The sequence below is a fragment of the Miniopterus schreibersii genome, assembly GCF_964146895.1.
Source record: "Miniopterus schreibersii genome assembly, chromosome: 19".
Taxonomy (NCBI): Eukaryota; Metazoa; Chordata; class Mammalia; order Chiroptera; family Miniopteridae; genus Miniopterus; species Miniopterus schreibersii.
Window position 1 is genome coordinate 17,482,296 of NC_138119.1, and position 144,179 is coordinate 17,626,474.

The 144,179-nt window shown below is 47.7% G+C and overlaps 1 protein-coding gene across 2 annotated transcripts; it reads right to left on the reverse strand.

The window, feature by feature from the left end:
- Nucleotides 1-4,936: 4,936 nt before the first annotated feature.
- Nucleotides 4,937-60,906, reverse strand: TNR (tenascin R; the record flags this gene model as incomplete). 2 transcript variants are annotated; one of them, XM_081122289.1, is made up of 21 exons in its annotated part: nucleotides 4,937-5,056; nucleotides 5,734-5,897; nucleotides 7,293-7,454; nucleotides 10,422-10,518; nucleotides 11,757-11,908; nucleotides 20,907-21,039; nucleotides 21,887-22,017; nucleotides 22,712-22,855; nucleotides 23,750-23,869; nucleotides 25,660-25,806; nucleotides 26,654-26,773; nucleotides 27,901-28,170; nucleotides 28,777-29,040; nucleotides 30,057-30,146; nucleotides 35,822-36,007; nucleotides 41,255-41,524; nucleotides 45,934-46,084; nucleotides 48,275-48,390; nucleotides 51,581-51,844; nucleotides 57,668-58,144; nucleotides 60,408-60,906. In XM_081122289.1, 21 exons carry the CDS (start codon nucleotides 60,904-60,906, stop codon nucleotides 4,937-4,939), a joined length of 4,077 nt encoding a protein of 1,358 aa, XP_080978415.1. The 2 variants fall into 2 exon arrangements, with proteins under 2 accessions (XP_080978415.1, XP_080978416.1); XM_081122290.1 differs by lacking the exon at nucleotides 60,408-60,906 and having other exon boundaries at nucleotides 51,581-51,740; nucleotides 57,668-57,748.
- Between the last annotated feature and the right edge of the window lie 83,273 nt (nucleotides 60,907-144,179).

Consider the following 144,179-nt stretch of genomic DNA (forward strand, 5'->3'; position numbering starts at 1 on the left):
AAGTCATGCTTCAGGCAAAGGGTGACCTCGAAAAAGTAATCAGAAATGCTGGAGGTGACAAATCGAGCTTGTGACTGCTTGAGAAGAAAAAGCGAGGTCTAGGCAGGACAGGTTGAGCAAGCCTGGTTCTGTGCAGTGACAGGCCCCTGGGGCCTCCCCATCCTCTCAAGCAAAGTGGGGTAACTGGCAGGGTGTTGGTGTGAGGTTGGGGGCCAGGGAGCAAGGGACTAATGCTGACCTCTCAACCAGGGCCCCTCACACCATTCTCTGCATTTTTACTATAGGATCTCCTGGACAGGGCTTGCTTTTGGTCTCTAATGATCCATCAGCTTGTTTTTTAATATTATTTGGTATTTTATATTTCATTTTACTCCTTCCTAGCTGTTTCTCAAGCTTGAAGAACACAGAAGGGACTTAAGCAAATCCAGTGTGGAAACAGGATGAACAGGGCCATTTTCCCAAATTGGACCAGAAGCTACACCAACAATTCCTCTTCAAGTACCCTTGAACGTTTCCCTACTTGCTCTTAGAGGTTTTTGTTGTCTTTGAGCTCTCATTTGGCCTGGTGGTGCCCAATTTGTTGAGGAAAAACCTTAGCACACCTGTGTGGGGTTGGGTTTCAGAAGAAACAAAGGTTTGAGGAAGCAATTAGTCCAAGATCTTCGGGAACATGGCCAAAAAGGACCCTGAGGGACAGTCAGGGAGAGGCTACAGGCAGGATCCAGAAGCCAGCTCTGAGACTCACCTTTCCTTAGAGCAGAGAACCTCTCTGTCACTGTCACCTGGAGGAAACTGACCACCCAGGAAGGCCAGGCAGAGCCCAGCCAGCTGCTCCTGGAATCTGGAGCTGTGGGCAAGAGGCAGACTCCTAACTTCACAGATCACCCCAGCCTCTGAGGTCCAAGGCACCTCTCGAAGCTTTGGAAAGTTTGAGGCAAGTGGAAACAAATTGTCCCAGCTTCCATGGGATTAGGAAAATGTAACTCAAGTTGGAATATTCCAGAGGTTCCTTTAAGAGTTTTAAGAGCAGACAGTGAGATCCAAGACGAGTGTGCCCTTTGGTGGGAAAGAAATGGGGGTAAGGAATTAGATTGAATGGGAGTCTGCTGATAAGAGCCATAGAAAAGCACATATCCTGAGTCAGTGGCTCCACCTTTCCTGAAATTCTGGGTGGAAGTTAAAAAAAATAATAGAAAAATATTTTCAAGCCTCAGGAGTATTTGCAAATCCGGGCCACCAGCTAGTTGGTTTCAACGCCCTCAGCTTGGTGCATCCACTGTTCTCACAGCTTCTATTTTTTCTTCCAGAGGAGAGGAGAAGAGGAACTCATAAACCCTTTTTCAACTGGTGCTTTTACAAGAGCTCTTTGAAAAGGTTCCACAATGACCTTTTGTCCCTTAATCTAAAGCTCTGTTCTGGGACTGGATTTGTAAAGTCTAAATGTGGTTGGGATTGTTTGGTTTGGCATTGAGCTTATTGGCAACCTTGGTTCTCCAGGTCTGTCTTTGAAAGACCAGTTTTCAGTGTGTAGGGAGCTGGGGGATCCCCAGGCGGAGGGGAGCAGGTGTGAGGTCTCGTACGTCTTTATGAGGAGTGGGTCTGTGAAGGGTCAGGTAGATTGAACTGCTTGTGGAAATTTGCTCTGCATTTCTTTGCTGCCATTTTTGTTGTTGTTTTTACAAATCTCCTGTGCAAATCCATTGCCCAGTTTTCCTGTGTACTGGTTTGGTTTGGGTTCTCCTGGTAACCTGGAGGCACTGGCTGTCCTCGCCCCCAGGGTGATTCACACCAAGTTACAGAAGGGGGTTGGGGTTTGTGATTGCCACCTGGTGGTGACACTCAGCAAGCCTCTCTCTTCCAGTTAAATCTGATCTAAAGACCAGCAGGAGTTTTCCACAGATTTGTCTTCCCCCTCCCACCTCTCCCTTTAGATCCATCTCCTTCACCTTCCAGAAATAACCCTGGAGAATGTGAGTTTACAGAGCTGGAGATTATCTTTCTCTGATGGGGAAATGCAAAAAGGAGAAACTGTCTGGATCTTGGGTCTAGGCAGTGAGTGTGTTGCAGTCATTGGTGGGTTGTTTGTGTGTTTTTAAAAGTAGCATCCTGATGTGTCTCTAGTTAAATTGCCCCTGGGTGGGGTGCATATCTATTCCTTCTGTGTCCCTTGAGGGAAACGTTGGTGCTTAGGGTGAATGCTCTGTGGGTGCTGCTCACTGCATCCACTCTCCGGAAGAGCACCCGCGCTGGGAGGCGCAGGATTAGCAGAAATCAGCGAGGGAAAGGTAGAAGCTTTGAGTCAAACTGACCACGGGCCTTCGGGAGAGAATGGGCACAGTGTTCCCTTAAAAATAGTACAAATGCGTGAGAAAATGACTCTACTTAATAAAAGGAATCTGTAAATCCTTTGATAGAAGGTTGGGTGAACTAATCTTTGAAGTCCTTTTCTTGCTTTAAAATTCTTTAAAATGGATCTGGGCAATGCTGCCGAGACTATTTATAGAAGTGTTCCACAGGGTACAATGCTTCCAATAAAAGGCAGATTTGGGTTTCCAAGGATGTTTCTTGGCTTTCGCCTGAATGGCAACATGAGGATTCAGAATCTTTCTGTTTCAGTCCCCTTGATGAGGTGGGCTGTGTTGATGCCACCCAGGTCCCTCGCCTCTGCTTTTGTGGACAAAATGAGTGCAGGCTCCTATTTGGCATAATCCGTTCTGCAATGTGTATGTGTGTGTTTCACTTATGACTTCTGAATCAATCTTCCTTCCTCCCTCCCTCCCTCCCTCTCTGCCTTCCTTCCTAAATAAAGCAGGGCTCCTGGTGAGTTTTCAGTACCTGACTGTGCTCCCTCACCAATGCCAATTTCTACTCAGATTTTCAGATTGGTGACTGGCATCACTGACTGTCAAAGCTGAAAGGAAAGTTAGAAGCCACTGTGGTCTAATCTTTCACGAGGCAGGTGAGGAAACTGAGGCCCAGAGGAGTGAAGCAACCTCCCCAATGTCACAGAGCCAGCAAAATGGCCTATTGCTGAGCTCCCAGGGTCCTCATTCGGCAAGCTTCCCGCTGCTCACTGGTGGCCCACTGTAGCTAAGTCTTATTTAACTTGCAGGTTTCTAGAAAGGAGTGTTTGTTTTTTCCAAGCTTCTCCTAGTTTTCTTGAAGCCCATAGTGGACTGAGAAATGAAACTGCCACCTCTGTTTTTCAGCACTAGGGATGTCAGTTGCATCTGCACCACAGCTATGACAAGGTCTCGGTGGCCTGCTAAAGGGACAGTGCCTACAGCAAGTGGTGGCTGAATTCATCTCATGACATCACAGATGTGATCATCAGCCTGAGGGATGGTCCTTTCTGGTTATCAGAGCTCGGTTAGATTGCAGATGGGGCCATTAGAAAACCGCCTACTCTCAGGCTCTTCAGTAGCTGGCTGGGAAAGGCACCAGGATGTCCCAGTTGGACTAAATGTGACAGTTCAGAAAGTGGACTGGGGCCTTGAGGGAAAGGAGAGGAAGGGGAGAGGGCAGCTGGGGAAACATGGATTCGGCCAGCACTATAGGGACGGTTGCAGCTGATGTTTGATTTGGAGAAGTTGAAGGGTCCTGGCTTCTAGAGCCTCCAGCTCTCTTGGGCTTAAAAATCAAATCATGCCAGTGAAGAGAGCACATCTTGTCAAATGGGAGGTGGGCCCACAGCCCTCCCCTGTTTACCTTTGAATTTCTAGATGTGATTTCCTCTGGTGCTTTTCATTTCTCCACTCAAAGGCAGAAAAAAGAAGAGGGAGAAAGCCTTCTCATGAGCTCACCTCATTAAGGAGGCCATTCTTGTTTCCCACAGGGCCAAAAAAGGGGAAAAACTCAAGAACAAAACCCCCAAATCCCACCTCTTCCCAGGGATTATGAGTCAGGAGAATGGCTGGCTGGTCCTATAACTTCTTTGTCTGACTCTTATTAAGCCTCCCACATGAAGGAGAGCCTGGCTAAAGATAGAAATCAGTCTGTAACTCAGAAAAATCTATTCTTGACACTTAGGACCAGAAATAAAGAAAAGGGAGCTAGGTAAGACCTGTGTTCCTCATGGGACCTCGAATCTCAGTGACAGGTGCCCTGAATTCTCCTCCTTCTGTCCTTTCCTCCAGGCTGGACCCCAAAGTGCTAAAACCCACAACCACCTCCCCCTCCCACTCCCACAGAGGGTGGGGGACTTATGACCCACAGGGACATAGCCCTGTGCAGCTCTGGGCTGGGCACCAAACGTCTTGGGAACTATAATCCAAGCAGTGGCTGGGCTCATAGGGCCGTGGGGGTCCCTGCTCATGGAGGCAGGCACAGGATTGATTGGAGCTGGAAGGGAGACCACTGCTCTAGAGAGGTAACAGGATCCTCAGCTGGAAGGGTCAATAGATGGGAATCTTTGGCCCATGAAAGAGGACTGGGTTGGCGGGATGGGGCCAAGTCAATCTGTTCCCTCTTACGGGGAGTTGTTCCAAAGTTCTCTTGCGAAGGCTGCTTCCATGGGCTGGTGTGAGAACCTGGTTGTCAGAGGCAGTGACCAGAGACACACACCTGGAAGTGAAGCGTGTCTCAGAGGGAGGGCGAGGAGAGAAGGCACGTGCCTGTCACCGTAACAACCTGACTCCATGACTTGCCTTTGATTTGGTCTTTTAAGAAAACATCTCCCTTTTCCTGCTGGGTGGGCGGGAGAAGAGGGACTGGTTAAGGGTGGCTGGGTAGGAGGCAGAATGGACTGAGGGTCAGGCCCGAGGGCAGCAGGAACCATGAGCAGCTAATTCTCGACTGATTCCCACTACACCCTGCTTCCTTCAAATACTCATAATATGTTGCAAAGCACAGTACTATGACCCCCCACCCCTTGTTTCGTATTATAAAATACAAACAAATGACAGAAAAGGTCAGTTGGCTGGCGCCCGCCGACACCTCAGAAGTGCAAGGACCTCCGTTTCCTCCCCGCCACGGGCCGGTGGTTGTAGGGGCGCGTCTTCATTTCCACGAAGGGGATGGAGAACTCGTGGCCCTTCCAATGGTACCAGTTGATGCCCTGGGAAGGAGAAAGATGAGCATGTCAGATGACCCAAGATGTGGCCTAGTTCCCAGTAAGGTCAAAGCACAGCCTTTTTCCAGCTTTTTCCTTTTAAATGTGCCCGTGGCCTGGGCCTCTACTGGGATATATCGCAGGTCACTCCCTACTGCCGGCTCTCTGTGTTTGGCCTTCAGGGTTCTACTGCACCAGTCACTAGAGCTGAATTTCAAAATCCCAGCAGCACAGAAGCATTTGGGAGAGAGTAACTGTGTGACTGCTCACCCCTGGGGGAAGGCCCAGGTGGTTTGCCCAGGACCAGGGCGTTTCCCTGGTGGCTGGCCTTCAGTGCTAACACTGGGCAAGTCCCAGCGGGTCCAGGGGGTCACCCCATCACCCAGCCCAACCTATGGACAGGTGGTCTCTAATGGGGACAGACAGTCCGGTTTGCATGGGTATCTCTCATCTCTCCCTTCCTGGGACACTTCTCAGGGCTGCTTCTTCTACCTTCTCCCCTGTGCTGCTCTCACCCCAGTGCCTGCATTCCTTTCCTCTTCGTGGTACTCCTTTCTTGAGACTCTGAGTATTTCACTTTAAAAGGGGATGTGAGACCCGTCTGTGTGATTAAAACATAAAGCTAAGGGACCGTGGCTCCCACGGCTCTGGGTCCTGCCCGACGGCAGGGGGGCTTCACCCACCTGGCTGTGCCTGGACTCCCCGTACTTCCCGTTGAGGTTGGTTCGGTGGCAGTTCTTGTACCACCATGCCCCCTTGTACGACAGGGCACAGTTGGTGACTGCAATGTCATTGTCTCTGTCCTGGGTGGAGAAAGGACGTCCTTGATGGTAGCTGAGGGAGTCCCCTGGAGAAAAGGAACATTCGTGAGGCCATTCAACATGTCCCTCTTTCGTCAGGATTTTCTGGATGTTTGACCCACTCCCAACCAACCTGGCCTCCACTGACGGGACTTTCCACTCAGCCGTCCCTTTGCCACCTGTTGGTCACCATGGCTGGACTGAATGTCCCCCCCCCCCGCCCCCCTTGGGGGTCAGCTGCTTCCCTGCTGCTCTCTCCAACGCATCTCCTTATTCCCCAACCTTGTTCCTACTCAGAACTCTGTCCACTGGGCTCCCCCTCATTTCTGTCTGTTTCCTCCAGCCAGCTCGGGACATGGACATTCACGACTCCTTCTGTCTCCAGAGGGGATAGTGATGAGCCACGGTAACACGGGACACTGTGAGTCACTGCCCTGCAGCCTAGTCATCTTTGAAATGATTTAGTCTGATACTTTGTTCAACAGAGTCCATTTCAATGGCCTTTTTATGCCCAAAATGGGGTAAATTGGATCTTCTGTCAGGCACTTCAGGCAGGGCTCATGGCCCTGGGGAATGGTCTGAAATATGAACAACAAAGGAAAGAGCGTCTTCTCTTTGGAGTTACGCACCTGGCTGAAAAGAAATAACTGGACAGAAACGGAAATGGGAAGGGCAACACCTTGATGGTCCTCTCAGTGCCAAGAGGCATAAAAACGTTGCTAGAATTGCACACTAGCATTTAGCCTAAAATGAGTTAATGAAAGGACCAGTAACTCCATGTACCCAGGAAACAGATTTTCTGAGCCCGAGGAGCTGGCTCAGTGTTATGTTCTGATAAAACTATTAATGCAACAGAGCTTCCGGAGATGGATGTTCTGCTGCGTAGAAATGTCATAAAAGTCTATACAGAAAGCATGGCAATGAGTGTGGTTCTTTTGGAAGAATGAATGGAAATGTGGGGAACAGTTAGTGCTGTGGTTTGCTCTCCGATGGGGTGTGATGAGGGGGGCATCTTAGAATATTTGGGGATCTGGTTTATTTTCATCAGTTCCAAGGTGGTTTTCCTAGTTGTCACTGCAGGGGAGATTTCTACCCAGACAGCATTCTGCTCTCTCTGGATAAGAGCCCATATTGATTAATCGAGACAAGAAAAATAATCCTTGGCCCTCCATTGAACTTTGTTTTCTAAACCTTAAAAGCACTTTCGCTGCTTAATTGCTTTTTTTCTGACTACTCTGTGAAATGAGACAGGGATCATTATTACAATTTTCCAGACTAGGAAACTGAAGTCCTGGGAAATTGATTTCAGGTCACCTGAGTGGTTAGGGACAGCCGGTGCCCTGCTGGCAGGGAATTCCCAGGACAGCTCTGGCCTGGACCATGGGGGCCCTGGTCCTGCTGCACGTCCGTGGCCCTGGGGGTCTGCTCCGGGGCCAAGGTACCTGCGGTGCCATTGTAGCCTCCTATGCGGAGTTTGTACAGGCTTCTGCTGTCCTCCACAGAGAACTTGTCATAGTAGGCGAAGGCGGCCTCCTGGCCATCCCTCATGTCCACACGCAGCTCGTAGCGGCCCTGGGACGTGATCTTGTGTATGTTGTCCAGCCCTGCGGAGATAAACAGAGAATGTAGGAGCCTGGCCCTGGCGGCTTTGGAAATGGGAGGAAAAATGGGACTGTGGCCTCAAAACAAATGTTCCAGGAACAGGAGAGGTAGTGGAGAGCTCTGACCCTCAGCACTTTCCAGGCTGTTGTCAGACAGACCCTCCCAGACTCTGATTTCCTCCTGCGCAGGGCCAGCCCAGGTGTGTGGATGAGTTCCAGGCACAGACCAGCTCAGGGCCTGACATCTGGTCTCCACCCAGTGATGGAGGAGCCCTGAGCCTCAGCATTCCCAGCCCCGCCCTGCCACCCCTCATCCAAACATCGTGTTGGTGACAGTGACAGGAAGCATCACATGGGTGTGAATCCTTTGGCGTGAGTGATAGGAAGCAAGCGGTAGAAGCAGTGGTCAGAGGAGGTCAGGGTGGACCCTGGGCCCAGGATATCCACCTCCTAGTAGCCTGTGAAGAGGTCTGTCTACTGTTTACCCCCCTCCTGTTTCAGCCTCCACATAACTCATAGCTGCCTCCTCCTTGGATAATTGCCCTTGACCAAACGGAGTCACTTCACCCCAGAAGCTACACTCTCTGTCGCCCACACCACGGGGAAGACCTCCATCGGTGCCCGATGTGGGCGGTACAAACGCCCGCCCTCTCATCCCAACTCTGAGGAGCAGTTTATGCTCACAGCTTCCCTGAGGGTCAGACTGAAGCTAGTCCCCAACCAAGACCACACTTTTACCCCACTACTCCCCTTCTCCTGAGAGCACCCCCAGATATATCCCTCGAATAAGAATCCCTGTCTCAGGCTCTGCTACTAGGGAACCCGACTTAGGACATAAGCCAGGGGTCACAGTGTTACTCCAACCTGAGTACTGCTGCCGAATGACACATCACTCGGCCATGCCTCTGTTCAGGAGCCCTCACTGGCTCCCTATTACCCACAGCATTAAGGCCAGACTTCTCTTCCCGACTTTAGATACTACACGTGCCTTCATTCAATCCACCCAACCTCCTTTTCTTCTTTCCCTGATTGCGCCTTCCCTCTGCTTGGCTGATTTCTTCCCTGTCCCATTGGCCCACATCAGAAGCATCCCATCTTCTCTCTTTCCTGGTTCCCTTCCCTCCTGCATTCTATGCATCCCTCAATGCCTCCCCATGAAGCTGAACTCGCCCATCTCTGAATATCTGTGGACTCCTCATCAGTAGCCTATAGGTTAGTTTGATGTTTCCCAGTGTGGGATGACATCTCTGATGATATGACAAATATTTGGGGACTAAGACTAAATAACCTTGAACATATAAGGAGAGGGGTATTTCTGAATTCTACCTTTTTCTTAATAGATTAGGGAGAAACCTTAATCCTGATTCTAACCTTAACTCTCAGTCTCATTTTGGTTCTAGTACTTTTGTGGTTTAGCACCCAACACTTCCTAATCTCCATTGTCACCACAACCACCACCACCATCAGCAACAACAACAGGCTGGGAGCTCCCATATTTAACTGTCATTTAATAATACCAATATTGTTTTCATTGCATTTATTTTTGAGGCTTCCTTTTAGTATTGCACATAACCAGCTTTTCATTTTGGGCAATGCGTTGAAGTTTCTTGCCCAAAACAATAGATTTAATGAACTAAAACAGTGATATATAGAAAATGTAAATACATGATAGCTCAGATATTTCACAGATGTGATAAGAGTTGTGAGGGTGGTGCACAGGTTTGGGGCACATGAGCCCTGTCTGCAGTGGGTACAGTGATCCTTGAGCTCTGCTTGTCTCCCAAGCTGTTTGTAAACTCTTAGAGGGCAAGGGTCTCTTCCTATTCATTGACTTCTCTCTCAGTATTTTAATATGATTTTTACCTTAGGTTTTTATTACCTACATCAGCAAACACAGATCTGGGTACCTAATAGATACTCCATAAATTCTTATCATTGATTGATTGATTGATAGTTAAGCTTTAGGTGGTTAAGAAATGAATATGCTGTGGTCCCAGCCCTACAGGAAGTTTAGCATAGTCAAGGAGACAGGGAAATGGTCACTGATTTGAGACACAGGAAACTGGCCAAATATAAGGGGGTGGCCAATTCTCCCATAGGCAAAGGGTGAGACAAATGGGTTGGATGGGTCCTCTGGGGTTTTGAATATACATAGATGGACACCAAGGTGTGTAGGGGAGGGGGACAGGTGGCTGAGCGAGTGTTCCTTGCAGAAGAGACATTAGTGATTCTGAATATTTGGAGTTTGGTGTTGGGTGTGGGGAGAAAGCTGGTGAGGCCCGGATGGGATAGTGACAGGGAGGTGGAGAGGAGGCTTCAGATTCGGAACACACTTATTTTCCTTCCCCCAGCTCCCTGTACAAATCACTGAAAATCTAACCAAGAGGAAAAGGCAGGCCATAAAAAATGTACTGCCGTCTGCCCGGGTCAGGAGTGTGCTTACCTTCTCACACCTGCTCAGTTCTCAATCTACACCTCCTGCTCGTGTCAGACCTCTAGGAAATTGATAGTCACCTCTAATGCCATCCTCAGTCTCCTCCTTTGCTGGCCAAGTCAGGTAATAACATTCCCCCAAAGAACTGGAGCATGGCGACTGCCTCTCTCTCCTGCCCCACAGCCTGGCTGGCTGGTGCCTGCTTGTGAGAGACAGCCAGCCACCCTGGTGCTCCTGATGCCCCCTCGCCCACCAGGCCCATCCGTGCCTTTGTAGTTGCCTCATGTCAAGACCCATCAGCATAAGAGACTATTAATGAGGATGGGAAGAGACAGAGCAAAGAGGAAAACACCACAATAAGATAAAAAACCGATCAATAGTGCAGCCAAACAGAGCTAGAGGTACCGAAAGCAATTCACGAGCTGTCAACTTCTCAACAGACACGAGGGTGCTGATAATCCCAGATGGACACAGAGAGGGGAGAGCTGGACCAAGAGCCAGAGCAGTGCTCCAAGGGAAAGCAAAACAGGCGTTACCCAGCCAAAACTCATCCTCCAGGTTCCCGAAGCCAGCGCGGTACTCAGCCCATTTCCGGAAAAAGTCAGTCTGGCCATTCTGCCGCCTCTGGAACACCTGTGAAGAGAGGGGGACTTGGGATGCCGAGGGAAGGAACTCCCAGGAGCAGAGTTGCTGCAATGACAAGATGCAGTGTAGGGCAGGGCTCAGTATCTGCACGGCCGTGTTCGTAGGAAACACTCAGAGCCCTTCTCCTGTGATGTTGATGCTAATTTGCACCCATGCAACATAGAAAGACTTCAGGGACACATGGAGCCCCCAAGCAGTCAGGGGGAATTGGCTTGGCTCTCAGATTTGTTCTTTTGCACCAGGGAGAGCAGCCGAAAGCATTTCCCACCAAAAGAACAGGCCCAGCTTCAAATCAGCTGGAACTGTCATCCCATCGCGGGCAAAGCAATTGCATATCATTCACTTTCCAAGCTGTTTAAGTGCTCATTTCATCTAACCTCCAATACATCAGCCTCGGCTTCAATTTCCAATTATGCTCTACGAAGGAGGCACAAATATGTCAGAAACAAAAAAGGAAATGTCTCCCAAGAGTAGCTATTATGAGCACAGTCCCCATTTCACTCCATTTAAATACTCATTTCCATCCACACCCACCCAGCTAACTCCAGCTGCTTTAGGGCTGGGCTGTGGGAACCCTCCTGTCCCCGACGGGGGCTATGCTGATGGGTGCAGACATTTGTGAGGCCGCCTGTCCCTTCTCTCTGTCCTGAACTATCCACAGGGGGGAGGGTAGTCACAGGAGATGGTGTATCTCTTTTCCTAATCATTGGTGTTCCCTGAAGGCTGTGACAGCTCTGGGGACAAACCAGGGAGGCTAAGGAAAGATGGGGACATGGGTGACCTTTGTAACTAGAGGTGACTCTCCATGCTCTGTCCCTCTGCTGCTCCTTCAGATGCAGTTGTCTGATAGAAAGATCCTAATGGGCTCCCCATAGAGGCTCACTCCTCTTTTCCTTTATTACAGCTGTAGTCTCCAGCAGGCAAGACCCTGGGCCTGTCTGAGCCACTGTCCTGGCACCCCCTGCATGCACTGTCATTGCAGAAGCAACCTCTTCCTTGGGCCAGGCCACTGTAGCCTGGATATGCCATTCCTCTCTCTAACCCACCGAACCTATGACGGGGCTGCTGAGAAAGGGCCCTGAGGACAATGAAGAGCCCCCAAAAGGGACATGAGAGGGTAGATGAAGGGATGGGCAGAGGATGTGAATTTGAGTCCACAGGCACTGTGCCAGGTGGACTAGAAAACCAGGCTGTTTGCACGCACCGAGAACAGCGTGCGTACTTACAATCCAACCGCCCCCGTCCGTGGTCATGTCGCAGTACACCTGGAGCTTCTGGCCGAGCTCTCCGTGGAGGAAGATGGTGTAGACCCCACTCAGAGTGTCACCATTCATCAGATGCTGGGCACAGTCTTGAGGGTGGGGGAACACCCGGCCCCCTGCACAGGAAAAGAGGTGGTTTCCAGAAAGCATCCTTTCTCCCACCAGGTGCGAGCTCCTTGAGTCAGAGAAGGGTTTAGAGGGTCCGTGGTACTTCAAGAGCTGTGAGACATCCACTCTGGATCTCACCTAGTATGTGGGAACCCTGCCTCATCCTGCATTCCCCCCTGTCCAATTGATGTTGGAGTAATCAGACAATAGACAGTCTTATGGGATCTGAGGACCAAAGAGCTGGGTTCACGGTCTGGCTCCTCCACTTACGTATTGTTTAGCTTAAGCAAATGGCCTGAGTTCCTTGGGCATCAGTTTTCTCATCAGTGAAATGGGGATAATAAAGCTACCCTTCCCACCAAAGGTGAAGATGTGACTGGCTACTCAGGGGACCGTTACAGGTACACGGGCCACCATGTATCACTGGAGGCCCACCTGTCTCTAGGATGAGAGGCATCTAAGCAAAGCCTTCGCCATCTTCACAGCGGCCACTAAGGAATGCCCAAACAAGCTCAGCATTAGCAGAAGAGAGGTATCTATTTCTCTGCAGCACAGTCTCCCAATTGGACTTGACAATCCAGGGGCCGTGCTTTGCAGTTCAGCCTAAATTTAAGGAGAGGGCAGGGGGAACACACTGCTGCTCATTGTTCAGAGAGAAGAGCCCAATTTGTATAACAATATCTAATTAGCTGAAAGAAGAAGCTTAAATCACAGGTCTTGAAGAGCTGAGCTTCAGGGCACCTTTTAGTGCTTAGCAGGCAAGCTGAGGAGCAGAGATCTCAGCGGAGGGGCTCCCTGGGCTGCAGGAGCTGAGAGATCAAGTGAAAGGCCCAGCTAGCGAGTGAGGAACAGTGATGTGGGGGCCCGGAAAATATAAGGGTGCGGTTGATGTGGTTCTGCTGCTGAGTCATGAAGGGGCTGGGTGTCGACCTCACTGGCTAGTCACTACAGTACCCCCTAGTGGCAGTACCTGTGCACTGCAGGGTGTGACAGCCGGCCACTAGGAAAGCCTGCGGGTGGGTCAGAGCAAGTGACAAGGAAGGAGGCATAACAGCCTCGTTGAAGGCCCAGGTCATCTAAGACACCAATCACCAGGGAAGCATCCTGCGTTGGGAAGATGTTGGGTTCCATAGACTTTACATGAGGCCCCTCTGGAGATCGGCTAACTCCCCAGCACAGGACTGTCCTTTGGCTCTGCCATACCCTGGGCAAGGGTGGCTCCCATTGAAGGCAGTTTGAAACAAGGCATGGCTTATATTTCAGGCATGGTCACACCAGGGAATAACAGTGCATTTCTACAGAATTGGTGCTTTACCAAGTGTGTTTTTAATTCTTGCAAGAAGCCTGAGAGGAAGGCAGATTCTTGTGAATCAAAAACTCATTTCACAGAGGAGACTGCACTCAGAGACCGCATGACTCCCTCCAGTCCCTCGAGCTCAAGTTTCCGACCTCAGCCAGGTGCTCTGTGCTAACACGGAATGGAACACGACACATTTTACTGGACCTGCTTCCACCCATGAGGCACAGGGTGAGCGAGCGTCTACCTCTATCTTGTAAGCACACAAAGCCCCAAAGGCTAAAGTGACCTAAAAATAGTCCTATGTTTAAATGAAATATCTTTATCCCCCAGCCTGAAACCCGATTTCCTGAATAGCTGTAGGAATGCTCTTAGCTTTCCTTGTCAGCACGTCCTAGAGCTCATTAGCGCTCGCCACCCCACCTGTGCCTGGAAGTCACAGTTCTATTTCGGGGACAGCTACCAGGGAGTGCTGTTCCCCTCTCCCTGTTGCTTTGGGAACACTGCGATTGTTTCCCCGCTCCCAGGCCCTTCTCCACCTGGTCTCTGGAGCAACCAGCCTCCTCTCGCCCGAATTCCTCATTTTAAAAGATCAGCACAGAATGTTCTTGGTCTTCAGCTTACTCCTACCTTGTGCACTAACAGCCCCTTCTCTTGAATCAACTCAGCTTCTTAAAGGAGCCAGAACCCCAGTTTCTTCCCAATACCCAACGTGTGTCCCCCCAGTCATCTCCCAAACCTTAAAATAACAACCTCATACAGTACACATATAAAATGAAACCAGACTTCAGAATAAGTAAATAAATGATTGTATATAGGCTACTTTACATTGATTGTACAGACTATTTAATAGTTATGTTATAGATACTTTAAAAAGGCTCAAATATTTTAGTTGCTTTAAAGGTTGACCTACCAAAAACAAATATAATAAACTGAGATGACTTGCCCTGGAGAAGAGAAGTTTTTAAATATTGGAAGGACTGTCATATCAAAGAATTCATTTTTTTAAGCGAGGAAATGGAGATACAATCAACTTAGGAGTGAAGAATGCTCAAACGTTTGGGTGGGGTGAGGGTCCCAGACTGCACCACGTGAGGGCAAGGGCCCCACGTTGGGCTGGTTGGCGGAGGCACCCACCAAATGTGTGGAGGGGCTGAGGCACAGTTGCTGGGTGCACTTGCCTCACCTGTGACAGGTTGCAAGGCTACCCGGTTGCTTATAGATGCGATTTACTGTAACTGAATCAGTGGCCCGGATGGGAAGCCCATCAGCAAGCATGTTGTTTGTGTAGAATATCAGGAGCAGCAGCCAGAGATTTTCACATCCTGGGGGCCTTCATTAAAGTTCAGATTCCTAGGTCCTGTGGCAGATCTACTGAATTAGAATGTCAGGGGTGGGTCCCAGTGAATCAGTGTTTTACAAAGGCTCCTCAAATTAGTCTGAAGACCAGTTGGATTTCAACTCTACTCTTTCTCTGGTACATTTCCCTCTTCTCAGGCTGAGAAGTGGAATTGATAAGCTGGACTGTGTCCCCAAGGGGCCCAGCAGTTGGCTTTCTCTGCCTAGATACATATGGCTAGGTGGGTAGACTGAGTCAGTCGCTCTCTTCATTTCCTTCCCTCTCTTTCTCTCTTTTTCCCATAGGTATGTCTCAAGTGGGTAGGTCCCAAGGTTTAGATGAGGGGGAAATGGGAAAGAGGAAATAAGAGGCTCTATTTATCCTTGAGTTTAAGCCTGGGTTCCAGTTTTTACCATCAAGTGCTATGTTGGGGGTTACTGGACTTTGGCTCAGCTAATGATGAAGACCACACAGATTTTATTCCGCTGTGTTCATTGTGCATGTACTGTGGATTCAGACATTTTTTAGGGAATTGTCAGGGCAGATTTCCAGGATCTCTGGCTCTCTGGATCTCATACCATCTACTATCATCAGAAACGCACATTCAACCCTAACACAGATCATTGCAGTAATTTTTCTCAAGGCAGAAATTCTAGGACCAGAGCAACACTGGGAGGCTTTCTTCTCTTTGGTGCAGTAGCTGGGGCCAGGCCTGACAAAGAGGCTTTGTTTTTTTTAAAGCATAGGCTGTGTTGATCACCAAGTTAAGAAGAAAGCAATGCCAAGTGATCGGGACACTGAAATGTCTCATGGTTAAGTGTTTCTAGATGTAATTGTGAGATCAATAGGACCGGGGCACTTACCGGAAGAATTGCTCTGAAATTGGTTTGTGTTGGGCATCCGAAGGCTGACTGCTGAGTGGAGTGAGGTGAGCTACGTGAGGCACAGAGCAATCAGGCAGCTCCCGGTGGCTGGGAGTAAAGAAAGAGACCTTTTCTGTCCCTGCTCGGTCCCTTCCTTGTGTGGGGTTCTTGGATACAGTCTCTAAAATGGTCTGAGTTAGTGGCTTTGGACAGTGTCTGTCCATTGCCCGCCCTCACAGCCTTAGCATAAGGACTAAAGACGAGATGTTGGCGTTTCCCTCCTAGAACAGACCCAGCAGAGCAAGGTGTGTGGCACCACAGAGCACAGGGGACCACTTCTGGCCACCAGAACTTAGGTTTGTTTCCCCAGAAGTGGGTTTGTGGTTGGCAGGTATGTGGGGAGGGCAAAGTTACCTATTCAGCCCATACGGGCTGTCAAAGCTACTACCTTAGCCACCTTGTGAGCATGTTCTAATCCATTTACCTGTTTTTTCTTTTATGTATTCATTCAACAAACATATAGGAAGTGTCTGTTGGGTTCTAAATACTGGGTTAAGAAAGAGATGGAAATATAAAAGAGAAAAAAATATAGTCTTATCTTTCAGGTTGCTCACACTCTGGTGGGAGAAATAGACAAGTATAATCCCAAATTCTGTGTGCTCTGGAAAAGAGATAAACACAGGGAGCCCTCAAACATGGAAGTGAGCGTGCCATGAATCCTGGGGCTGGTGAGAGTAGGGTGAACGGCGGGGCCTGGGACAGGGTAGGGATTGGCAGGTGCTACTCAGAAAGGGCTGCTTACTTTAGGAATGGATATAGAAGGACCCACAGATTGGCGGGGAAGCATGTTTTAGGCCAATGAAAAAGCACAGCCTATTTTTGGAAACTACAAGGTCAGCCAGGAGACAGCAAGAGCAGAATTGGATGGATGAAGGAGAGCCTGGGGGAGGTAGGCGGGGAGTGGGTCATGCTACTTAAAGAGTTGAACCTTCTCCTGAAGGCAGTAGCTGAAGAGCCCATGATGGACTGCAAACTCAAGTTTTAGTAGGCTTGTTCTCATTGTGGTGTGGAGACTGAATCAAATGGGGGTGAGACTGGAGGTAAGACTCGTTTAGGAGGTAGTAGTAGCGGGAATCCAAGAGGAGGGGTGGCAACAGACTTTGAGAAGGTGATAGGAATGGAGAATCGACTGAGTCATAGACAGCTTGATGTGTTCGTTGTAAGCAGCATTGCTGAGGAAGGTCCTCAAGCTTTGCAGACCACCTGCCTTCCACCTATCGGGCTTCCAAGTCTTCCCTTTGAGGATCAGCTAAAGGCACCCTCACAGTAGAGACACGTTCTGACATGATTTGCCCCACTGTTCCTTAGATTCTCTTATATCAGGAGACCCAATTCCACAGTGTATTTGTTGATCACAGACTGGCAGCTGCCAGCCTGGCCTTTCTCTGTGTCTTTTGCTTCCATATGGCAAGGAGAGGGTTGAGTCATGGTAATGCCACCTACCTGGTCTCTTCCTGCCATTCTGGCCCTACTTGCATCCATTCTCCATATTTTAACCAGAGTGGTCTTTCTATAATGTAAGTGTGATCTCTGTCTCTCACTTGCCATGATGCTCCAATGGCTTCTCCAATCGAAATGGCTTCTTGCAATTAGAATAAAACCCAAATCCTTACCATGACCTACAAGGCCCTGCATGCTCTGGCTCTGCTTGGCACCCCTTTCCCTTTCCCTTTCCCTCTTTCCCTTTCCCTTTCCCTTTCCCTTTCCCTTTCCCACTGGCTTTCTTTTAGTTTTCTGGACATGCCAACTCATTCCTCTCTCTCCGTATAGTCATTACTCATCCCTAGGCCTGAATGCTCTTCTTTGTCTGATTCACGCTCATCTTCCATGTCCTGGCTCAAATGTCTCAGGTCAGGGAGATCTTTCCCGACCACCCTAGTTGAGGCCAGGATCTGGGGTTTGGGGAAGGAAGCGGTAAGTGACAATCAGAAAGCCTTTCTATTATAGGTGCCGTTCTAGACGTTAGCTCTTCACATCTGTCCCTAGTCCATTACTCTATTTTTTACAGTCTCACCACTACTTGAAATTACCCCATTTCCTCATGTCCTTGAATTAGGACAGTGTTTAACCCACTGTAAAGGTTCAATCAATATTTGTTAAATGTCTGATACCATGTGGACAGTATTTTCCTGCCTATGATTATGAAAAGGGAAATGAAAATTAGCTTTCCTGAAAACATTTGGGACAACATGACTAAAAATGGACCAGGTCAAATTCTGCATATAGTGACATACAAGGTCCTATGGCAGGTGGCATTGCTGTTTGACAAAATTCACTGCTCTCTCTATAGAGGGACCATACCTCCCTGTCCAATTGAATAGTATGGACAGCTCTATCTAAATAAATTCAGTGAAATGGACCAATTCCTTGAAAGTCATCACCTACCGCGAGTCACCCAAGATGAAACGGATAACCTGAGTGGTCCCATGACTATTAACTGATAACTACATGTGGATTTGCATGGTCCACCATCTACTGTCCCAGAACCCAGGGTTGGCCAATCTGCATTAATTTTCACAATCTCTCAGAATGAAACTTGTGTTAGAGTAGATTGGGGGAGTTTCCCTAAAAAGCTCCAGAGAGTAGGTCGGCCTGGATGTGGAATCCCAGGGACTGGAGCAAAGGCAGTAAAAAAACCCCTTCTCATTACCCATCTCTGGGAACCTCTGCAAATGACTGTCTTCACTTAACCTCAAGGTCAAGACAGCCTGTTTTATAGTGTTCACTGTCTCTGAGGACAAGCTTCAGCAGGCGCCTTGTTTGCTTCTTATAGGATTAAAAGAGACAATGAAATCTTCCTCTCAGAAGATCGTGTCACCAAGTCTGTGTTGCTCTGAGGGGAGTATTTGTTTTCTCATTTATATTCATGTCTCCAAAAGACAAGTAGACCTTGGATGAAATTTCAGGCGACAGTAAATTATAAATAATGTATCCATATTTTTTCTCTTCCATACAACTTCTATTAAATTCTCCTTGGAGTCTTGTGCAAACACCAGGGACAAGAGGACAGGAAGCTATTAAAGTGATTGTTAGAATGAAATGGGCTTATGGTTATAGGCAGGAGTGTAGCCAGGGAAGACATCTTGATCAAAGGAGGTTTTGTGGAAGCCAATCTTTTCTCTCTCTCTTATTTTTATCTTATTTTATATTTTTAACACCTAAACTCTGTTCTAGCCCATTAACTAGGAATCGGCTTAAAATGAAACAAGTCTCTCTTCTTGGCTCACCCAGGACCAGGTGTGGGTTTGTCAATAGATGGAGGCCACTTAGGGACCCAGGTTTAAGCTCTTTTGTTCCATAAGACAAGGCATAAAAAGTGCTTAGATTGATCAGCGGAGACCAGCCGTCCTAGGAACAGAATGATGCTAAGTGGAAGGCTCAGGCACTGTCAGTGAAGTTGGAATGAATGCTGGCTGCTAGACTGAAATTAGCCTCTAAATCCATCAGCCCTGCTTTGCCATCACATGGATGCTCCGGTGCTCCTCAGCAGGAGTAATTTGTGGGGTTCAGACTGGAGCATTCAGACTGGAGTGCTCCGATCTTTCCAGTAATCAAAGGCGCTCTGGTTTTTGTTTTTCCCCCTCCTCCGCCTCCTCCCTTCTTATAAACAGGAGCCGGCAGGTGGAGCCCACGGGGTGCACTCTGTGGTCTTCAGTGTGTGGGGGAGCAAGTGAGAGTCCTGATGGGGGCGTGGAAAGGCGGCAAGGACTCACGAAGTTCAAATGACTGTGCGGGCTTCATGGGACTTACTCAGGGAACTCTGCCTTTGGGGGCTCTGTTTGTGTTTCTATCATCTGTGTCTTTTACGGGAAAGAAATTCTTAATTCAGTGAGAAGTTCCAATCCGTGGGGTCTTTGGGTGGTAGCCTGGAAAAGAGGAGCTTGGAGGACCCTTTGCCTCGCCTGTCAGTGAGCAGGGAAGGGCTTGAACCCCGGTGCTGAGACAGGGCCTGAGGGTGAGCACAGTGGACTCTAGCCCCGTGGAAGAGGTGAGGTGTCCTCCGGTTTCTACTTGGTGAGAACACGTCTTGGATTCATGTCTTGATTGTGAAACCAAGGCTTATTTTTGTTTTTTAATCAAAAGTTTTTCTGATTCATGTGCTCATGGTAACACAGATTTAATAGTCAAGGTTCACAACCGCTTCCTTTACGTCGTGAGATTGAAAAGGGTAAAAAAGAGGGAAACGAAGGACTCAGTCACAATCTCACGATCCTACAGAGCCACTGGTGACAACTGGTGTATTTGATCGAGTGTCCTGCTTTGTCATCTAGAACAAGTCCAGCGGGGGAGGCACCTGGGTAGGGATGGAGGACTTTCCATTACCTTTGTCTGGGGGTAGGGGGAGGGCTCTGGGACCTGGGCAAGAATCCGTCGCCCTAGTGCTCTGAGATGGCAGGCCGACATGGGTCGAGGGCTAAGGGGCAGGCTCGCACTTGCCCCACACAGGTGCACAGCCACACCCCAGAGCGTGGGGCAGGGAGAGAATTCAATGTCTGGACTGGGCAGTCCCATTTATGGACAGTAGAGAGAGGCACCGTGGGAAGTGGCAGAAAGGATTGGTAACAGCACAGACCCCAGAGCCGGAACTGGGGAGGAATCCCAGCTCTATGTCAGAGCTGTGGGCTCCTGGGGGAGTCACCTCACCTCTCTGTGGCCCAACTCCCTCACCCGTCGATAAGGATAATAGGGCACACCTCATAGGCTGTCATGAGGGTTACGGTAGATTGCACACGTGATGCAGGTAGAAGGGGGCCTGCCACATAGCCCTTACAGGTTAGGTATTAGTGCATTTCCTCTTATACACATTAGGACACTCCTATCCTTTAAGGGCATTTTCAAGTACCGTCCGCCGATGCTTGAATGAGGAAGGCAAGAGGACAGGCTGGATTTAGAAGGAGAAGTCCTTGGTTCAAGTTCAGACCCAGCTACTTACTAACCATGGAAGTCATGTGATTTCCATGCACACGTTTCATCACTGGCCCTCGCCCCCAGTTGTTGTAAGGACTGCATTGCGACCATAAGAATGCAAAAGTGCTCTGTGTATGGAGAAGAACACAGATTTAATAGTCGAGGTTCACGACCGCTTCCTTTACTAGGCGGATCTCTGATTTTAGGCAGCAGAGGGAAGCGGGGGGAAGACGAACTCTGCTAGACAAACACCTGCTGGGAACCTGAAGGGGAGCCTGTTGTCTGTACTTGGTGTATTTAGGTGAGCCAGGGAATTGCACTGCGGGTCCCTCTGATTGTGTTGGTAGTAAGAGGTTTCCTGGCAGGAATCGGGATGGGGAAAGGTAGGAGTGGAAGAAATAATTACTTTCCTTTGCAGGAAGAGGCAGTTGAGTTTCTTTGATGGCCTCCTCCCCAGCCAAGTCTCAGCAGAGACTGCTGAGGAAGGAGCCTAACGTCACACAGGGGAGAAGGCATGAAAGTGGTGGCCAGTCTCTCACCTGTGGTGAAGGTGGTGGAGGTGAGGCTGCTCCTCTCTGTGTCCTGGGCCGCCTGCAGGAGCACTGTGTAGTCTGTGCTCTCAGATAGGCCCTCCAACCGGATCCACGTGTCCTCTGCTTCCACCATCAGCTCCTGTGGAGTGAGCCAGGGGAAGGGAGATGGGAGGGAGGGACTGGCTCACAATGAGTAGCATGGGGAAGGGAAGTCTGGATCCCATGGTCAGCTAGGTCAGTATTGCAGTGGCCACAGTCATCCTCTCCATCCCACAATAAGGAGAAAACTGAGCCAATAAGCAGACTGGACAGCTCCTGTCTCCCAGGGGCACACTGGGATAAACATAGGCACCTGGATGGTCGAATCTGGTGCTTTTCAGATTGCATTGGGCCTCCTCGAGAACTGAGAGAACCCTAGGACTCCCTGCTCCACGTGCAACAGAGGGGCTCTGCTTCAATCTGTTCTGCATATTCAGCTTCCCAGTATGATTTTACTTTAAAAAAGCATTCCACTGCTAGCCAAAGTTGGACAACCCGGTTAGACCCACTGTTTCAACTGATGACAAAAAACAGAGATTTGTCATCTCTTTGCAGTAAGCTATGTGCATGTGGCCTTTCTAATACTTATCAGGAGGCACAAAACGCTGTTGAATTTGGCATCCAGCTCATGTTTGCTTGGTCCTGCTGGTGAAAAGTCCTTCCAGTGCCTTCTACCTATAGAGGCTTAGAAGGTTCCATTAGGCTTTGCACCCACAACTGAGTGAATTGCAGGGGTGGGTACCCCCATTGTCTAGAAAGAAGTGAAGCCTCAGAAAAGTTTACTGTTTTGCCTTTGTACAGAGACAGGACTAGCACCCAGATCTCTGACTTGCAGACTGGGGCTCTGTCCTCAACAGCACGCTGTGTGTCCGTCATGGGAAACCTAGTTTGCTCCCTGTGGATTGCTTGATAGAAATGGTCCTTCCCCCTTTATAGACAGCTCTCACCTTGCGGCTTCCTTCGGTGGATTTGTAGGTCAAGACGTAGTTCTCAATCTCGGCTCGGGGAGGCTGCCAGGAGATCAGGGCACTTTGTCTGGTGACCTCGCTGGCTGTCAGGTTTGCAGGAGGGTCCAGGACTGCAAAGAGGAGAAAATGCCAGGAGCACCTGCTCCTTCAGTGCCTCCCTGTTTGATTCCAGGTATGGGTATCTGTTTGCCCACCTATGTGCTCTCTGGGCTGCTCACATGCTGACCCCAGTTCTAGCTTGGACAGGAGCAGAAAGGGTGCTCTTAGTCAGAAGATAATCCTTTAGGGTAATAAGCATTCTGACAGCTATTCCCCAACCCCTCACCTGGGCCCCTGGGCCCAGGGGTGACATATTCCAACCTGAGCCTCTGTCTGAATTCATGACCTTGCTACACTTGCATGTCTGTGAGTTCACTCTTGAACTTATTCTCACACCTATAGCTTTGTTTACTGTTCCCCTGGCCATGGCCATATCCAGCAACTCTCTCCTCAACGTCAAGCCCTTTAATGTCCAGCAGCCTCTCTGGGCCAGATGTGTTTCCAGGACGGGCCCCTCTTGGCCTGGTCCTACTACTGTCACCAGACCCAGGTTGGGAGCAGAAAACAGACGTGTGTCTGCTGGCTGAGAGCTGCAGCTGACTTTCACTGGCATTTGGCCACAGTCCAAACTAAAATAAGAACAGCTCATAGCTGCACTGTCCAAACCTGTGGACTATAATCTAGTCCACTACACAGACACTGAGCATCTTCAACATCCACAGAAGCCTCTGGGGATACTGGCCATGTAGCTGACCCTCTACTTACGCGTAGAGAAGTTGGTGCTGATGGTGCCGCTGGTGAGAGGCCCGCTGGTGGCGTACATGCTAACGGTGTAGTGGGTGCGAGGGAGCAGGTCAGTGAGCTGGAATTCTTCGCTGTCTCCATCAACCAGGATGGTCTCTCCAGCAACTGAAATCAGATGGACATGAACAAGGAATGAATAAAGACAGACTTCCCCAAAAGGCATTTCACAAGAATTCCATATTGGAGAATTTGGGGGGGGGGGGGGAGATTATTTAGAGATTATTTAGTTTGGCATTTTATTCCATATGGAGATCCCCCCTTCTGTATTGTTTTGCATCTTGAGAAAAATGTTCCTGGTTTGGAAGCTGAATTATCTTTTTTTGTAACTTCTACTTGGGCCTCAAATGCACATCTCTGTAATACATCATCTGTATATTGCATCGTGCATTTACCACCCAAAGTACAGTTGTCTTCTCTCACCATTTATCTCCCCTTTACCCTCTTCTACCTCCCCCCACACCGCTATCTAGCAATCATCATGCTGTTGTGTGTGTCTGATTTTTTTTTTTTGGCTTTCTCTCAATTTTGAAAATTAAGACAGCTACGTGCCTTCTGTCTTCTGATGTCTTCGTTCTCTGGATTCCTGAAGATAACCCACAACAATCCTGCGATCACATACATAACTTAGGCAGGGAAATACTTTTTGTAGGCCTAGAGCAGGGGGTGGGGAACTTTTTTTTTTTTTTTTTAACTCTGTAAATATCTAGTAGTCATAGCATTTGGGGGCAAGTCTTAGCTCAGTCCTGCTTTTGTTTTCCTAGTGTGATTTCTCCAATTTTGTATTTGTCCTTGGTCATGTGACCTTCTTGCACTTTTCAGATCCAACTTTCTCAACTCCCATAGTTGACAGAGTTTGGGGACATCTTGAGGGCAGGAAAATCTCCACTTTGTCCCTCAGGTTCACAAAATATTTTTGTTTTGTTTTTTTCCTTTCGTACTATATTCTACCCCAGTCCCCACCATGCCAACCTGTCGAGGCACAGGCCTGTGGACACCCACCTGCGAAGCGTGTGAGGACAATGACATAGCTCTCCACTTCGCCTACTGGTGCCTTCCACTGCAGCAGGGCCTCTGTCGGAGTGATGTTGGTAGTAGTCAGGTCCACAGGGTTGTCCATGGCTGAAACAGAATAGCAGGGAAAGGTAGGAGCAACTGCAGGCTGAAAGTACAGCGAACAGTCTCCTATAGTTCTACCCACGGTGTCTGCCATAGTGTCACCCACAACACACATTTGCTGCTGTGCCGTACAAAACGGAGACCACTTTCCTTTCTTTCCTCCTGGTTCCACCAGCCTCTTCCTCTTCTCCCAAGTACCCAGTTCTCCCCAGATCTTCCTTTGAATTAATTCATTAACTTCTCATGTGCAGAGCACTGTCAGGTGATGTGGGGGATTCCAAGGTATGGCCATGTGTCTTAGCCATTTCAAGCTAGACTTCTTTAAGTGGAACTTTATGAGAATAAAAGAAAAGTCTTATGATACTGATTGGCTTGATCTCTCTGAGCTTAAGCCCGAGACCCTGAAGGAGTACTTATTTCCAAACATGGTAAAATCTTAGACCTCGCGTTTAAACAACAACAACAAATGGCAACAAAATAAGACATTTCTGTAAGCAATCTGGTTATTGGGAGTTTGCCAAAATAGCACTGCCTGAACTTGAAGGAGGGTGGTTTGGGTTGGTGCAGTGTTGAGAGAGACTGTTTTTGATCAAGATCCCAAGGAATGAGTTTTTTCACCCAGGTTTCTGGGGGTAGGAGACCCTTGAAATCAATTTAATTGCCTTCAGTGAGTAAAAACCTACTTTCTTTATCATGAATTTCTAAGACTTTCAGGAAGGTGTGAAGGGGGCTTCTGTTGACTCATTGGGCATCACTTCAGGTCAATATTTCTTCATAATTTACTGGTCACAGATAATTTAAGGGTGAGACTGAACCCAAAATATGACTGGGTTTTCTGCAGTCACAGGCCTGAAAGGAAACCAGAGGAGATTAGAATATCCTGTGGTGTCTTTAGAAGAATGATTTTGAGTTTCGGAAGGAATGTTTCTTTGGCCATGACCTTAAAGATGCTGTTTCTGTACTTGTCCGAGTCTCTGTAAGAGCAGTGAGGAACTCCAAGATACATTCCCTCATTCAGGAACTACCATTCTCTGAGGGAAGTGAGTGACCTCAGGAAATCCAGGTGTTCCGCTGAGAAGGCAAGCTGGATGCTTTCCCACGGGCCGGGGGAACGAAAGCTTAACTGGAAGGTCAGGCTATCGGGGCTTAGGAACAGAAAGCTTTGGCTGTCCCCTCTGGTGACTTCTATAGCAAGTATTCCTCGTTCTGCATGGTAGGCTGGCTGAGGGGCCCAAGAAGGAGGGGCAGTGGAGCCCCATCCTCAGGCCCAGCTAACGAGCTCATTTTCCAGAGGAGGCAGCCGCCACCTTCTTCCAACCCTGGAGCCGAAAGCAAGAGCCAATGCAGCTCCTCAGTGGTTGTGCCATATTTGATGAGTGATTTCCTGACCCCACGGGCTATTACTGGAATAACAACCTCTTCCTTCTCTGAGCAGTTTAAAAAATTAAATGGGATGATTCAGAGGTCTGTTCTGAAATTCACTGTCATCATGGGTCTTTGAAAGGTGACATTTCAGATCAGAAGTTCCATGAAAACCCCTGTCCTAGACCAGCACGACCCCTAAGGGTGAAGAGGAGGGGGGACTACCACGGGAGAGAGAAGGTACAAGTTGCTTTGCGTGATGCAGTGAGTCAGAGGGCGCCCGGGAATGGAGCCTCCGGGCCCACACCAGTGCCTTCTGGATCAGCCAGAACCCCTTCACTCTTTGCCTCTTCTCTTTGTGGCAGGTCCTCAGCCAGGGTTCTGACTTGGCCCACACCCGCCTGTGTGCACGAGAGTGCAGACACACCTACCTGTGTGCACGAGAGTGCAGACACGCTCACTCTCCTCTCTGCCCCGCACGCTGTTAAGGCTGATTTCATATTCGGTAGCTGGGTTCAGCTTGGAGATGGTGAATTCTGTCACAGTGTTGGGCACCACTGAGCTGTCCAGCCGCCCCACTAAGGAAGAGCAGAAGCCACTGTTAAGGTTTGGTGGAATCACAGCTCATGGTACAGACTACATAGGAGCACTTGGTCAGGAGGTGCGGATGGGTGCAAGGCTCAGCATTCAGTGGGGAGGGAAGAGAGGGTTCATGGACTGGGAGTGTTGGAACTTGGAGACCTTGCATGCTGGCTCCACCCCCTCATTTTATAGGCTCCTCGGAGTACAGGAAAAAGAAGTATTTATCAGGTGGTTTTCTAGCATGCTGGTCTTTTTAAAGGTAGTATAGAGGGTCTGGCTGCAAAGAGTAGTTCACACAGACCAGAGACACAGTAGCCTGAAAAACTACCCCAACCCCTCACAGGAAGTGACTGTATCTGCCACCAGTGCCACATGCACCAATAAGAACTGGCAGGATGCAGGCGAGGTCTGGGCCAACTTCCTCTGACTTATAACTTGGCTGGAGTGGCAGAAATAGGGACACTGTCACCGCGGTTCCCTCCAAGCCTCCGTCTGGTTCTGCTGTGTCTTCAGGCATCCCCCAGGGCTCTAGTCTCAGACGTCACTCTCTCAGGAACGTGCATGTGACCAGGGTCTTTGTGCCTCACCACACTGCTTAGGTAACTGACCAGTTACCTCTGCTGGTGAGGGGCCTGCTTTCTAGGGGAATGCAATCAAGCCTTTTATGAGAGGAGTTCTGAGTGCAGGATTCCTCGGCTGCTCCTTACCCATCCACTCCCATTCTGATGCAACATGCCACAGAGAGGAGGGGTGATAGCCTCTGGGATATTCTCCTTCTCCCATAACAACCTTCACCCAGCTCCAAACCCCATTCATCTCTGAGAAATCGAATAACTTGATTACCTTGTGTTGGCCGATACGATACTCGGTAGTAATCAAAAGACGCGACAGGAGGGCTCCAGGAGACCACAACTGAGTCCTTGGTCACATTGCTAATTGTGATGTCTTTCGGGGGGTCAATGCCTATAAGGAAGCCAGTGGTTGTGGGAAAAGACAGAAAGCACAGTGTGAAAAAGTAATTCCTATCCCTGGTTTTATGTGGACCAAGAGCTAAAGGTGTCCCAGAGCTTCCTATGTGCTACGGCACCCTTAACACCATGGTCAGGCTGAAGTGTCACTGTAGCCTCATAGGTATGGCCCAAGCCACATTCGTGGAGGGTATCTTAATAACAGAGTCAAGATGGCAAGGTCTGTGCCTGTGCAGCAACTGTTACCTACCTGCAAGCCAACCGGGAAGTTTCCTGTAAGTTTGTATGTTTTGTTTTGAACTAGGAGTAACATGGCCATTTTCTCTTGGGCAAACCCAGCTCTGTCCATCTCTAGCCTTTATTTTTAGCAGCTACTTTCAGTTCGATATGGAAAAACTGCCTCTTGACTGGAGAGGGATTTCAGAGCACAAGTCCAGAACAAATCCACTTTCCTAAACTATATTTCATTTTTACTGGCATTTTATTATTATTTGACTGCTGGATATCACAGGATTGAAAACAGGTGTGTTGAATCCACTTGTCCAGTTGTGAGTTCTTGTCAGCATGTAGCAGACTACCCAGCATACATGTCCTTGCCCATGGGCACACTCGTATTTGGGAATGATGAGATGAGAATGAACCAATCCATCTCAAAGTGCTTGTGTTTTCCAAACAACAGGCAAATCGACCCCATTCTCTGAGTATCAAGGCCCTACATGGTTGAATGCTAGTCCCATCTGATTTGTATCAGTGAGCAGTCAAGAGATGGCTCTTCAGGATAGAAACAGGTATCTCCTTACTGTAGAAGGGTTTTCTCTTGGAGACTAGCTCTCTCCAGGATTTCTCCTAGGCTGCTACTGGGAGGACCTCTGGACCAACCATTTCAGCCTTGGCCTCTTCAAGACATTGGGCCCATCCTACCTTCTAAATGGGAGTTTTCCATCGTATGCATTTTATGCAACTGTAGAGTAAGTGGCTTTTCTACAACAGCCTACAGACTCACTTTAGCCAAATGAAGCAGTCTCCTACTCCTTGGGTGTCTCACTTTGTAAATTTCATTGACTTGTCAAAGGCTATTGTGGGAACACCTTCACCACCTTCTGTCAAGTCCTCCAGCCTCACCTGTGGTGATGGAGCCCACGATGGGCTCTGAGGTCACAGTGCCGTGGACTGCCACCAGGTTCACGATGTACTCGGTGGCCGGCTGCAGGCCCATCAGGACAGCATGCCTCTTGGTGGCATCCAGGGAGACCTCCATCATCTCTTCCTCTTCATCCCGGGGGCTGTAGTTCAGGATGAGTCTGTCTGCCGGAGGGGATGGGTCACTCCAGGTGATGTTCACGCTGGAGGAGGTCACGTGAGAAAAGTGCAAATGCGAGATGGGGCGGAAGCCTGCAAAGCAGAGAGATGGACGGTTCTGAACCACACGTGAGGTGGGGGTCAACCTGGCTAAAGGAGCCATCTGACCAAAGGGATCTGCTTTCCCTGTTAATAAGGACCACATCTTCCCCAGCCGAGCAAGAGGTTCCACCTCCGCATACTCCGATCCTGTCCACTTTCCTTTCTCCAAGCCATATACTGAAAAATGAACACCCTCAGGAGGGTAGACCAGCATTACCTATGTGAGTTATTCATAATAAGATCCAGGATTTAAAACCTGTATCCTGGAAGGAATTTCACATGATATCATGGGTCTTCTGAATGCCCACTGACTTAGTGCAGGTGGGGAAAGAGGGACAGAATCAGCTGCTCTGTCTGGGCTATGAAATCAGGCACAAATTTGCAGGCATGTAGGTGGCTTTGTTCCTCTCTCCCCTTTACTTCCAACCACTCTCTCTTGATGATTTATTAGTTTCCCCTCTATCTGTTCTTTCTCTGCCTACATTCCTCCTTCTTCTAAATGAAATGGGGCACTAGAAGAGTGGGTTGCCTGGGTGACCTGCTCACACTAAAACCCGTGGATGCCTGAATGCAGCTGGGTTGCTGCCACCCTGGTACCTGTGAAGGCATCCACAGTGGACTCCAAGCTTTGCTGCCGACCCCTCTCAGCGGTGATTGAAATGATGTACTCTGCCCCAGGCTCTAGATTGGTCAGTGTGTACGAGCTCCTGTCCTTGGGCACAGTGACTTCCGAGGCGATCCCAGAGGATGGGGTAAAGGTAATTCGGTAGTGGTCAATGGGGCCGCTGGCCTTGGTCCAGATGAGGGAGATGGAAGTCTCCGAGGAGGCTGTCACCATGAGGTCTCGAGGATTGTCAAGTTCTGAGGATAAACATAAGGAGCCTATGTTACAGGTTCCACAGGAGGGCCAGTATTTATTGGAATCATCCCCCATCCCGCTGTGGAATTCTAAACAATCAGCAGACTGCTGACCATGAGGACCAGCTTGTCATTGCTGACACTTAGCTCACATTTCGTTAAGCACCTTTCCTTTGAAAGGTGGCTGGGGGCTTGGCAAACAGATGGGCACTCTACAGAAAGGTGTTATTAGCTGATTGCTAATTTCAAGCTCTTCAAATTCATCGTCTCCCAGCCTTTCTCAGTAAGTCAATCAGGGCAAAACAGGAACTACAGATAGGGCTGTGCCACTCCTGGAAACAGTAGCCACCTCTGTTCCTGAGGCCATTTTGGCTGAGGTGGCCATGGGTGTGCAGGCAACTAGATCTGAGGCCTCCTGGGGACCCATGTCCACATGGTTCTCTAGAGAGGTTGTCGATGCTCAACCCAGAGCTTATATCTAAGGTACTAGAGTGACTTTGAAATTTACCAGGGACTTGGAAATAAAACTACTGGATCCAGAGTAGTAAGGGTCTCAAGTGGACTTTTCCATTACCCTTAGATTTCATGGGTTGTTTCCAAATCTAGACATTCACCCCTCTTGCTTTTCTGAGGACTTCTGTGGTACATTAAGGGACACCACATTCTACCTGCTGTGGGATGGTGGTCCAGAAGAAATATGACCTGCTGTGGTGCCAACTTATTTAGGATTTTCCACCTCTGCCCTGAAAAGCTCTGGACAGCCCTTAAGACCATGCAGGACCATACACAGATCTATGGGGAAGAGGGCAGGACTCCATCCTGGATGTCAGATGACAGGGGTTAGACACAGGGAATCAAAGAACTGCAGGAGGATGTTGTTCCCAGGCTGAAAGCTGTTGCCCAGGGACCTGCTAACCGGAAGCATCTCTTTTTGACCAGTCCTTGCTAGGACAAGCCTCTGTGGCTCCCTGGGATTACAGGGTATCCTGGTCTTATTATGCACCAACTCCCCTACTCACCGGTCCTGGCATTCATGGTGGCTGGTATGCTTTGCTGTGAGCTCATGACAGCAGATATTCCAACTCCATACTCAGTGCCCGGTACCAGATCTATCAGTAGATGCAGAAACAAACATTATTCTGTGTGTATGTCAAGGGTGGGAAGGAAGGCTGAAAAAGAAGGAAGCATATGATCTTAGATTCCTGTTCAGAGCTTGTGTTTAGTCTTGTCTAAGTCTCTCCCTAGTTTTACCTATTAGGAAATCCCAATTTCACCACTGAAGAAATCCATACCAAGTCAATAGGATGAGCTAAGTGGTCAATGCAGAGCTTCCTTCTTGCTGTTGGTCTCCTTGGGAAGGCAGGCAGGCAGGCTCCCCTTGTCAGTGACCTTCAGAAGTGTGTTCTCCTGTGGAAGGTCTCTCCATGGTACTTACAGTCTCAGGTTGACTATACTGGTGGGTGGATTTCTTGCTTAAATTGTGGATTGGGGGAGTATGTACTCTAGAGGGACTGTGTGGACATAGGCCTTTACAGTATTTCTTGGATGTTGTACATGAGGACCAAGCTGCACTTTTTGTAGATAGTGACTGAGGCCATGTGGGGATTCCTGGGTCTCTTTTAGAGAGTGACAGTGGGTGGTCTTTCTGTCTGAGCATGGGGCTGTCTGTCAGGCCTTTAATGTGAGGTCACACAGGGGCCCTGCTGCTGTGGATTCCCTACCAAGGTTGATAACATAGGCCCCAGCATAAGGATCCAATTTTAAGATGATCTCTGGGGGACTCTGGGAAAATGCAGAAAAATGCAAAAACTGTACAACTACAGGGTGTAAACTTCTCTGATGGTTCAATATGAAGGATCACTGGGGAGCCTCCCAGGACATCTGGAATCATCTGGGGTGTCTGTTCTCTCCCACATTGATTTTCAGCCTAACTGGTTTGACTGGTATATTAATTTCCCATTGCTCTTCTAACAAATTGCCACAACCAAGTGGCTCAGAACAATACAAGTCTACTGTTTTACAGTTCATGAGGTCTGAAGTCTAAAATGCTTCAGTAGGCCTTCGTTCCTTGTGGTGGCTCTAGGGGAGAATCCATTTCTTTGCCTTTTTCGTCTTCTAGAGGCTGCCTGCATCCCTTGGCTGTGCCCACCCCTCCAGCAGCAGAGCATCTTCTGATCTATTTCTCTCTCTGACCTCTTCTTCCATGGTCACATCATCTACTCTGACTCTGATCACCCCTACCCCTCTTATGAGGACCCTTGTGATGACACCGGACCCATCTGCATGGTACAAGATACGCTCCTCATCCAAAGAGCCTTAACTTAATCACATCCTAAATTGGATACAGGGCTTACCTTAATCCATCATGACCTCATCTTAACTTGATTTCATCTGTAAAGACCCTATTTTCAAATAAGGTCACATTTATAGGTTCCAATGGGACATGCATTTTTGTTGGGACACTATTCAAACCATCTTTTTATATAAAAAAAACTATTACTCTTTGCCAGTCTGTGGCCAGCTGGAGAAGACCTCAGGCTTCTGGTCTCGGGGTTCAGGCTTTTAGGGGGACTGAAATGTCCCACCCCTTCCCAGAGCAGCTGTGACCCCGTCAGGATCCCTGACGTATCAGGAATGATTCTGAGAGGAAAGGCATGGGGCAATGTTTCTTTAATAAATGGCCTGGTTTAGTGAAGGGGAGTGCTGCAGGGTAGTCAGAGGGTCTGCACCCTCCACCCCAGTGTGGCTTTAGTGCAGGCTAAACAATAAGTCCCTCATGCCTGAGTGGAGCAGAATCTACCAGGCCTTGCCTAGCAGCTTGCCTGCAGGAATACATTGGCATCAACCGTTTCCTTTTCTCAAACCAGCCCCTCATTTCCTAACCCTTAGTTCTTTCTTGGAAGTGTCAACACTAGTGAAGGTGAACGTTGAGGTTGGACAGAGTTTGAGGTCTGCCAAACTTCCACTAATATTCAGGCTTTGCAATCTTCTACCTGGGTTACTTTGATTCCTTGACGTCTTTGAGCGCCAGTTTCTGTAGAAGGGGATGAACAGCAGTATCTATCTCAGAGGCTCACCGCGAAGATGACATGGACCAAGCACAGTGCCTGGCTCGTCGCCACAGTGGCCAATATTCTTACTACCTTGCTCAGAGAACTATCCCTGGATTCTGAGTCCTTTCTGTATGTTCCCCAGGCAGGTACAGGTTGGTCCTCTGCACACCTGTTGTTGGCTTGCTGAGGCTTAGCCTGATGGTGCTGATGAAACCAGTGATTTGGGGAGTCCGGGTGTCAGTGAGGCACTGGCCCCTGGCAGTGCTGAACACCTGTCGCTATATTGATGGGGTGATTGCGATGCCCCAGATCTGTCCAAAGTATACATTTATCTCCATCACGAGTTCCAGGTACATCCTTGGTTGGAGAAATTAGATTACCTTTGGGACATAAACTACTTTTCCCAGGCAACTGATTGAGACCTTCAATTGCCTATAATGAAGTAGAAATTCTCCTGCGTAGATGAAGGGTGACAGATCGAGGGAGTAAGACAGAAATTACATGTTGCCAAGCGGATCTAACATGCAATGTTTTCATCCAAGTTTCTTATTTATGAAGCTTAAATGAAATGTTCAATAATTTACAACAGAATCATCTTCTTCCAGAAAACCGTGGAGCAGAATTTCAAGTGCTCCCTTCCCAGGCCTTTTGTCTGGGGAGCAGGGAAGAGGGGCTCGCTTTATACCTTCCTGCCTGCTGCTTTCCTTTCATGTTTGGCAGCTTTCTTCCTGGGCTACAAGTGATCCTTGCTCTTTGCCAGCAGGTAAAATGCAGTTCTGCCTGAGAAGAAAATGCGTATCTGAAGCGTATCCAGTACATTTATACGTCCGCACTCGGAGGGCTCCGAGGGGCTTCTCAAATTATTGAGATCTCATGGCTCTCTCTGTCAGTGCTCCCTTTATCTCCCTATCCAGCTCCTGGAAGTGGGAGCCTAGAAATGACTCCGTTCCCTTTCTTAACAATAGCGCAGAAAATTCGCCTGGTGGGAAGCTGACGGGCTCCATCTCTCATAGAACCTCCTTTGTTCAGCTTGGAGGGTGATGCTGTTCTCAGCTCCCTCCCTGCATACCTATCCTTCTCTGAACTCCTAGGACACATGGAGCACTCACTTGCCAGACATTATTCAGAGGCTCCTGTGTGTCAGGCACAAGGCTGTGAGCTGGGAATACCAGGGTGAGCTGAATGGACATCATCCTTGCCCTTAATGAGATTTTTAAAATCTACTGAAGAAGGAAACCAATTCCTTCTTGAGCACCTATACTATGCCAAGCACTGAGCTGCATGCAATAGGCCATCTAGAAAAATAATGAAGAAAGGGAGGGAAGGAAGGAGGGGTAAAAATCGAAGGGGAACTTTTGAGTGTCTAATGGTCAAGGATACTATTATGAACTACAATTTCTTAGAGAGGCATACAGAAGCCGGCGAGGGAGAACCAACATTCCTGGTAATTTGCATCTCAGCAAGTACAGACATACTCAATTTCCTTATGTGCCTATAAACTCTTCGTAAGTCACATAGACCCATTTGCCTTTATAAATCTCCCCAGCAGTGAACTCCCTGGGATAATTATGAGTAATATATATTTGTAGGTTAATTTCATCAGCCCAACACTAATAAAAAAATGGACCTCTCCAAGCCCGCTCCACGATAATAATTTTTCCTTCCCTTACAAGTCTGCAGCATTGACATGCTGACTGTCCCTTCTATTCTACTTCTTCAGCAGGAGTAGCATGGAAAGGAGGCCTCTGACTAGGACACAGAGCTGCCTTTGAGTCACAGCCATCCCCCTTGCTAGCTTTGTGAACTTGGGCATGTTTCCAAATGCCCTGAGCCTCAGTTTCCACATCCATAAAATGGGGATGCTAACATTCCTCATGAGGTGTTCTGAAGATGAAATGAGCTGTAACTACATGAAAGTGTCTGGAATAACATAGATGATCAATGAAGGTAGAATCCCCCCCCTACCCGGTAGAGAGAAATAATGACTACGACTTGACTGGGCTCTTCTCTGTCTCTCTCATGATTTTATGGTGTATCTGCCATCCAAACAACTAGCCATCATCCTTGGAAACTGCTAATTGCCAAATCAGCCCGAGGCGCTAGGCAGGGATGGGCTGTGCTTAGAATCAGTCCCCTCCTGCATCATTTCAGCTTTTCGGCTTAGCTTAATTTTTGTGAATGTCTCCAGCTCTCCGTAAAGGCCCTTCCGCCAGCTGGTCTGTTCCTGCTGCATCTAATTCACTCCCATTAACCTGCTTGGTCAGCATATCCTTCCATCTCCTGGCTGTGTTTTCAGGAGTGCGTCTGCCTGGAAAGAGCATTTATTATATTTACTTTAACTGGCCTCACTTGGCAAGGCGGTCTGGGATTTGTTTAGGAGGAAAATGGCTTTGATTACATTGCCCTTGTTTACTGTACGCACTTTGCTACGTCTCCCTTGTCTTCTAAGATGGCAAATGCTTCTGTAGGAAGCCAAGACACAGCTAAACAGAATCTCTGTGCAAGCGTGTTGGCAGCCCTGGTCCATGGCTGCTCTGCACAGTCTCCATATAAAATGTGCCCCGCATTCCTGTCTTCTCGTCACCTACTTTTCAGTGAAGCCCATCAGGCTTATCTTCTTGGATGGGTGTGTTTGAAGCCCTAGGAGGAGCTCTGGCTGGGCCCTTATCCCCATGGGGACAGGGAATGCTCCCCAGCCAGGTGTCAAGCTGACCTTGGGCATCGTCTTGGTCCACACCACCGTCATCTCTCCCTTTGACTCCAGCACAGCCTTGTGACCAATCTCTGCCTCTGGCCTTGCCCCCCTCATCTTTTCTCCACGTTGCAGCTGCACAAATCTAGGCCTCACATCACCTAATTCAAATCCCTCAGTGACTCCCACTCACTCTGTGTAGGGTGTATACAGCCTGACTAGGCTCTCACCTTATCACTGGCCTCATGTGGTCTATGTCCCAGTCACAGTGAACATTTACAGTTTCATTCATTCACTCACTCATCCCTCCATCTATCGCTTATCTAGAACCTAATAAGTGCTAGACGCTATGCTGGACATTGGGAGCCAATGAGGAGCAGAAACAAGCATGGTCTACCTTCCACAAAGCTTTCATTGAGGGTGGACACTGACAACTGAAACATCACACCACAAGTGTGCGAAGACAAACTGAGGGGTGCTGGGAGGTGAGTGGTAACCAGGGAGATGAGGCTGCAGGACAGAGGACCTGACCTCACCTGGGAACCAGGCAGGATCCCCAAGAAGTGACAAGTGAACTGAGAGCTGAGTGGGAAGCAGACGTAACTCAGTGAAGAGGGTGGTGGGCAGCAGGAACAGCAGGTAAGCTGTGCGGCAGGAGGGAAAGGTGTTTGAGGAATGGAAAGAAGCATACCTGCGGAGCTGGATCCCAGGGAGCACCAGGGGATGTGGGAGGGAGGGAAGACTGGAGAAGATGGCCGGAAAAACAGTCAGGGCCATGTGGGCTCTGCTAAGGTTTGGGGTTTATCCTGAGAGCAATGGGAGTCCCTGAAATGTATGCACATGGGATGGCATAATCAGAAATGCAAGCTAGGATGTGGCAGGAGGTTAGGCCAGGCGATGCCATGCAGTGGACAGCAGGAGACATACACGATGTGATAGGTACTGAAGAGACTAAATCAATGGCATCTGGCTGAGGCTTGGATGTGGGGTAGGTGGCTGGGGAGAGAGCTGTGAGGGTGCAGACTTGGGGCTCACTCACCGGTGAGGGTGGCTCTGCTGGTTGGACCAATGCTCTTGGGGACCAGCAGCTCATGGTACTGCTCACCCGCCAGGGTGCTGTACACAACCTTGTACTCCCGAACTTCGGCCTCACTGTTGTCCCACTCGAGGTCCAGGCTGGTCGCTGTGCGGGAGCCAACCCGCAGGTTCTTGGGGGCATCAATCTCTAAAAAGTCAGACATCACCCAGGTCACAGGGGATAAGGTGCATTTGCCATGCATCTTGAACATGAACGAGCGTTGTGGTGACAGCCCACACCTCCTGATGATCTGCCTCACGTGAGTGACCCCAGGCTGCCCCTTGGCCCCGTTGGCCAGGACAGATTTGCAGGGAGTGTGGAGAGCTTTACTTAGGAGTGAGAGATCAGCACACTTGACTCTTCCCCCTTTTACATTTGGCATTTCCAGCAGTGTTCTAGAAATCTACACTGAACCAGTTTGTATCATAAGCTTGAAACTAAGCAAGGATAACCCTGGTAGGAGAACGTCAGAGACACCTGGAACGAGGTGGCAGGAAAAACTGGGTCCAAGTGACTGAGATGGACTAGAGTAATATCAAATCTGACCACTGTGCTGTCTTCCCTGGTTTACCTGCCCAGGCACTGCAAAAAGTTTGCAGGTTAGAAAATTCTCTATACAGGGGTGGGCAAAAGTAGGTTGATAGTTGTTCGTATGGAAAAATATGAAGAATTACTAATAATACAAAAAAACCCTCTGTTTCACATGATATGGTAGAAAGGATGTGGGCTTTGGACTCAGGCCTCTGTTTGAGCCCCAGCTCTGCCTCTTACAGTAATGGGACCATGCGCAAGTCCTGTCACCGTCCTGGGCCTTGAAGCCATGTCTGTAAAATAGGCTAATAATACCCACCTATTAGGTTGTTGTACAGGTTAGACAATGCAAATGATGTGCGTGGCATGGTGCCTGGTAGAAAAACAGGTGCCCAAGCCCGGGGTGGACTTCCCATTGCCTCCGAAGCTCTTCCTGAGTGCCCCCAATGCTTGCTCTCTGGGGTCCAATAATTCCAATGCCACGAAGAGAATACCGCCATTGGGGTCTCTCCCACAATCCTGGGGGCTGATCCTCTCTCCCAGGACTGGTCATCTCAGGTTCATTTTGGCAGGAAGAACACAGACACCTTGTAGCATAACAAGGTAACAGGCGCTGGCAGGAAAAACTGCCACCTAAAAAGTTCTAAAGAGGTCCTGTCATTGAGACTGAGATTGAACTTTGGAGTGGACCAGCTGTTTGTTCTGAGGAAACCTGGTGTAGACTGCTTTCATTTGCAAATGCCAGGCAAGGGTCCCCTAGCTGTTCCTGGGGAAGACAGGTGTGTGACTCCATCTGCGAGCAGCTGGTTCAGGGCGATGAGTGTTCCATTTAGTGATGTGAACTGGGTGAGTCTTTGGGCAGATTTATGTCTCTGAAGCTTCATTTTCTGAGAAATGTTTTCTTGCTCGGTGTGCCTTTAGCATCCGGAGACTGTGCCTGCTCGACGTGCTATGTGTTACTTCTCCAGCGTTTGGGTAGAGAGAGGAGCTTGGACTGAGGGGCATGTGGGAGGACAACCCTGCACTGCATGACACTCAGTCTCACACCTTGGAGAGGGTAGGGTGAGAGACTGGCCTGGGCTTGGGGACTACAGTGAAAAATAGGCTTAGGGTTCAGGCTGAGTCCTGTACTTACTCTTCAAAAATCCCAGACCTTGGAAACTATGGTTTTTGTTTTCTGATTGTGTGTGTGTGTGTGTTTGTTTTGCCTTAAGGCCCGTGCCCTGTGAATAGGGGGCAGTGTTTTCTCTGAGGGGACCAGACATTTCCAACATCCATGATTCCAGAAGAGGTCAAACTATTGCCACATCAGGGCCTTTGCACTGGCTGCGACTTTTGCCTGGAATGCTCCTCCTGGATACTCACTTGGCTTGAGTCCCATAGGTCTTGATTGAAACCTTGCCTCCTGGGAGAGATGTTTCTGAGCTGCTCTCTGTCATCCGTTCACTCCTCAGCATTACACGCAAGACTGAAACAGCCCCGTGTGTTTCTTTTCTTCCTTGTGCAGCTTCCCCACCGGAATGCAACTCATGACAACTGGGATCGTGTCTATATTGCTTATTCTGTAGCCTTGGTGCGTAGGACAGTGCCTGGCACCTAGCAGGTGTTCAGTGAGTGCATGTGAAGTGACTGAATGAGTGTCAGCAGTTCTGTCTTGTCTGTTCCCTTAAAGCCATTGGAAAAGTCTTGTTAAATATTTCAGCTGTGGGGCTCTGAAGGATGCTTGGGATGCGGTGGTTCAGGGAAATGAACAGCTTCGCCTGAAGGCAGCTGGTCCCGGCTGGGTGGCAGGTGCCACCCAGATTGAATCTGTAAGAGAATCCCAGCCTGCAGTCACTGTGGAACAGGTCGTGGCTCTGACTGTTGTGACCTGAGCCTTTGTGTTAGTTGCCTAGGGCTGAAACAACGGAAATGCATTGTTCCAGGGACTAGAAGTCTGAGAGAGGTGTTGGCAGGGTGGCTTCCTTCTGAGGACTGTGGGGAGAATCTGTTCCATGCTTCTCTGCTGGTCAGCTGGCAGCCTTTGGCATCCCTTGGCTGGTAGAGAATCACCCCAGTCCCCGCCTTCCTCTTCATGTGGCATTCTCTTTCTCCCTGTGTGCGTGTCCATGTCCAAATTCCCCCTTTTCAGAAGGACAAAGTCATTTTGGAATAATGCCCATCCTAATGACCTTGTCTTATTTGATCATCCAAATAAGGTCACATACACAGGGACTGAGGGTCAGGACGTCCACGTCTCTGTAGGGGACGCAATTCAACTCATAACAGCGTCCAAGAGGGGTCTGGACATTCAGGTTAAAGCAGTAGCCTCTGGTTGGCCAAATGCCATGGTGGCTGCATTCAGTACCTTGAGGGATGTGTTCAGAGAGAAGGGTCCCAGGGCAGAAAGGGTCCCAGGAATTCCCTGAAACTAGAGCCAGAGCTATGGTGGGGCAGGGAGGGTCCAGAGACGGGCCCCTGGGCTTCCTCGTGCTGGCTGTCTCTCACCACTGGCCTCGGTGAGTGTCCATCAGAACTCTTTGCTTTTTCTGAGCAGCTCTAAGACCCAGGCAAATATCCATCCCACTCACCACACAGGAAGCAAATCTCCGTTTTAATTGTCTGTGCAATTAGTGCACGCCTGGAGTTGAAGCCATCACCTGGAAAAGCACTTTGGCTAATTTGAATTTAAGCGGAGTTCTGAAATGACTGAGGGCCCTACCGCGAGGGTCCAGGCACTCTCATCATTCAACCTGCACCTGCCAACCCCCGGCCTGGAGGGCTTGTCTGCAGAGCTGCTCACATCTCCCAAACCCCTGCACCCCCTGGGGCAGAGAGGGGCAGGCTGGAGGTGCAGGCTGAGGCCGCATTGTGAAGGCAGCCGCCTAACAGCTGCCAATCCGCCAGGCAACCCGAAACAGAAAATCACGCAGCAATGAACCGAAACTCAGGGGGAGCTTCCGGGAGGCAGCATGTAATTGTCTTGATTGGAATTTTTCTGGGCCACCAGCCAATCCTGCCTCCATCTTGTCAACCTAAACATCAAGCACTGGCTTTTCATCTGCTGCTCAAGGGCTCTCATCCCCTTTATGCCTTCTCAAACTCCTTATCCGAGCAAAGCACAAAGAAACCGCTTTTCAAACAAAAACTATTTAAAATTTTAAAAAGGCAGGACTGTGGCCCACAGGAGACCCCACAACCTAAGCAGGTGGTGGTGTGGGAGTGTGGGATGGGGGGCAGGAAAGGCTGACCTTGAATTCACCACGAAGGGCCACTGTGTGAGGCTGTCCCTCACGTGCGGCTTAGCAGTTCGGGGCTGCCTCCGTGTGCTCAGTAGCAAATCTGACCGGCATCCCCGGGTGGGGTGGAATCCAGGCCGGGGGCTGGAGGGGAAACCCCAGAGGGTCTCCTTCAGAAGCAGACCCTGCCTTCGCATGTCAGCAATGTCCACACCTGCTCCTTTTCATCAGGGGAGCCCAGTGATAAGACCCCGGCCTCGGTCTTTCTTGCTGGAGAGGACAGACTTAGCTCGCTGGTGAGTTTTGCTGCAGGACCTGGGAGCGGCCCTTCTGGTCCTCTCTCTTGTGGGAGCCGCTATTCCTGGGGAGTCAGGCCTCTGCTTGTTCCTCTGTGCTGTATGTCCAAACTTGAGTAGCACCCCAACTTCTGTCCCAAGGGGAACTTGCCCTAGTCCTCAGGGGCGTCAGTTTGCAAGCCCGGCTGACTCTAACACTAAGCTCCAACCCAGGGGATATTTCAGCCTCCATCTGCCTTACTCTTTGCCTTGTTGAACATAGGTGGAGGGTAGGGGTGCTATTTATGGAACGTCCATGGAGCCCCTCAACTGGCTTACGGTACCCAGGTATATAGTTGGCTCTTAGCCACAGGCCCAGGCAGGTGCCTGAGTGAGCGATGCTCCCTGTGGTTGACCTGTCAGAGGTGCTGGTTCTGCGATCTCACAGATGTGAGCCGTTTCCCTCGATCCCTGGGACAGCGTAGAGTTGGCAGAGACCTTCCTTGATGTGTGACCTCCCCAGGGCAGAGAGACAGAGACTGGGAATCTAAGTTAGACAGAGACGCACTATGTAATCACAGGTCCCTGCAGGCCCAGCCAGAGTGCCGGGAAGCCTGTCTTTGAATGGGGCCTGTCCTGTTTGCCCGCGAGCTGGCCGGCCCTGGGCTCCGAGAGTCAGGGAGCAGGTCTCCCTGAGCTCTGGCCTTTCTCGACTGTTGGTGAAGCTCTTTAAGAGCCCCGACAGCCTTGGGAAGTGGGGGCTGGGCATCATAACAAGACCAGTGACACTGCAGGGCTTTATTCAGCCTGCTGTCTGTGGGAGCCATGAGTCCCCTTAGTCTTTGAGATCATGCCTACGAATGGCAGTGAGTCTCGGGGTTCTCAGGCGGCCTCCAGTGGGACAGGTGGGGCTTTGCACAAATCCAGGGGGTGCCACCATGGTACTACAGTCAGGATGGACTTACAGAATTATTATGATTTCTGCAAACAGCCATAGAGGGGTCCCTTTCCTGAACCCTCTCCAAACTGCCATTTGGGCTGGTAATATGGATGTGTAAATGTCTTCAGGACAAGTTTTCATTTTACAAATGAGAAAGCTGAGACCGTGGGATGATACTTATAGCAGGTCATGGGTCTGTCTGGTAACAGGTGGGATAAGAAACATGCTCACACAATGGGTGCACCGCGTCTCTCTCCTGGTGAGAGCGTCACCAGGGGCCCCAGAAACCTCTCATTTCCATCTTGCAATGTCTGCGGTGACGCGGATGCCCCAGCACACGTCCTCTCACTCCCCGAATACCCCTTTTGCCACGAGGACACCACCAGCTGGCTCCCCCCATCTCCCTGCTCAAGCCCCTCCACAGCCTCACCTGTAGTGAACTGGGTGGTGGAGGCCTCGCTCTCGTTGGTCCCGCGGACGGCGCTCACCCACACCTGGTAGCGGGAGCCCGGCCGCAGGGCCTGGACTGAGTACTGGCTCAGGGGAGGCTGCAGCCGGAAGGTGGTCTTCCCGCCGTCCCCGCCCACCAAGCCGTACTTCAGGAGAATGAAGTCCACTCGGGCTCGAGGGGGGATCCACTCCACGAAGGCCACCGTGTCGGAGACATCTCGAACCAGGAGCTGTGTGGGCCCATCAATGACTGAATGGGGAAGGATCGAATGGAACAGGAAGGTTGAGAAATGAGCACTTGACATCGCTCTCTCTTTTCTCACATTACCCTGGTCAGTCGGGGAAAGGATGGGTATCATCCCATGTCACAGATGGGGCAAAGGAGGCACAGTAAGGAGAAATCTCTTTTCTGAGGATGCAGTTTGGCAGTGGGGTGACTGGCACCGGAACTCAGTTCTCCTGAATCTTGCTGTCACCAGGCTGTGGGTTTCTAGTCCTGGGGGGGGGGGCTGGGGGAGAGGGGAGCAGCACTGCTTCTGTCTGCAGGTAATGGGACAGAGAACTGTGAACTGAGCTTCTGGTGGGAGCTTCACCACCCAGCTCTGAGAAAAGGTCTATGGAATTATCAGCCTTATCTAAACAGCTGAGACTTCCAACGTGGTTGCCAAATAGGACATGGTGGGCATCCAAAGATGTCCCTGCTCAGCCATGCAGACTCAGTCAATACAGCTGCTAAGATGCTACCAACAGACATTTGTATTTGTGACATGAAACCTGCCTTCTGGGGAAACGTGCTCTTCTTAAAAAAAAAGGGGGGACCTCAGTTTGGAAACAGTCTCTTGTGGGCTATCTCCCCACCTGTTCTCGCATATTCCTGAGCCAGAAGGACACTGCAGTCACACAAAGTCCCTGGAAGTTATTCAGCATATGTCCCTCATGAGTCCTGGCCTCTGGCACTAAGCAGCTGAGGGGACATTATTGTGGGATGGCGTTACCCGAGAAAACCCTGCTGGTTTCCTGGGGGGCCCACCTTCCCACACCCACTTGGGATCCTGTTCCTGTTGAATTAGATGGTGGAGGTGGGTGAAGGTGAGAGTGTGGAAGGAAAATAGAAAACTACCTTCTCCATGCCTGGTGGTATGAGGCGTGGCCAGCACGCCCTCTTTGAATTGCTCAGTGACTGGAGCAGATTCATATTAATATTTTTCAAGGATTTGGAATTACAGCCAGAGACTCTGGTTAGCTGAATTTGGACCATGAGAGTGATTGGTGTCTGAAGTGGAGGGCAGTTTTGTGGGACTAAGCCCTCACCCTGTGGAGTCTGACGCTCTCCTTGGGTAGAGATTGTCAGAATCGAGTTGAGTTGTAGGACACCCAGCTGGTGTCGCAGAGAACTGCTTGCTGTGGAGAATCCCCTCTCTCCCCCTACTGGAATGGGGTATGGAGTTTAGGAGCAGAGATACGGAGAGAAACAGACCCCCCCCCCCCCCCCTGGAATGGGGTACGGAGTTTAGGAGCAGAGATACAGAAACAGAAATATGAGTGACTATGTGGAACTTCTAGATATAGACAGTAACTCGATTCCTGACTTCCGTTTTCTGGTTGAAGCCTTTCATGAGGCCCAGATGCATTTCTGGCCCCAGGGTTCCATGAGACACTGTTCTTCCAGTAAATTATCTTTCTTGCTTCAGCTAGTTAAGAAAATTTTCTTCCTTGTTACCAGAGAGTCTTGACTAAGACTGGTTTTGTAATCTATCCACACTGAACCACCTCCTGCTGTGTCTCCAGAATGGAGTGTCTCTCTCGGGACTGCCTCAGTCTGACCTTGAACCTCTCAGTCTTGCCGAGTTTGGCCTTTCCCGGGTCACCCCACCCTCTTTCTGGGTCTAAGCCAGTCCTGTTCTCTATTAAGCAGCTTAGGATTTTTGGTCTAGCACCGGCCAAAATGAAAATCACCAGACCGTTTTGGTGCCACCTGGGTTGGAGTTATAATGAAGTTTTCTTGTTCATATGTGGGGTAACACTGTGATTGAGCAGAACACATCCAGATGTTTTTAGCATGCTGTATTTAGTGGTTAGATAACTTGGGACTTCTGAAATCTCATTTAATTTAGTCATGAAATGGGGGGAAATGGTCTCCTAGCTGCTGTATAAGCATAATGCCTGAAACATAGTAGACACTCAGCAAATGGGTATTGAATAAATGGATGATCCTCTGTATTGAGGAGAATGAAGGGGAAGCATTTCAATGAACTGGAGCTTCTTGGGGGGGAAAAATGTCACAGAAACTCAAGTGACCATGTAAGGCTTTTGTCCTTCAATGCTTTCCATACCCCAAACCCGAGTTTTAATGGACTGGCCATATTAGAATGTGATTGTGTAGCTGAGTGCTCTAGCTGCGGGAGGTCTTGTAATTTGCATCCCCAAAATGACCTGCCTGGAAGAAGCCAGTCTGAGAGCCTGAGGACTCTGAGCTTCGCTGGAGGGGGCTGGTGTAGGTCAGACCTTAGCAGAAGGAAATAATTAAACAATAGTTTTCTAAAAATAGCAGGCAGGGTTGGGAGCCAACCTCATTTTCTGCAGCCGCTCTTGGATTCTACCCTTCGCTGGCCACTTGGTTGAGCTATCCCATTCCAGCTAGGAGGTGTCAGCTTGCTTTCAACGTGGGCCCTAATTTCTGAACAAACACAGGTCCTACTCAGAAAGTAAACTGGAATAAACATCCTTCTTTCCATTTCTTCATGACTCTGTACACAATGCCAGTATTAACTAGGACGTTTTTTCCTAATCAGAAAAAAAAAAATCCTCCCTAGCTTTACCACAAATTTCTAGATCTGGATCTTTGAATTTTCATCTTAAGAAATTCCCAGACCAAAAAATCCTGCAAATTTTGTAAAAATGTGATTTGAGTAGAAGACGAAGACAGGGTTGAACTATCTTTAACAGCTGGTAGCTGTTAAAATGAATTTTGCAATACTTTTGAAATACACTGCCTTTATAATTATTCAAAGTGTATGTGTACATTTTGGGGGGACACCCTATACTTTGGAAGAAAAACATTCTGCAACTGTAATGTTCTTCTTGGCCCTCTGATGAATTATCTCTTCCTCATAGTCTTTTGTTTGCTTCTAATGCTCTCTTACTATCTAATCACAGGAGTGACCTGGGGACCCTGAAACATTCCAAATCATAAAGGAGAAGTTACACATGTGGTGAAAGATCAACTCTCCAGGTTCCAGACAACCTTGGGGAACAAAGCTGTGGAACTCTGGCCCCGGCATCTGAAGAGATTCCTACAGAGCACTTTCAGGTTTCATGGCTATGGAGTTTCTTCTAAAACATTTGGATTAGAACACGGGTTCAAAAGCCTCTTTTTGGGAGGGGTACTACTCTTCTTAAAGCACAAGCTCTTAAATAACTGTACAAAATACAAAACAGATGAAAGTGGAGCTGCCTTGGTTGGAGGGTGTGATGAGCGGGGGAGTGAGAGTAATCAAGGCCTGGATGTCCACCTGTCCTCCTCTTGAGGGGCTGCGATGGAACCCCAGTGGTCTGATGGAACATGATCTAATTCCACAATAGTTTTAAACCAATGTTTTCTAAACTGAGCATAAGCCTCAGCACCTGATACTGTTTAGTTTGGAGCCAATGAGCAAGGCATGAATCACTAATGCAACGTGTCTCATTACATAGGGTTGTGGTTCCCCTTTCTGGCTCACTCGGCCTTTGTCCTGGACTCATGACTGGTTTTCTTCAATGTCAACTTCTTTTTATGAAAAATAAAGCTGTACCACTATTCACCTATCTCATTTACTAACAGGGAAAGTCGCTTAACCTTCAAGTCTCAGTTCTCCCATCCCTAAAATGAGAACCAAAAATGATACCAGGTGCTGTTTATAACTTTTGAAAAATTCTTGGAGAGGGCACACACATATGCATTATAGTAACTAATTTACAGCATTGAAGTTGAACAGCCTCTGTTAGCCAAAGAAACGATAAGGCAAAATGACTCAGTGAATGATTCAGACCTAGAAATAATGATCTTGCATGAGGTGAACTGTGGGGAGGAAATTTAAGTTCACCTCGAACAGTGACCCAACTTACACTTCCTGGTTTTAGTGACATTTTTCCTGCATACTCCCTTCTAAGTGTGTTCTTTGAGTACATGTGTATATACCAGCTATTGAGCACCCACTCTCATTAACCCAGTGCTAATTACTTTCTGTGCTTTATCTAATTTAATCCTCATGTCAACCCAATGAAGGAGGTATTATTGTTCAACACTGGAAAGTGAATTAAGATTTGGGAAGGGTTGGATGACTTTCTCCAAATCTTGGAGTAGCCAAAGCTCAAGATACTAGGGGCTGACAAATGAGACCTCTTGGTGAGTAAGACAGGAAGAAACACACTGGAAATCTTAACAAAGAGTTTTCCCCGTGGAATGCTCTCCCAGATTTCTATGCTTGGAAGGAGAAGCAGTAAGGAAGATGTTCAGCTTAGCGTCTGGCAGAGTATCTCCATTTCCAGGCACCAAATTATTCTCAGCTCTGGGAGAAATCCTAGTCCCCCTTTGTCTCTCTACTTCTTGGGCAAGGTCTGTAGTTTTCCGTCCTGAGTGACCCAGTGGGTATCCACCAGAGAAAGGTTAGAGGCACTCACCGGTGGAGATGCTGGCCGAGGTGGGGGGGCTCCGGGCTTGCTCTTTCAGAGCCACCACGTTGACAATGTATTCCTCGCCAGGCTTTAGTCCTGTCTGGTTGAAGGATGTAACATCGCTGGGGAGCTGGGCAATTACCCCTCCTTCATTGTTCTGGAGGGTGGGGGAAGGGAGAAGCAGAGAAAACAAAAAGTCACTGGGAAAGAAAGGTGTTTCTCTGTTTGCAAATTGTGATTTAAAAATGGGGACTCCTCCATGAGGACAGCAGAGTGTCTGGGGCCAGGGACAACTCCCACCAGGCTCAGCGAGAAGCCCACCACTCTAGGAGGTTTTGGCAAATGGAGAAAACCCATTTTCAAGAACATGTCTTTGGCCTTTCCTGAGTCTGTTGAGTTTGCCAATAGAAATTAGTCATGAGGTGATATAGGTTGGCTGTTGCCAAAGATGAAAAGTTTGATGGTTACAGTTCACATCCATCAGATTTTGGGGAATTTATCCTGATGAACATGTCCTTGGCTAGTTAGAAGAGTAGAGCTGCATATGTGTGTAGACAGCTCTGTGTACACATGCAACACTTTCCAAATTAAGACATTCAGAGTGTTTTTTTTTAATGAGCCAGAGCTATTATTTTGCTGTGTCTGGAGTTTCTCATGGTGTTACTCGGGGTGCGAATTTGTCAATGTCTTGTTTCCTCTTTACCCAGATGTGTTAGGAGTCAGTGACATGACCAACCAACTGTAAGTACAGAAAAGAGAAAAAGGAAGCATGGAACAAAGAAGACTACAAAGGAGAGAGGAAAGAGACAAATTGGGAGAAGGGGAAATGAGAAAGATCAATGTGATGATATTGGGTCCCAGATTATCTGCCTACCTGTCAATTATTATACATTTTCTATGTATGTCCCTGGAAGTGGAGGAGACAAGGACTTTTTGTGGCACTGCCCTTCTGCCCTATTCTTTGGTCTCTTTTCATGCTACCTGGAGTGCCCTAGATGTACTTTCATACTCTTAGAAATCAGTGTGACACATGCCACCCAGTGGCCTCAACCTACAGATGACACAGTTATTCTTTGTGACCATATGTTTGACCTTGGCATGCCCTAGCCAACCCCTCTTATTTGTCACATGTTGGATATAAAACAGGAAAAGCTGGCACAGTTTTTTCTGCCTGTGCATTCGAGTGATATGATTCTCTCTGCATTGTTATAAACCAACCTGCCAGCCGTATTTTACTGGTCATTTTAACACAAATAAAACCTATAATAAAATATTTGTATAGCATGTCTGTTTGGATGTAGTTAGCTTGTTATGACATGATTATATCCACATGAGAGAGGAGGGGCATGCTGGTATAGTGGGCAGGGCCCTGGAATAGGAAGTGGACACCTGGGTTCCTGGATTAAGCCTGCTGCCAACTAGCTGTGTACGTTTAAGTTCACAGAATCTGAGTCTCTCTAAACTATGCAAACTGGGTGTGAAATGAAGGGGCTACTCTGTGAACTAGAAGGTCCTTCACAGCTCCAGCAGCCCCTGCCTCTGAGGATGGTGAAATCACAGTGTTGTTAGCCAAGAATGTGTCATGTGTCATTAAGTCTGATGAATGGCTGAAAAAACACTCTTTGATATTGAAAGATGAAACCAGAGGGAAGGAGTCTGATTAAACATTATACCCCCATGAGCGATGTAGTTAGGAAGAGCATCAGTGGGGTCAACAGACCCTGGAAAACTACAACTAGTCTGGTGCCGCTGGCAACTTGGAAACGTTAGTTTTAGGATTAAGAAAATAAAACACTGCTTTAAAGAATAGAAAGGAATCTTGGGATACTTTCAACTAAAAGAATAATGATGTAATTTGTTTAAGGGAAATTTTGCTCAATTAAAAGGTTAGGGACGGTGTTTTTGTGGAGCGCCTCTCACAGTTAGACATGGAAGCCTTGCAGGCTGCCTTCGGTGCATCTGTCTGCACAGCGTGGAGCTGGGCTGACCATGTGACTGGCTCAGCTGGCTGTTCTTGTGTCCTGAAGAGAAGCCCAGCTCTTTGAAGGCCTGGTATTGAGATTCATGAGTCACAGTCCCCTAAACCTTAGAGCTTTCTGAGCAGAGAGCTGGGGCTGTGGCTGCTTCCCACACCCTCCTGTCATCTAAGGCCAGTATGCTAGGCTCAGGGTCATTCTTGTTGGTTGTGCCCTTACCACACCTTAGAGCCCAGACTCCCACAGAGTGTCCCCTCGGGTCCTCTGTGTAGAGAGCCATTGAGTAGAGCCTTCCTTGCTGCCCGTGATCCCACGTTGAAGGTATGAACACTCTATAGAAGGATGTTCAGCAATATGGCAGGTGGGGTTACCTTTGGAATGAAGCTGATCTCCCACCCGTCGAAGGCGAAGGAGAAGGGCTCCCATTGCACCTCCACGGTGGTCTCTGTGATGGTCCTGAACCGCAGCCCTCGAGGAGTGGAGAGATCTGGAACACAGCAATGTGGGTGACGTGTCATGGCGGTCCTCGGCAGGGACGGAGAGCGTCACTGGGGCTCTGGCTGGCTGTGCTCCCCCCATGCCATGTGTGTGGTGGGCTCTGCCAGTCTTATCACACACACGGTGGGTCCCATGTGCAGGGTCGACCTGCTCCCTCGTGGCCCTGCTCCCTCATCGCCCTGCTCCCTCGTCTTGGTGGAACACACAAAAACGTAACAAACCCAATCTAATAAATACTCATTTATACTTTCTATTCCATAAAATGTTATTTTTGAAACACAAAAGTCACACTTTCCTTTCATTGCTAATGTGGTAAATCTGGGCGTTTTCAGAGAACCTGAACACTACCCTAGGAGGCTTTAGGGATCCCTGAGGGGTGATAGAACAGCTAATGTCCGTGTTCCCGTTTCACACCCAGGAAAAGGGAGGCATGGAGAGAGTGGGCTAGAGGCGTGGACCAGGCCCACTTCAGAATCAAGACTAGGATGCTTTTCTCGACCCTCTGATGGGCAGTTAGAGTATTTTGTTAGCTCAAATCACCAAGCCCAGGATGGCCTCAAATTTCCATTTCATGTCCATAAGCAAAGCCCTACATGAGGGACAACAGCAGATACTGGGGTTTTGCTCCTATCTAGCTTCTCCTTTCCTCCAGGGGAACCTTGATCATGTCTCTCTTCTCGCCCTCACTCACCTTTGCCTCCCCTACCTTGTCACTTTCTTCCCCTCTCCCTCTCCCCCTTTTCCTGTGCACACGCACACACACACCCACGCACACCCGCGCCCGCCCGGACAGGGTCGGTGAGGTGGAGCATGCGAGCACCAGCCCTGAAATTCGCCGGTGCCTTTTCTCGGTTCTGCAGGGAGCCTGCTTCCCGCCAGCCCCGCCCCTCCTGGGATGTTCCCGCCGGAAGGCCGACGAGTCCCTTCCTTCCCGCGCGGAAGCTCCCGCATGGCTCCTGGTTAAAAGGCAGGGCCGACTCTGAGCCCACTTGAAGGCACGTCAGGCGACTAGACATGATTTTGTTCTTGTCACCTGGGAGCTTGCCCGAGGGGACACCCTGACTTGGCAGAAGAAACGCCACAGGAGATGGAAACCTCATCACTGCGTGTGCCCGAGGACCAGAGACAAGCGCTTGGGAGGCGGGCCAGGCGCTCGCTGTGGTGACTCATCCTGGAGCAAGGTGGGGACAGCGGCAGATGGTGACCTGCCTCTCCACCATCATTGCGGATATTTAAAACTGGTTCTCAGGCACCAGAGGAGTTGAAAAAAAAAAAGAAAGAAAAAAGGTCAAATATAAACAGAGATAATTAAAGGCATAGTAACAGAGTCAGCATTAATAAGAATAGTCCAATATGATAATAGGTGTTTGTCACCTAAAGAGCAAGGGACAAGACAACTTCTTAAACCCTGTCTTCTCTGCCTGTCTCTATCCTTGCATTTGTCAAAGCTCAATTCAAATCCTTGAGAACTCTGGGAAGCCTCCAAGCCAACTCTTTCTACTTTGACCTCCCCATTTTCTGAACTGTCATAGTATCTGTCACCCAAATACCGTCTTGTCATTTGAGACTGACATAAAATGGGCCCCCATCTCATCTATTTGGTCATAAGTCTCATTTATAACCCAGGGGCTATGATCCATGGTCATGCCTTGTTCTGGTTCTCTGTTACTGGTAACATCTCTGGGACATGATTAAAACAAATATTTGGTCCTTGTCATAATTAAAACAAATATTTGGTTCTTGGCCCACTGCTCCTGAAACCCTTGGAATCTCTGGACTAATAGCATATTTTTTTGTATGATTATGAGATAACTGGTGGTGGTGGGCTAGACAGCCAGTCTCTAGAAAAAACAAAGCATGATTAGAGGGTTGGAACTTTCAGCCCCACCTCCCAACCTCCACGTGTTAATCAACTATGCTCCATAATCAACTCTCCGTAAGAAACCCTGGACAACGGGGTTCAGGTTGGTGCACACATGGGGGTGCTGGGAGGGTGGCGTGCCCAGAGAGGGCATGGAAGCTCCACACCCCTTCCCCCACACTCCTTGCCCTACGCATCTCTCCCTCAGGCTGCTCCTGAATTGTATCCTTTATAATAAACTGGTAAGTAAAGTACTTTCTTGAGTTCTATGAGTTGTTAAATGAATTATCAAATCTAAGGAGGGGTTGTAGGAACCCCTTGAATTTATAGCCAGTGAGCCAGAAGTACCAGTGACAACCTGGGACTTGTGACTGGCACCTGAAGTGGGGGCAGTCCTCTGAGACTGAGGCCTAAACTTGCAGAATCTGATGCTAACTCCGGCTAGTGTCAGAACTGAGTTGAATTGTAGGTTGCCCAGCTGGTGTCTGAGAGTCAGAGATGGAAAAGATGATTTAAGAATAAAGAAAAGAAATAACAGTGACTTCCTAGTTCCTTTCTAGTCCACTCCTTAATATAGTCAATGTTAATAGTTGCTATGCAGTCTAAAATTTTTGCTTCAATAAACATACAAATTATACGTGCACACCTTGTTATAAATAACAAAGAAAAACACCCATTTCTTATGGGGAGCAGTTTACTTGCTCTCTGCCTCTGTCTCTCTCTTACTCTTTTCCTTCTCATTGAATTTTTCTAAATTATGTTCTGGAGTCTCAATTTTTATAATCAAAATGGACTATCAAGATATTTTCTAAACAAAGACCACCCGGAAATTATGCCACCTCTCTATGAGAAGTGGGCGCTGTCGGTTATGGTTTGAAATAAGATTTTGTTCCCCACTCTGCTATACACTCACCATCTATAACACACCATTTAACACATGTTTATCGTACGTCCCATTTCAGACCTCCTGGTTTTGAATCTCTAACTAGAATCAAAGTCTGTGTAATTCTCATACTTCCCTTGAATTCTAGAGACTCTAGCTTAGAACAAGCACCAGCTCTCAATAAAGTACCTTTTGTCCTTTGGTTCTGTAATTGATGGGAGCTGCCTGAGTTTGGAGACTCTCTTAATTGGAAGTGCCTTTTTAATGACGTGCCCTTTCCCAAGTGGGTCATGTCGGAAGCCTGTCCCCTCAAGAGCAGTGACTATTGCAGGCATCCCTGAAGAATTAAGAAAAGACACTACGTACTATCATGAATGCCCATGGTCTCATGTAGGAGAAAAGAAAAATGAAGCAGGACGGGGAAATGGTACGTACGGGTGGCCACCTTGGCAGTGATGGGAAGGCTGAGGATGTTGCTAATGACAGCGTAGACGCTGATGTTGTAGGTGAGACCTGGCTCCAGCTCGGTGATGGTGACACCACGCCAATCTCCAGGCACCCGCTGCTGGAGCTGGAGGCCCCCCAGGGCCATCGGCTGGTAAGAGATCACATATTCCGTCACTGCCATCGGCCCGTCCCATTCCAGCTCAATGGACCTGTCGCTGATACCAGCCACTCGCAAGTCCTCTGGAGGGGCAGCTACCGGGAGGCAATACACAGATAGCATGAGCTCAGAGGACTGCCTTCCCATCCTCGACTCATCTTTCCTCCTCACATCTCACCCCATGTGCCCTGTCTGGATGTTCTGCTTGGCAGCTCAATGGCCGGGGGATTTCTAACGCCCTTTGTGGGCAGGTTCTTGTTTTCTGTGTTTAGGTCTCCCATCTCCGTGGGACCCTGAGTCAGTGGTGAGCTGGACCCGGCTCCTACTGACTAGTGACAGTTGATGGTCAAGTTCTCAGGAATTTTCCAATACAGTTGTTAAATGCAGCCATGTTAAAGATTAAATATAAACTTAGAATTAAGTAAATTACATTACAAAGGTAATAAATACTCAAAACTCATCACCTTCGAATTATTTTGCTACATTTTACTATTTTCTATGTCCTTGAGGTAATTTACACGTGTTGTGTCCCTCTGGTAGAAATGCTATATAACTGTGTTCTACTGCACAGCTTTTGCCAACTCCATGTGTAGTGACATCATGTCGTTAGTTTGAAATTGGCCACAGAGGGGGTATTTACACCATGGAAATTGGCAAATGCTACATAGCAAGGCTTTTCATTTTTTTTCTTCAGAGAGCTAGTTATTAGATACTTAACAGCATAGCAGTGGCCAAATGTTTGGTAGTTTAATAAGTTGTCACCAGATTACCCTGGAAGACAATATTTTTATTTTGTAGTAGGAAATAAAGGCTTATTCTGGTTATTTTTCAGAATATAAGAAACCAAAACAGTAAGTCCTGGATACCATGGACTGCTAAAGACATACAATAATGCTTTATTGTATCACTTTCTCTGCTAAAAAGACACTGTTTAAGTTTTGAAAGAAATGAACTTGTGTTAAGCTCATTTTTATTAGCCTTGATCTTGGGGATGATGATGAAGAAGCATTCTTGAGGGCTTTGCTTTTCTCTCTTGTTCAAATACTATTCAAAGAATCACCAAAGATTAAACCTTGTAGAAATAGCCTTTCATGTAGGGTTCTCTTGGGAAGTGAAGACTTACCAGGAGTGTGGTGTTAAATAATTGAACCTTTAAGACCAATTAGGAGGCTAACTCTAGTGAGCCTGCAATTGGGCCTCCTCACAGCTGAAATCAAAGACTGGGCCAATATTTAAATAGTCATAATTAACTTATACATTTATATGTAGTGGAGGCTTCGGTTAATTCAAGAGTTGCCGTTGGTTTTGAACTTCTCCTCTGAGAATTCTCACTTTTTCTTTTTCACTAGAACATAGGACTGAGCCAGCTGCTGCTCACAGGACCTGTGCGTGGAGTGTGCTTGTCTCCTCTGTGTGTTCACACATGTACCCTCAAATCCTCGGCAGTGGCAGACACGAGGAGCCCAGACTCTTAGGATGGAAATCAGGACCATATATTTTCAATGCTGAATATCTGCTTTGATTGCTTTCACCCCAAACTGTTCATTGTGTAAAACAGTCTAGACAGCAGAGCTTCCTCTGACTGAAGATGGCAAATGTTGACCCAAACAAAACATTGAAAATGTATTCTTTGAATGTATAAAACTAAATAAGTGTAAATGAAATTTAAATAAACTTTCAAATGATAATTTATAAGCTCATATCATTTCTAATTCTGACATGATTAAAGTTTGAACTGCACTAAGAACATTGTGTATAGTGCATACAGAATAACTTCTGGTCTACAGAACCTGTAAGTGGTTTGCATGACTATACAAGCATTTATTATGCACCAGGAATGGTGCTAAATCCTCTCATGTGGGCTGTCTCATTTCACCCTCTCACCAACCCTGTGGGACACGTATCACAACTACCCCTAATTTATAGGTGAGAAACAAAACTGCCAGCAGACACAGAGCTACGGTTTGAACTGGGCAGAACCTCTGAGCCAGTAAACACCACCACTTTCCGTCTGCATAGCATTTCAGAGTCTACAAAACAAGTTCAGACACACACTCTAACTAGAATTTTTAAAAATCCATTCATAGCAACCCACGTGAAGCAGATTGCGTAGCTAGAATGATCCCAGCTTGACAGAGAAACTGAGGCCCAGATTAAGGAACTTGCCGAAAGTCAGGGAGGTGGGTCACAGCAGAATTGATTCTCAAATCCAGATCATCTTTCCCCGCCACAGTGTAGAACAGGGCACGGGTTGTGTCAGATGCCTTCTTTCACGTATACACAGCCCTCCAAAGGGAACCAGGCTGGAGAATAATTCAGACTGCCCTTTTGGAGGTGAATTCCAGGTAGGTGCTTATCGCAGAGGAAGAAACTTCTTTTAAAAATGATTCTCTTGTGCCTACCTCCTGTGATTCATACTGATTCTGGCTTCCTCTGTGGGGTGTCCTCTGCCATAGTCACAGAAATGGCCATTCCAAATGTCCAGACACCAGCAACTCCTGGGGCATTTGGAAAAAGTCAGTATTCCTTTGTGGTTCCTTCTTCCAGAAAAGAAAGCTAATAATGCCAACAGAGGATGAGCCAGGATGAGCATTTTGGGATTTTAAAGTAAAAAAGAGGTGCAGACGGGTTTTTTTGCCTTGAAAACCTAACCTGATAAGGTTTTATTTTGATACCTGAGGCTGGGGGTAAGCACTGCCTTCACTTTTGATGAGAAAGCCACAACGGCGTCACTCATGGCCAAAGTACCCTAGAGACTGGTGGCTTGAAAGAGACCGTCCGCACTCGCCCTGCAACTTAGCAGGAGCTGTGTACATTGGGCGTCAGTGACTAATATGAAATGAAATGAAACTGAACTATAAAGCACACTGTAAAGGAGCTGTGTGCCTTGAAGCTCTGAATTCAGGGTGGGTGCAAAGTAGTGGTTAAAAAGGCATAAACTGTGGCTTGGGAATGGGGTTGTGTATCTGCAAAGACGCCATGCTGTTTCCCTTGTAGATCTGCACTAATGTTGCACCGAGGCGGTGAGAGCAGTTAGAATGAGCTCCGGGATGTGTCTTGCTCCAATGAGCAAGTGAATTCAGGTGCCAAAGGCAGGGCTGGCTGTGGGGCTGGCAGAGGCAGGGGCTGACCCTGGTGAACCCCGTGGGTCTGACAAAAGTCCGGGGACCCTGCTCTGTTGGCTCTTTTATCCTGTCCGCTCACTGGGAGCCTTGGGCAGCTCACTGGCCGGCTCCCGCACTAATGGGCTGCACTGGGGGCAGGTGTGGACAATTAATTGGTTTGATGTACTTGCCTTCCCACCTCCAACATCTAATTTTTAAGAAATCATTTGACAGGACTTGGCTTTCATATCAAAAGACTATTTTTTTGTGTAGGTGGCTTTTGAAATTTTTATTTTTCAGTTCCACTCTACTTAGCATCCTGGAGAGGATGAGAGTATTAGAAGGTGGTAGGTGACCCGGGTTCTCATTCTTGCCCAGCCATTAATTTGCTGTCTGGCTCTGGAAAAATCTTTGTCTCTCTGGACTACTGCTTTTTAAATTTGTGAAATGAGGAGTCCAGAGCAGTTTCTTTCTGAGGCCTGTTTTAAATGCTCGTATTCGTGAAATTATTGTGCCATTATATTTATACGGCCAGAGAACAGAGGCATGAGATTTTGTCCCATGGCCCAGTAGGAGTAAAGACCAAGGCAGGGAGTCCAATATGGTGGCCTCATCAACACTAGATTAAATCCAACCTCTAGGAGCCCAGGGGCCTCAGAGTGATGTCTACACACTGGGCGGCTATTTCCCATGCCCTTGCCCAAGAGGAAAGAGTGACCTGCAAGGACGCCTATCCCGTGGTTCTCCACGCCTGTAGTGCGTGCACCTGGCCAGAGATCACTAACCGTGGGCAAGTAGCCCCCTCTCCTGTAGCCTTTTCACAACAAGCAAGCCAAGCAGCACTTTAGATAAGGACCTACACGGTGTCTGGCAGAGACCTGTGGTGTTTGGTTTAAAATGCGGGTATGGAGAACAGTATCTCTTGCAGCGAGTGGTGGCTCCAGGGTTGCTATAGAAACAGATGGAGATGATGTAACTGTCCTTCCTCACATGCCTTGGAAACCCGTGAAGTATCTGGGCTTCTAGAAGTGACCCTCAAACAGCACAGAGAGAACATGTTGGAGGTCACATGTGCTCATCTTTGGGCTCAACCCAGTTGAGCTGTAGCTATGCTAACAGCTGTGAAGTCCTACCCAACTGGCTAGGAGGGCTTATCTCCATCCAGTTCAGTTCGGACCCTGGGTCAGATTTAAGATTCTGTCTGCAAAGGGGCCTGTCCCTGTAGAACATGACAGGTGTGTATAGCCCAACAAAGACCAATTCCATTCAGAAGCACATGGACTATAGAATAGCGATACGTGGCCATGGCCTCAACTGACCCTGAGCATCCTCAGATGGGGCCCCATGGAGCCTTGCCCTGTGAGTGGGAATCAGGACCACGCTTCCTCTCACCCAGGCTCCTCTCACCCAGCAACTGCCTACTGATTTCAGATTCAGAAACATTGAGGCTTAACTTCAGCTTGAATTTTCTTTCAGAACAGTTGGTGTAACAACTAAGCCTATTTTTAAAAAGATATTTCAATTCAGAAAAAAAATTAAGAGGCTAAAGGAAATCATTGAATATGGGAAAAAAATGAAAGAACATGAAAATATTTTTTTCCTAAGCAGTGCATTATTATTACTTGTTGACTTGTGGGTTTTGTTGTTGTTGTTGTTGCCAATGATCTTCTGAAAGAATTTATGTTGAAGTCCCAGGTGCAGGAGCCTGGTCTGACTGGCCTGGGAAGTCGGTGGGAATCACTGAGGATGCTGAAGAGCAAAAGGATTCCCACATTCCTCCCGTAAGCTGATACCAGAAAGCTGATAAGAAAATTCCTACAATCATCCCATCCTGAGGGTTAAAACATTTGCTTGTTATTTTTTTATTTATTTTAAATCTTCCCCTTGAGGACCGTCAGCCCACTGTTATAGATTGAGCTGCAACTGAAACGTATCAAGGTCAACCACTTAGTCTGTACTATTTTAACACACACTTTTAGCCAGAAGAGGAGCCATAATAGCGAGATGATGAAAATAATCTGATTTTAGGCAAAAAAAAAAGTCATCTTCAATGAGGTGTATTTTTCCCACCATGGGATTTCGATCTTCAGGACACCAGCTTTGTATCGGTGTCCATGGTGTAGACCACAGATGGGGTGGGTTCCAATTTGCTACATGTCATCTGGAACAAGGTGAGTCACGGCCTTTTAACAATTCTGTACTAATTGTTAGAATGTGAGTTCTTGCTTGATGCCTTTAGTACTTTATTTCTGTTTGCATTTCATTCCTCACCTACAAATACTTTTTTTTTTCCATGTGGATGCTAGACCATTTCATAAATCAATACCTTGCAATATGGAAGCTCCAAAACCACAGACTAACCACCATCTTATGTAGCAGCATCAAAAAGGATTTGTCTGGGGACACAGCAATGGGCAAAGGGGTATTTTGGAGCCGGTGGAGGGAGCTCTTGGATGCCCTCTGGGTTAGAGCAGCCTTGTTTAAGTTGGTCCCATGGCCCATCTCTCTCTACCTCCCTCCACCTCAAGGACAGTGGGATGCCGTCACCAGTACCATAGCCTTTGTTCAGTCTCAGGGGTAAGATCCAACTTTCAGGGTGAACCTGACCTTTTCCGGATTCCCCCGTCTCCCCTCTTAATGCTGCCCCATCAATTGCAATTGACTGAAGAAACCAGCTCTCTTGAAAAGCAAATGACCACCACCCAATGAGGAATTATTTTGCCTAAAATCCACCTTCCCTCCCATCTCTCTTCCCCTCTCCAGGTAGTTTGCTGGGCCACTCATGCCAAATGCCCCAGGAGTGCCCCTTCCTACCTGCTGAGCAGTCGGGGCCATGGTAGCCCTCTTCGCAGAGACAGAGTCCCTCCTGGCAGTGTCCTCGCCCACTGCAGGCATTCAGACAGCGCCGCTGGCCACAGTCCTCACCAACGTAGCCCTCCTGGCACAAGCAGGTTCCGTTGGCACATCTCCCCTTCCCGGAACAGTCCCCAGGGCACCTCAGCTCGCTACAGTCCTCGCCTGTGTAGGGCTCTTCACAGACACACTCCCCGTCCACACAGAGTCCCCGGGAGCTGCAGTCTGTGCGGCACCGCAGTTCGGAGCAGTCATCGCCGCTGTACTCACTGTCGCAGACGCACTGGCCGTCCACACACACGCCCCGGCTGGAGCAGCCCAGCGGGCAGTAGGGCTCTGAGCAGTTCTTGCCAAACCAGCCTTCATTGCAGATGCAGCCGCAGGACTCGAAGCTAAAGTTGCCATGGCCACTGCAGTGAGGGATATAGTCCAGTTGTCCTGCAATGGTCAAGGAGAAGGTCAAAGGGCAGCAGTGGCACCTCCTGAAAATGGTGCATGGGGAGGGGCGGGCGGAGACCTTCCTCACTCTCTCATCAGACCTATGTTGCCGAGAGTTCATTTCAACCTATATAATCAATTTCATAAATATTTTCCCCAAAAAGGGTTGTCCGTGCCTAGCACAGTGCTGGGAGCAAGGATGACCGAGATCTGGTTCCCGGTACATCGGGAGCTCAGCTTCAGGGTGTCTCAGCTTGGGTTCCCAGGGAGGAGACCTCAGATGACGATTCAGGGGTGAAAGTGACTTATTAGCCCCCCCAGACTCTGGTTGGGGAAAGGGGAAGTTTGGGAAGGGAAGAGCCAAGCCAGGTACATTGTCGGGCAAAGCCTCAGGGAAGGTAACTTAGGCTCAGTCTTGCAGGATGCTCTGGTCACAGTGTGGGTCACCCCTCACTGTGGGTTAAGGGCCGTCCCTGGGGGGTGTAAATGCTTGCATCCTCCATTCTGTCTCTGGGCAAGCCAAAGAGGGTCCCATAGCCCGAGGACAGCCCCTGACAAAGACGCCCAGGTGCTCTGGGTACTGAAGGGGACCTGAGGGGATAGAGGCTGAGCACTGCACCTGCTATGCAGGGCAAGGTCGTATGTGCCACAGACTCGCCCCACTCCCTGTCCTTCCTGCCACCAGACTCACTCGGCTCATTCATCACACCTCAGCTCCAGGGTCACTTCAGAGGCTTCCCTCAACCCCCATCTCCTTCAATTACTGTTTGCTGTGATCTTAGGATTCTATGCATATCTGCGTCCTAGCCCTCGCCACGCTGCAACTGCAGCGGCTAATTTATCTGGCTAACACGAATCGCGCAAACTTATTAAATAAACGCAAACCCCATACCTGCTTGGCATCCTTCTCTGCACTTGGCCTTGGGGATATGAAGTGCAGTAAGTTATATCCTGCTTAATTCTGTCACTTCAATCAGCCCCCACGGCCTGAAAGGGTACTGCACTGACATTGCTGAGCACGGCGCTCGCTTGTAGATTTTCCTGTCTGCCGGGGAGCCTGGTGGGGGCTGGGAAAAAGCCTCCGGTAAAGCCGCCCAGCTTCCTGGGAAGCGAAGACTCGCGTTCATGGGCACCTCTGATTTCCCCATAGTCTCTCTCCAGGGAGAAACCGACCTGACAGTTCCCATTGAGGCACGGGAGACTGGGCAACTGGACTTCCTTCTATTCTTAAGACTGTTTTATTTACAGTTTTGGTTGGGAAGAGGAGGAGGTGAGAAAGCCCATGACATATTTCACTACTCAAAGACTGTCCCCCATCTCCACGTGTCTCAGAAGGAGCGTGTCTGATAGCCCTCCGGACATGTGGGCCGTCCAGGCCACCGCCTGCTTTCATCCCTGTGGAGGCCTGGAGATATTAGAAGTGAAAGTTGGAACCCACGATAGTAGGACAAAGTCCTGTTCTCATGACAGGATGAATGGCAGGCCTCTCAGACACCTTTTGGGCAAGAGAAAATGTGCACAGAAGGTGACAGACAGGGTTTCTGCTCACTGTGGGCCTGCTGGTAATAGCTAGTGCTTCAGTGGGGCTCACTAGAAGCCAGACTTTCATCTGCATAGATGCTTTTATACAGTAACTCATAAGTGCTACTCATCAGGGGTGGGTGAGGCTAGAGGTACCTCTCTTGGACATTCAGCCTTGGGGGGTGGGTAAGCTCTGTGAATGCGTGTGCATGCATGTGTGAGTGTGTGTGTGTGTGTGTATGAGCGTGTGTGCGCACGCGTGCATGCTGGTGGAATGGGCAGGGGCCAAAACTTCCATCTCGCTGGAGAAGATGGGAATGGGTCCTCGGAGACCTTGATGACTATCATTTACTCAGATGGGGGAAAGGCTGCAACTGAGCGAACATGTGCCTGCATTCTCTAGTCCCTCAGGTTAACACTGAGAGATATCAATTCAACAGCCTGTAAAAACCCAGGATGAATGGAGACAGACATCAAATTCCCTGCTCGCTGCTGTGCTGAACCCGATGTACCATTACCTGATTCATCCCCCCAAAAGCAGGTTAATGTATTTCAAACTGGCTAAGCAGGCAGTGTGGAGAATGCAGGGGACGAATCCTCCGGGAAGGTCTGCATTTAGATCTTAGAGAAGTATTATCAGAGAGCGACAGACTGGGGAGCTTGTTTCCTTCTGCATGAAGAGGGGCTGATTCCCCTCTCCTTCCCCACCTGAGGCCCCTGCAGGCCCCTGACCCGACCCTACCTGTGGCCGCACTTTCTTGGCAGCAGCTGCTGCTGCACTGGTCCCGCAGCACAGACACCTCCCTCTCCAGCATCTCGATGCGGCTCAGCAGCTCCTGCAGCACCTGGGCTGAGCTGGCACATGGGCAGGCCTTTTTGGGGAGGTTGATCTTGTGGGTGAAGGTGACCTGGGTCTCCTGGTCAGACGTCTGGCCCAGGTACTCGGCCGGCGCCTCGTCTTCCGCACTCACCTCCTGCTCAGCGGAGGCCTCCAGCCCCGAGGAGCAGAGGCTGTCCAGGGGCACGTTGATGTTGTACACGTGGTTGAAGACCACAGGCGGCTCTTTGTCGGATGTGTTGTAGCTGGCAACGCCTCCCTCCTCCTCCACCGCCTGTCTCTGGCCCCTTTCCGTGGGGACCTCCAGCTGACACTCTGAGGGCTTGAGCATGGAGCCCAGGAGGATCAGGTTGACGCCAAGGAGCATGTTCTTCAGGACCACTGTTTCCCCGTCTGCCCCCATCCTCTGTGCAGAGCTCTGGGTTCAAGACCAGGCTGCAGCTCACAGCATGGAGTTGTTGGGATCTGCAAGAGAAGCCAGGACTGAGGTTACCTCTGAGAACTGTGCCTGTGCCACACTGTGCACAGTCCTGAAAAGCCCAAGAATAGGCAGAAGACTTTCAAGGGGAGGTTGGAAAGGGACAGGAACTACCAGGGTCATAGAAGCCCAGAGCTTTGTCCCCTGAAATGGATACTGCTTCTGCAAAAGAAAATTTTAATTTCCCAAAGACTTATCTGGAATGCATGAGTCTGGCCCCCACAGTGGCAAGTGTTTCCAGCAAAGAGGACCTGTGAGGATGGGGGTCCCAAGGCTCTGTGGAGAGGCTCTTTCTCCAAAGGAAACTCATATCTTCCTTCCACTTCTGGGTAAGAATTAGGATGCAGGCACTGTGGGGCCTCAGGAGCACCCTCATATTTCCCCAGATAGTTATTAGGTGGGGACCCTGCCAGCCACTTCAAAATAACTTATTAACTCCTCTAAGCTCATCTCTACAATACAAGTTGACTTCAGAATAACCAGCCAGGCAGATAATATAGTTCCAGGTAATTGTGGTTGTTAATAATCCTTGGGTACATTTGTGATTATCTGGGACTGTGTGAGCTGAACACTCCTTTAATCTTCTCATTAGTACAGTCCCAGTGCTTCGTGATCACAGGCTCCTTTCTTCCAAGGTCCTGTTCAAATTGCTAAACTAATAAATTAGCTCCTCTGCTGGTTACTCAGTCACAAAGAACCACGGAGAACAATACATTTGCTGTCATGCAAATCAGTTTCAGGGAAATGGTATTTCTTTTTTATTCCCCACATAAAGCAGAAAAGAGGCCTACAAACTTGGGTTCTAAAGGTGGTGTTAAAGCTACTAAGAAGACTGAGGGCTAAGGGACCAGGAAGTGAGAGTAGCTATGAGCCCAAGGACGAGGCCGCAGAGGGAGCACGTGCTGAATGCGTGCTGTGCGCAGGCCGTGCTGTGCACCTTACCCGTGACCTTATTTGACCCTCAGGACAGCCCTAGGATGGAGCATGACGGTTATCCCCATCTCAGGATGGAGGAGATTCTGTCCAGAGAGGTCAAGGTTGGAGAGCAGAGGTTAAGAGCTGACTCTGGAGTCAGATTGCCTGGGTTTGAACCTAGCTCCTTCGCTTTGCTTCTACCTGTGAGTGGGTCATGTAACCTCTCTGTGCCTCAGTTTCTCCGTCTATAAGGTGGGGATCGTAAGAGTACCTACCTTATGGAAATGCAGTGATGATTGGGTCAGTATCTGTATAATACTTAGTTAGAACCTGGCATTCAGCGAAATAAATAGGTAAGGTTTGTGGACAAGTAGAATAATTGTTATGGTTCCTGCCATATCTGGATTAGATGTGGCCTTGACACCACCAAGCCAGCAGGTATAGAAAACCAGGGCTGGCACCAACAACCTCTGGCTTCATTCACTTCTCTGAGGTCCCTCTTGTGTCCCCATTGGGCCCAGTCAACAGCCATTGTTAATCACACCACAGACCTCTCTGCTTCTCTCTTGTGTCTCCGCATCTGGTTGAGGTTGCTCTTCTGTGCAGAGAGAAGGTGGGATGAGGGCAATGAGGGGCTTCGTTTTTCTCACTTTTGAAAGCTGCTAAAGGTGGAATAAAACTAACATTTATTAATGCCCACTTAATAAACGTGCCCTTAGTTCTGCCAGGCTCCTGTCACTTGATAATTATTTTGAACTGGCTTTTCTTCCTTGTGTCCCTGAAACTTCCCTTTCTGGCATCATCTTCTGCCTCCACCTCCTATTCCTTGTGTCGCTGAGAATGCTGACTGCTCTGCAGGTCTCCTTCTGTGGCACTTTTCAGTGAAGCTCTCAGCAGGTTTTTGCAACGCCCTCTGCCGAGAGCCTGGTCTAATTCCACGGCATACCCAAGGTGCTGCATTTGATATACTGTCTCCTGAGAGGGGGCCCACCTGCTCTGCGACCCATGATCTGGCTTTGGCGTGAGGGGCTGTCGGCATCTCTAAGCTAATTGAAAATCTGTCACCAAAAGCAACTGAGGAGGCTGGAGGGGACAGCAGGGCCTCCTCCTCTCCTTCTGCTGTCTTCCCTTCTCTCAGATGCATCATCCTACTAGAGCAAGTAAGACTGCAGGACTCAATGCAAGATGGGCCAGTCAGAGATGAAGTGGGGGTGGGAGGAGGGGGAAAGGAGGGAAAGACAGAGAAGACGGCTGGCGAGAGGAATGGACAAGAGTTCCATAGGAAGAGTGAGAACATATAAACCTGAGGGACAGATAATATACCCAGGATTCAGTGATACACTAACCGTGGTGAGCAAGACAGATAGCTACTGACCCCTCAAATGAGAGTGCGAGGGAGTTGCAGTAATTCGATAGATTGATACCTGAGAAATCCGGGCGGTGCCATTGATTTATTTCCTGCACTCCAGCTTCTTTATCAATATATCTATCCTGGCTGCACCGAGGTATCCCTGGGGAATTTGTAAAGGGAGGGCAGATGGTAGGACGGTTCTGTGGGCCCGGGCCGGGGTGGTGCCGGGTTACTGAAGGTGCGGTGCCCTCTGGGAGGTCATCCCAGGCTGGCTAAAGCTCCTGCCCCAGCTAACATTGTTTGTAAGTAGCTTTCCTTTTCGTTGCCCGCCTCCTGCCCTCCCCTGGCTTTTTCCCTGGCATTGGAGACTTTGCTACTGTTACAGAAAAACATCCTGCGGGCCCTCACCTTTCACAGACGGAGAAGGGCGAGGAGAGCTGGTCTCCAGAAAGTAGGTGTGGGTGGGTGGGAGGAGATGAAGGGAAAGAGGGAGACGAAGGCCACAAGTCACCCACGTGGAAGCTACGCCTTTTGTATTTTTTCTTGTTTTCTCCTAGAGTCAGGGAGGGGATTGAAGAGACAAACCCTGGCAGAGGGACCTCAGGAAAAAAAAAGAAGAGCGAAAAAAGCCTGTATAGGTTGCTGGGCAGGTTGGGAGAGGCGAGCTCTTGGGGGTGGGCAGCCAGCATTTGAGGTTTCTAGCTCCCCCCCTCCTTAGTCCCCACTCTGTCCCTAGGGGTGATTTATAGACCAGAACTATATCTGTGAAAATATGACTTTTTTTTTTTTTTTAGTTAGAAATAGTTTAAAAATAGTTGCCTTCCCTGCCGTTGGGATGCTCTGTCACTTGGAGAAAGAGAGTAATTATGAAAGACGAGGGTGTAATGGGATTACTGCGGCCCCATTGTGTCATCGGAGGCAGCCGGGCTGCCGGGAGGGTGTGGGCTGCTCTCTCCATCAGCACCGGCCCTTTATTGGGCCTGTCAGGTTTCTGAAAAGAACCCGAGGGCAGAAAACTCCCTGCAGACAGGACTGCACGGCGGCCCGGGGCTGTCCGGAGGCAGGCGGTGGTGTGGGAGGACGGCCGCCCACCTCCTGTGCCCTGCCTCAGTGTGCCCCATCGCCATCTGCAGGAAGGGCCTTCAGTGCACACTCAGATTTCCGTGCAAGTGGTCAGCCCTGGATGGCTGTGACTCTGTGTCCGTGTAGATTAGAGAAGCCACAGTGGCTGGGATGTGGGATCAGGCTCCCGTCTTTCCAGTGGCTCTGCTGTGTATGCTCTGTGAGAACTCTAATTGTCCTGACCTCCCAGGACAATTCCTTCTTCATCTGAGACATGGGGACTTGGATATCGATGAAGGGACTAACACTAAGGGCATGATACTAGTCAATATTTGAAAGTCAGTGTGAGGTCATCCAGGTTGAATTCCCACCTTATATTACAACTGGCAAGGCCGGGCAGCTTTTCCCACTGGGGAGAACCATTTCCTGTTGGGCAGCTGAGGCTAATGGTCTGCCTTCCAGGTTGCTCCAGGATTTTTGGTTAATAGAGATCCCATTTAGGTGAGAATTTACCCACTGTTTATAGACCCCAAAGAATTCTTAACATCTGTAGAGCACTTGAATATATATAATTTAAAGATATATATATATATATATATATATATATATATATATATATATATATATTCACATCGAATCCTGAGAACTGTCGATGGGATTATTCCCATTTTATAGATGAGGCTCAAGGCATGGGAGTGGTTTGCCCAATCACACACAATAAGTTAGAGCCAAGCTGAGTTGTATTTCTAAACTCTCAGCTCTGTCTCGCATGCCACAGCCTCCCTTCAGCAGTGGTTTCCATCCTCTGGAAGTAGATAGGGTATAAATCATGAATTCCTAATTAGTCTCTACCATTTTGGTCAAGAATTCTTCCAAGAGTCTGACTCTTGCTGTCATTGACATCTGCTTTTCGTCTGTGTTTCCTGAGCTGGGGAACAGCACGGCCCCATTTGCTGTTCAATTATTTTTGCAGAGTCATCATATTACTTTTCATCTTTCTCTGTTTAACACTTACTAAAACGGCAAAGAAAATTCCCTTGTAAGAAAGAGGGCCGGTCCAACTATAGCCTGGGTCAATGGTTTCTATCTCCTGCCCAAGATACTCTTTAGAACACATGGAGAAATTGGTTCAGAATATAAAAAGTGGTCTCTTCCCTCCTGGGCTTTATAATCTAGTTGAGAAGACTAGACTCCTACACATAAAACTGATGAAGAACGCGAGGCAGTCCACGTTTACTATTAAACTGGAGATCACTCAATTTAAGAGGCGCTCCTAACAGTGAACAGAGCTGAGTGTGGGAGAAGTGACCGGAGAGGCTCCTGAAGAGGGCGTGACCCAGTCCAGATGGAGGGGTGGTGTCGGAAAGGTGGATAGAGTTGTGGGGTGCAGGTGGGGAGATGGGGCAAAGGGCACAGCATGAGCAGAGTTAATTGGAACCCCAAGGCCAAATGTAAGGAAGTTCTGCCTCTGACGGGACCATCATCAGTCTTTGCAAAGGCTTAAAAATCAATTAAAACTAGGTTATGAAATTAATACATGTCGGTGTGTGCCTGTGAGATAAGGGAGGTGCTCTTGCATTTGCAGTGCTTCTAGGGCTTGATGTCCATGGACCAGTGGGGTACAGGAGGACAACTTGGGGCCGTGCCAATTCATAAATGTGGGCTCAGAACATCTAATTAATTATACCTGTAAATGTAGAAATTGTTTGCTGGATTTCTAGGGCATCGAAACCCTTTAAAAACAAACAAATCTTAGGAAAAGTCACATGTAAAAATTATACTCACCCACGTCCAGAACACCAGATAATTCATCTGTTCTAAAAATACCTAATGACAGATTCAAATATCAAATTCATGCTGTTTTCAATTACATGACATAACTCTATTGGAGTTGATCCTTCCAGCAGGAACAGAATAATTGCTTTCCTATTGGCTAACCATTAATTTCTCCGGATGGCTTGTGTGGTGGAGGTGACAGCCTATGAACGCTCAGCTCTAAGGGAGCTCTAAAGGACTTATTGACTTCATTGCATGAATTATGTCTTTTAGAGCATAAAATAGCACCACCCTGGCCCAAAGACTATACACGGGTGAATTATATTTTCCAGTGCATGAAACATAATTATTTTCTAACTGAAATTTGAGGAGCCTCTGAGAGCACTGGTGTATACAGCACAACTTGCTTAATTAAACCCATTTCCACACTGGTTGCATGCCAGGAACTGGGCTAGGTTTCATGGAGATGTCAGGGTGAGCGAGAGAACTCTCAGGTAACTTCGTTGAGTGAATTATGTTTTTTAGAGCATAAAATAGCACCACCCTGGCCCAAAGACTATACACAGGTGAATTATATTATTATGTTATATTACATTACATTATATATTATATCATATATATTAATTATATTATATTATATTATATTATATTATATTATATTATATTATATTATATTATATTATATTATATTATATTATATTTATTATATTAATCTTCCTCACCTGGAGGACGGTAGCCACATAACTAGAATTAACAGCAGACTGTGATGTGTACCATATCAGAGGTGTAGGGAAATTCTGGAAGCCCAGCAGAAGGAAGCATTTCAACCAGAAGACTCTTTAGAGAAAGGAAAGCTCAATGGAAAGGGTGGCCTTTGTGTTGGGTCTTGAAGAATGAGGAAGATTGTGGGAGGAGGAGGCAGGAGAAAGGCAGAAGAACTGAGTGAGGAGCAAAGAGGAAAATCGAGCCTGAGGAAGGGCACAGTTCCTGGGGGTGGCCTGGGGCGTCTGAGTGTGTTCAGAGGTGAAAGGTACAAGATGTCAGAGCCTTGACTGGCATCTTCAGCAGCGTGCTCTGGCGTCTGTGGGCATGTTGAGCCACCAGTGTTTTTAAGCCGCGTTTGACAGCATGATTAAGAAACCCTTCGACATCTGCGGTTGCAGTGGGTCCCAAAGATGAGTCCTAATCCGAAACATGTAAGAGTTTGTTTTGCTTGTCATTTATCTTATTTTGCAGTGATGTAGTCGCTAAGGCCCAGATTAGTCTTCCTCATGACTTCAAAGCATGATGTTTCCAAGGTACATAATTCCTTAAATTCCTTCTTGCTCCTTCTCTGTTTTGACAAAATGCATTTTGCTCTCCATTAAGTTACACAGCATCATCTTTGTTCATTACTGTTTAAGGGGGGCTCCAGTGAAATTCAGTGGTTTTATTAACGGCTCTATCCAGGAGATGTATTGTGAAATATTGGATGTTTCAATTTTTTCAATCTGAATAAAGACAAGAATTGACTGTCTAGCTATAAGCAGCTGTCTTTCTGACAAATCAAGAATATAGGCTGTGAGTGTGGCCGATGACTGAGGCTTTGGGAAGCTGAGCATGCTCTGAGGGTCCCCAGAGTTCTGGTGTAGTTTATACGGGGTACGAAACAGCCCACAAGAGGATGCAGAATGTCTTGGGTGGGCTGGGGTTTACACCTGAAATAACCTGTGCGTGGCGCCCTGGTCCCTGATGGGGGTTCTCCCCCAGCACACTCTCCTTCCTCCCTCAGCCTCCTGTGCACTGTTCCGGCTGACTCCCCTTTCTGCACACAAACTCCTGGAGTCCTTCCATCTGCCCCCCAGACCCTCCCTCCATCCTTCTCCTCCCCGATCTCTCTCCACAGAGGCTCTCTGGCCCTGGAGCGTCCCATTTAGCCAAAGCAAAGCCCAGCAGAGGAGCTGTAGCTCCAACCTTCGCACAAGCAGAGTCCTGGCTTCCTCCCTGGGAGACCCCCAGCACTGGCTGTGTCCCTCAGAGGGAGGGATTGGCTTCCCTCAAGGTGACCTTCTCTGCGTGACTCTCTGGGTTCCGGTAACCTCTCTGCCAACTCCGTTCACCTCCTTTGGGGCGTAGGGATGATAAGAGCTCAGGTGGCCTGGGTCCAGTGTCCTCACTGATTGACCGTGACCGTCCAAGGCTCATTCCTGTAGGTACTTTGGGGACCTGGGAAGGGCTGTTTACCCAGGCATTTCTCCTGTCCCCAACTCAGCTTAAAACTCCCCTGTCCCCTGTGTCTCATTCCCTCAGCAGTCAAGTGCCAAAGTTACACAAGATACAGTATTGGCAATAAATTAACACCTTCTGAAAACCTCTTTGGAAACAGGTAGGCCTTAAGCTATAAATAACAATGACATTTTCATTTTAACAGCAGCCTTCAACTAACCTAACGGTGGACATGGTTCGGCGTGACTTCACGCTGGAGCCGAGAGGAAGATTCATTGCCTGCGAGAGGATTCAGCAGTTTTCCTCCCGCATTGATCTTTCTACCTTTCCCCTTTTGAAAAGCACTAAAATGAGGCGAGTGACAGAACTCCTGACATTTGAAGATTTATTATAGTTTTCCTAAACGCAATCTCGGTTGAGCAGTCTCCGGATTTTGTAAAGTATGGAAGGCGGGTATGTTGCCCCACTCTATAGATGAGTAAACTGAGGATCATTCATGCAAATAGCAAGCCATAAAGTTTCAGCCCTCTACTTTCTCCACTGTTTGACCATTTACAGGTGCTCTTATGAGCAGCTGCCTGGGGCAGGGCAGAGGGGGCTCACCACCCTTGACTCTGAGCTTCAGGGCTGGAGGTGGGGTGGGGTCTGGCAGCTGAGGGAGAAGGAGAGTGGGTGGAGGAGCCCAAGCTGGACAGGGCAGAGGAAATTTTCTGCTTCTCTCTATGGATTTACTCAACAACTGTCTTGCTTGAGGGGTGGAGGAAGATACCCCGAGGCCATCAGATTTCTCTAGCAACCACTCAAAACCGAATCCTTTCTTTGGAGTTTGTGAGAGGAAAATGTATCCCTTTGATCCTAGTTTGTTATCAAGCAGGGTCCTGCAGGGAACTCATTGTGACAGCATCTCTCTGCTGAGAAGGTACCAGCTGGATTCTTGGGAAGCCCAAGGAGGGGAACTGTTTCCCAAACCGCCTCTGAGAATTTTTCTTGCCTTCTCCATCAGGGGCTGTGTTGGAAGGTAATAATGAAGTAGGCAGAATGATCTTGTACTGTGCTGGAATATTCTATCTTCATTAGTCTAGACCCACAAATGTGTCCAGAATGATTCAGATGTTTGATTTGCAAGCGGAGTCCACAGTATTAAATCAACACTGAGTAGGTATTGCTTTCCTCCAAAATAACAAGATGTCTGGGCTTTTCCTAGAAGACTGAGGATGTGGGACTGGTGGTGAGTTTGTCCAAACCAGCTGCATTTAATAAGGAAGGAAAGTCCCACCACCGTCAGTGAAGCTGGTCGGATGTAACCACCTAGCCCGGGGCTTGGGTGGTCTGCCCACCTCAGTGCACAGGCAGGATTATACCAGGAAGGACAGGGAGAGTTTTCTCTGACCGATGCATAAGGATTCCAGGCACACACCAGGCACTCCGCTTTCCACGTTAACTCATCTACTCCTCCCAGCAACCATACAAGCTGCGATGATCCTCCTCATTTTACAGAGGAGGAGACTGAGGCACAGAGAAGTAAAGTGACTTGTCTAAAAATCACAAGGCCTTTAAGTGAGGGTGCAGGATTCAAACTTTAGCAGCCTGGCCCCAAAATCTTTCTCGAATATCAAGGGATGTGTCCAGTGGGTTTGGAAGCTTCATATGAGAAAGAATTTGTGACACACTTAGCTCCCTCTCTGAGATCAAGCAGAACCTGTTACTATACTTACCACAGAAATGTGCCCTCCACCCCCAGTGGAAGGCCCCTAGAGGGCAGGTCTGTGGTCCAGCATAGAGCACAGATCCTGAAGTCTAAAAGCTCTCTCTCTCTGTACATGCACACATGTACACATGCATGTGCTGTGGTCCCAGCCCGCCTTACCTACTCAGGTGTCTGCCTGCACCGGTCACACAGGTTGGTTTTTCCTGCTTCCAAAGTTTCTGAAATGTTTCTCTCTGCAGTGTTGCGCAGCAGGACTGCTGCTGGGCATGTGTGCGGTGACTCTGAGGGGACTGGGGACACGCTGTCCTGCTGACCATCAGCACACTGTATTGTGGGGAATGAATGTGCCGCCTGCCCCCTTCCAGGCTCTCTCACTGAGAGCCTCAGGATTCTAGGTCTCCCCCCCCCCCCTTCCTTTGATTACTGCTGCTGTCACATTGTTTCTTATTATTGACCCTGGTACCTGTCAGACCATCCACACCCCCTAATTGTCTGCACCTGCCACATGTCCATCTTCTCTGAAAAGCTTGTTTCCCGGACACTCGGGCCCTGTCAGACTCTGATTGATTTACTTGGTTCTTCTCTGAGAGGAAGGATGCTCTGTGTCTTTTTGCCCTTGGACTTGATGGAGGTTGTTGGCTGTGAGCTGGTCATAGATGGTCCCCTCCAGGGACCACGTCAGGGAGACTCTGGTGGGCTGGGCACCTGCCTTGAGTTTCCTGTCACTTCCATTTCTTGGTTTTATGAGCTTGAGCAAGTCAGGTGACTGCTCTGAGTCTCAGTGTGCTCATCTGGGAAGTGGGAATTATTTAGCGTGGGAACTGTCTCTGTGAAAATGCTGTATAAACTATGAAGCAGCAAGTACTCGATGGGAAGGTATCGGCATTGTTAACATGAAGAATAGAGCAGCAGGTGGTCTCCATCTCTGCGATGGGCAGAGGTCTGTTATGGGACATCTTTCCTCCTCCATTGTCCCTCAGTCCCGATACTCACGGGGCAAAGCAGGGTGGTGAGTCACCACTGGGCACTAACTTAGTAAATACCGAATTCAGTGGGGTTGAGGATGCTCAGGTGGCGATGGGTGACAGTCCCATGGCAGCATCTGTGGTGCGTCTTCTTGACCCACAGTATAGAGAGGGACCATCACTTCATACAGAGGATCAGTAATGTTCAGGGGACGGTCTGCTTTCCAGAGTGGGCTGATTACAGTGTAAACATCACAAAGGTTCCTAAATTGTTTTTTGTTTTGTTTTGGGGCTGTGTTTGCTCCTTAAAACTGGACTCTTAGAAGCCAGAGGGGCACCGGGGGTCAAAGCTATTCACCTATAGCAGCTGGACATGAGGCCGAGGAGGCCAGCGTCAGGGTCCAAGGCCAGGGTGGGCTGTCCTGAGATGGACTGGACTATGATGCTGGGCAAGACTGAGGTGGATAGTGTGGAGCATGCAGGGCGCAGCCAGCGTCAATTGAGCCACAGAGCTGGATTAAAGCCACTAGGCACCGTGTGGGACTTTGGGGAGTTGGGAGCTATAGCAGTTGAAGGTTTGAATCCCTTGTGCCCACAGCAGAGTCTCCTAAGGAAGTGTCATGTGGGGAAGCAAAGGCAATCTGTCGAGGCTATCACTGTCCTGGAGCTTGGACCAGGCAATAATTTATGTGGCGCCTTCCGACACCAAGTATAAGGAGGGCTTTGTCAAGTGGAGTTTGCTGGCTGTGTTGTATATACATTCACAAAGTAATTTACAGTTCCCTTGGAAACATGACATAGTTCAGGTCTAAATTTAGTGTTCATTCTGAGCGGTTGTAATAAGCTCAAGAATATGCAGAGTGAAGGAACAGAATGAAGAGAGGTGGGACCATCAATCTAAGCACCGTGCCCATCCATCAGGCCACAGAGACCAGAGTGGCTCCGGCCAGAGGTCAGTTCCCCTCCCAGTCCTGGCAGTCCAGGGGCAGAGGGGAGGGGCCACTTCTCTGCTGTTCTCAGAACTCTGGTCCTTACGCTTCGCTTTTTTGGTTCACTCCTTTGCTTCTCAGTTATGCAAGGCCCCCCGACATTTGCCATCTGTTTTCTGTTAAATTTTCTTGCAAAGTGTCTCAGCGTGTGGTCCCAGACAACCAGCATGTGATGCTCTCAGGATGCAGGCAGATTGCATTTTCCAGCTTCATTCAAACGCTGGGTTTCCCAGGAAGGTTCTGGCAGCCTGGGAGGGAGCAGGTGTGAGATGGCGCACTGGAAAGGGAGTGAAGACTACAGAGGAGCTCTACCTTTTACGATGACAACATATGGTGTGTCGACTATCTCTGGGAACACTGTTCCTTCCCTGGGCCTGACAACATCTCATCTCTTGTCTGAATTGGAATATGAACCCTCCACCTGACCTGTGTCTACTTCCTGTGTGTCCCCACACTGCCAGGGATGTGACCTGGCTCAGACCGTGCTCTGTCCCCACCTGCATTGTAGCTGCTCGCTGATATCCCCTGCTAGACTGTAACACTGTCACCTCGGGGCCATTTGGCCAAGAGCTGGCCCATCGCCTCTATTAATAACACCATCATATCTCAGCTTACAACCTACCATACTCAATCCATCAGCAGAAACAAAATGCTTTTTGATGAAAACTTTGTGTACATATTCATACACTATATCTAAGTATATAGGCACATGCATATCTGTTACATATAGATAAAAATATTAAACCAATTTAAACAGATGCCGACAATTGCTATTATTAGATAAACCCATATTAGACCATTGTTCTTGGCTGTTGTAGACGTGGGCGACATTCTGCCCGCTGGAGAAATACACATACGTTCAAATGACTGTGGGAAGTCCGGCCCTTGGGAGGCCAGAGGAGGCGCTGTGGCGCGAGAAGGGGGCTTCCAGTGGCCCCTTGAGAGGCGTTAGGAAATTGCCACACCCCATCCGCCTGGTCCTCACGCTGGCCTGGGTGTGACAGAGTTCTCCTCTCCCTTCCTAGCCACTGACTCCAACCATCTACTTCTCAGTGACATGGTCCAAATATTCCTAATACTCTGTCATTTTCCCGAGAGAAAACCATAAAGATGGGCTTAAAATTTTTTTAAACCAAGGAGATAGAGGTTAGATAAGCAAAGAAGGGGAATGAGAACTACTAACAAAGAGAATGCAGAAGCTATGTCTGTGTGACATATTTTGCATTTGGAAGTCTTCCCATCCCGGAACTGGCTGCCATGGGAACAAGGGGGCAAAGCCGGGCAACTGCTGGGTGGTGGTCAGCTCTGAGGGGCGGCAAGGTTCTCTGAAGTGGGAGCCCTGGAGGACTCTATGGGGTGAGCAGTGCAGTACATTTTAGTTTGCCTCACTGACCTACCTTTTTTTACATCTTATTTCCTGGATTTCCACCCCCTGCCCTTCCCTTCTTCAGCCAGTTCATGGAATTCACTGCAGGCAGCAGGACATGTAAACAAGCCTCCTAAATTAGGACAAGATGGAAGTGAATGAAGACAGAGTGGCTGTGGGGTCACGCTTGAGGAGAGGCCGGAGCCGGGAGAGGGATGGATTGAAACACTGATGTTGAATCCTAGGCTCTGGAACAGAAGCTGCTGGATTACTAGAGCACTGAGAGCGAGAGGGTGGTCTCAGAGCCCATGCGACAGGCAGAGAGACACTGTGCTTGCAAACCCGGGACCGGAACTGGATACGCTGTCTATCAAGACAGATGCACACAGAAGGACTGGAGGGAAGGGGCGAAAGTTTCACCCATCCTTCTGAGCCTACCTCAGCCGTTAGCGCTTTTGTTTCCATGCATCAAAATACAATAAATATGAAAAGCCCTGTTGCCTGCCCCAAACCGTAGTTATTCAAATCAGCCAGAACGGGTTTCCAAAGCAAATGTCGACATATCAGAAAGACGAGAGGCATCTGCGAAAAAGAAATCATGAAAAATCTCCCAGATAGGGTACCACACTCTGTGATGATTGGTGCACTTCCAGGCTCTGCAAATTTACCCTGCTGTATGATTTCTTGTAAAATATCTATACCTTTCCACTTTCTCCGTGCTCGCCGGGTTTCAGAAGGCTGTAATAAGTGCAGAATGAGTTGTAAAGATAGTAACATAGTCGCCTATGTATATTTACAACATATCCCTGCAGGCAACTTGTAGCTCATTGGAACATTTACTTGGTAGTATAATTTTTCAACAATATTACATGCATTAATAAAGGTAATTTAGAAAAAGCCCTATAAAGTCATTTGACTCTTTTGCCAATTGCCGGAGTAATAAAATGCTTTTACATTACGCTGCCATACAAAAGCTGTGCCCTTTGCTTGATTAAGCCCCTTTGGCGTTTACAACTAGATATTTGCGTGTCACTTTATTGCCACCTTATTTCAATTTGAACTATGGAGTTTCTCTGGAAGGCAGCGTTTCCTTACGGTGTTCAGGAAGGGGACTCAAATGCTACATGCCAGGAGGATGGGGGACACGAATGTCCTGTCACTACCTGGTGCTCATGATATTAAGCTACACCTCCAGGTCAACCAGGCCCTTCAGTCAATGCTTAGCAGGTGTTTTGCTGATCACCTCCTATGCGCTTGGCTCAGCGGTAGGGACTGCGGGGGGTGCTGAAGCAAGAAAATAATCTGGGGTAAGGAATTTAAACAAGCTTTGACAAGTCGAGCCTGGGATGGAGTGTGAGATACGCCCAGTACATTTCAGCTTCCCTGCACTCTCATTACATATCTCTGCCAGAACCAAGGAAAACTGTTTTGCCCCAGTAAAGAGGGGAAAAGGAGAGATGGAAGCAAAAAGCAGGGAGGACCGCGAGAAAGGGTGCTGGAGTCTGGGTGGAGCTGGGAAAGACTAGAGGAGAAAGGAATGCGAAACGGTGGACTCTGAGATTGAGTGCTCCCTGATTGGAGATGTGATTTCCTTCGTTGCAGCTTCCAAAACCTTCAGGAAATTTTACTGTCCCTACAAATGTTCTATTTGGGGGTTGATTTTGGGGGGAGGGCCTCTTCAGAGGAATCTAATAGAGAACTGAATTTCTAGCTGACATGAGCTTGAGGGAGGGGGCTTCATGAAACCATAAGCCCATGGGAGAGCTCTTGGCTTCATGTGGCCACGGACGTGGAGGTCTGTGTCCTTAAATCTAGATCTCTCAGGATAAAGAGGCATCAGAGTCAGAGACTCTAACCAAAATACAGTCTGATAGAAAAATCACAACCAGCATACGAAACCAAGGGGTCTGATAGAGACGCATTGGGAGTTAGGGCTGTGGTTGGCCAGAGGAGGAGGAGGGAGCCCTATAAGATGAGTGAGTTTTAAGGTGTCTCTTCATTTTCTGACTAAGTAATCTAAGACCTTTTTAGGGGAGGAAGTGAGACTTAATGGGGGCCTTAGAAGATCTAAGATTTGGACCAGCCGAGGGAAATTTGGGTGCATGCCCAAAGAGAGGCACACGCAGGAGCACTCTGGGGGTCAGGAAGAGCAGCTGGCCCACTACCGGCGCCTTTCCCTGTGGTCTGTGGGCAGAGCGTCCTGGGCCCTGATCCCTGTACATGTATCATATGTCCTGACTCACATCTGTTTTTCACACACCACATACAAGACATAGAAAAACATCATGGTTCATCCACTTATTCATTCAACAGAAAGCAGGTAGCATTCTTATTGCTAGAATTACAGCGGTAAATAATACAGATGCGTCTCTGCCGTTCCGTCCCCAGGAAGAGAGAGAGGCCTCCCACTTGAACCCACAACTAAATGACCGTAAATTGCCTTCAGTGGCTTGGAGCAAAGCAACAGGCTGCTGAGCTGGAAAATAGTGCCCGACAGGCAGAAGCTACTAAGGAAAGGTGTTCATAGCGGGCCTCGGTGGGGAGGGGATTATTTAAGTTGGGACCTGAATGAGAAAGAGAGAGTCAGGCATAGCACATGGGGTGGATAGGAACGACTCAGGGAGAAGGAACAACATGTGCCAAGGCCATTAGTTGGGGAAAAAACTGGCACTTTTAAAAACTGTTACAGGCCAAGGTGACTGACACAGAGTAAGGAGGCGAGAGGCATGATGCAGAGTTGGAGGTGAGTTGGACCAGATCATGGAAGGCCTTATAAGTGAAACAAAGGAGTTTAGATTGTATTCTGATTGCAACGAGAATCCGGCAAAAGATTTTGAGCAGAAGTTTTAAACCCATTCAATGATTTTGTTTTCATTTCTTGGTCTCTGCCTATAAAAATTTCCAATAACAAATTCTCAAAACTTTACAGGTGTGTATGTGCCCTGGCCACTGCACTATAGGAAATAGTATGAACCTGCTAAGGTTACCTCATTTCAGGTCCCCGAAGAGCCAGCAGATGGATAATAACATTTGGTCACTGTCTACTGGTAATTACAGTATATATTTAAAGAAGAAATAACTACATTTCCTGCTTCAAGCTCTCTCTTATGAAGCGGAGAACCAATATCTCCCAAACTGTGTACCCGAGATGCGATCCACCGTTCCCAGAACTGGTAGAAAACTCCTCGGGGTTAATAATTCATGCAGGACCTGTGATTGCAGTTGTACGTTATATCTGTTTTCATTAGATGTTCTCCTTTATTGAGTTTTCACAGGGCACGGCGGAGCCTCTGCGTGCCCCTGTTTGAAATAAGCTCCTGCTTTTAAAATGTTCTGGACAATATAATTTCATCTGTACCATTATGGGAAATGCACGGTTCCTGTGTGTCTGGCGTTTTCAATCTTTTCATACTGATCTCTGAGACCGCGGTTGGATGCAGATGCAGAGCTTGTGCAGGCCGACAGGGCTGTGGCTCTCACTTTCCTACCCACCTATTTGCCCCTGTTGTTCCTCGGACACTGAGAGGAGGGTTTCCGACCCCAGGCATCTATAAGATTGCAGTCTCTGCTGTGACTTTACAATGTTTCTCTGGAGACACAATCAATTTCTGTGTTCTCTGTTTTTTGTTTGTTTGTTTTTTGGTGGTGGTGTTGGTTGGGTTTTGTTCTTGATTTTGTATCCACCCCACTCATGGGCAAGGAGTGGCTTCTGAGGCAATGAAGGGCTTTGCTCCATGTGGGGAAGGAGGAGTGTGGAGCTTAGCAAGGAAAAACTCCTCAGTTGCTATCATCAAATTTTATTCTAGCACATGTAAGATGAGACCAATTATGTACCCATCTCTTAAGGCTGTTCTGACGATTTAATAAGCTAATCCACAAGAACCATTAACGTGCTGACTGTTGCGTAGTAAGGGCTCAATAAATGTTACCTACTGTTATTACTGTTACTATTTGCTGCTTATTACTTTCCACGGGGAAAGACAACAGACGCCTGGGTTTACCTTCCCCAGGAGTGGACAGAGGTGGTTTGGAGCCACATCAGGGCTCTGGTGACTTGCACAAGTGCCATTCTCCCATTGCTGGCCTCTCAGCCCCAGGTGGCTCCTGAGCCCTGACACCGTAATTCAAGCTCCACCTCCCACATCCTGCTCTCAGGAGCGGTCAGGGGCTTTGCTGACTTCTCAGCCTTGTGGGCAATGGCCCACTGGGTTCCCCTTGTCCACCCTTGACCAGGCCAAGGTGGATGGTCACATGGGACACGTGTGGGCTCAGCAGGGGCCACTGGAGGAGGCTAAACAGTCCCATGACCTCCTGGGTAAGAAGCGGGCACTTTCGGGTTCAAGGTTCCTGATGTTCACTTTTTTCGGTGATACCCAGAAATCCAGGACTGAGTTGGGAGTTGTTTCTGCCCCTAGGCAGGCAGGGGAGCCTGGGAAGGGGTCTGCCCTGCTCTCTTCCATGCGAAGAGTGGCCTGGGTTTGTCACTGCACCCCACAGAGGGGGGTGTCCAGGGAACGTTGACACTGCTTGGGCACACTTTAGCCCTTCCCTTGGGGCTGGTGCCAACCTAAGCGGCTTACTTTTCTGTTGGGTCCTGTCCTATGACTCAGTGATCAGCCTACTGGCTCGGCCACCCAAGGACACATTTAAGTGACAGCAGAACGTAGGAGGTTCCTCAAAGACACTGGACTGTTTTTTATCTGAAATAGTTGAGGCCACTTGGAGTCGTAGAAAACACTGTGGAAACTGCCGCCTGCCCCAAGTAGCCCGATGGAATGACATCTACCCACTGCCACAGGGGCTGCCTGCAAAACCTCCATGCCCGCAGGGAGCGCTGCCCACCTTCCCTCTCCCACACAGGTGCGCACAGGTGCACATGTGCGCACACACGCAGGCACACGCAGAGCGAGGACGCGGTTTTCATCAGCCAGCGTTCGTAGAGTTTTAACTGCTCACTTTGTGGGGAGGAAGAGTAATTTCCTTTCTGTTCTTTTTCCCCTACAAAGATAAATTCACCCTTGGCTTAGAGTCCTGAAGGGTACCACCGACTAGAGCTGGTGCAGGCAGAGTGGGCAGGGGACCAGAGCACAGCTGGCTCCCCTCTCCCCCTCACATCTCTCTCTGGACTCTCCTGCTGTATCAAAAGATAGAATTTTCAAACTCAAAAGGTACTTATGGACCATCCAGCCCAATTCCTTGTATTCACACTTGAGGAAACTGAGGTTCAAAGAGGTAAAAGACTTCTCAGTTCCATCTAGTTAGTAAAAGGGTGCATCTGGGAGCCAGGCCTCCAGTCTGCTCCCATGTCCACCGAACCATGTTACTTCCAGCAGCAGAGTCTTGGATGTGCCTCTCCAGTGGGGACTTCATCACTGTGGCACCAGGATAGGCCATTGGCTGTGCCCCCTGACCCCAAGGACAAGAGCCTCTAACAGCCCCTAAGAGCAGGCATGTGGAACCTGCCACAGAGCACAGGACGGGGCTGACACGCCCATCCCCCTTTATGGAGCTGCCCATCTGGACGGCAGGTAAGGCAGTTCCCCGCTTGGCAGGACTGTAGCTCTTGTTGAAAAAAGAGAAGTCAAGCCAACTCTGAAAAATGACTTAGCACTTTGAACGTTGGAGGGACATGGACTAATGGGCTCTCTCCTGATATATATGATGTGGTACAGTGACTTAGGGGCTCGACTATAAAGAATTGCTCTGGCCAGACCCAAGGCCTGAAAACACAAAGCCTGACCTAGTTGGAGTGGACATGTGCCTTGATTATTTCTGTACCAAGTGTCCCCTGACATGTCATACATCTCTCTGCCCCAGGCTCTCACACAAAGGAGCCAAAGCAGCAGAGGCCAGACTCTAATGGGAACCAACAGTGTGTGCCCTGTGCCTCCCCTCTGTCAACTCCCTCTGGGGTCTTGTGACTTCTCTATCCAGCTGCACTTCCACTGTGGGCTGTCCAATCAGATATTTGGGCTTCATTCATTCTGCAAACATAGAGTGCCCCTGTGTGCCAGGCACTGCCTGGGCTCTGGAACCCAGAAATGCACAAGGCAGCCTGCTCTGGTGGGAGAAGACAGCACCCAGTAGGGATATTATGTCACATGAGGGGTGCAGCCATCATGGAGCAAACCAACCTGGGGACAGGACCTGTGGCTGGATGGGCACCTGAGGAAAGGCGAAGGGATTAAGAAGTACAAATTGGTAGTTAGAAAATGGTCATGGGGATGCAAAGTGCAGCGTAGGGAATATAATCAATCACATTCTAATAACCATGCATGGTGTCAGATTGGTACTAGATTTACTGGAATGATCACTGAGTAAGTTATGTAATGTCTAATCACTGAGTTGTACACCTGAAACTAATATAATATTGCACGCGAACTATAATTGAAAAATAAAAAATTATTTAAAGTAAAAAATAAATACCATGTATATGCTGCAAAAAAAACCCCACAAGTCAGTATGGCAACCAAGAACTAAATATAATGTGTGAACGTTGTAGTAAATACAAAAACAAAGTGTAAAAAAAAAAATCAATCAAGGAACCACTTAATTTTGTGAGGACTGAGGGCTGTGAGGCTGTGTGAGAGAAAACTTCAGAGGAAGGAGACGTCTAATTAGGCCCTGAAGGACCAGTAGGGTTGTTCGGGGCTCACCAACCAGACGAAGTAGGAGAAAGACATTCTAGGGAGAGAGGCAGCAACCTGAGTTTGGCAAAGGCCCCTGAGGTGGCTTCCCTACGCCCGTCTCCGCTCCATGAGCAGCTGAACTGAGTCCTAGATGATGTCAGTCAATAATTCTGTCCCAATCCCTTGGCTTTTATTTAGCTCAGCATAAAAGCCAAGGTCTTAAGGGTAGCCCATGAGCAGAGTGACCATATCACTGTTGGTTTGCATCCTTGGAAGTTCCCTGGGTGAAAACTGAAACAAACCTACCATATACGGAGGGCAGGAGAGACCGAAGAAAGAGGCAGATCACCCCAGATTGGGAGGCGGCAGGTGTGATAAGCAAGGGATCTTACATATGGGTCTTGTCTTGGGCGACCGCAGACAAGCAGATCTCCACACCTGCCCACCAGAATCTTAGACTTTATATAGAGGCTTTAACAGGGGTCAGTCATGTCCACAGTTCACATGCTCTAAAAAATATACTACTCTCTCAAGGCTACGTCCTTGAAGAGACTCCTAGTATGGGAACAGTGGGCAAAACTCACATTCCAAGGCTAAGGAAGGACTAAGGAGCCTCCAACTGCCCAGGTCTAGCTTGAGAGCCAACCAGTGGTCACAGCCTCTTAATGGCCTCCTCTGACAAATAGTTATCATCTGAACTGGGCACTGAGAGAATGCCCACTATTAATAATTCTGCCAGGATGACAGACGCTAATTCAAGGTTGTCCTAGGCAATTGGAGTGTATAGTCACCACACCTATAGGCGTCCTAAGGACTGTCCCCATATACCACCTTGCAGCCCCCGGAGCTCACCCCCGACTTCTCCATCCCCCTTGCTCACCCCAGGCCCACCACACTACCCTTCCTGATGATTCCTGACTACACAGGCAAGTTCCTGCCTCTGCTTCGTAGCACCTCCTGTCTCTTCCCTTGGGCAGTCATACGGCTCATTCCCTCACTTCCTTCAAGTCTTTGCTTAAATGTCGTTTCTTCATAAGGCCCTTCCTGCCTACCCTATTTAAAATGGACCCTCTCACCAGCCTTGTCGTCTTCATTTCTTTGTTTTCCTTCGTAGCATAGCACTCATCAGTTCCAATATACTATATGTCTTACTATTTATGTTGTTAATATATTTGGATTTTGGGCTGTTTCATTGGCTGCTGCACCCCTGGCTGTCTAGAACTCCCTGACACTTAGTAGACTAACAAAGAATAGTTCGGGCAGTTTGGGCTAAGGGTACTGAAAAATGTTTTGCATGAGAGATTTTTTAAAAGTTAGTAGCTTTTGAAAATAGCCAAGAGCCATGTCTACAACAAAATGTATGGCCCACATTCAGTACAATTTTCTGTTATAAACTTTCCCTCCATATCTCTTAGTATCATAAATTATTATAGCTGGAAGAAATCAGCTCTAAAATTCTACGGTTCTAAGTGAAAAGCTCTATTATATCTTTAAAAAATTGAAATGATATATATTTTTTTCTGGATAGGAAAGAAAACTGGAGGCCAGGGTAATAAGGGGAAACTGAGGATTTAGGCAATTTATGAGTCAATTTTCTTGGCTTGGCAGACTGTTGGGATTTCTCCCAATGGCTGTGGGGGGTATTTCAATCCTGCCTCTAGCTCCTGAAATAATACTTCTTCCAATTCCTTAGCTCCCCACTGAACTCTGCAGATTCTGGTAGATAAATTGTCAGCAGTCCTACCCATTTCTGAGGCATTAGGTTTAAATCCTGTTAAGGTTCCTCATATATTAAAAATAAAACTTCTATTAACTTTTCCCCCGTCGGTGCGATGAGAGTTAAATTAATTTTTAACACTTGAGTGAAACAGAAGAAGAGAAGTAGGCCCCCAGAAGCGGCCACACGTGGGCTGCCGGCGAGTCAGGGGACCGTGTGGCGGGGCTCCATCTTCACAGGCAGTGCTCCTGGCAGCAACTGCATGGGGGCAGAGCCCCAGGCTATGCTGATGGCCATATGCAGGTGGGTTGCTAAACAGGACTTGACTTTGTGGACTGGTGTTAGACCACTGAGAAGGCCAAGCAAAACAGCCTGCCTGGGTTTTTATCCATTTGGTCATGTGGCATCATTGCTCCTGGAGATGCCCTATTCCCAGAGAGGTAGCTCATTTTTCAGGCAAGCATGTGGTGTGCGAGAGCATGGGCTTTACAACCAGATCTGTAGTTGAAGCCCTGTCTTCATCACTGGAAGACTATAAATAGCCTTAAGCAGAAAAACAGAGATGGTAAAAAAAAAAAAAAAAAGCAAATATTTACTGAACACATTTTGGGGGGAGCACTGAGCAAAGGGGGAGGGAAGAGAAATTTATAACAATGTTATATTAACTATTTATATATTTATAAATATATAATTCTTCTCATACAATTCTCCTTGTACAATGAAGTGTCATTTCCCCACTTTTTAGATGAGGAAACCAAAGTCCAGAGATAACACCAGACTTAATAAAAGCCAGGCAGCTGGTAAATGACAGAGTTCTTATTTGAAATCATGGTCATCTGAGTCCTAAGCTAGTACTTTTAACCATGAGATGTTAATGCCAATTATTGCAACTCTCTGATCTTCAGTTTTCCATCTGTAAGACAGGGAAACAGGGTCCATGTGATAAGCTCATTGTGAAGATGAAAGGAGGTAACGTGTGTGAGTGCTTAGCACAGAGCCTAATAAATGTCAGGTATTACTGTAGTATTGTTCATTAAGTTCCCTCTTTCTTACAATGCCAGAGGAGATCTTTATGTTCAAATTAATTTCGTGACTACTGTATGCACCATCATGCTGTGCAGTTTTGGGAGAAAATGATCACACCATAGATTCATTCATCAATCCACTCATTCATTCGTTCAATGTATATTTATTTAAAGGGTATGAGATTTCAGAAATACAAGAAATACATCTCATCTTCAAAAAACTTGCAATGTGGTGGAGATGAACAAGCATACACACAAGATAAAATAATGAAGGCAATACATGTGCTAAGCCGAACAAGTAAGGTTGGAGGATGGGAGTTACCATGGGTAGAGGTGTGAAGCTGAGCTTGAGCTGGGCTGTAAGACAATCAGGGTTTGACTTTTAGAAGAGAAGATGGCCAGGACAACTAGCCCTAAAGACAAGAAAGTATTTTGGGCAGCAGCAGGCAATCAGTCCTTCAGACATGGAACTTTGATTCTGCAACCTCTACTCTGAGATACACAAAATTGGACAAGATTCAGAGTTTTATGAAGGTCTGATTCGAAAAAAACAAAGTGCCTTCTTTCAAAAGAACTGTTCCAATTGTTAATGAAAATTTATCTTGATACAAAGATTATATTGTCACACTCTACCATAATACACAGACCACCACCACTACCATCACAATCATCAAGATCATCAGCACCTCCACTATTTCCTCAGTATCATCATCATCTCTACCACCACCACCATCACCACCACCACCACCACCACCATCATCACCTCCATCACTACCACATCAGTGGTAGTGCCAAACCATCCCATCACCACCCACCATCATCAGCACCACCATTATTATCACCTCTACCATCACCATTATTAATCATCACCATCGCCACCAGCCCATTCTGCCATCACTATTACCACCATCACCTCTGCCATCGCTACTAACACCACCACCATTATGACCATCACTTCCACAATCATCAGCATTGCCTCCAACACTTCCAACATTACCACCACCACCAGGAAATGCTCCTAACTCTGAGCCAAGATGATTATAAAAATGAGTGGGCTTCACTTTAAGGCTTACCCAGTTTAAACTGAATAAAAACTTTACGTTTTCTATTCTCTAATGGAAGGCCAAGTGGGAGCTGCTCTTGACCCAAAACTAACCTATTGGGAACATCTTTCCCACCTTGCGATAATTTGCTAAAGCTGATGTTGCAAAGAAAATACATTTACGAGTTACTTGCCTTCCTCTGAGACAAGGTCCCTACCTCCTTCAAGTGTGCCTGGAGAGCTAAAGAGAGATATCCAGTAGTTTACAGATCCAGGAGGTGGGGTGGCAGTGGCGGCCTTGGAGAGAAGAGCATGAGAAAACCTGGCAGACAGGGGCTGTTTATCTCCCACTCAAAGCAGCCCACTCCCTTCGGGCAATAGACAGCTCTGACTTTAAACCCTAGCCAGGGATACTGCTGCATGAGTAATGCCCAGAAAGATTCTATAAATGGTTTCTTTCATCTCCTATTGAAATGAAAGAACAAGAGAGAGAGTGGAAATGAATTGTATTCCTACTGCAGAGAGTTCATTTGATAAATAATGTATATAGAGTTTGCAGTAATAACTGCTCTTTTCCGATTCAGCATGTGCGGGCGAGCTCTGACATATATTCTCTGTATTTCTAACAGACAGGGAAGGACTGGTGTCTGGATTAGCATTATGAAAGGCAAGGCAGACTGTTAACATTTGCTGTAGTGTCAGAAAGGTTAATCTGGCTTTTCCCTTGAGCTGGGGGCAGGGCACCTTCGCCTTTCAGTGGAGATGTGGGAAAGAAGGTAGGAGACAGGTGGACGATTTGTTGTCCTCTTGGCTCCTAGGGATGGGTGGCAAGAAGATGGCTTATGCCACCAAGGTGGAGAGACAGGAGACAGACAGCAGGGAAACCTGCCTCCAGTCTGGCTCTGCTGCCTTCTGCTAGCTTCTTCTCACTAACACCAGAGCAAGTCTAAGAGACCACTGGGCTGAAAGAGTGCAGAGATCCGAACCCCAGCTTTCCTGGGGGTTTCCCAGAGGTCAGTGGAAGGCCCCTCGCTCCTACCAAGAAAGAAGCAGCACCAGGATATAGGCAAACCTTCCTGATCTGCCGGCCCTTAGATTTCAAGGAGACAGTGGAAAACTGGACTCAAGTTGAAAACTGAGTAATTTCATGATCATATATCACCTTCCATTTTGCCCCTAAACAAATGAGAACTCATGTGTTTTTACGATGCGTTTGGGCTTACAAACTACCCTCACGTTATCTCATTTGATCCTCACACAATGAGGCAGGGATTGTTACCCCGTTTTACAGATGAGGAAACTGAGGTTAGGGAAGGGTTAGTAACTTGTCCATGGTGGCAAAGCAGGTAAGGGAAAGAATCCATTCAAAATATACTCCAAGTTAGGTTTTCCGACTCTCAGTTCAGTGCTTTTACTAGTCAAGGTTGCCTCTCTAGAGACACTTCTGCAGAGACAATGTTGCTTTGTGTGTATGTGTGTGTGTGTGTGTGTATGTGTGGTGAACATGTGAACACATGGATGCATTCATGCACACACACACAGGACACACAGATACACACATGCATGTACACACCTGCACAAGCACATGTGGACACATGGATGCATGCACACATATGCAGGTGCACACACACCCATGCACGCATATTTGCACAACTGAAGCCACAGAAGCATTCCCAGGAGGACAGGTTTTTGGCTGTTCAGTTTGTTTCCCTTCACTTCAGAGAAAAATCACTCAGAGTGTCAAAAATCACTCCTTCTGGCTCCAGATGGATGGGTGGAGCCTCCCGGGAGCCCCAGGAAGATTTCTACCCTGCAGGGGTCTGCGATTCTGGAGAATCATGATCCATGGCCTCTTTTAGCCACTGACCTCCAGCTGGGGTTCATAGCAGCCCGTGGCGACAATTTGCTGGGACTAAGATTGATAGCACTCAGTGTTCAGGAAGATGTAATTCACCTCACAGGAGGGACAACTCTTGCTCCCGAGAAAATGTTTTCCCTCCCCTGGCTCACCTTTAGATTTAAAGAATCACTCTGAGAAGTGAGAGAGTGTCTAAAATTTTAAATATTAGATCCACTTCCCCAAAGATTAGGTAACGGTAATGTCAGAGCTGACGTGTTTTTCTCAAAGGTTCTATCCTTGGCTCTCCACTCGAATAAACTACAAGGAACTTTCTGTGAAATAACAGAAAACGAATTCTCCACATCTAATATTTTTCTCCCCACACCCCCCTTATTCCATCTTTGACTTTGCCTTCCTCCTGCAGCATCTCTTGGGAAATCTTACTCCTTATTTTCAAGTGTTTACAGCTTCTGCTCATATTATTTTTGCTGTCAATTTTCAGTTTTCTTTTCAAATGAGACCTTTTCCTTCTACCACCATGAATTCATAATTCAGATAGTCCCTTATTTCTACCAATTCTTTTCTTTCCTCACGCCGCGGGCCTGTCCTTGTCTCTGCCTTTGGGTCTCCCCCTCCATCCTTTGCAGGGAGGTGTTCTCAGCAGAGTGAGGGCTTTGGGATGGGGACCCACATCAGTTTGACTCCAGACTATGACTCTCATAGCAACAAGACCTTGGCAAGACACATTCACTGCTCTCAGAGTCTTGATTTCTATCTTTGAAATATGGGCTAACAACACATAATGTAGTATTGTTTTGAGAATTAAATGAGATCCTGCACGAAAGCACCTATCCTAGGACCTGACAAGTAAGTAATAGGTACCCACAAAATGTCCAGTTGCCCTCATACCTCTCTCTTTGACTATAAAACGTGCCCACTTCCGGTCCTTTTCTGATCCATTAAATTACCTAGACTGAGTTGCATGGGTTAATCAGGTAGAAATTAAGGTAGAAATGTCCTTAATTTGGTGTAAGTGCAAGATCTCAAATAGGACAGATTTGACTGGATGCCAACTCCAGTGAAAACAGAGACACAACTCAAACAAGGAAGGAAATAATGAGGCTGAAATGCATGAAAGGATCAGTCCCCTCGTGCTCCCTGCGTGCACTGAAAGCATCGTGATAAATGGGGAAGGAAAAAAATCCAAACATGCTCCTGGTTGAAAGAAGCCGGTGTGACCTGCAAGATAAGACGCACTCATCCAGAGAAGTCATCTTCTAGCCGCACGCCATCACTACGCACAATTTAATAACACACAGGCGATCTCCCGAGCTCTTACTTGGCAGCGGCCAACACTCCCAGAGCTGATCCTGCTAATTTCATGTGTTTGGATTCTGCTGTAAAACAAGCAGTCTCAATGTTTGGGTTTGCTGGGAACCAGTTCTGGAATTGTAATGATGATTAAGTGGGGGAACCTCTGTGCTGCCTTAAAAGTTAGTTAATTCATACTGATGAGGTGAGGCTGATGATTTGCAAAAAAACCCCACAGCATCCTATCAACAATAACCACATCCCACCAACCCCTGAGAAACAAAAACAAAGTAAAACAGAAAAATCAGCAACATGACAAGGACAGCCGGTCGGAGAATATGAACAATAGTCGAAAGGGTTGTGAGGTGGGAGTACATTTGTACCCTGGATGGAAGGCTTTTATAGTTAATAATCTGCTTTGCCAGCAAGGTAGGTTTTATTCTTTTGACCTAATGAGAGACCATGTTTTGGAAATTATTTCTGTAGAATATAGAATTGTGTTATTGTGCTTTTATTGGAGTAAGAAACAGGTCATCAGCAACTTTCTAGAACTCAGGGGCCAGAGCAGATAGGCAGTTTTCTCTGAATCTCACTGAAGAAGCTCTGCCTTAAAAGATTCCCTATGAGCTTTTATCTCTGGAGAGCCTAGAATCCCAACTGAGAGTCCTGTGAGCAGCAGCAGGTGACCTCCAGGTGAGGCCTCATTACAGTCACTTACACCACCGACTTGAAGGTTTCAACAGCAGCTCCTGATTCCACCACATTTTCCAGAGATTTTAGCTCTTTCCTGGTTTTATTCCATAAACTCCATTAAGTGTGCTCTTAGCATCCTCAGTCTTCCTTCTTTCACCATCCTTCCAATGTATACGCTTGTCAAAAGCTAGTTTATTGAGCAGCTTAATGCATCATTAAGGAATATTTTTGTTTTATTGCACTGCCATTCTCATCATCTTGGCTTCTGTTCTCAGCCTTGACTCCTCTTGACCCCAAAACAGCTGCCATAGCCCCAGTTATCACTTCCTTACTCAACATGGTTCAAAGTTTGGAATTGGGTAAGAGGGACTTTCCCTTCCTTATATTTCTTTTTATAAGTACAAACATTCCCTAAAGCTGCCCCACAGCTCATTGGCCAGAATTGTGCACGTGCCTATTTCCATGACAATTCCTTGCAAGGGAGAACAGAGTTGCCATGATTGGTTTAGACTGATCAAGACTTCCCCTTCCCACCAGCTGCCAGAGTGGGGCTCAGGCACCTCCTAAACTGACTGCCATCAGGCACTTGAGCCAAATTAGGATTCTGCTACAAAGAAGAAATGAGAGGAGGCTGCTGGGTAGCTACCCACAGAATATATGATTTCCCGTGGAGTCAGTAACATACAGAGCGCAAGGCTGCCAAGGAGTCCCACTCTTTTCTTCTCTGGCCTGACCTGTCTCCGGATTCTTAAATCTGAAGCACTGGTGTGCTGCTGTCAAAATAAGGGTGCAGTTATCACATGGGCTTGGTAATTCTGAATTGGTCCTCTGATCCTCACTGACTAATCATGACCCTCACAAGATCTAAGCCGTGAATCTCTTCTCCCCAAAACTTGATAGAAGGCCTTGAACTCCAAGGGGAATGGTCAAGGGGAAGAATTATTTGATCCTAGGACAAATCCCAACCGCAATGGACTCAGAGCTTCTGGATGAGATGCACATCCACTTTGCCCGCCAGGTAAAATAGACATGGGTTAGCCTTTGTCCTAGCAGCCCCAGGTCTTCAGAAATCCAATATCCAGGACTGAAGTGTTAGGTGAAATGTGAGTGTTCCTGGAGAAGAGCAAGGAGCCCATCCTGAAGCATGTGGGTGGTCCCGAGAGAGAAGACAGCCGGCTCCAAGAAAGAAAGGACACTGCCAAAGGCACTGAGGGTGGGATGAGCCATGAGAAGGTCAGAGCTGCTGCGGAAGACACATACCTCAGGTGTCATAGCACCCAGAACACAGGCATTCAGGCACCTTGGAAACTTCTGGACTGTACCCTGAGCATTCCTTGGGAATGGGCCCAGCCAATGTTAGGAACAGAGAGGATCTACGTGAACAACAGTCCATGCAAGCTGAGATCTTTTACTAGATTAGAAAAGCAGCCCTTTTGGGACCTTCCACTGTCCTATTATCTTAACAGAAGCCAGAAATGCTCATTATAGTAGATAATACTGGTTTTTCATTGTCTCCTGACCCATCGATGGACTTGATTTAATTTTTCCTGTTCTAATACCCTGGAAAGGGCACTGAAAATGAAGAAAGTTATTCAAACTCAGGGCTTGAGGAATCCAGCTTCCAGGTTGCTGCTGGAGAGTGGGCTTTGCTGGGCTTAGCCTCCTGCAGGGGGGAGGGGGAAGGGGAAAGGGGGGTGCCGTCAGCCTGGACAGGTATTCATCCTGCCCCCTTCCCACTAAAGTGGGCGCTGAGCCTGCGCAAAGCCAGTGCGCAGATTAGGCTATTTGGTTCTGAGCTTTCACAGACTGGTAGGAGAAATATCAGTGGGCTCTAGGTGTCCGTGTGTCAGGTGACAGCCAGGTATCCTGGAGGAACGAGCAGCCCCCTCACTCTGACACATTTTCCTGGGCTGGCCAGGTTGTCTATCAGCTCCCTATGTGGAGCCCCCATCACTGATCAGTTTATGTCAGGAAATTTTATCTCTTCCCCCATATCTGATGCCCATTGGGCACTATCTGATCTTTGGAGAACTCCACCAGACAGATTGCATGTCCGGCTCTGACAACTGCATCTACAGTCACTACCTGCACCCAGTCCACACCTAGCAGACAAACAGCCTGATTAGGACTCTGGGCTCCCCTTCTCTACTGGGCTCCCCTGCTGTATGCAAGCTGCCAAGCCCCGCATTCAGGACAGGACACAGTCCCAAACCTCTCTGGCCCCTGCTCTCTGGGGTCTGATTAAATCGTGGCAAAGGTGGGAGACGTACGCCTTCACCCTTGAGTCCTCAGAAGAGGGAGGCTGGGAATCCAGGGCCTACCAGATGATTAATAGTCCTGGCATATTAGATTCGACCCATCAGGGCAACATTAAATGTGATTTATGACTTGCTTTTAATTGAGATTTTACTTTATTATTATTCAATGCAGAGAGCAGACCTGGACCCATATTCCTAAGTGTCCCAGGCATCCTGTGCTCAGAGCTGGGTGACTGTGGTCTATCCAAGGGTGATGTCACTCTCTTCTACTGCAGGGCCGAGGCACCCTCTTGTTCTACCTGCCCCTACCCTGCCCCCTCCTTGCCAGCGAGGGTCACTCTTTTTTTTTTTTTTTTTTTAATATATCTTTATTGATTTCAATAAAAGGAAAGGAAAGGAGAGGGAGAGAGAGAGATAGAAACATCAATGATGAGAGAGTCATTGATCAGCTGCCTCCTGCACGCCCCTGACTGGGGATCGAGCCAGCAAACCAGGCATGTGCCCTGACCGGGAATCGAACCTCAATCTCCTGGATCCTAGGCCGACGCTCAACCGCTGAGCCATGCCCAGCCGGGTGAGGGTCACTCTTGGAAGAATGACAAAGACAGAGCAGTTTGCCTCCTGTCCCATCATTTTCATTAACCCTTCAAACTCAAGTTCGAGCCACAAGTTGACCTGGTCCACGAAGTGAAACAATGATCTTGATGAAGTTAAGAGATAAGTGACTTAATGGAACATTTCCTTTCTAAAAAAGGACAGAAGAATTAGGCAGAGCTTAACTCAGAGGAATGACCTTTCTAACAGCCGATTTCCAGCCCACTGGGAAGATGCTTGAGGGGCTTCCCCTCGGACAGAACTCAGAGAGCCTCCGGGCCCCCTGGACCTCTGGGGCTTAGACTGCCATCCTGTTAGTGACAGTCGTACTAGGTGTACTGATATCTGCAGGGGCAGCTGGGGTGCAGGCAGGAGGAGGACAGGAAATACGTGGGAATTTTCTCCCCACCTCCATGAGGCTGCTCTCTGACCTACAAGTGGGAAAATTGGGCTTAAACGACATTTATTGAATTTTGAACTGCATTGGGCAAAGAAAATTACTCGTTAATATATAAAGCACTGCATTTCCCATAATGTGAATGCCAGTGAAAAATGGATTCGCTCCTGCTTCATGGAGAGAAGCTTGCCTTTAAAGTACTAACGTAAATGTGCCCTCGGGGACCGAGGGAGCGGCAAATTAGATAGAAGTTTGCAATATGATATGGCAGCAGAGAAAGCTCTGCTCAGCTCCACGCCTGCAGACGTGCGGAGCTGAAGGAGGATGTTTGCAGAGCAGCAGAGTGGCTGTGGTGGGACAGGGAGGCTTGATCTCGGGGCCGTGAGGCCACCTTTTTTCCTGGATACTTTCTGAGGGTGTGAGAGCTGGCGACCGCCAGTCTAGTGAAGGCAGTGGCACACTGAAAAGGGAAGGGCATGAACACAAAGCCATAGGTATGGGTTTGAATCCCTCCTGGTCACCTCTGGGCAAGTCGCTTACCTTCTCTAAGACTTAATTTCCTCAATCATATATGGCTGGGGCAACAATATTTGCCCCAAAGAATTTGTGTGAGACTTAAGTGTGTGCATATAAAGCATCTGGCATATAATAATATTAGCTCATTCCCTTTACCTTTAGACACTCCTTTAACAAAATATGTTCATTCATTCCCCACTTGTTGAGTTCCTGTCATGTACAAAGTGGCTCCTGACCCCAAGGAGCCAAGGAGCATAGGATACTGTGGTTAGTGCAACGACTGACATGTGGAGAAGATTATGTAAACACAGAGAAGGGGGAATTAATCCCAAATGGGGAGAAATCTGAGAAAGCTGCCAGGAGGAGGTAACATTTACGTTTAGTCTCAAGTATGAACAAGAGCCACCAAGAGAAGGGGCATTCTTGGCAGAGCAGGAGCCAGGGCGTGGTGCTGGGAATCTGCAGATGTTTTGAGTTCTCTGTGGCCGGAGCATGAAGACAGAGTCAGAGGCAGGAGTGGCTGAGGCCAACCAGATGTCGGGCCATGGAGGGCTCATGCTGAGTGGGGTAGTAAATGGGAACCAATGAAGGGTCCTTGTCAAGAAAGTGACAGTGGGTATGGAAGTGTGGAGGTGGCCTGGGAGAAACATTATCCTGTACATGCTTCTAGCTGAACTTTCATTCCTCAGACATGAAACAACTCAGACCCTCTCCTGGGGGATGGCCTTGACTTCCCAGTCACGGGGGAAGGCCAGTTGGGTGGACAGAGAAGATGGCCAAGGCTCGGATGTCTAAAAATCTTTGGAAACTAGATTTGGGTGGCTCCTACCCCTACCCTGGTTCTGCCCACTCAGCCCCACTGGGTAGCCATGGTGACATTGGAAGGAGAAGGCTGGGGTTGGAGGGAGAAGGCTGAAGCTCTTTACCTTTGATTCCTGCTTTCCTTTTACGTGTGAGTGGCCCACAGAGTGAGAAAGTGCCCTCTTTAATGTACACTCTACCTGGAAAGATCAATGGCAGCTTAACACGCGTTTCTGTCTAATATTCACTTTGGCAGGTCTTTGTAATAAAAATGCTGGTTTTAATGAAGGGCGTTAAAATGGGGAAATTCATGAGCAGACTGTGTGCTTTTATCACGCTGTGTCCCCTTGAGCGGCCATAGCACAAGCCACTCTGTGGGAGGGAGGCAGGGGGATGTCATCTCAGGAATCACACATGCACAAAAATTCTACATTCCTGGAAAGATCCACGTTACTGGTGCATATTTCAATTTAACTCACTCTATTTCCATAATATGATGAGTCTTTGGGAGAGAGTTGAGCTATGAGCCCGGTAGGTGGAGAGATGGGGAGAAGAGTCCAGTTAGGGGCTGACCTGTGTCTCTCCAAAAGTCATATATTGAAGTCCTAACCCCCAACACTTCAGAATGTGACCATATTCAGGTAAGGTCTTCAAAGAGGTGATTAAGTTAAAATGAGCCTGTTATGGTGAGCTTTAAATCCAATTTGACTGGTGTCCTTATGAGGAGATTAGGACACCCAGAGAGACCATATAACTGACTCCGGAGTCTAGAAGCAAGCGTGTGTGTGCCGTGACTGAGTCACAGGAAGGTCTCAGGAAAACCACAATGTCTCTTAGCATCAGTTTACACATTTGTAAATGGACTGATTTATGACTGCCCAGAGGACTAAATAGCTGGTAAATGGCAAAGGTGCTTCTCTAACTCAAAACGCTGTACAGATGAGGTTTGCTTCAGGGATCCAATGCTCTGCCCATGGCTTTGGTCCTGTTCATGCCACATCCCTACCTTGACTCCTCTGAACACAGTCCCCAGTGTCCTCATGCTATTTAGGGACCTCCCGAAGCCTGTCTCAGAATCGTGCCCTCCTTGGATGCCCCTGAAACAATTCGCTTTCCACACTCCCTCCCAGCCTCCCAAAGTTATGCCTCCCCATCAGAAAACCACTAGTCTCTACTCAAAAGTCCCTTCCGGACTGGCTGGAAAGTAGATTAATTCACCTGCTAACTGACTTTTGCAAAAGCATTAGCAGGTAGTAAGGGCTTTGTGGGTGCCCCCTGCTCTGAAAAGTAATAGAGATATATCACCTGACATACTGCTCGAACCCCAAATGATGCCCCTTTTCAAGGAAGCTCAGGATGGGGGTCGGGGGAGCCGATCAGGACTGTAGGTCTTTAGGGACCCATAACAGCACTGGGCAGGCACCTGCGACCCAAGCCTGAGAATCCACCGCAGGGCCCTGTGATAGGGCTCTTTCCACCTAACTGCATTTTAAGGAGAGTATAATGAAAAGGCAGGACTGCCCTGGAAAGAAGCATCAGAAGAATGGCTCTTAAATGCTTCTCTATTTTGGTAACGCACTAGCAAAATATAAGTGAAAAGAGTCTGCAAGGATAGATGAGATAGTAATAACCATGGATCAGTTTTAGTTCCCGGGAAGAAAAGCACCATATAGACTCGAGGTGCCATTATGATTATGCATATACTCTGTATACACAGACATTGTATATTTATTCACAGCAAGGCTCACGTATGTCATTCGCACTAATAACATTTTCTCTTCTGGCTCCAGCATGAAAGGAGATACGCCGTTTTCGCATGTCCCACACATACTCTGAGGAACCTGCTTAGAATATTTTTGCTGGTGAGATTTTCTGGGTTGTAACATTTATCTCATTGAAGAGCCTGCTTACCGTAACCCCACGTGGAGGGCTGTGCTTTGACCGCTCACTGCGATGCCATCTACATGTGACTCTCCATGTCAACTGCTTGTCTCAGGCATTAGCCAATTTCTTGTCTGTTTGTATTGTTTACAAAATGCTGGACATACCCAGGGCTCGGCCGGTGAATGGGGACCCGGCTCCCTGCCCTGTGGAGAGCGCCACGGAATGAAAATAAGACAAGTCCGCACACTGGAAATCATACAAATACAAGACCCAGAAAGCTGCTGCTGGCTTGGGAATAGGGGAAGGCCAGTCAGCCCGAAGAGGATCCCAGGAAAGAGGGAAGCGTTTGGAGGAAAATTAGGTGATGCGTGAAAACAAAGGTTGGAAGGAACCTTTAGAAGTTACCTGTCCACTCCATCTCCCTCCTCCTGCAAAGTCCCCCAGCCCTAAGCCTCTTCAGTGGTGGGGATAATGTATTTAAATGCGGATCTTTGCAGAGCTTCTGTTTCATCTCCAGCTGACTTCCTCTGCCGCCTAGTATGCTTCTGGGTGGCTGGTTGCCTAAGCTGTCCCTTGCTGGGTGCTCAAAGAATGCAAATTCACTCAAGTATTAGTGATTGCAGGCATAATAGAGAAATTAAGTGTGCTGCCAATGGAGGGCACATATTCCATTCTTCCGTTAAAAATAAACCATTCAGGGTGATGCGCAATTGCTCTCTTGAATTTTTTACTTGGTTGGCAATTCTCTTTGGAGTGGATAATTGGAAAGTCCCTGTTTAATTTATACACAGCCCTGCACAGCTGTGGGTGAGAAACCTTGCACCAATTTTCAATATGTGTGCACACATTGTCCACACGGAGCGGCGTTAGTCTGAGCGGAAGAGAAAGCAAAGAAGGGGGACAGAGCAGAACCAGCAAGTTCCCTTGATGGTACCAGCTTCCGTGGCTGCTTCCCTGTGGTAGGACCTGTTTCTCCAGAACGTGTGTTCAAGCTGTCAACATGCTCTTGTCAAATTCCTCTTATGAACGTTAGCAACTAGGCCACTGGGGCTCCTACTGTACAAACGCAGGCATTAAAAGGAAACAGGACTTTATATTATGATTGCAGACTAGTAAGTCTTGGGACATGTGGGTTGTATTAGTCTGTGTCCTTGGAACATTTATTTTGCACCAAGCCCTTTATGTACATTATTTCATTAGCTTCACACTATTAGCCCCATCTGACAGGTGAGAATATCAACATTCAGAAAAGTTAAAACACTTGTTCAAGATTACATGCAAGATGGAGCTGGGACTCAAACTCTAGACAGTTTGTTCTCAACGACTGGCAAGATTTCACCCCATGTTGACTCCCTGATTCCCCAAGTGGCTGCCAGCTGCCTCTCTTTGCTGGAGAAAGGATGCTCTCTCTGCTGATGGTATAACTTTTCAGTTTCCTTGAGGAATTGGGGGTGACTATTTTTCTAGCACTGGATTGGACTATTTTCAGAAGGCCTCTCCCAGGGACACCCCCTGTAAAGGTCGCCTTCCACTCAGTATCTCAGGCGGAGCCACCTTGCTTCAACTCCTTCTATGTTAAGCCATTAGGCTCCTTGCATGGGGACTCTCAAAAGCACTAGACTAGTCTTTATCTGCTTCTTCTTTCTAAGAATTATAATCCTGGTGACCTGGCACCTCAAACTCAGCCCCCCATTTCTCTCAGCTCTCCATGGGCCTGTCAGTTCCTGTCACAAGCCTCCTGGCTGAACTTGGCAGCCAGGTTTCCCGAGGCTGGTATTCAGATTAGCTCCACGCACCCTTCTCCATGCCAAGCTAAAGTAACAGTACAGCTCGGCTGCTCGCTGATTACTGGCTCACTGAGCTCTGAGCCTGGACCTGAGGTGCAGTTCTAAGCATCTCATTGCTTCCCTCTGATACACTTTGTGGCTGGTTGCTCCTTTGAAAACCTCCCAGCTGCTGCAGGGAGCTACGTTTTCCAGTTGCTTCTGAGCCAAGCTAATGAGGCAAGCTAATTTTGGAAGACACATAACCATTGACAAATCTCCTTCAAATCTCCAGGAATAGGATTTGAGTGAGATTCTAAATAAATACCAAGGCTTTTTAGACCCTCAGGAAGTAGCTCCTGTTTTCATGTTCCTCCAAAGGAACAAGGACAGGTGGTGACACTAGCCAAGCAGGAGTAGGAGCAGAGGGAGGAGAGGCCAGGAATAGCCATAGGGACCTGTGCGAAATTCTGGTAGAGTCTCCGTGAAGGCCTTCCCTCAGCCTCCTCATAGCAGCCCCAGGATTGATGGTGACCCCAGGACTCCTCCTGCAGGTCGCTGGACCCATCCTGCGCTCCATTCTCCAACTGCAAGGCCAGGAGTTTGGACGTGCCCTGAGGCTGTGCTCATTCAAGGAGATCCTCCACTGGCCAGAGGATGTGATGAGCAGAGCAAAGGCTGGACTCAGTTGAACTGAGTAGGAGTTTGTCCCCGCTGCCTCACAGCCTCTTTTCTCCTCCCCCTAGTCATAATGACTCACATTTACTCAGTGCTTACACCATGCTTGGCACTGTGCTGAGTACTTTATACAATATTACATAACTTAATTCTCACAACGCCGTATGAGGAATTTGGAGGGAGGTGTAGAGAGGTTAAAAGCTCACCTGAAATCAAAGGCTAGTGCACAAGGGGTCAAATTCAAACTCAGAACACATCCTCCAAAGCCACTAGTTCTACTGCCTTTTCTCTGACCTTTATTTTTTCTGCAGGTGCCTAATGCCCCCGATTCTCTTTTTCTAGCCCTTTGGGTCTCCTTTTCTAGGAGCATATCCTGGACCACTTGTTATTCTTTTATTAATTCACACTTACATGGTTCTATTTACTCACCCTCAGGATACTTTCTGATAGAATAAGCTAATTTCTGCTAAAGTGTTAATGACTACCAGAAAGTAATATGTTGTCTTGAACTGAAAACACTGCATCGTCACAGGGGACTACTATGCCTTAACACCAAGGAGAAAGAAATTTGTAAATCTCAGGTTTTATGTCCGGACTAGTGAGAGAGAAAATTTGAGGTTAGGGAAAGGGCAGTGAGGCTTTCTTCCTTGTTCCCTTTGAACCACATGATCTTACTAGCTTGACATAAAAAAAACGCCCAATAAATGTTTAATGAAAAATGGCTGAGTGAATGAGTGAACAAATGAATGAATATGAAAATACCTAGACAAGATTTAAGTACACGGTAATACTATGTCTGGACAGTAGAGGCCACTGTTAACATTTTTCAACATCTAAGCTGGTGCTAATCATTAAAGGGAGAGCCTGGGGCATGGAAAATTCTATTATCATAAAGGTTGATTCTGGGGATAAGCCTCAGAGATGAATTTCTATGTTCTTCCTGCACTAAGCCCTTCATGGGGGGAGGGGGCAGTCAAGTACAAAGAGTTGTCCTCTCTGCTGCTTGGAGAGAAGGCAGGACCTCTCCACGGCCCTCGGATGACCGAAGCTGTTGGGCATCCACTTGAGGCACAGCCCCAGTAGAATGATCGCAGCAAAAACCTGTCCTATCAGACACTGCGCCTGCAGGTGGCTCTGGGGAAGAAGATGGTGGCTGGGGAGATTGACCACTGGCTAACGTTACCTCTGCTCTTTGGTGTATTTTCTTTTTTTTTCATTCAAACACTACCAGAAGGCAGTATTCCAGATATTGCCACAGTCCACACTTTTGCTCTGGTAACCCAGGCAGGAACCTGGGAATCTAGACGGACCCAGCACTTTCCTCTAGGAACAAGCATACTCCTTTGCCCACAAAGCGCTGTCCCAATGCATCCTGTTGGGAGCGGGGGTCATATTTGTTCTGACTGGCATTTGGTCATCAGCTACTAGATGACCAAACTAACCGGACCTACTATTTAAATGTTGTGTTATTTATGTCTCATGGATTCAGGAAATCGGAGGAAACAGCAACAGCTCTTCCCTGACTCTGCCATTGTGGCCCTTGCTATGATGACTGGGAGGAATAAAACTTTTCTTTCTGAACATAATGAACCAGAGTTAATTTTATCCATGTTTATTTTCAGTTCTTCATGCACAACAGGAGACCCTTAATGACCATCCAACTTGTGTCTTATTAAATTTAAAAAGATGGAATGAATTGCATGAACCATAAGCTGATATGCTACCATAGGCTAATGAGGAAAATGCTGATTAAAGTTTATTCAGCAAAGAACAGTAACCCTCTGTACCCGGAGCATGACAAAATAAATGTATCCAGCAGGATACACGAAGAAGGTGAGTATTGAGCCTTGTACTTTGTACTTATTAGTTGAACATATGAATGAATGAACTGGCGTGGAACAGTGCAATAGATGAAAAGTAAGATGATCGATTATAGGAGCCAAACTCACGGAAACTTCTCTAAGGCTGAACTTCCCGGCTGCTGTAAGAAGCAGCCAGCAAATGAGAGATCTATAAACCCCGGTCGCGCGCAGTGCATCCCGCGGATGGTGCTGGGAGAGGCATTAGGCATCGAGCATAAGCACTTTGCAGAACAAAGAAGTTTTCAGATGATGTCAGAATTTGAAAATTCCCAGAACTGTTTTTTACGGGTGGGGAAAGAAGGGAGGAGAATGAAATTAAATTTCTTAAGAGGACCGCTGCTGAGGATTAAATGCTGGTTGGAAGAAAGCAAGAGCTAGAAGCCAGATGTGATTTGGGAATGCAGTGAGGGGCAGTGGAGGGGAAGAGATTCAATAGGACCCTGCCCCCTTTCTCTGCTGGGCTGGGAAATTGATTTCGTGGGAGCTGGGCAGGGGTCCTCAGAGACCCCGCATGGTCCTTAGTGGAAAATTGGTCAGCTTCAAAGGCTTCCCAGGCATCTCTCTCCAAGAAAGTCACTTGGGTCAGGGCCCTGATTATTGATCCACAGCCGATGCCGAAATTTTAGCATGGGCCAGTGCACATGTCACTCAGGAAAATGCAAGATGAAACTCCCAGAATCCCTTGCCACTGTAGAAAGCTGGCAGGCTGCAGGAGGGATGGGGAATGAAAAGGGAACGTGCATACCCGTCCCCCAAAGGGTAGACGGGGCAAGGATCGTGGGAATGTGTGAAGGAAAGCTGCCTGCACTTTGAGGAAAAGCAAAAACAAATGGAAACACTGGGGTAAAGGAACAGGAATCAGAGGACAAAGGGCTGTTCAGACTTAATAGGATTTGATCCTAGAAGTGTGTTTCAAATCTGCCCCAGGGAAGGAGAGTAAATTTCAAACAATGAAGCGGGGATCATGTCACTGCCCTAGAACTCCAGGGATGACCTTATCAATGTATTTGTTGACATCTTCACACATAATTCAGACCCCTGTCAACACTATGAGGGTGGAAGGAAGTGATGTGATATTCCCCACTGAACACATAGGCAAGCAGAGCCACCCCAGAAAAGTTAAACCATCCAAGGTCACTCAGGACTAGCCAGAAGCCACCAGAACCTTCTGAGTTCTGGCCCAATGTCCTTCCCCTCAACCTTGTTCACAAAGGCCAGCTATGCTTCCGAGTAACTCAGGTGGTCTCAGAGACTCTGCCATCCACGCAAAGGATGACTACTGCACCCTCCAGGCGGAGTCAGGTGGGGCCGTAGCTGCAGTCCTTCCTGGGGGAAAGCTGGGCATTTCTACAGTCCCTTTCAGGGTTTGTGCAAAGAATGTGCTTGTCCCAGCTCCCAAGTAAATCATGGTTGCTGAGCCAACTGAACCGTGCTTCGGCATTTACTTAGAGGGCTAAGACAGGAGCTGAGATGGTGCCTTCCGGGGAGACCATGTGACCTCATTCCCTGCCCTGTGGCCTCATCGCCCTGGGAGACCTGAAGACACAGAAGCTCAAGGGGAATTTATTAATTATTTGATTTTTGTGAACATTCATAAGAAAATGCTGATTGGTGCTGAGCGCCCTTTGTGCATAAATTTTGTTTAATTTTTATTAACGCCATTCAGACTCTAATAATTTTCTAAGAACTTTATATCTATCGTCACTTACGGTTTTAAAAAAGTTGAAATGGTATACATACATTTTTTCCTAACGTCAGCCAAAAGAACTATACATTTTCAATCTATACCATGTGGATTTCTTATGAACATTATGAATTCAAATATTAATTTATTTCCTATTCTTTTCACAGTATCTTTTGAGCATTTCATCTCCTGACTTCTTCCCCAACCTACCGGTGAGAGAGATGAAACTATGGTGATTTATCTCTTTTCACAGATGAGAAAACAGAATTCCAGAGCAATAAAGTAATTGTTTCAGTATCCCAGAAATTAGCGCATGCATCCCGACCTCCTGAGTTTAAATAACACACTTTCTACTATAGCACAAGCATTGATGTAACTCTGTCTAAATTTCCAGGCCCAGGCTTCTAAACTATGAACTTTTTCATAGTTGGTTCCATGACCTTTTAAAGTTACATAAAGGAATGTCACTCATTATGGGTCAAGGGCCATTGATGGCAATCAGAGGAAGGGCCCAAATTCAGGTCTCCCAGTGACCATTTCAGAACAAATTGGTTTTGCTACTCAATGAACAGATTTCATCAAATTTGGGACCAGGGAAGAACATTTATTTCTTGGTTTTTCTCTCAGGAGAAAGCCCAAGCTCGTTTGGTCTGCCACTCTGGAATATTGCACGGAGTCATCTGACGACCAGATTGCACGTCTCCCTTGTTGGGACAGCTCTGCAGATGGACAGGCAGTTGCCCACATGCAGCTGTACACATCTGGCCCACAGGTGTGACTCCTGCCTGATAGGCCGACTGCTTACAGAATGATGTCTTCTGGGGACAAAAAACAAGAAATTGCCTAAGGCCCTCAATGAAGGGATCCATGAGCTAGGGCACTGATTTGTTTCTAGCAATAGTTTTCTGAGATGGACAATTTGGGCAAGATGGTGAGATACACAGGCTCAAACAATGAGGGGTCAACACACTTCCATCCTCCAAGGCACATGTGTGCCAAGGCCTGAGCTGGTTTCTGGGGCTGGAGATAATCCGGAGGGTTAGCACTCTGGTCACACTGCTCCTATGAATATTTAGGATGAACTGACACGATCAAATGGAATTTCTTTTTTTAAAAATCCCCTGTGGGTATGAGGGTGTGTGGGGAGCGCGGGTGATGGATGGAACAAGAGAGGTACAGGGCTGGTGCCTTTTATAGCTGAGAGGTTGGTACATGGGGTTCATTGACAACTCTCTTTATTTTTATGAATTAAAAAAAATTTTCTGTAATAAAAAGTTAAAAACAAAATCTGTTCCTACATATGGGCTCCCAGAAGTACAATGAATATTATTAGGCCTTTTATTGATTCTGGGAAGTGGATGGCTGTCGGAGGGCAGGAATGGGCCCAGGCAGTGGATGGTCACCCAGCAGTGCAACAGTGAGAGGGGGAAACGAGGGGGAGAGAGAATGGACTTGGCATGGTGCCCTTGACACATTCTCCACCATACCCATGAGAAAGCAGGTGGCTCTTTTTCACACACCATAGCTGTCCCCTCCTCCCCCCAAACACTTGACAATCTCTCCAAGGAAGGGAGCTTGGGGTTCCATGCAGCCTAGAGAACCAACCAGAGAAGGGGCTGGGATAAATCAAATGTGTACTCAGGGCACATCCTGTCAGAGATCAACCCTAATCTAAGGTGTAATCCAGGAAAGAGGGCAAGAAGAATGGGAACAAAAAGGTGGCAAAGTAAACACAAAACCAAGGTCGTTTTAGAAGATGTATTCCTCAGGGGAGAGGCTTCCCTCAGTCACCAACTTGCTCACAGAGCTGGCAGGTGCCCAGGAGAGATGAGCCTTGTGACTGGCCCTCTCTCTGGCAGATGACCCCTGGGAGCAGCTGGCTGTTCCTCCACCCATCAGGCAAAGGCCATCACCAGCTTTTTACAGCCTTAATGGGAGAAGTGATGGCCACTTTTCCAGCCAGCACAGCCTCTGCCAGGCCCCCTTCCTGACCCTTCAAAAACCACAGAGACTCTGAACTAAGTTTGTGAATGAGCCTTTCCAATCCCAGCTCCCAGTCGGTCCCATGGCTCCCTCCCTCCTTTCCTACTTGAGAAGATAATGCTTGGGGTTGAGGACTTGGTGCAGGTCGCCCCACTGAGTCAGGCCAGGGGAGCCAGTGCCTGGGCAGGAGGTGAGAGCACTCACTTGTCTTCCAGGGAGTCCATATGGCTGTGTGGCCACAAATAGCCACTGCAACTTGAAGGAGTCGCCCACTCCTCTGAAAACAGCTCTGTGTGTCAGTGTCAGATGCACTCCCAGTGGAGGGGCCCTATGATCTCTCCTCCAAGGCTTGCCCTGCTAACCTCAGTTTTGCGTTGTTAGCTGCTCCCCCTGCTTCTTCCTCCCTCCTTCCCATTCTGCCCTCCCAAATTCCTTCTGGGCCTCCCCCCAGCCCCTCCTCCCTGGCCCCTGCCTCCAGCCTCTCCCTGGCTCCTGTGCACAGCTGGGCTCTCTGGGGATGCTGCTGTCTGGGCTGCCGTTCTATGGGCACAGGTGGCACTGGCAGATGCAAGTTCTTTCCATTCATGTGGGTAAACAGTAAACACGATATTAAAATATTCATCACCAGGGCCTCTGCCTGAATGTTAATCTGGCTGAGAGCTGATTCCCCATCCCTGGCGGAGACAGTGCCACTATAACTTCAGTAGCACAGTGGCTGGGAAATGTGGGTCTGAGTGGAAAAGCATTGATTTCACATTTGCTTTGTCGGGGGAGACATGTGGAGCTTTGTGGCCACAAAGACCACCTGTCTGCTGGGGAGGATGGTTTATGTAGCACATCTGCTGGCTGCTGGGCCTGGGTGGACATGTAGAACAAGCAGGTATCTGATGCCGGACTCCTGTTTATCACCTTTGTACTTATATGTTCGGCTATGTACTGAATGCTAAAAAGTCCTGTGGCTCTTTAAAGACCCACTGGTGATCCATTTGCTCTCTGTTGTTAAGGATTATATGCCATGTATCTGTTCCATCTTTGCCACTGAAACCTAGTAATCCTGACAGAGTCTGGACAAAGCTTCAGCAACATCAGACAGAGGAAAGTCTAGCTTCGTTCTAAGGATAGATTGCTGGAGGAAGGAGGCACACTGATCTCAGAGTGTAAAACATTTCAGCCATCAGGAGGTCCCTGCCTATAGTGAATCTAACTCCTCATACTTCAGAGGAGCTTAAAACCAGTCAGACACGGTACCTTAGGTGTAATCCCCTCCTGGACTTGACCCCTGTTAGGTCACACGCTGTCTTTGGCATTCACTTCTGCAAACACAGCAGAATGCAGTCAGTCCTCCCTGCCTCATCCTTGCACATGCTCATTCATTTTTTCAATGACCGTTTATGATTTGCCTGGTCAGTGACCCACACGAGGCCAGGCTAGGCCAGGGGAAAGATGACTCATCTCTGCTGCCTCTTCTTATAAGGGCACTAATCTCATCATGAGGACCCCACCCTCATGACCTCATCTAACCCTAATTATTCCCAAAGATCCCATCTCCAAATACCATGACATTGGGAGTTAGGGCTTCAACATACGAATTTGGGGGAAGCAAACATTCATCCGTAACATCCATTGAGGACCCAGGCCCATTATCCTGCCTCCTCCAGTTGAGGAAAAGCCCTAGACTGATGAAACAAAGGCAAGTAATGGCCTGAGATTTCCCAGATTATCCAGTCTCCCTCTCCTCTTCTCTCTTTCTCTTTCTCTCTTTCTCTTTCTCACACATGTAAACACATTTAATTTTACATAAACAATCACACAGGCAAACATCCACTTGTCATTTTTTTATGCAGGTCAAGGTAACCTCCTCACTGAGGTTGTCTGAGCTTCCTTTCTATATAGCCTCCCCCACTGTACCCGATTAGGAAATGTCTCAGTACCCACAAAACATTACTAAATGTTTGTCATCTGCTTCTCTGACTAGATTAGGAGCTCCTCAAGGGCAAGGATCCTGTGGCACCCCTTGCTTTAACTCTAGTGCCTGCACACTGCCTGGTCATACAGGGTAAGTGCTGATTGAATGTGTACTGAGTGAATGCGTTGTCAGGACACAAAGCTATAAAAAATGATCCCAGCCACCCAGGAGCTCAGATATATTGGGGAACAAAATATTGTTGAGATCACTGACGACGAATTTACCCAATACCAGATTCAGGATGAAGCACTGGGAATACTCCAGCCTGCTGACATCCCTGTGACACACTCCATGACCCTTACACGCTGGTTGATGGAAGTCATGTACAAAGACCATGTGATAGTCATGAAATCGTAGGTGTCATTTATGCTGTCCTGGGTGCAGGCAGTCAGTCACATGTATCCTCACATACCCAACTGTCTTTTTTTTTTTTTTTAACTCATTCAGGAAAAAGAGAAGAATTTAGATGTCTGGCTTCATCCCTAAGTGTTAGCTTTTGTCACTTTCCAGATCCTGTCACTGTGCCACACAACACTGGATTGTACTTCATGGGGGGCATGCTGGCTGATCCCTGCTGGCCGATGTTCACCACCCACCCCCCTCAAGGCATTTTGGACTTGACCTCACGAAGTCTTCATGTTGTTCTTCTGTACAGAGATGTTCCTGTTCTTGTACGTTTTCCTGTTATTAAAATAAGAAGGCTCTTTGCTCTTATTTTTCGAGTGCCTGATTCTCAGGGATCCTTGCATTTGTGCTATTTTCATACTCAGCGTATATGCCACCGAAGTCTGCAAGAGCCAAATCCATCTCGCTTATTTAAATACCTTTCAGCAGGTATTCCCCAACTTCTCCTTGTTTCCCCACCCTGCCAATCTGTGTGGATGTGCTCCATATGGCTCTCTAATAACCTGGTTGGGAGCGCCGCACACATGGCTGCCTGTTCTGTGAAATAAGTAAAAATTAAAGTGTGGGCTGGCGCATCCTCTTCACAGTGACTCGGGACTGCCGTACACAGGAGCCTCCCTGGCACCGTCTACCCACGTCTCTCGTTTTCTGTCTTGCTGGGATCTGGGAATACTTTAAACATTCGGCTCGAGGTGGCACTTAGCATTTATTAACTGCCAGTTCTGTGCCAGGTACCGGGCAAGCACGTCCACGTTCAATGCTCTGCTAATCTCACCACCTGTGAGCCTCATTTTACAAACAAGAAACTGAGGTTTGGAGTTTAAATGGGCTGGATTAAGCAGGGAAGGGGGTTTTAATCCAGCTTTTAACATTTTATGCACGTCTGTATAGGGCTGACTGTGTACTAGGTGCCACTCTAAACATTTGACAAATATTATCACATTTAATCCTGACAGCCACACTTCAAGGTAGGTACTGTCTGACATTAACAGATAAGGAAACTGAGGCACAGAGGGGGCTGCGTAACTTGCACAGTTATCCAGCTGGTGGATGGTGGAGCCCCAGCCCTCTGCTGCCTGTCACAGCTCCTGGACTTCCAGTCATGCTCACCCAGGACAAGGGTTTTATGGGGTGGTGACACCAATAGAACAAAGGCTATCAGAAGGACCCCCCTTCTCTAAACTTTTTAATTGTGACCCCAATTGTACATTTGCCTAGGTATTCTTCTCTTCCTTCTTGGTTGTTTTCAAGAGTCCTTCAGGGGGAAAAGCAGTACTTAAAATCTAATTTACAGTACACACACTTTACAGCCAGTACCCCCCCTTTTTTCCTTCACTTCACTTTGAGGCCTGTGGGAGCAGAAAGCACTGACTCCCAGGCCTCATGTGATCGTCCACCTGCCCCCTCAATGTCAATTTCAGCAATTGTCATTAATTTGAAAGGCAAGGGACCAGGAAGAATGGATTTTGAATTAACTAGTTCAGACAATCTGATATTTTTACTGGAGCATGACAAGGTATCCAGTTAGCTGGGGGAAAACAATCTCTTCCTTTGGATAAGCCAATATCTGCTTAACAAGGTTTGGCTGTAAAGGGCGATCATACAGGCATCTGTTTCTCAGAGGCTCTGAGCCTGGATCCTGATACTGGGGCAGCTGCTGGGGAAGTGGGGGTCTGTGGGTAAAACAGGTTTCCGCTTGTGCAAGAATCCAGGCTCCTATGCTCCCTGTGGCTCACACATGCTCTCTGCCCTAGTTCCTCATCGGTACCATTAGCCCATCCCTGGGAATCCTCAGTGCTTGTGTTAGGTGATAATCACTAGTGTTTAAACCAGGCAGGTTCTGCTTGAGTCCTGCAAAATGCCTGTGGCAGAAACAGCTGACTACCCATCAAAACTTGAGCCACCCCTTCCATGCTTTGCAACTGAGGAGTGGTTGCCTCACCAAGGGCTACATTTTCCACTCCCCTTGAGTCCAGGGCATGTTCTTGCTGGTGGGATGTGAGCCTCAGTGATGTGTGTCACTTCCAGGCCCAGGAGGAGATGGAGGTGTGTCTTTTCTCCTCACGATTCCATCTGCCACTGGGGTGCAGAGAACTCCAAGGACCAAGGGGTGGGGGAGCCATAGAAGGGGGAGCTGGAGATGTTCAGTCACCATGAAGAGAAAAACTGTGGGCTGATGAGGACCATCCCCACTGGGGGTGTCTACTTGTTTTAGAACCTCGTGTCACCCCAACTCGGGTATCCTCTCCAATCCTTCAATTCTTGTGTTTTTCTCTAGGCAGGGAAGCTCCAGGCCCTTGCTTCACTCTAAGCAGAGATGGGAAGGGGTGTCAAAGAAACCACCACAGAGGGTGAGTTTAGCTCTCCAGCAAGCAAACAGGGAGGAGGCGACAGAAGAGCTGTACTCAGTGTGGTAACTTCAGCGGACTTCAGTGGCCTGCAAGGTGTGGCCAATTGCCTTGCTGCTCAGGGAACTATAGTGCCATTATCTATCGTAATATGTGCTGTAAGAACGTGGTCGTAAGTCGCATTTGATGATAGCATTAAACTCTGTTTGCTCAACCTCCTGCTGCTAGTATTCAAGCCATGCTTTGTGTAACAAGGTCATTTCGTCATAATTAAAAAGAAAAACAACAGGAAAGGTAAACCAGAAGCGAAACCTGCAAAAGCCAACGTTCCATTAGGCGCTGTGCCTTGGGGTCAGGCTCCTTTGCGGCTGGAATTGTGCAGGATCTCTCCGATCACGTGTTTAGTTTCTGGGTTTGTTTGTGTTCATTGTTGGTTTTTCCCTTCCAAATATACACAAAAGAGGCAGAAAAATATTTCTCCAGAGTAGAAATTGGGAATGGCACTATCCTCTCCTCCAATTAAAAATAGCAAAGGAAAGGCTGCTTCGGGACTAATAATAATGATGGGAACAATAACTGGCATTTTTGAGTATTTAATATGGGGCTGGCATAACTCCAAGAACTACAGTTGTCAAATGGCAGAGCCAGGCTCTCCATGCAGGGTCGACGCAGAGCTGAGGGGTAATGCTGACCCATCTTTTCCCTGATCCTTGGCCTGAGGTCTTTATTTCCCCTGGACCCTTAGCTGAAGTTCAGACTTGGGAATGATTTTTATTTGCTGCCCTTGTTCATTGCCCTTCCCACCCTCCCTTCTGGGAGTTCCCAGACTCTGTGCCCAGTGCCACAGTACCAGCAGGCGTGACAACCTTCATTCATATCCCTGTGCCTCATGCTCTAAGGGTCTTCCTCTTAGGGACAAAATGATCTAACCAAATAAATTACCTCCCATCATTGGTTAATCAAGGGTTGCCCCTTATAGCCATAAGATGCCCTCAGTGTCCTGGCTAATGTACTTTCGAAGTCCTTTTGGAGTGGGGTAATATAATGTGGGCTTAGGTTGAAGGAAGAACCTACATTTTTTGTGCTATCTCTTAGCAGGAAGCATGCCTGTCACCTTGGCCCACCCGCCTCTTCCTTCCCCCCTACCCTACTCCCAATTGGCTGCATAGCTACTATGACCATATTTTTAGAACTAAGAATGAGCTGGATTAACAAACACAAATTATGGTGCCACATGACAGTGTAACTGAAACTGAAAGCACCCCAGAAAAATCTAATACCTATGGTCACAGTCACCAACCATGTGCCAATAGCCTCCTATACCCTCTGAGGAGAGTGTCATCTGCACAAATGACTTGCCATGTATCTTTCCCGCCCCCCATGGGGTGATGATGGGTGTTCCATGAGAGCCTTGACCTTATTGAGACTCGAACCCAAATGGGAACAAGAGCAAAGTCAGAGCAACAGCTCTGGGGTAGCTTAAAGGCTGCCTCCTCCTCACTTGGGAGTCATGAACAAGCAGTACTTCCTGTAGGATTTCAGGAATAATTTAGCTTCATGACACACCAATCACTAGGGTTTCTGGATATCACATGTTGAGCCCAAGGAGTGGCAGGTGGGCTCGACATCTGCCGAAGGGAAAGCTAAAACGTGGAGCTCGGGTCTCAAACATCACATTCCCTCAGTTTCTCCTTTTCTTGTATGGCTATGAAATTTCTGAGTGAATGTGGGCTTGTGGGGCTCCAAAGCCCAGTGGCTCTAACCCAGCTGCAGATTCTGTAACCCCAGGACCCTGGAATGGGCCCAGGTGAATAGAAGTTGTGTGTTGACAACAAAGGATACTAGGAAGAGGTGGTGCAGGCAGGGAAGGGCCAAGGCTGTGCTGTTGCTGGGCGACCTTGGGGATAAGCATGCATCTGACTTTCGTGCTTCTCAGCCAGGGTATCATTTTAGAAGCAGAACCAGATGCTGCCTCTGATATCAGCTTCCGGGCTCAAAATAAATTAGAGAAGGAGGCCCCAGGCAGGGAGGCAGCGGGCAAGGAATGCAGCACACCCTAGAAAAGCCGGATGGAGACCACGGCCCAGACCCTGTTCAGGGGGTGGGATGGAGAAGGCTGGAGCAGAAGACTGGCTAAGCCTCTGCCTGACCTTCTCCTTTTTGCCATGGTGCTGCCACCTAAGTGAGTTCTTGGCAAAGATATAGTCACCCAGTCCTGCTGGGCGAGGAGGAAAAGCAGGGGCAGGCAGCATGGCAACGGGCTTGTGCTCCAGTGTGTTATGCAGGGTTCCAAGAGGGCCTCTGACATTCCTGCCCCGGCACAGCAAAGTCTGGGAACCACTGGTACAGTGAATGCTGGGAGTGTTCTGTTCAGATCCCCTCTTCCAGGCAGACACATGCTGGAAATATTGGCTGCTGAAGGCTCACAGCTGCGTCCTTCACTGGGCATTGCCCTGGGACACAGGGGCCTTCGCCATCCAAGGTTCCTTTTCCTATTCCTTTCAGGAATACAAAGGCCTGGCCCCTTGCCCCCATTTGGGACAACTCTGATGGGTCTTCTCGGCTCCAGAGTTCCCCGTTGGGTTAACTGAGGTCTCAGTTAAAACCACCGTGTGGGTCACCTCCTCCCTCTGCTCAGTCCTGCCTTCCTCACCTCCTTACAGATCTACTTTCTGAGAGTTCTCCCCAGGAAACCCTCTGCATGCAACTCTGGCTCAGTCTGTTTCCAGGAAAACCAATCCAAAGCAATGAATCCAATTTAGCAAGACAGGCACTCAACATCACTAACCATCAGGGAAATGCAAGTCAAAACCATAATGAGATAGTCAGCACCGCCGCCTCATCACACAGACAAAAGATAACAACGGCTGGTGAAGATGTTGAATTTCAGGATGGCAGAGAGTAAAAGATGGGCATGGAGGACATGATCAAATGTGCCCTTTAAAGACGACCAAGGCTGCAGGATGGACGGGACCTACTGGATGAATCAAGGACACGCTTTAAGTTTTTTCGAGGAGTTCTACAATTACTCCCTAAATATTAGACCATGGCTTAAACGCCAGCCACAGACTCTTGAAATATAGCCAGCATGTGCTTGTCCCGCTCCAGCTCCCCGAGGTGGCCACATGGGAGAGTTAGGGGGAGCAGGGTGCCCCAGCACAGCGGTGCAGGAGTGGACACAGGGTCCTTATTAGCAGGCTCGGTGGCATTGCTCAGGATGACTGGGAGACCCGAGCCCTGGACAGAATGCTGGCCCATAGCTGAAGGCATGGAAGTCTCCCTAAAAAGGCCCAGTTCAAGAGGCATCTGAAAGGCTGCACTCCAACAGTATAAGCCCTGAGGATGGATCACAGGACTTACGCCTCCACGCTCAGCGTCAAGGGAGCTGGCCGACCCATGCTCTTTTTCAGTAATGGATTGTAATACCCTATTCATATGGAAGGAATAAACATATTTTTGGAGTATCATATGATCGTATATTATCTTTAAATTAGGTAAAATATGTGAGAGTACTTGGTAAATGGAAAAAGAGCTGTACAGATGAAAGGTATTATGTCTTTTACGGTCTTTATGTAAATGAGCCGATGGCAATGACTGTGTCCTGGAGACTATAAATCCCCGTACAAATGAGAAGCTGCATGATTAGGCATTACACAGGGTACCTTAGACCTGGGGAAGGCGGGTCCCAGCTTTTATTCTACAGGCAGCTCTCTCAGTGGGCTGAGCACTGCGTGCCGAGTGAGTGGGCTGAGGCCTCACGACCTCTATTCACGGAGCCGTGGAACAGCAGTCTTCAAGCTGATCCATTTGCAGAGAGTAAATTAGGGGAATGAAATTCCTGTAACAGATCTTGAGAGGAGGAGGCAGGCAGAAATTTTTAGTGATTAGAAATTTTAGTCTGGGCATCAAAACCAGGAAAAGTGCCCATGTGGGATGCCTTTCTGGATGGGACGCCAGGGTTCCATGTTGACAAAGCATCTAGTCTCACACAGCGAGTCCTAAGGTGTAGCTCTAACGGCAGATGCCGTGATGGGCCACCTGGTGGGGTCTACGTGGAGGGCTGACACCCGGCAACTCTTCAAACATTCACACTTGCTTCAGCCATGATGAAGCTGGTCTTAGAGGAGACTGGTTTTCGAAGGGAGTTTCATTTCCCAGGCTGGGTGGTTCAGCTGCTATCTTTAATATTTCACGCTATTGTGATTATAGTTGTCACTTCCTATTCAATCGGTATTGAAGGATGGCTGCCTTTCACAGGCTCGGTGCTAGGCATTTTATATTCATTATTTCTGTATTCCTTACACTTCTACAAGGGAGGTCCTATTAACATCTGTTTATAGCTGTAGACACTGAGGCTTCAAGAAGGTGGATAACTCGTCCACTCAAGGGACGAGGCAGGTCAGCAGCGAGAACAGCTCCTGGGAATTAACACTTTGTGTGGTGGCCACCACCCAGCATCTTCTGTCCTGCTGACCTGTCTCTGCTGTGACTCGGCTCCTCAGTCACCCCTCACTCTGGATGTGAGCGCAGGCTCTGGCCTGGGCTCCTTGGCTGCTGGGCTGCTCAGTGCCCGGAATGCACAGCCTGCCCCATTAGCTGACACCCCCACTTAAGTGTATTTAGGTACCCCCCACATCAGGGTTCTTTATTTTGTCTATAAATTATATTCTCATCTTCAAAGTGCACTTGATCCCAAGAGCTGTAAAGACCTTTACCCCAAAGCAAAATTGATACCACAGGTTCCCATCCATATATGTGAAAGTTACATATTATTTTGGATCATGACGCATAACCAGCTCATGACATCTATCCTATGATGATCATGATCTGACCCTGGTGGTCACCAGCACCATCATTGTGATTTCAGGACCCCCTTCCAGGTGAGAGGTCATTATGCCAAGTTAGTGGTCATGGAAAGCAAACGATAAGAGTAGTCAAGTATCATTTCTATAACTCTACACTGTTGGGAACCACTTACATCAAATATACAAATTACTGATGCAGGAAACTGCACAAAGAAACTGAGTTAGTATCTGGGATTCCAAATCAAAACCAGTATTACTTGGTCATTCCAAATCTGGTCTATTCTATAGATGGCACACTTTTTCTTAAAGGGCCAGGTAATAACTGAATGAACACATCTGTGCCCCAGTTCCCCCACTGAAGTGGCAGTATTAGTGTCCTAGAACTGGTGGATTGTCTTTCTAGAAAGTTTAGAAAGAGATGGTATTTACAGTGTGTGCGCGCACACACACACACATATACACACACACAAACTGGTCAGCTTAGAACTTATGTAGGATACACATTAGGACTGGTTTAAGATTACTAAAAGCAACTTAATGTTTATATGGCAAAAATGCCACCATCATGGAGCTGAATGTCTCCTCTTGCTTTGCAAGAGTAGATGTAGCTAGTTGTTTTGTTAAACAACTTCCTGCCAAATTCAGCCAATTTTTGCTGCCACTGGACCCAGAGGATGGGCCTGTGGGATCCTCGGAATTGGTCCCCTTGGGTTCCCCAGCTTCTGCTGCTTCACCAGGGAGCCTCAGAGCCCAGCACAGCACACGTGGAACACGGCAAAGCTCGCCCGTGGTCGAAGCAGCAGAGCATGTGCAGCAAATTGATTTAAATAAAGCATGTCAAATATCTGCTTCAGTTTAAATTCCTAGAATGCCATTTCATTAAACTGTGTTTTCATTTATGTCAGGCGACTGTCGTGCCAAAGCTATTTTTTTTTTTTATGATTTTAGAAGTTAGAATGCACATTTGTAGAAGAAAATACATTTTTTAGAATAAACCACTGTTATGATAAAGATATTTGAGCTCCATGATATTGATTTTGTAGCGGAATGATGGATTGTGAAGTCTAAGGTTGGTGGTTTTTTTTTGTTTTTTTTTACTGCAATTAAAAGAAACATTCATAAAGGGTCTCTACACTCCCCTCCCTATGAGAACCCTATGACAGCTGCCAGTTGGCATCTGTGAGAAGGAACACTCACGACTCAAGCGTCTCCTGGAGAGGGCTGTAGGAATTTGAGCAGGCTAACATAGAGATGGGGCAGTCATGTCTTTAGGAATAGAAGAGCCCTTTTCTTGTTCCCAAGGGAAAAAGAGAGGCTTGGAGGAAAATTTAACTTGTGAGTTGTGAGGCCACTGTGCCTGACCCCTGTGCCTTCTTCTCTGAGAGTCCCCTTTCCTTCCCCCAGGTTCCCAGTCAAGTGCTCATGGACTCTCCTCTGAGAAGGGCACAGCAAACCTGAATTTGGGGGCTCTCTGCTGGCATTGTTTCCTGGTACACGTTGATGTCTTGCTCAGCATATTATTATATCACTTTTGAGGAACAGTGACTCTCACTCATTCATAGGGTAAAAAACATGTACTGAGCAGCCTCTCTGAGCCAGGCGCTAACATGGGCACTGCAGACCTAGGATGAGTAAGACGGAATCTCTGTTCTGGAAGAACTTGAGGTCCGGTAGGCGGGCACATTCATAAAAACTAGCTACGGCAGAAGTGGATTTGGCAGTCACGCCAAGAAAATGTCTCCTTGGAAAAGAACCCTCTTCAGACCAGAGAAAAGCATGTAGGAGGACCCTGAACTATCTGGGGAAGCGAACTCACTTAGAAGTGGAAGCATCCTCTCCAACGGAATTCAGATGGCTGACATTCCAAATAAGCAGGGGAGGCACAATCTAGAGGATTTCGCTAGACCTGATCTTTCCATGAGACTGATTCTAAGTATAAATTGGCGAGGCTCAGTGTTATACCCTCAGGGAAAGCTACGTTACCAGAGCTCAGTCTGCAAAGGGGAGATCTCGGTTCTACCTGGCCCACTTCTTTATCTTACATCTTTGTTTGTTCAGGGCTCTGACAGGGAGGAGGGGGGCTCTTGATTGGACTCTTCAAGGTCCCCTTATTATTACAGACACATTTACAGATAAGACCCCTCTCTGTCCAATGCCAAGTTCAAGCTCTTTCCTCTGCCCTTCAGGGAACCTCTGGAGTACTGCTTTTTATCTTCACTGTGCACACACCTAATGCCCTGGCAGTGGGTGAAAATGTAGATTTTGATTTCAAAGGTCTGGGGTGAGGCCTGTGAGTCTGCATTTCTAATGAGCTTACAGGTGACAACATGCTGTTGGTGGAAAGTCCACACTACACCCACAAGGTTGCACAAAGGACACCTTCCAGAGGCCTAGAGCCATACAGGTATGGTAGAATGGCCTCCCCAAAGATGTCCATGTCTTAATCCTTGGAGCCTGTGGTTATGTCACCTTATGTGGCAAAGGAAAATTAAGGTAGCAGATATAATTAAGGTAGCTAATCAGCTGATCTTAAAATAGGGAGATTATTGTGGATTAACCAGATGGGCCCAGTACAATCACATGACTCCTTAAAACTGAGAGAGGGAGGCAGAAGAGGAGGCCAGAGTGATGTGATATGAGCAGGAGCCCACCAGCCATCCACGGCCTTGAGGATGGAGGGAGGGGGCACGAGCCAGGGAATGTGGGCGCCCTCTAGAGGGTGGGATAGGCAAGGAAATGCATTCTCCCCTAACGCCTCCAGAAAGGAACATGCCCTTTAAACACCTTGATTTTAGCCCGGCGAGACTCACTTCAGACCTCTGACCTACAGAATTATAAGATAATAAATGTGGACTGTTTGAAGGCTCTAAGTTTGTGGTACTTTTTGTGACATCACTAGGCAATGAATACACAGACCCTTCCTTCATAGCAGCCTAATCTCTGAGGCTAGGACCGTTCAACCAGGGAAGCAGCCCGAGAAGTTTATATCTAAGGGATACTTGGTAGAAAGCATCTAGTGCTCCTCTACGAAAAATTTTCTAAAGTTTTAAACTCTATAAAACTACCAGACGGAGTGAACAGAACCCACTAATGCCCAAACAGACTTGATTTTAAGGTAAGTGAGCATGACGAACAGGGTGTTAAAAACTCAGGCCTGATTAACTCCCTGATGAAGCACAGCATGATACATGCCAGGCGGCCAGAGCTCTGTGAAAACCAGCTCCAGTGCTCAGCACAGGGAAGCTTCCTGCGGTGCTGGCTGCCTGGGCCCGGGGAAGGCAACTCGGGTCCCCAACCGGCTCATACTGACAGAGGTTTCCCGCCGCAGAGAAGCATCCTGCCCATGTTGCAGAGCCTAGGTTCTCAGATGTTTACTGAAGAGTGGAAGAATGAGGACTCACCAGCTGTAGGGAAACTCCCTCATTCTGGGCCAAGTCTTCACGGACTGAATTTCAGATTACAAAAATAAACTTTGCAAATGCTTCTGCCTGGACTTGGGAATGGAAGCGTGGCTGCTAGAATTGGCGTAACTCGTGTCACTGGGTTCATTTGTTTATGCGGCCATGCTCTCATTTATTCTATCACCGGTTCATTCACTCATCAAATATTTGTTATGTATCCACCATATGCCCAGCACTGGAAATACAAGGTTAAATGCTATGTAATGTTACCCTCAAGGAGATACCAGTCTAGTTGGAGAGAAAGGCTGAACCAGCTATGATAGTGTTGGGCACTATGTTCAATAACTGAGCTCTGTCCCCAGGTGCATGGAGAAAGGCCACCCAACTCAGTCTAGGAGTGGAGGTAAGAAGGGGATCAGAGAGGGCTGGAGGAGAAGGCACTGTTCAAGGTGAATTTTAAAAGATGATAATAAGATTGGATCAGGCACTCTAGCTGGAGAAACAGAATGGTGCTATGAGAGAGCACAGAACATTCAGAAACGTCCAGAACTGGGTGTGGCCAGAATTCAGGATGCATTCCTTGGGGAACCATAAGGGATGAGATGAGGCTCGAGAGACAAGCAGGCGCTGGTCATCAAGCGTTTCATATGTCATACTCAGAAGATGATGACAGAGATGATGAATGGAGGGTGTTACACAGGGCTAGGATGTGGTGGGATCTGAGTTTTGAAAAGATCGCCCTGGTGGCTACAAGGCAAGTATCCTGGAGGGGAGGGGGGCCGGATGTAGGTGGACCAGATGGGAGGCAAGAGAAGGGTAGGGTCTGAACGGGACCATGCACAGAGGTGCTCTTTTGAAGAAAAGACCAGCCTTGGGGATTAACTAAGGCTTATTCTAAATTGGAACGAGAGCTTCAGAGTGTATTCAGTTTACCTGAAAAAGTGTGAAGGCAACATCAGGAAACAGAGTTGTGGGAGGCTGCCGTTGGTGGACGCAGTATGTTCTTTGGCTCCACAGGAGGCGGTGGACTGAGAATAGACAGAAGCAGGGACTGTGTTTGATATGCTATTGTGTATTGCTGTCAACTGCTGTGATTATAGGCTTGGCTCCTGGTTTTTCATTCGGAGCCGTTTACTTAGAAAATCTCATATTCGGAATTTGAGTTCATTCCTCATTAATTCCGTGGCAGCTTTCTGGAACCCAGTGATTGAATTACCTAATATCACCTGCCTGAAACGATTCCCATAAGAGGAAGCCATGGGGTTGTATTTGATCTAAATGATTTGTTTCCCGAAGTTGTAATTTTATTAACGGGGAACCCAGTGAACCACCTTCGCAAAGGAAGGCAAGGTCTTGGCTTCCACGAGGTGCCTGGGAGGTTAATGAACGATTAGCAGCTAACAAATGATAACATGGCTCGGGAGGGAGGTGGCATTTCTCAGGTGGTGGGTCACCATCCCAGGGAAAGTGAGGCACTGTTTTAACCCACTTCCTGATAAGCGTGGTGAGCAGGGAGAGAGGGGACGAGACCAGACAAGGAGCTGGCCTACGCTCTGCTTGTGAACTTGCTCTCCACCACGGCCTCTATCTGATCGCCTGAGTTGTTCCCAAGGGGATGAAGCAGGGGTTAACTTCACTACTCGGCAAGGGCATATGAATAATACTCTGGCTTTCTGTCTCTCTAAGATAGGCCCGGGCGGGCGAGCAGGTGCTAAACAGGAACTGAGTTTCCCATCTGAGGTGACAGTGACTTTGTACTAGACTCTTCCAGTAAATTCCTGGTCTCTTTAAGAATTCACATGGAAGGGAACAGGGAGAATTGGGGCACAGGCTATGGAAAAATATTCTATCATTTTGTTCAGCAATTGGAAAAAACACACATTTTCTTTGTAATGCTTTGTTTAGTAATTATACTCATTTTCTCACTTTGTTGATTTAGGTGTAGATGTATGTACAGGCACACAATTTATATGCCATGTAAGGACAGAAATAATTTGTACTTCCCAAATCATAAGTTGAATTTTTTTATGATATTGACACTTTTTAATCTCTGAGAATCCTGAAGAACAAAATGGTACGTCTGGAGGGGGGGGCGGGAGAGACCTTCAAAGGATTACACGGTGATGCCACCTCATCTTTATATCCACAGCCATCCCTGTAACTGGGGGTACTTGAAACATCTTTTCTGGACATTTCCTCCCATCTCCCTCACATGCTATAGTCCCTGTATGGCTTCATTCCTCCTTTTCTAGTGGAAATAGGGTCCAGTGGCCCCACACTGCCTCTTTCCATAATGCCATTCTAGGAGTCCCTGGCTGGCAGACTGCTTAGGTCAACTGTATGACTCTTCATTGAGGGAAAAGTCTACCCTGTGTGCTGGTGGGAGAGGCTGGCAGGTGGAGGGTAATTTTCTGTTGAGAAGCAGAGGCTTCTGAGTGCTGCCCAGATCCCACTATTAGGACAACTCTACTCCAAAGGCCAGTTTCGCCAACACTCATGAAATATGCTTCCCCCACCTCTTGCCCAACCTTCTTATAAGGGCCCCAGGTGAACACTTAGACAGTGGTTCGCACAAAAGACTACTTTAGAAAATTTCCAGGGAGTTTGTATAACACAGATTCACAGGCCCTGCCCTCAACCAACAGAATCAGGCTCTCCACGAGGTGGGACCCAGAAATCAGTATTTTATAAAAACTTTCCCAGTGGTTTGAGTGCAGTTGGTCTGAGAGGTGGCATTTAAGGACCTGAGGCAGAGGACACCTGTGCTTCCCACAAGCCTCCCTGTGCAGATGACTAGTTGCTGTGGCTGTCTCTGCTCCCCGGACAGGTTCCAGGTCTTGTTCGCGTCTCCTGGATGCCTGGTGTGGGTCTGGGACCGTCTGTTTGTTTTCAGGTATACGATCTATGCTCTGTGTACATCTCTAGGCTGCTTGATGCAGAAATAGCTGCGGCACGGGGACCCCTGTGAAGGCCTTTCCCCTGGGTTCCTTTGCAGAGCCCACATCAGAGCCTCCCAGCCAGGTCACCAGTGCGGCTGCTACACCCTCTCCCCAGCTAAAGTCTCTGGTTACACAGTGAGCCCCGGAGTATCACGTTCCCACTTCTCCACCTGGGAGGGGCATGAATGGTTAAAATAACATATCAAAAAATAAATAATCCTCGGTATGCATTCACTTGTGCTGCAAAGTCATGTATTTCCCAGACATTCTGTTTACACATCTGCTCACAGAAATAATATATTTGAGCTGGTGTGTTGTCAGGCCTAATTTAAGACCAGAATTTAGACTGTAAGCTCACATTGCTGCTGCAGCCACGTCTGTTCATCCCAGACTCCCTCGTGCATGGCAAATGCCTTGTACAAGAAGGAACAGCTGCATTACAGCCAAATAACCCACAGGGACGTGTCCAGTGACAGCCCTCAGGAGCCTCAGGCCTAGGACATACAGGTATGTGCACATCGGTGCACCCTCAGTGCCTCCACCTTTCTTCCCCACGTCTCTCCCACCACATAGCTAGTCCTAAATACCATCACAAGGCTCCTGATTTCCATGGCGGTCGTCATCTTTTCCATTAACGTCATTATCTAATTCCAGGGTCCATTAGAACTCCCTCGTAATGAGAACTCTGGACGTCGCTGTTCATTACGTTGCTGGTCACCCACAGCTCCAGCTGTGTGATGAATGCCCTCCATAAGGTTCTCACCTGCATCACGCAGCCCCTCCTGCTTCCATTAAGAGATCATCTCCCCACCCCGTAGCCATCACCACATTATAACTCCATTACCTTTCCCGTTGCCACCATTACCTCTCATATCGCCCCCTCTACATTTCAGCTGCCCTCACCTTCTTCTTTCCAGACACCAGCTTTTCAATTACAGCTCCATTATCTTTATTATCACCTCAGTTACAATCATAATGGTTCCCATAACAATTTCCATGTCTATCCACCCCTCTACAATGCCAGACCCTGGCCACCTTTGATAAAGCTGCAGGCATCCCTATTACATACCAGACGTGTACTCCAACCTCCCTGTTAATGTTAGAAGGTCCTTCTTTTCCTTCATCAAATCACCCACTACAAGGTTAACCACAAAAGATCTGCCACTGTCCGTGGCAATTCACTATTGCCATTGTCATTCCGATTTACAACTCACTACTCGTTTCTCTTTCCGTCGCAGCCAAACATGAGAGTCCTCCCTCATCTAAAAACACTGACATCCCATCTGCATAGCCCATGTTGCAGTTGTCTCTCTGACCTCAAGAATCCTAGCTACCAACTTCTGCTTCGAAGCAGTCCTTGTTAACGTAACCAGCGACGCACCCCTGCATGTCTGATGGTCCCGTGCCCGTGGGGGCAGGGGGCAGGGGGCGGGAGGGAGTGTTCTGCCGTTGCCCTGTTTCAGCCATCAGATTGTAAGCTCACAGTGGACCAGACCGACCTCACTTCCTTTCCAGAGCACGTAGCAGCTGGACAAGGTTAGAATCCAGCATGTGTGGTTCATTGAGTGACTCGATGCCTCACCACTCGTTGTCTTCACATTGAGTCAACTGCTGTTGCATTGATCACTATCAAAACCTCATCAATATAGTCTTTCCGATTTTATTGCCTCAAGCTCTTCCTCTTCACCCAGAGATCTATCTCCTCTTCCATTTCTGGGCCATTCTTTCAATACTTGTCACGGCTTCAATTGCAGTGGCTCCATGACACCCCCATTACCTCTCCTTCAGTGAGAAGGGTGGGCTACTCCACCACGATGCCCGGCTTCCCTTTCAGAGCAGCCCTCAGCCCCACGAGGAATTACCAGACCTGCTGCGGCCTCTCTCCAACAGGCATTCGTCATTCCACAAATGACACTCACGCTCTAACCTGCATGTACCGGGGTCCAAATGACAAAAGGAGGCTTTTCCTTCCTGGTGTCTGGCTGTGTGATCTCAAATAGATCTTTCAGGGTAGGTTTATGTGGAGGATCTCTGGACTCGAACTACCTGGGTTCAAATCCCCTCTCTGCCACTTACTAAGTGTGTTTGATCTTGGGCAAATTAAGTAGCTTTTCTGCGCCTCACTTCCCTTGTCTGTAGAATGGAGGTAATAACAATACCTATTATTATTGGTCATTGGAAGGAGTAAATAGGTAAATAGATAGAAAGTAATCAAAATAACACTTAGCAGACAGTAAGCTCTCAATAAGTCTTAACTCTTCCCAGGGCTCTGTTTCCCCCTAGCTAGAAGGTGAGGGTTGGACAAGAGTAATCTCTAACATCCTAGATTGAACATTCAACGAGTCTGTGTTTCTGGTATCGGATTATCAGAGTTCTTGCCGGGTTTCATCATCATAGTTCTTAGATCATTTCACAGATTCATCGTATTCTGTAACTTGGCTGGGAATCATGGCCCATGGTCACGACTGTTCTGCACTGGAGGTGATCTCCAGGCATTTTCTTCTCTGCACCTAATGAAAGACTCTGTGGTTTTGCTGCGGCTGGACTTGACTTAGCTGCGTACATGCACATTCAGGCTGCACCGGCAAAGTGCGGGGCTGACAAGCAGCCCTCTCCTGCTAGTCTTGCCCTTTGTGTTCTCTCAAACAAGGCTGACAATTCTCAGGTGGGACCTGAACATGCCCAAGTTTGATGTGGGAGCTATCCAATCAGTCCGCGCTGCTCCGACACACTTCAGAGGAGACAAGGTTTGACTCTAGCTTTGTTCTATCATGTGGCTCTCTCTCTCTCTCTCTCCCCCTCTTTCCTACCCTCTTCTGCTCATTAGCTATCCAGACCACCCTCCACTTTCACTGGACACCCTCCTCGATCCTGCCTTTCCTGGCAGAGCCCCATGTTCTAAAATCATTTTTCCCTCTTCTCCTGCGATCATTTCTCATCCTTTCTCTTTATTCTTCCCCTCCAGTGGCCTTTAGGCCAAACACAATCTCATAAAATAATGAGCATTCTAGTGTGGATAAGCGGGTCTCTCTGGGGACACCTGCCTTTCAGAAGGGGCATCTGGGAGGAGCCAACCTTTCCAAGAATGTCTCTCAAATGGTAGGCTTGGCAGAACCAGGTGTTTTATTTTTAATTTTATTTTCTTACCATTTGAGAGGAGGTGAGGGTGGAGGGGGCCAGTAATTTTCGGGGCAGGGAGATTTCACAGTGCCAATCAAAAACTATTTTGTGGGCAATGTCCGACTCTGTATAAAACCCACTTGAAATGCACCTGATAAATTATCCTTGATTTACCAGTCTCTCCATTGCTCAGAGGCTATGGAGCCATCAGCTAATGAAGCCATCTCAGCCATCGCATCCGTGTGAAGCTCCTGTGAGTTCTTCACACCCCATCCTTAGGAATATGAGAACTCAGTTGTCAAAGATAAGTCGGAAGCGTTTGATTCTTTGTGTAAACAGCACTCTACTCAAGCAAACAGGAGGAAGGGATGCTTCGCTCTGTGATTACAGAGACAACAAAAATTGGTTGGCACTGGGCCAATTCTGCAGAGACTACGGGGACCGCAGACATATTTTCTGCCTCTGGATTGCTGGTCTCTGGCCAAGGCAATCTAAGGGCTGGCACAGGAACCCAAGGGTGTGTAGCAGCTGTGGGGGCTGTTCAACCATCACCATCATCGGCAACTTTTTCCTTCCCCTCTTCTCTTTCTTCCTCTCCATGAAGTCTTCCTTTTCTATACTGAGAGGTGTCATTTTCCCTTCCTGGCTTTTTACCCCCTCTCCACCCGAGCCTCAGCTGGATGCCCACGCCCTCTCCCATGAGGCCTTCTGTGGTCGTCTCTACTCCCCCGAGCCCCATGACACTCATTCTATTTCAGTTCCCAGTAACAGAACTCAGCCAGCACCAGGGTGTGGTGTTTAGCACCTGATTATATTGTCGTACATGGTATTTTATTTGTTTTCTGGGTTTAGAATGGCCGTCTGGACTAAAGCCCAAGCTCCTTCAGAGCAGGGACCATGATACGTACTTCTTTAGTGTGGTCCATGGCTCATTCTCTTGTATTTGACACATAAAAATTGCTCACTAAAGACCTGCTACTGGACCTTCTGCTCCTCTCTCTTATTTTACCTTTATCTGCCTTGCCTTTTATCCACCCCACTCCGCTTCCCCTTTTCTTCCCTGCTGCCGATGTGCCCCAGGCTGGTGACACTCACAGCCCCTGCTTCGGCCTGTTGGATGCGGTCCCACGTTAGGAGATTTCTAGCTCCTACTTTGCTAGGAGCTAGGGGTGGAGTTTAAGAGTGACAAGCTGGGTACTGCACTGAACAGGACTGACTCTCGGCCAATTAGAACCCTGGGGTTTGGTAAGAGAAGGAAGAGAGAGGCTAACCTCGGGGTTCTGAAAAGGAGCCGCAATACAAGCTGCTATGGGGCCAGTCGGATCCACATGCAGAAAAAGTCAATCGCAAAACGATAAATGCTAGTTAACTCCCTACCACCTATTTGTTCACAGTCCTGTAGATGCATTTATTTGGGGGAAGGTCTGGACGATTTAATTTGCTTTGATGGCATACTAAAGGGCGAGTTCACGTAGCATTTTCGCTGCAAATACGGGTCCTGCTTATGATCAATTCTCATCAGTATGTTGGAAAGCAATTTCAGTAAGTGCTTAGCTTAATCAATCTGTATCTGCACGCTGACCTTCGGGAGCCTGCGCGCGGTCCCATCACGCAGCGCGCTCCGCGATGCTGTCTCCAGACGGCGTCTTTCTCAGGATTTGCACACGGCTTTCCTACTCGACCAGTGCGGTCATCTGTTCCCTCCTCCAGCCGCCTCCCTCACCTGGCGAGGGGGGAAGCCCACCAGCACCCCTGCCACTTGTTTCCTGTCCCCTAAAATCTGGAGCACTAAGAAGGTAGAGGGGCATTCTGGGACCATGAAAATAACAGGAAAAGTAAAACGTTTTTATCAGCTTGTTTACACAATTATGTAAACGATGAGCACTTCTACATGGCCGATTCCTCAATTATTCATGGTGTGAGGCGCTTGAAAATTCAATTCAACTAAATAAACTTTTCTTTAGCTCTTATTATGAGCAAGGTATCGTACTTTGAGGAAGGGGAGACAAAGATACAATCTGCTAAGGAAAATCGGAGGAACGCACAACTGACTGTAATGCCGGCTGAGTACAATAAAGCACAGCAGAGGCGCTGGGGGCTTAGCGCAGGAAGAGCCAGCATCGCGTTGGGAGGGTCCAAAGGGGACCCGGGGAGGATGGAGGAGACCCCCTTCTCCAGCCCCAGAGCCACTCTAGGTTCAGGCCCCTCTCCCATCTTATCTAGATGATGAGAGCAGCTTCCTAACTGATCTCGCCCCTCTAACTGCTGCTTCCTGAGAGAGCTTTGTGAAAGGCAACCTGGTTATGTCATAGTCGGCTCTGAACCCTCCACTGTTTCCATTGTCTGCAAGAAAGTGTTCGGCTTTTTCAGGCTCTCACACTCGAAGATGAGAGGTCAGTCATCCTCTGAAGCCTCAATGCCCTTGTCCCCCCGCCCTGTACACAGTGCCTGCTACATGTCTTGCTGCCTCGGTGGCTTCGATGGCCTTGCCCACGCTGCTCCTTCTAGCTGGACTGGCTCTCTCCTTCTCTCCTTTTCTCTTCTCCCTCCCTGGGTTCCCCATTTGTCTGGAGAGCACTGATGGCCCCTGGCTCTTTATAATACACGAGTGTAGAATATTCTTTCACAGAGCTTGGGATAAAAGAAGGAGATAGTCACAAAATTGTGCAAAAGCTGTTTGTTTGTTTCAATGCAGACCAAGACTTGTTTATCAGCAGAAGGGGGAGAACTAACAGAAAGTGAGAGGATATGAGTGAGGGAGCCACTGAATGGAGGAAGGCTCCACAGCGAGAGACAGGAAAAGGGCTGACACTTAACTGAGTAGGAGAGTTTGCCTTGCAAGGAGCAGGGACACTGTCTGAAGAGAGACAGGACAGAGCAAGTCGGGGAGGGTGTGCATGCAGGGGCATCTTGAGAAGGAGCAGAGCAGAACTAAGCAGAGTCCTTTCTGCATGGCCCCAGGCTCAGCAAAGGGAGAGGTCACCTTGCCTGTAACCTGCCAGCTGACACACGGAACACCCGTACATTTTCCCATGGAAACTGCCAGATGTTGAGAGAAAACACAAGTCAATATTCAGAAAGTACCCTAACTTCCTGAACAGCAGCCTCTTAGATACGATGCTCTTGATGAAAGTCTGCCACCACCGAATGGGTGCTTACTGTGCTAAGGAGCAGGACTGAATGTGGGAGCTCTGCAGAGACCCCTCAGCACTGCTCTTTGCCCCCCCTGAGGTGAGCTCTGCCCTGGCGGAGGCTGACTGGAGCTTTGGGAAGGAGCCAAACCCTGCGAGTCTGGAGCCCCACTTCTCTGATCTTCCTCAACCCCTCTCATGAGACAGCCCAAGTGGCCATTTGTGTTCAAGCTACAGTTTCTATCTGAGTCCATACAAGCCAGTCTCCGTGGACTGCAAGTATGTTCCTCCTCAAGGGTCCCTGGAGGCTGGGCGAGTTTTGGACTCTGAGGACCAGGGCAGGAGGAGCAGGTTAACCCACGGCCCAGGCCCAGGTTCTCCCCTCCTCTCTTGTGTGACGCCTTAGAATTCTCAGCCATAAGGAAAGATGAAATACTGCCATTTGCAACAACATGGGAGAATACTGTGCTAAGCAAAATAAGACAGTCAGAAAAGCCTAAAAACCATATGATTTCACTCATATGTGGGATAGAAAACTGAAACTCATAGGCACAGTATGGTTGTTACCAGAAGGAAGGGGGTTGAGAGAATAATAAATGGTAAAGGGGATCAAATATATGGTGACCAAAGACTATTTGAATTGGGGTGGTGTCACACAATGCAATATACAGATCTTGTATCATAGAAATGTGCATTTGAAACCTATATGACCTTATTAACCAATGTCACCCCAATAACTTTAATTAAAAAAGGAAAAAAGAAAAAAAGATCTCTTGGCATTACTTCAGGGAAACATGGCAGATGGGCTTTTCCTACCAGAATGCAAACGCAAGGTCGAAGCTCAAGGTTAGCTTCTTCTGAAAGGCTCGAGGAGCAGAGATTATTTGTGCACATTCTAAAAGGAAGTTTAAATTCAGGGGCACTCCTACACCCCATCCAAAGGGCGAGCCATGTTTTTAAGAATTTCAAGACTTAATTCTAAAAACACTAGCTGTTTGGTTGGGTAAAGGTGGGAAAGAGAAGACAACTGAGTTTTTGTTTACTTATTTGTAAAACTTCATTTACCTCAGCATTGAACAGTCCATCTATGTCCACCTTTGGTCCCTTTCCCACTGTCCCTCTTTTCATTCTGTTTTTTTACTTTTACTTAAGCTCACAGAAGAGTGTTAAATTGGAAGGCGGTCATAGCTCGATGGCTTGATAAGTGAGTTCCCCCCCCCCCCCCAGCATGGAACCCACCTGTAAGAGTTACAGAGGGAGCTAAGCATATTCACCAAGATGAAGCATTCATACTTCTGATCATTTTATATTATTGTCAGCGAAAGTCAGGTATGAACAGCATTAATATTGAATTCAGTGACTAAATAGTAGTTGCTCGGTAAAGGTTTATTGCCTGGAACTGAAAGTTATCAGGGAGTGTGGGGGTACAGAGAGAAGTTTTCCCATAGATAGTCACCTAGATTTTAACTCTGTCCTGTGCCCCTTGTCCTCAACTTACCTTTCCTTGAAAATGCATGATTATGAAGACACACTTACACACAGAATCCTAGACCTTTAGAGATGAAAGAGACCTTTTAGATGCCCACACACCCAGTTTCAAGCTGCAGAACAACACGGGAGAGGGAGGTTTCCTACAGGCAACAGGGTCAGACGAGGGTTCATTTTATCTTGTGGTTGTTCAATCTGTTTGCAGAACATGGCATATGAGAACTGGGCCAAACTCAGAGGAAGGAGGACTGAAAATTGCTGGAAGAAACATCAGTAACTTAAGATATGCACATGACCCCATCTTACTGGCAGAGAGTGGCCATGACTTAAAATGAAAGTGAAGGAAGAAAGTGCCAAAGCAGGCCTAAGTTTGAACGTCAAGAAGACAAAATCATGACCACGAAAGAAATATACAACTTTAACATAGACAATGAAGACACTGAAATTGTTAAGATTTTGCTTACCTAGGTTCGATCAGCAATTCAAATGGAGATTGCAGCCAAGGAATCAGGAGAAGGCTGAAACTCAGAAGGGCAGCAATGGAAGAATTAGGAAAGATCCCCAAGGGCAAAGATGTGTCAATGGAGACCAAGGCTAAGACCATTCACACCCGTGTATTGCAATTACTATGTATGGATGTGAAAGTTGGATAATAAAGAAGGCGGATAGGAGAAAACACTTGATTCATTTTAAATATGATGTTGGAGGAGAGCTCGATGGATACCTTGGATGACCAAAAAGACAAGGGGTCCTAGAGCAAATTAAATCTGAAACATCGCTGGAGGCAAAAATCACAAAACTAAAGCTGCCCTACTTTGGGCACATCATGAGAAGGCAGGGTTCTTTGGAAAAGACAATAATGTGAGGAAAATAGAATGCAGCAGGAAAAGAGGAAGACCAAACCTGAGATGCATTGACTCCATAAAAGAAGCCATGGGGATGAGTCTACAGGAGGTGAGCAAGGCTGTTGAGGACGGTACATTGTGGACATCACTCATTCGGAGGGTCACCAGGAGTCAGAGCTGACTCAAGGGCACATAACACACATGCTGCTTCAAAACCCATCTGCGGTCCAGAGAAGCCTTGAAGCTGGGAGCTCAGCTCCCCAAATATCACATTTATCTCAATTTGGCAAGAAGCTAAAAGCCTATCTGGGGCCATTTAAATTCTAATGTTATTAAGGGCTCATCTAATCAGCTTTTAAAGTAAGCTGCTTTCAAATGCATGGGGACCGAAGGTAGGGGAGTAGCAGACTGGGGGGGGGGGGCTTGGGAAGTGCACCTCTGTTTGAATTGTTAAGGAGCCAGAAGGCAACACTTTCCTCTTTGGTGACCTCTGCCATTCCAACACAGACCAAGCTAGTGTACAGCCATCTATAAGTACAAAGAGAGAGGGCTCTTCTGGACAGTCCACACTCTCCTGTGAGGTCAGTCATATACATGTGCAAGGCTTGACAGAGAAAGATGACTGGCTTCTGTGCCAGAAGGTGGCTCTGAGATTTAATCAACTGAGCAGCTGGTGCTTCTGAGAACGACCTTTGAACACTGCATCCTGTGGACCTCTGAGAAGCACCACCCTCAGGAGGCCAGCAGGACCCACCACCCCTGCCTGGACCCACTGGCAGTTGTTAGCTGGCTTCAAGGGAGGCCCCTCACATTGACTAGGGATTGATGGGACTCCTGTCAGTCCTAGGCTGAAAAGGAATTGAACTCCGGTGTGTTTAGGGCTCTGACGTGCTTTGGGATGACGAATCTGATTCTGACACCAATTCGGATGTGGGATTTTTTCTCCCGACACTAAGCATTTCTCTGTGACACTCAATTCTGACACAATCTACCCAGAGAGAGCATCAGACTCCACAGGTTGAGGGCTCAGTCCCACAAGACTGTCCTCCACTTCAGACGCCAATCACAAATCTAGGTTGTCACCTGTGTTTCTACCAACCAGCTACAGATTGGAGTTTCTCACATCTCCCTCCCTGAGTTTGGTTAATTTGCCAGAGCAGCTCACAGAACTCAGGAAACCTGTTTGCTCACTAGATTACCAGTTTATTACAAAGGATATTAAAGGGCATGAATCAACAGCCAGATGAAGAGACACATTAGGTGAGGTCCCAATCATAGGAGCCTCTCTGTTCTCATGGGAGCTCCCTGAACCTTGACCTTTCAGGTTTTTATGGAAGCTGTACTGCATAGGCACTATGGATTAAATCATGGGCCATTGGTGATTGAACTCAATCTCCAACCTCTCCCCTCCCTGTAGATCAGGGGTAGGACTGAAAATGTCAACCCTTCAATCACATGTTTGGATCCTCTGGCAATGAGCCCCATCCTTAGGATATTTCTAAAAATCACCTCATTAACATAAGGGGTGATTGATAGTGTTTGTTATAAATATCAAGACACCTTTATCTCTCTTATCACACTTAGGAAATGCCAAGGTTTTAGGAGCTCTGCGCCAGAAACGGGATGAAGACCAAATATGTATTTCTTATTACACATCACAGTATCACAAGGGACAGCCCAGGCCTTGCTTCAAACACCAGGCTCATCCTTGCCTTTTGGGAGCATTCTCTGATCCAGCCTGGGAATTGGTTCCCTGGGAAGGACTGGGGCAGGGTAAGGCTCACTCCAGAAAGGAAGCGATGGTTCTCTTCCTACCACCTGCCCTCTGCATACAGGCTTCTCAGATGCCCTGGTGGGGCCCTGGGCTCTCTCTTTTATCTCCCCAGCCTTTCCATCAAAACCTTCAGATACCAGGGCTGGATGAAAATATGTGGGTGTTCTTGTCAAGCTAATAATTTGTCTCACCTTTACACCGAAATTCTTGAAATATTTATTCAACATCAATTTAGAGGATGGTGGCTGCACCCTAGATCTCGTACTCCCACCCAACCCACCTCATTCAGAAGTCAGTTTTGAGAGCACTATTTTTACTTAACCAAGTTTCTCTTGGGGGGTGGTGAGGTAAATATTCTTTTAGCTACACAAGTACCTTGTCTGAGCAGAGTGCTAATAAGTAAAAATGTCTCCATCTTAATTCATTTCCAGCAATGCTCTTGTGACAACTACCCCATGCCAGCTCTGCTTGGTTGCAGAGAACTTAATCTCAACCACCTATTAGCCTAGAAGCACAAAATTAAGTAACTCGCTCTCAAGTGTGAATGGCTGATAGCCAGCTTAATGCAATGATGTCTCTGGTGGATTTGTACGTTCAGAGGTGTTTTAAATGGCCTGGGGTCCTCTGTAGTCAAGTGTCCCCGAGTGAGGCAGGATGTCACTAAGGATACTCTGGTTCGGTTTCAACCTGGGACTTCTTATCACTAAACAGGGGTGGACAATGAGTGCATGGTGCATCTGAGGAAGGAAATGATCTTTTCCTGAACAAACTTTAGCAACCATATCAACAAATTGAGAGAGAAGGCTAGTGGGTATATTATCTTTGTTTGGTACAATAAAAAGAAGGGCCTTACCTGTTTGAAAAATTCCCAATTCAGCATATTAAGTTTGAGTGCCAGGGGGAGTTATTAAGCGAGCAAAATATTCACCATGCCTGTCAGCTCTGTGAATCTGAGAGCCTTCTCCCACGGACCATTTTTTAGAGGTTATTATTTCAACCTGAAAATTCTTTAGACATATATATGTGGTGTGAAAAAGGAATTAGGAAAGCCTTTAAATTAAAAGAAATAAAATGACAGCTTTTTTCCTCTAGCCATATAAACAGTTATGGATAGAGATAAAGAGATGGATATTTTTTCATAATGCTTTATAAGAGGTTCGGAGCTCCAGATATTTTCAAGTCAGGCTGGTGAATAATTTAGCGCCTGATTCATGCTGGCCCCGTGTGGGCCTGATTGGGCCAGAATCGAGTTTAGCCTCTTGGAGGGGGCGAGCGCAGTAACATACTTTTATTACCAACCACATCATGAAATGCATTTCAGAAATATTTTATGAGAAGCCCAAACTGTGGTGCCCGGTTTCTCCAGCTTTTTCCATGATGGCCTGAAGCCAAGGGAACTAATGCTCTTGACCCCCTCGTGGCAGGGGACTGTCCCCAGGTGGTTGTTGCAGAGACAGAGTCTCAGGTCCCTGGGAATGTGCAGTCCCTAGTGAAAGCCTCACAGTGGCCACAGCAATGGTGATAATAAAAGATTCACAGGAAATGGTACCTTTAGTGATGGTGTCTTCGATGTTCTCTCTTCCCCACAGCTCTTTAATCCTAACACCTGAAGAGCCCGGCCTCTGTGCAGTTGCGGTGACTCGGCCACCTGAAACAGGAACAGAAGGAAATACATCTATGGTTTCAAAATAAGGAACCTCAGTTTCCCTTCCCATCCCAATGCCATGTCTTCCTTTCAATCCACTGGGAGGTACCCCATGCAGATTTTTACAGGAAAGCAAACCATTATTTATTATTTCCCCCCTCCAGATATTTGTTTCAAAAATTTTCTTTTATGAACCTTAATAGCTTTGCAAGAAAACGCTAAATATTTAAGACAAAAATTTTGCAGAATGATTATAAGTCCAGAAATGTGTTTTATGTAGCAAACTGATTCTGAGATCTTTGAAGGTGGCTGTAGTTATGTGCTTAGGTGATCTGATTATGGCCAATGCTTGACACTTCCTCTGGGAAGCCACTCACCCCTGCTTAACCTGGGGCCCTCTTATGTCCTGAACCTCTGAGCTTCCTACATCATAAAAGTCACCACTTATTGTGAAGCTCTTCATTGGAGCTGTTCTCTCTCTAGACTCTCAACCCCTCAAGGGCAGACTCTTTGCCCTGCTCGCTGCTTCTTAGCTCTTGTAGCAAGCATGGTGCCAGCAGAGAACAGTTCAGGGAAGCAGTGGCATGGATTGCAAGGGGGGAGTTTCCATGCCAGGAACTTGTCAGTCTCTTTGAGCAGGGCTCCTATGCAGAAGTTGGACCAGGTGCCCCTGCATGATTCCCAGGGACCATGGACATGGTTCCCAGCAAGATGATTCTGCCTCTGAGGGATTGCTCCCCATAAATCCTCTGAGCCCTCTCTAAAGGGCACACTGAGCCTCAGGAAACTCACGTAGAGGTGCCCAAAGAGGATATATTTGCAAAAATCAAGTAGCACCGGATGGTTGAAGGAGCAAGCCTTTGGCTAAGGTGTAGGCTTGCTCATCTAAGTTATTCCTGAATTAATCAATCTTTCCCGGAGCACCTGATGGAACCTCAGAATTAGAGGAGGCAGGAAGATCACTTAGTTCTGGAAGGGCGAATAGATTTCATCGCTGGTGCTTACTCCAGCATGACCGCAGTGGTGGCCTGGAGCGTGGGGCTGGGAGAGATTTTGAGGCCGCATTACTGGGAAGGAGATTGGTCATCAATGGTATGCCAGGGCCCAGGGCAGGGAGGTGCTGAGCTGATATAAAGGCCAGGTACTTTCCTTCTCTAATTCTAATCTGGCTGCTCAGGAAATGGAAGAGTTACAGGTCCTTTGGACAGTGTCATCTGGACAGTGGCTGCCCCAAATTTGCAGCTTTTCCTGCAGACAGCTCTGATATTACAAAACCTCTCTTTCCATGGAATTAAAACTCCCTCTCCTTTTTGCTTCCATCCATTGACCCTTCTCCTCCTCATCTTATTTGTGTGGTGGTGCCCTCCCTCTTAGAAAGCTGGTCCAATCTCTTTTGAAACTACTATGTCAAAAGTCACGAAAAGTTTTGACAAAATCCCCTTTAGTGTAGTTCATTAAACACAGATACCTTCGACGTGCTGTTTTATCATTATTTCTCCAACTAGATGTAGACATGGCCATTCATTCATTCAACTCACATATATTTATTTATTGCACCTTAAATTTCTTTCTATGATGTTCTTAAAATTATAAAAGCAGTAAGTGCTCATTGTAATAAGTGAATTCATATGAAGATGTATATAGCAAAAGTTAATCCTTTCCCTCCACTCTCAGCCCTTGAGGTAATGTATTCATAGACAAGTACATAGCTGGCCACAGTCCTGAGTCAAGTTCCCAGAAAAGAGACCGAGAAGGTTTACTGGGGCATACTTATACCCACTACTTCCTCTCCATGCAGAATTGGCCAGAGGAGCTCAGGAGCTGTTCTGCATTCTTGAAAAAGGACAGGCCTTTGGCTCCCACCAGCCTTTGGATGTGAGCTGCCCCCAGAAGAGGGGACAGGCACAGACTTGGGCAAAGCAGCTCCCTTTGGCTGACAGCGACTCCCGATAGGAACTCAGCTGTGAGCTGTCAGCAGCCAACACTCCCAGTAGCTGGGGGTTGAGTGCCTCAGTTGAGGGATGTCCCACAGCACCCACTACCTCCACCCTCCCTTGTGCTCATTGAAACCTAATTATGCATAGATATACAGATATATGGGGTGTTTTATTTATAGTCTTTAACTGAAATACTCTGCAACTGGTTTTGACTTAGCATATGTGCATCACCATTCCCCCTAATTTATTTATGCATACATACCTGTACTTATTTAAACAGAGACCAAGCTATACACCTTGGCTTTTTCTAGTGCAGTCACTGTATTCTTTCCTCTGTTGCTTGCCTCTCCCCACACCTCCTCTCCTTCCTTCGCCGGCCATGTCACCCTCCACCCCATGGTGACAGCACGGAATGGAGACTTTTGTACTTTCCTTCACGCTCCTATAACCACATGCATACATATGTGTGTATGAGTAATGCACTCAGGGTTTTGGTCATTGGGAGCAACCACTTATTAAGAGCCTCTGAGTGCCCAGACCTGTGCCAGGCATTGGGCATACAAGAGGACTCAGCCTCTGCCCTCAAGGAGCTCTGCCCACAAGGGAGAGAGACACGGGACTGGCAACTAAAACAGGGTGAAGTCACTGATGAAGCATGTGCCAAACACAGTTACTTAGACAATTAGAACTAGGGCTCCTGTGTCCTAGTCCTGGGCTCCTTTCCATTTCACTAGCTTTAAAATAAAAACAGGCTCCAAACTGTGGGCTGCGCAATGGCCACACTGAATCTGAGCGGGTGTGTGCTGAGCTTCCTGAGGTCACGCATGACCACTCGCTCTGTTAGAACGAGGCTCCGAATGCACCTAATATGATATAATCTGCATCGCCTCACTAACGGATCCATTTCATTTGAGCAACAAGCCATACAGCCCTGAAAAGATGCCACACAAAGGCCTTTTCTTAGGGTAGATTTTCATGTAACCAGTGACAAGGGGGAGAATTATTATAACAGAAATTGATGCTGGTGTGTCACAGTGTGGGCAAGTTATGCCTGTGGCAACAAGTTCCAGAGGCAAAATCGTTAGCAGAGATAAACATCAAGTGCGGAGCTCATGCTCCCAAATCTTTTTAACCTACACACTTCCCGGGGGACCCGAGGGAGAGGGGACGTGGAACCACAAGAGATGTACTCACGTACACAAGGCTAAAGTGCATGGAAACCTGGCTCCCAGCAACTTCGGCAAATTGACGTGTTCTTTCTGCCCATTCTCTCCACCCACTCACTCGCCTGTACTTCCCCTCTAAGTGCTCAGCCTTTCTTTCAATCCATTTTCTGGGGTCAGCTTGTAATAGCTCATCATTGAAAAAAAAGTTTTCCTATGAAACATGTCCCAAAAATGTGTGTTATATTTTCTTTCCTCAGCCAATGCTGATCCCTTTTCTACTGCATGTGTGTTCAGGACCCCAAGGGGCTGGGCTTAGACTTTTTCCATGTGGGTTCCCTGCTCCTGGTGGCCCAGGCAGGATCTGTGGATCTGGGAGGCCCTGCTGACCCCAAGCACAGATTTCCTCCAAAGCCCTGCGTTTTTTCCCCTTTGGCCTCAGTGAATCATGGGCAGAAGAAAGACCCTGCCGGGCCAGGTGAGAAACAACAACTAAACCCTGCAGAGATTTCAGACTTTCCGGTGCAGTTCACTTTGCTATCCTGCATACACCTTGATACTTGTTGATTCGGGTTTGTTTACTGCAAATTGCTGGCCATGTTCCAGTAATAGCCATGTGATTGCAAGGATGCTGATCAGCTCTCTACACAAAACTACCAAATATACTAAAGTAATGTCAATTTATATTTTTCTTAGTTCTCACAGCAGTCAGTTGCTGAAAATGGATCAGACTGTAAATAGCTATCAAACTGTACTTAGTCATCTTAATGAGCAAATGAGGAATTAAGGCAACTATTTTTTATCTGACCCATATCTGGCTCTTAAACTCACAAGCCTTCTACCCAAAGAGACCTTGAATGACTACAGTCTGGGGCTTCTACTTGCAGGCACAAAAATTTGAATGTTTCTTAGAAGGATTTCTATGACCCACTGATAATGGCAAGACATTGAAATCCTGCAAGATGTGGAAAGTTCATGTGTGCTCAATTCATTATCGATTGCTGCATAACCACTTACTCCCCAACTCATTGACTTAGAACAGTAAACATTTATTATCTTAACGTTTCTGTGGGTCAAGAATTCAGAAGTGGTTTATCTGGGTGGTTCTGGCTCAAGTTCTCTCGTGAAGTTTCAGCTAAGATGTCGATGGGGGCTATTGTCATCTGAAAATTTGCTAGGCCTGGAGGATCTGATTTCTAGGTAGCTCACTTATCTGATTCTGGGTATTGCAGGAAGCCACCCCACATGGGCTTCTGCAGAGATGCTTGAGTGTCCTCACAACATGGCTGACTGCCCCCAGGGTGAACAATCAGCCAGGTGGGAGCTACAATGTCTTTTATGACCTTCTTTACCATCATTTCTGCAATATCCTATTGGTTACACAGATTGGCCTTATTGAATGAGGAGGGAAACAACACAAGGGTATGAATACTAGAAAGCAATAATTAATTGGGGGTTGTTTTGAAGCTAACTACCACAAATTCTTTTTACCTACATCAAAAATGATAAAGACTTGAAAGAAGACAGTTCTGATTCTTGTATCTCCATGGAACAACAAATGGAAGCACATGAAATTTGGTTTAAATTCTAGCTCTTACCAGACACACACTTTTGGAAATAACATTTGCTTACAGGATTGGTTTGCGATTAACTTGGATAATAGATGTAAAAGGCTAAACTCAGTGTCAGAGAGAAGGTAGAAGCTCAAAACATACTAGTTCCTCTCTCTTTCCCCCTAATACCACCACCTGAATGATGTGGCTAATTGACCAAGAGTCAATCTTCCTCCTCTGGTTTCCAAACCAAAGGAGGGGCTCAGCCTTGGCAATTTATGTTTTATGCTTTTTTCCCCCCTGTGGAAGATTTGCTGAGGTTTAATAAAGTCAGGATGTGTGAGAGACACTGTGGTTCTTTCATATCTTAATTAGCAATTAATTAAGTGGAGGTGCAGGTGTCTAGAATATCTGACAGACAGGCTCACTAATTATCTTCGATCATTGTTACTAATGGAAAATATGGTTAGGGTGGTACAAGTTTTCCCATAATCTCAGGCTTAATTGAGGGACCCAATGGAGAACCAAGGTGAGCAGGCCACCGTTTCTACATTGTTTTATTAAAAACACTTTGAAACTTGGCAACGCCTCGCACTCAGGAGCTCGGCTGGCCTGTGACCTTGTGCTGTGATCTTTAGGCTGAGAAGAAGCAGGATCCCTCCAGGAAAGCAGGTCACAGTTGACAACTATGCCAACTATGCCAGCAGCATTTCATTAACACCCTTCTCATCCCCGCCAAGAAAGGTCTTGGTTTGAAGGTCGGAAGAGAACTTTGCTCTAAGATCTGAGCTGGAGAAGAGAAGGGAGGTGCTTTCCAATGTTGCTACAGTGCTGTTGGCTCCCTCTCCCAGAAGTTCTAACCAGGAGCTGCAGCAAGACCCTAACTTGGTGATGGTCGCTTCATAACCTCATGTTACACAGGAGGGATGGCAAGAAGGGGGCCCAGAAACTGGCCCACTGCTTGGAGGGCTGGTGGGATTGAGTTCTCGGGGGAAATCTTGAGCAAAGTAAGCTATGGCCTGGCCTCCTTGGTGTTCTGAACTCACACATGGTGGGTTCTCCACAGGCATCATTTAACAGGAACTAGACAAGCCATTCCAAGCCTTCAGCCTTCTAAGGCTGACTTGGGACAGTTGCACATATGTCAGACCATCCTTTCACCCCAAAGATAGTGGCCCCACAGGGGATCATTTGGGGTGACATAAGGTTTCTGCTCTGGCCAGATGTGTGTAAGTGTTTGCATAGATTGAATGACACCTCCTAAATCAGTGCTATAGCATCATCATTATTTCTAAATGGGTTATTTGCCTACAAGTGTCAGGGATCTGATATGAATACTTGGTAGAGCTGGAGTAGAGTCAGTTGGTATCCCTCATCTACTGGGTAACTTACAGTATTCACAGTTCATGATTCCAACTAGAGATAATTCATTAGGTCTAACAAGAGACCTGAGGTCAGTGGTGGGGCTGGAAGACTCCAGCATGTCCTCTGGCCTGCTGGGGCACCTTAGCCCTGTTTCTTTTTTCTTTTTCTTGCCTTAATAGCTTAAAAAAACCCAAAAAACGTATTGGGGTGACATTGGTTAATAGGAATATATAGATTTCAAATGTACATTTCCATGACACACCGTCTATATATTGCATTGTGTGGCCTCCACCCAAAGTCAAATCTTCTGCCTTCACCATATATCTAACACCCTTTACCCTTTACTACAACCCACACCCCCTTCCCTCTAGTACACACTATACTGTCATCTTTGTCTCTGAGTTTTTGTTTGTGGTTTTTCTTGTTTTTTCATTTGTAATTTTCAGTTTTATATCCCACATATGAGTAAAATCATACAGTTCTTAACTTTCTCTGTTTGACTTGTCTCGCTTAGCATGATATTCTCAGAATCCATCCATGTTGTCGCAAATGGGTGGGAATGTAAACTGGTACAGCCACTATGGAAAACAGTATGGTTGTTCTCAAAAAATTACGAATAGAGGTACCATACGACCCACAACCCCACTTCTGGGTATCTACCCCCAAAATTTGAAAACATTTATTTGCAAAGATATGCACATACCCCTATGTTCATTGCAGCATTATTTATGGTGGCCAAGACATGGAAACAACTGGTGTCCCTTGATAGATGATTGGATAAAAAAGAGGCAGTTCATATATACAATGGACCAGTACTGAGCCATTAGGAAAAATGAAATGCTGTCTAGCTCTGTTTCTGGGGGCTTCCTTTGCCCTGCCTGTGGGTGGCTGTGCTGTAAAGGGCAGGAGAGCTTTTTCCATTACTGGGCTTTGTGCCGTTTCCGGCCTATATCTGTGGCACTTTGAGTTGGTTCCTTACTGAGCATCCTCTGCACCCTGATATCCCTCTGAGTGAAACTGCCATCTACAACCCTAGGTGGAACTGACTCAGCGCACAAATAATGGATTAGCAATGCGCTCCGCATCTTAAAAGTCAAACTACTACACTAAGTGTTAGCAGTGGTTTTCTCTGGGGCATGTTTTTATTCCCTTTGTCTTTATCCACTTAATCTATATTTCTTAACTTTTCTGTTGTTTATATTTCTCTTTAGTAATGAGAGAATAAATGTTATTTTAAAAATTTAGAAGTATGGTTATCACTTATTTTATGAAGTCCTATTGCCATGGTCCTTAGCCTGGGGTCCACAGAGAGCCTACACACTTAGATGGAAAAAAAATTACATCTTTATTTTCCCCAAGCTCTAACGAAAATTTAGCAATTCCTCTCATTTTGAACTTGGGCAACAAGTCACAGTAGCATTAGCTGTAGCTGTAATTTTGTCACCAATAGAAATCACAGATATTTTTATATCTCATTACAGTTGGTGCAGATATGTTGAAATATTGTTTAAGCTTATTACTATTTCAAAATTATAGTAGTTATTAGACCTGCCAGTAGATCTTGTTATTTACTGCGTTAATAAAGAAGCCTATATATTACTATACAGCATATTTGTGGGTTTTTTTACTATTTTGATAACTGCATTTCAATAAAAATGCAGTTTTCTCTGCAATCCCATATATTTGATCTTACACAGTGATGCCATTACAGTATTCTGAGAAGGAGCTCATATGCATCACTAGGCTTCCAAAGATGGAGTGGAGGGGGTGGGTCCAGGACATTTAAGAGGTGAATTAACCCTGGCTTAGAAGGAGAGGAAGGGATGGACCTGTGTTGATACCACAGTGGTCCAAGCCCTGGACTTTTTATGGGTTGCCCTGCTGAATCTCCCCTAAAAGCCTAAGAGGAAAGTACTGTCACTTCCCCATTCTACAGTCAGGAAACTGAAACATCAAGAGGTTAGTAATCTGCTCAAGGTCATTCAGCATCTAAGTGGCAGAACTGATTAAGAGCTCAGGCAGGCAGGATGCAGATGGCCGGCTTCCCTTGCCCTCCCCTTAGCTCCACAGATGAGTCAGTATTGAATGTGCTACCTCAGGTACTTGTGTGTGGCCGAGCCAGATGGGAGTTTGTTGCCTGGAAGTCGGTAGGGTGTTCTTGACCTTCCCAACTACAGAGCAAATACCTTAAGCACAGGATCCGGGCCATTTTTCTTTACTTATCTGTCCAAAGCCCCCAAGATAGTGAAATGAAGGAATTATATTCCAAGCACTAGCTTAATTACTACATATTATAGAATTTCGGCCATGGAAGTCACCCCCCCATCCCACCCCTAACTCATGTTCCAGCCTCACCTAGGCAGCCATGCGCGTCTTGGCCAACCTAGCCTTTCTTGATCTGGAGAACCCCTCCCCAGCCTCTGCCTCTTCCCCGCCCCACTTCCCATTCCTACCTCTTGGCCCACAGTCCGTCTCATCTAAAGAAGGCAGAAAGTCCTGATGGCCAAAGCCGGACAGAGACAAATGCTTCATTACCAGGAGGTCTCGGGTGCATGGTCATTAGGTGACCACCAAACTTGGACAGCCACCCTAGAAGGGCACTCTGTGGAGAGCACTTAGCTGGGACCTAATTGTATTTGTTAGCCATCAATCACCAGGGTCATTTCCTGTCCTAAGACATGTGCTCTCCTTAGTGAAAGAAGCCAAAATTGAGGCCAAAAAGGGAGAGAAAGCTGTGGGTCTAAGAGTGCGGTCTTCACCTGATACAGAGCCCTGGCGTGCCTGGTTGTGGACAGAGGCGAGTATTTCTTCTCTCCTTTAAATAGCTCTTGTGGGGCAGGTAATTGGCTAAGCCAGTAGTTGACAGGCAAAGGTGTGACCCTCAGGGTCAGAGGCTGAGTATACTTTTTTGGATGGCTGCTCTCAGGTCCTCGTCAAAGAGCCCATTTCCTCTCAAAGGACCTGACCTGGAGGTCACGTCTTTACAGCTGGCCCAGGAATCCCTGTCTTCTTCAAATAAGTTCAATTTTAATTCGCTCGATATCATCATCTCCCTTGGATCTGCAATTAAAGGGCTATCAGTTACTTGAATGATAAAATCCACTTCCCAGGCTTTTGAGGAAGGGCCCTCCTCTGGGTTTGGTTGAGCTGTGAGCCAAACCTCTGCTGCTTCCCCATCAGTCAACATGATCACAGAGGACACAGTGCTCAGAGCAGAAGACACACATGGCCCCTAAGTCCCTCTCTCAGGTCAGGGGCCTGGTCAGGCATCTCTGTGAATCAGGCCCTGCTTCTGGGGCCTGTGAACTGGGGGGAAGAGTGAGGGGAGAGTCACTCAGTTAAACAGGAAGTGGATTCAACCAGGAGTCTAGTTTAAATCCAATGGGAACACCACTGTCATTTTGAGTGGGATAATTCTTTTTTGGGGTAATACTGTCCAAGGTCAATATCTAGAGGAGTAGAATATCTAAGAAATCTGTGTCAGAGCAAAACAGGGGAGGCAAAGCTAGGGGTTCAGAGCCTAGTGCATATACAAGCAGCCCAGAATTTAGGTATAAGGCCAGAAAAATTCAAAATACACCTAGGGCTGGAGTATCCAAACTTGCTCTGCTCAGATCCTGGCCTGTGTACCCTGGAAGCCTGAGCATGGAGTCTGAGAAGGTTCATAGTGGCGAGCAATCAGGCAAAGACGGAAGTACCAATGCTTAGAAGTAGGAAAGAGCATCCCTTTCCAGAAACAGAGAACCAGTTGTGCAGAGACATGGTAGCTCCTGAATCTCCGAGTGAGATCGAAGAGGAGCACAGAACCTCCCCACTTAACATGACTGAAGTTCTACAGAAACCTCACAGTTCCTTCTGGGAAAGTGCCAGAACCAAGAAGGCCCATCCATAGGCCAGGCAGGTGCTTATATGGTGAATGGAAGGTCTTCATAAAACCTGCCAAGTCCCTGTTTCTGAAACTCACATTTCACCAATAGATTCATACTTTTGTCTTACTATTTGCCCTTCCCAGAGATATTTGCATTTTAAACCAAAGCATAAGTCACTCACACTATAGCATGAACTAGTATCATTAGCTATTGGTCTAGGACACCAAGGGAGAAGGGGGACTTAAGGACTGCCAGAGAGGACATCGAGAAGATAAAGGGAGTATGGCAAAGCCATAGAAAACAGAGACAAGGCAGGCAAATTAACGTGCATCACACTGTGTGCTTTGAAGGGAAGTCAGCAAGAGAGGACCAAGCTGGCAAGTGGGTCTGGGATGTAGGGTGGGGAGGGAACAGGTACTGCGTTTGATTTTCGTATTTGACTTTTGTAGTCAGACCACATTATTGCCACAGCAATTCCCTCCTCATCTGGTCCTTCCTCTCATCACACTGACAAGTGCCACGGAGGCTCCACGTGACCTCCCTGCTTTCCGAAGCGGTGGGGCCCTGCCACAGGAGGGGCTTCCCCCATCCTGCAGCTGAGCACGGAGTTCTCTCTGAGGGATCACTGACCACATTCCTGCACAAAACGAACACCTTCCAGAATTGCTCAGCTCCAGGGCTTGACTCACATCTTTCCATGGTGGTGCTAGACCACCAGTAGGACCGGAAATACCATGCATAAGGGTGGTGAGAGGAAAGGACAGAGCTTCCATCTCCTTTCCTTGGTCAGGATCACTGGAAGATTACACTAAGCAGATGCCAGCTGCCTCAAGAGAGCTGACAGCTCAGGAAGGAGCCTCGCCTGTGGCTATCTGCAGTGGCAGGCTCCCCCCCACACACACTGCCTGCGGATAACCCTGGCTTGCAGCTCCAGGATTTGGTGTATTTGGACAGCAAACAAGCCCCAGCCCACCTGAACAAGGAAAACTAAAAGTTCAGCACCTTTCCTCTTTCCCAGCCTTCTTCCTGGCCCCGCCTTCACTTCAGGTCCGCCTAGTTGTCCCATCTCCACAGCTGCTCCATCATATCCAGCCTATTTTATCTCCTCCCCCCCCCCCCCCCCAGCGTTTCTTCCCTCTACTCTCAGGCCCCTTCCAACCCATTCTCCATGCTGCTCCCAGAAGATTTTTCTAAAGTAAATCTGCTCAGCTACTTCTCTTCTTAAACCTCTCAAGGTTTAAGATGTGCCCAAGGCCCTCTATGATCTGTTCCCCCTTTCCCCCCTGATCCCTACTCTCCCTACCACCCTCCCCTTCCTCTGCAGGACAACTCCTTGCATATTCCCAATTCCCACGCTCTCACTATCTGTTGTTCTGTCTGCCTAGAAACTTTCACGTGGTTGAGATTTATCCCCCAGGAGTCACCTCCTCCAGGAAGACTTCCTGACATTCCACCTCCTCTCCCCTCCACCATGCACTCTCATAATAACCTTTCCAAGTTGTGTTGCAATTGCCCACATATAGGTTGGCATATCCTCACTTCCTGGCTTTGCACTTGCCAACAGAAGAGCGTCAGCATCACACCACAGTGAGGACCATAGCGCAGACCCTCAGTTCCCTGCACCTATGGCTAGGCCTGGAGTTCTCTTGGTAAAGGAAAAATGCGCACATTAAATAGTGCTGCATCTGCTGGAAAGTGTGTGCGGAGGGAAAACAAACAAGTGATTAAGGAATGGCAGGCGAGTATTTCACTAAGAGTCCAGTCCAAATAAAGGAACAGGAAAAGTGCCTTTCGGTTCTGATTTACCGCAGCCGAGAATTAAAGACCATTTGTAACAAATCATTACAGTCGACTGATTAAAAATGAATGAGTTTGTACAAAGAGCCATTACTGAATCCAGGGCTGGGGAAAAAGAGAGCGTTAAAGCACATTAACATGAGACTGCCGACCTGCGTGTGTGTCAGCATGAGGCCGACTTACCATTTACATCAAAGGGACACCAAACGCCAGAAACAGCATGAATCTGAGTGCAAGTTCAGCTTGGGGTCCAAACCCCAGGCCTGGCTGCGAGGTTGCTAAAATCTCTCTAAATCCTCACCTCCGTCACTGAGAAAATAATAAGGGGCATAATAACACCATCAGTATTAGACTGAAACATACGGAATTGCCAACATTTGACTATTTTCGACCTGCAGGAGTGGCAGCTTCATATGGTTCAATCTAATATTTAGCAAAGAAAACTATTGTGGGGATCAAAAATGAGCTGAAACTGGAAGATACAGCAGAAATGCAAGGCTGGCTGGAAGTATCTCCCAGCATTAGAGCAAAGCTGTGACAACTGACAGGCGGTACTCAGCTTGGGGCCAATCCCAGGAGCCAAGAGCCTCCCTCATCTGCAGGAATTAATGTTAGGTTGGGGGAAGGGGAAAGAGAAAGACAAAAGGAGGTTAAGAATTCCTTCAACTCCCTACCCAGGACCCCCTTTCTCAGGCCTGCCTCTCCCCAGGGCTCCTGCCCCATCCCTGCCAGAGTCTTATTTATAAGCTGATTTCACTGTAAATTTACAGTGGGCTCAGCAGGGGACACTGTGTGGGATGAGATACACTTAGCCCATCTCTGGCTCTGATCTCTCATTGCCCTTGCTCTGAGGAAACCTCTGAATCTGAGTCACTGGTGAATTGGGTTAATAAATAAGTGTTTAGTTGAATAAACGGATGAACCACTGAATTAGCTCTCAAACTCCTCTGGCTAAGCCTGTGGCCCATCCTTTTGCCATCTGACAGGGTTCTAAAAGAAGATAAAGGCATTCTGCTCCCACACCCCCAGGCCATGGAATTACCATCTCCCTACATCTCCTCATTTGATGCAAACAATGACAAGCAGATTCTTCATAATTACAAAATGCTTGTAATGAGAAAGCTTATTCCTACTTTTAAAATAACTTCTACATGGGATTGGTCCAAACCCTTTACTTACCAAACAATCATACATATTAATCCTATATATAATACACATACACTGTTTTTAAAATTTTCTTTTTCTATCTGCATTAATTAAAGACCAATAGATTTAACTTATTCCACCAAATTCGCTCCAGTGCCCTTGCCCTCCTGCAGGCACAAACATGCCCTCTCCCCACCCCTGCTAACTCTTTGTTCTAAAGAGTAGATAACTTTCCTCGGTTGATCCCCTGCATGTGGCTTCAGCCTGGAACTGGGAGGCAGAGCTGAGGACCACCTGCAAGGGCAACACAGGTGCTGGGGCACACAGGGCCCCATGCTCAGAAGGGACACTTGCTAGTGCTTGGCTTCCTGCTTTGCAGTTGCCACCTTGAAATTCTTAAAAATGTTTGCACAGAGGCCCTCACATTTTCTTTTGGCACTGGGCCCTGCAAAATACATGGCCAGTCCTGGCAGAGATGGAGAGAAAAGGAAATGGTGAGCAAGCCGGAGGCGGCAAGAGTGATGCTGTGACCCAGGTTTAGAAGAGTCCGGGGGAGAGTCTAAGGAGTGGCCAAGCTGGCCAGCGGGGGCCTGTTATAAAAGCCGGAGGGCAGGAGGTCAGCTAAGGGGGAGAGACACGCTCTGGGAAAGGAAAGTCTGCTAGGGATTCCTACAGTCCTAGAGCTGTCAGATTCCCTCTATGGGGGTGCAGCAAGACCCCTTTTAACACGAAGGTGAGAAGGGAGCCCTCCAATTAAGGAAGAAGATGGTATCTCTCACGGCCAGCAAGCAGTCAGAGAGTAAAACCAGTAAATGGAAGAATTTGACCATTGTGTTTATGTGACACAGGCTGGATCGTGTCCTTCGTCTGCTTATCTGTTCGCTCAGTAAACATTGACTGAGTACCTATCTAATGCGCACACACTGGGCTAGTTTCTGAGCAATTTCAATGATAGGAATTCAGGCTCTGCTCTGGGAACTCCTGATCTATACAGAAGAGGAAGACCTGAACGGCAATGTGATGGGATTAATGTTATAACAAAGGTCGCTGTTACCTGTTGTCGAGTGGGGCAAGGGGATGGTCAAGGCTGGGGAAGGCCTTATGAAACATGTTAAGGCTAGATCTGAAAAGGGCAGTGGGAGTTCAGCAAACAAAAATGATTAAGAGCATTTGGACAGAGGGAATAGCGTGAGTAGATACCCAGGAACAAGAAACATTTTGACACTGTTGAGAAGTTCAGTCCAGCCAAGGCCGAGCATTCAAGATGGTGAGTAGCAGGACAGGGCGATGAAAAGGCCAACAGGATCCTGGCTGTGAGCAGCCTGATTACCATCCTATGGAGCCTGAATTTTACTGCAGGTCGATGGGAGAGCCTTTGAAGTTTCTCAAGCAGAGACGATCAGAATGGAGTGACTCTCACTCTGGAGATCAGAGTGGAAAAGATCAGAATGGGGGAGATACCTTTTGCTGCACCACAGAGATGAATT